At 38.8% G+C, this 144,179-nt stretch overlaps 2 protein-coding genes across 2 annotated transcripts; both read right to left on the bottom strand.

Annotated features, from left to right (window-relative positions):
• Positions 1–4,881: 4,881 nt before the first annotated feature.
• Positions 4,882–103,213, bottom strand: LOC140236807 (solute carrier family 4 member 11-like). The gene is made up of 15 exons (XM_072316740.1): positions 103,012–103,213; positions 61,801–61,885; positions 50,788–51,005; positions 48,994–49,115; positions 36,606–36,816; positions 33,133–33,246; positions 21,694–21,826; positions 20,614–20,687; positions 19,273–19,594; positions 17,267–17,373; positions 15,855–16,020; positions 14,866–15,039; positions 13,692–13,887; positions 12,687–12,856; positions 4,882–5,352 (listed from the first exon to the last, which is right to left on the bottom strand). The coding sequence occupies exons 1-15, from the start codon at positions 103,208–103,210 to the stop codon at positions 5,289–5,291; spliced, it is 2,355 nt and encodes a 784-aa protein (XP_072172841.1). The 5' UTR covers positions 103,211–103,213; the 3' UTR covers positions 4,882–5,288.
• A 32,415-nt stretch (positions 103,214–135,628) lies between these two features.
• Positions 135,629–136,770, bottom strand: LOC140236900 (uncharacterized). The gene is made up of 2 exons (XM_072316835.1): positions 136,476–136,770; positions 135,629–135,957 (listed from the first exon to the last, which is right to left on the bottom strand). Exons 1-2 carry the CDS (start codon positions 136,598–136,600, stop codon positions 135,735–135,737), a joined length of 348 nt encoding a protein of 115 aa, XP_072172936.1. The 5' UTR covers positions 136,601–136,770; the 3' UTR covers positions 135,629–135,734.
• Positions 136,771–144,179: the final 7,409 nt, after the last annotated feature.

The following is a 144,179-nucleotide window of genomic DNA, read 5'->3' on the forward strand; positions in this document are numbered from 1 at the left end:
GGAGTATGCTGGTAAGATAGGGACACACATTGCAATGTGTGCAATGTCTACAAAAAGTACACTGTACTATTTAATCATTTTCATAAATGGAGTCCCAACTTACATACCAACTGCATTTTCTGAGAACTCCATTGATTACAATCACATTTTCCTTTTTACCTAGATTATGTGATTCAAGGTACAGTTAACAATTAAGATTAGTACTGGGGCAAAGTTTACATCTATGGCTTCAATATTGACCACACCAGCAGTACTTGTACTCGAATGTTACAAACATCAGATGGTATACATGTACTTGTTGTTGTTGGTGTTTTTTCTCTCTCTCTTTGCCCCACTGTTGCTTGTAATTTTATTTGTAAAGGTAATTGTTCAGGTCAACATGTTTGCAAATTTTAACATTCATTCATATATTTTGATCAAACAAACCTTACAATTTTCTCTGGGAGACTCATAACAGGCTGCAATCTGGATTGAAAGTTACTGTATACGCTGTTATTTTTGTGAGGATTTAATTTTCGTGAATTTCGCGAATTGCAGTTGGATCGCGAATTTAACAACACGCGAAATTGTACTAGAGACCTTTAAACAAATTTTGAGTCAGTTACTACAGTTACTTTCTATTGTTTTGTTTAATAATCGATCACTAACATAGAACAAAAAAGATGAATTAACAAAGCATTTGTTCAGTTTCTTTCAAGAAGCATGAGCAATATTAGATTTTTCATTTTGTATGGATTTAACACAGATTTTGGCACAAAAGTCAAACACCTGATTTAAAGACACAGTAGCGTGGGGGTATCATGGCGTGGGAAGGCTGGCCCAGCTCAGATATACATGTATTTGAGAATCCTCGTAACAAATTGTGTCCAGCTTCATTACTGATCTGTATGCAAGTACACACACAGCCAACGAATCTCGACTAGAGTCGATCGTCACTGATGAGCGTAATATGCTTCGACGCACATATTCCCTGATGGGCGGTATTTGTGGTTTTCAAATGTACTCCAGTGGGCAGCAAATGAAGATTGATTCCACTGGACCACACATGAAACCCATGCTGCCAGATCTTTAAAACCACAACACTTCAGTGGTTTTGTGATAGATCTGTTAAAATGACAGTCTGTGGAGGTTTTTGATCCATTTCATTTAAGATTACATGTTAAAACTAGAAATGATGTACCTGTCCTTAACAGTTATAAAGACATGTCTCATCAAAAGGACACCCCAAATAAAAAGTGACTTGGTACGAAAGTTGCTTATGATTTCTTTTAGAATAAATCGCATAAAAAATTAATGTTCTCTTTGTGCGGAATCATGCCTTAGGCACCATACACATTAAAACAATAATTACAGCAAATTCTTCATTCATGTGTTCAACCTCTGGAAACAGGAATAAAGAAAGCTTTTGATCACAATCTGAATAGCTACATATCTTGTAAAAGCCTTCACTTTAGATTTGTCGCATTGCACAGGATCAGAGACTCCAACTCTCCCACTTTCAACGGGAGATCTCTCGCCGAAAACCCATTTTCACAAAATTTCCCGTTCTCCTGCCTGAGATTTAATTTCTCCCACCCTGGCTCTCTGTCTCCCGCTTGTATGGTTTTGTCGATGCCAGTCAATTTCATATGATGCATGCATGTACAGCATCTGCACATGATATATGAAATGAAGTTTTATGAAGCCAGAATGTATGATTTAAATCCTCAAATTATTATTTAGATCTACTCAGTGCCATCGTATGTTGGAAAATAAGCCTGAGATAGCACGAGAGAGCATCTAGAACTCTAAACAATGACCCAAAGGACTTCGCACTTTGCGCACATCAAGTTGGAGTCTCCCGTTTGCTAGTGGTTCAGGCGGGAGAATCTCCTGATTAGAAGGTACTTGGGGTTGGAGTCTCTGCAGGATTACCATCAAAATAAACAGAGCAGTACAGTATAACAGAACAAAACAAAACAAAACGTAATCTTCATACATTGCCTCAATTTCCACTTTAAAGGACGAACTTCAGCTGTCCTTCGTACATTTCCCAAGACAACTTCAGTGACTCATCTACAAATGAAATACAGTGTAGTTGTTTGCTGCAATCACACACAAATTTAACATGAGTACTACATAGTATCTTTGGAACTGAAGGTTGGGGTACACACAAATTCAGCCATGAGTACTACACAATATCTTTGGAACTGAAGGTTGGGGTATAATGTACTGCAGCCTCCTTTTTTTCTCCTCTCCACTTTGCACATAAAAAAAGAGCTATTGCATCAATGAAAGAAGAGCCGGTAATTGCCATTGTTGTAAGATTGCTTCTCCTGCATACATTCATAGACAGAGAGGTGACGTTGACTGAGATAACTAGCAAACAGTCTCATGGAATAAACACTGCGGTTTCTTTGTGCAGTGGACAGAACGCATGCCTTCCTTCAGCCTTCGGGTTGTAGACGCTGGTTCAATTCTCCCTATCGCATAAAAATGTAAACGTTAAGTCGCCAGTGGTCGGGTCCGTACACTGGCCGTACGCTACATGCAAATAAATGAGCCGATCTTACGCACCCAAGCGCAACACGCAAAGCGCAAAGGTCAAGCGGAATCATACTTTCCATGTTCACTTGTGCACTTCTGATAATGTGGAGTTACTGGGCAGCAGGCACTGGTAGAGTGTATATGCAGTAATCACATCCTATTTTCCCTGTTTTATTACGACTAAAAAATTGTCACTTCACAATAGAAATGCATTTTCAGATGCTTACAGTTGATATCATTTTTCCCCTAAACGAAACAGTTTCTAAGAAAACCTGCATAACTATTGTAGTTTTAAGACAGAGATATAGTGCTCTGTATTTTTTTTTTTTTTTGTACGATCAAGTAGAGTTTGCGCTGTGTGCCAGTACAGCATTGTCGACTCACTGTTATGGAAATCAAATAGCGCGGCTGCCGCCACTTGAGTTTTTACAGTTATATGCGATAGCGAGAAATGGGCAAACACACATAAAACATGACATGGTTTGGACTTTTCTAGCGTGCTTATTTCTCATCTAGCCATTACAATAAAGCCTTGCACACACAAAAGAAAAAGTAATTCAGTGCAGTAGATTAAAGTTGCAATCTTGAGATAAGTCATAAGTAAACTAAGGATGCTATATCCATTCCAATATCTTTCACTCTCCCATGTGCAAAAAAGAATGAAGAAGAAGAACAGATATTTGCAAGAGGGGAAACAGCTTTTATAGTCGAGGTTGATGCTGTACCAAAATTTAAAAGCAATTGCAGTACTCACTACATCTACCATTTGGAGTACTATAAAACCACATCTCAAGATGAAATTTAGATTTAGAATGTACATTTTCATTCATCAATGAAATCACCCGTATTTCAAACAGCAAATGAAGAGCCTAGTACACATAATGGTTAAAACTCAACAAGTTTGTCATCACTAATAGTAAGGTACATTGTATGTACATGCTTGTGGGAATTTTTCAAATTCCTGCATAGGAGAATCAGATACATCTTGGCAAATTTTCTCTTTTTCTTTTCTTTTTTGAAAAGGAAATAAAGGAATTTAGGAAATATATACAAAGTAGTCACTAGTACTACAAGAAACTTGGTACTTTTGAAGTACAGTATAGATAGCTCTTTTATGCTTCTCTTTCTCTCTTGACCTCTCTCTCGACCTCTCTCATACTCTTTATAGTACGTTGTTTCTCTACAATATCTTTTCTTTTTATAGTAATTTTACACATCACAACGCTTAAACGTGCATGAAAATGCTACATACTTGATAAGAAAAGAGCTGCAAAAATGAAGTTTGCCTCAATTCACAAACTTGGTATGACGTATCCCACAGTGCATGAATGATTACAGGTCATAGTGAAGACAGTTTAATGATGTCAGTACGTACCAAAGTCATCCTTTTCCATGTCTAGTCTTATTACACAGCCTCAATACATTTTGCTGAGTTGTTATAGCGCCATCACGAGCCGACTGGGGGACATTGATAGCGCGCAGTTGAGGATTCTCACACCGTAATATAGGGGTGGAAAGGTTGGTTTACCGGTACGCCAATCACAGTCACTATGTATTGCGAGGATACGATCAAACAGGGCCCCAAACGGATTCATTTTTCAAATGCAGGGGCAGCCCTGCTGCATGAATATGCAAACACTGAACCTTCAACGACCAATAATTTAATGCAGTAATGTCTTGCACTGGGGGAAAAGATGACGATGGTACAACTGCTGAAGGACGCACAGTTTACAAGGATTCATTTCTTAAATCTTCCATCTATACTTTTAAATCTCACCCCCTCCCCACAGATATACAACTGCATCTGAATGACTGCTGGTGTGAAGAGAGGGTGCATTAGAGTGTCTTTCTTCTTCAGTCTGTGGTGAGGGAACCTGTTTGATGAACTTGAACTTGTTTGATGTAGGGTATACTCTAAAAGTATAAGTCTCATAATGAGGATTTGAACAACTCGGCAAGCAATAGCCTTAATATGAATCTGTCTCAGTGTTGTTACGGATGCAGTCATGGTGCCTGCTTGCCAGTAGAATTATTCAAGTAAAGACTGTCAGTCATTTATTTGTGGTTTTCTTTTGCTTCAAGCAGGGGAATCAACTTTTTTTCTTGTAATAGCACGAGCCTCCCAAAACACCAGATCCCATAAAAACCCAGTGCATTTATTCAATCCAATATCAGCACAATCAGGGACACTGACGGGATTTAAGAAGTCTGAGGTTCACAGTTGGCTGGGGTCTGGATCTTCCTAGCACACCATATATTGGTCTTGAAGCCTGTGTAGTCAGGTTTTGAGATACTTGGGGCTGACTTCATGGCAGCCTTTGTTTGGGTATCTTCATCAGAATAACTAACATGTAGAGAAGAACCGGATATAAATGGGTGGAAAGAATCTTGAGTCTCTCGGATACCAACATGAATTCTGTAAATTAAAAAGTGGGAAATAACATATGATCAGGAGAAAATGCACACTCACACGCATACACACATACACAAAGCAATGATCAAATGATAGGTGTTGTCATCAACAACAACTAAAAACCACAGTGAGATGTAACTCACGACTCAATGAGGGGGGTGGGGTATGGTATACACTACACCAATCTGGAGAAATATCTAGCTACTCTTGTAGGTGTTGCACAGTTGACTTCTTGCGAGAGAGAGAGAGAGAGAGAGAGACAGCGTTGTGACACAGTCTCCGGGGTGGTGAGAGTTTTAGAGAGCTGCAGCGGGGTGTGCCCCCAGGGTGGGCACCTCCACCAGTTCGCTCAGTGACTGCGGTCCAGGGCGTCCAGGAACTTCAGATCGATCAGGAACGGGACCAGCTTGTGTCTGCAGGGGGGGACCAAAAGGAGGATACATGACAATTTTCAAAATGTAGGTAAGATTCAACTGAAAGGTTTGCAAGAACTCACATCATTCCTTGACATTTAAATATGTCACTACCTTTAGCAAGCTATGTAGTTCATGTGTCTTCAGATCTATTTTACATGGCCACTGAAGAAGCATTTCAAAGCTTATGAGCAAGTTACTATTATATCTATCTTTGGACTGACACTAAAGCTTTAAGAACTACTCAATAGCCGTGATCACACTCGCAAAAGATCAAGATGTTTAAGATTGCAAAGTTTTGCCAGTGTGACCGCATACTTCCCTCGAAACTCCGCACAAAACTTCCCACTAAAACTGGGGATATTTCCCCACCCCCACCAAACTTCTTGATCTCTTGCTAGTGTGACCACAGCTAAGGAAGATAAAGTGTCTTGCTTATGGCACATCGCCACTGCCAGCAAATTTGAGCCAGGGATCTTGCAGTTGAAAGTCTGTAGCGTTATCCAGTGAATCCCAATAGCTCCTCCATACTGCATTACATGTCAATGAGTTAATTTTTATGGGAGTAGGAGCGCAAGAGTACGTCAAGCAGGTTCTGCTGTAAATCAAACATCATACAATTAGGGATGGTCAATCTCTTTTCCTTCGGTCACTACTCTGACATCTATCAAACAATGACCGCTGGCTAACCCTACTGCCCTAGTAAAATGACAAGGTGACAGCTTCAAGTTCTGATTGACCAGTTGCCTATCTAAATACCACCTCCCCCACCCCCCACCCCCCCCCCCCCCCGAAAGAAAAAAAACACAACAACAACAACTGCAAAAGATCCAGCACCCAAGTCTAATCTGGTAGTGATGAGAGCAAAGAAAAACTCATCTGATATAACGTCATGTCAAAAAAAAATGAAGGAAACTAAATATCTCAACTACAAAATAATCTGTATGAGCTTTTCTTATTCCAATGTAAATTCTTCTCATTCATCCAGTCGCAGTACAACATCAATAATTAGTTGAATTTTAAAAAAATGGAAACAAAAAAAAAAGACTGGGATTTTGCAACAGTGAGTTTGTTTCCAATTTTTTATTCAACTACTTATTGACCTGTTCTTATTCCAGCTATTAAGACTGAGAACATTAAAATAAAACACACACACAAAAAAATCTTTATTCGCTACGTGCTTAAGGAGCTCAGAGACCACTTTAATATCTGTGGCAGAAGTCAATTAGGTAACAAATTATCAACTGAAAAGTAACAATTTCAGTGACCCTGCAGTTTCAGTAGGCTACTGAAACTGCGTATAGGAGGTTATCTGGCCATAATAAATGCTAGTAGATGAATTCATAACAAAGCATAACACTCGAGTAGTTGAATTCATAACAAAACATAACACTGACAAATGAAAATCATTAGGTGAAACCGTGCCATACGTACCAGCTGCGTATGACAATGAATTACAAAATGTACGAAATTCCATTTCCATTTTTTCCATAACAAGACTCATACCTGAACACTGTTACATTGCTATTGTGAAACAAATAGAGCAAACTTATAGTTTCCCCACAGCCATATACTGTAAAAGTGGAAATTTTCGCGGTGTTGAAATTTTCGCGCATTTCGCGCAAACAGAAGCTAGCGCGAAAATAAAAGCACGCAAATATTTTTGCTTGCCATACATTCCAGTAGTTGACGTCTTGATTCCGCGAAATTAAAACACGCGAAACTCTTCTAACCTGGCCAAACGCGAAAAATTAGTCGCGCGAAAATATCCACTTTTACAGTAGTGTAAATGAAGGAGTCAAAAAGTATGACAAAGTATGACAAAGTGTTAACAGAGGATAAAGTTATACTAATCCAGTGATCCCCCTTTAGTGATACCACTGCAGTAGAAAGCTGTGTTAGTCAAACAAAGAGATAAAGATGACAGCACTGTACTATGTTGGATAGAATGGGATTAAAAGACTCTTCTGGACATAATTATGACTTGGAAATAAAAGACATTGAGACAGAGAAGCACCAGTCTCCCACACTACAGTGGAGTTTGTGGCCAATGGAAGTAAAAGTTAGTGATATTACACAGCCTTGTGGCACCAATAAGCTAATATGACTTGAGCGAAGGCAGTTACACCTTTGGATGAGCACTACAGAGAGAAAGAAAGAGAGAGAGATGTAATTATGATTGGGGTTAGTTACGACTTGATAAGACACCATCACCAGGGATTGATGGCTGATGACTTACAAAGTCACACAGGAACAGAATCAAGACTGGAAACAAATCAGTTGAAATCTACTAGGCCCTCTTGTAGCCACCATCAACTAATCTTCAAACACTTCCAGAAAGTTGAATTGTAAAGATTGGAATATTATATCTTTCCGTTATCAAATAAGGTAGATAGAAAGATAGGTAGATAGGTTGGTAGGTAGGTAGATAGATAGGTAGATAGATAGATAGATAGATAGATAGATAGATAGATAGATAGATAAGTAAATATATATTAACCCGTTGAGGACGGACTGATTTTGCTACAACACATATTTCCCATAGACACCTGCCCGAGTATACTCGGGACTCGTCCTCAACGGGTTAAAGTACATAGACAGAAAACAGGGACAGAGAGAGAGCAGGTTACACATAAGACAGAAAAGATTCACAGAGAAGAGATATCAAAATAACTATAGGTTAATAATCTAATCATGACTCTTATAACACATACACCTGCCTAATCACTATGCTGTTGCTCAATCTGTATAAAACATGGGAGTCGTTGTGAAGGTCTCTCCTTACATTTCTTGATTTTTATTTTAATACTGAAGCAAAGGTATGTATAGAGGGCTATAAGAAATGAAAGCTCTGTTCTAGAATGTGAATTCGCATTGCTCAGATGTATTCACCCCATTATAGCTATTCATCTGTTCTCTACCAGATTCTCAAATCTCCAAAGAGGCTGTGCATAAACCACTGGGTTCCCGATAGGCATTTGGGCAAACCTTTTTAAATCACACTTTCAGAGACCTGCATTTGATATTTTCTCCCCACAGCATAAAAAAAGAAAAAAAAATGACTCTCCCAACTAAAACTATACAAAGGTATCAACAAGTAAACAGTGTTAATACAAATTATGTTATTGCATATTTTGAAAGTGGTTGAAAATGGAATCCTTTTTGTGGGATACGATGATTCTTGTGTTAGAACTATTTGTGACCCCTTACAACAAAATGATCCTAAAGTCGGGCGAGGTTGATTATTTGAAAATTGCACGATATAATCCCCTAGTCTTTCTGCTTTAGATTGATATATAACACATTTTATAAAAATAATCGGCTGCGGAGATATCGATGTTTAAAAGAGAGCATGTCGAGACGTCTGGAAAATCACTGTTTCGAGAAAAGCGCCCTAAAAGTCTTCCTTTCGACGCAATCGCGATCAACGGACACGCAAGTCAGTTTCACCTCTGGACAATAGAAGGTAAGCCCTAGCAACCCCCGAAGAGTTCATTCAAGCACATCAGCGTCGGCGGTCTCCTCACCAACCAATCAGTGACCAGGATGTGAGAAGCGACTGAGCATAGCGCACCCCGCCCGCACGCACCAGTCGACTGGGCAGTGTGCGAGCTTCACGCTTCGGTTAGCAGCAAGCAGCAAACTGACCAATGAGATCACTCTGGTCGTTGTTAGGGGCGGAACCTATCTGTGGCGCTCAATCCAAATTTTCGAACCAGTTTCTGCTTCGTTGAAACGCCAAAAAACATGGCTCAGAAAAACATTATTTTTTGGTCTTTCCTTTGATCATTTTGCTTCAAAATTTCGACAAATGATAGAAGACATGTTAGACTCCAATAATATATCAAAATCAGAAAATCGTAAGTTTTGACCAATTTTAATGCTCTGACTTCAAACTCGATTTTCACGGCTTCGACCGTGCGCGACTTTAGGACCTTTTTGTTGTAGCGGGTCACATTTGCCGAGAGATTATGGTAATACTGGAGAGAAGATGTGTCATAAAATCGTTGAACTACTATGAGCCACCGAATGACATCGTGACTTTGTGAGATGTTGTACACCGAGATGAATGGTATACAGTTGATGACTGGAAGGTGATGAGAAACAGTAAGAGGAGCACCAACCATGTGAGAGAATGCAACGATAGAGGGCTCTCTTCTGGCTACAGGTACCACCCTGCCATTGAGGATACGAAGGGGGTGAGGAGAGAAAAAGGAACGAGATACCGGTAGATAGAGACAAACGGCCCCTGGAACCTACGGACAGGTACCACTCACCAGTACAAATGGGCCACGATGGTGTTGGATGGGGATGTATTTTTCTGTAATACTCTGCAACTCTTACCGTAGACTTTACTACTGTAACAACATTTTGTTGTTTTTTTCTTTGCAGGTTTTAAAACATATTCTGAACACTCAAAGGCACTTCACTAGTCTATGAAGGCTGTATGTCTATGTGGAATTATTCTCTAGTAATTTTATAGAAATATACTCCATCCACCCTTTTCGTTTTTTGTTTTTGTTTTTGTTTTGCTTTGTTTTTTGTTTTGGCAAAGCATATTGTGCCTGTGTGATACTATTCATTGACTAGGACAAAGCAATAAGGGATCAACAACAATTTGCTGTCATCTTATTCTCTGGAGGGTGTGTGAAATATAAAATATGTCATCTGTTTGAAAGTTGGTCTTTTATGTACACGTGACTGCTGATCCACACACTGTAGCCCTCAAATTTAGGTGTGCCTGACCTTACGACAGCCGGTTTATCAATATGTCTCCATCTCTCATCAGACCTCATTGATTTTTTGACAAAAAAAAAATTCTACAAGTTTTCTTTGATATAATTTAGAAAATATGCACCTTCATATCTATCTGCATCAGTTGAAAATATTCATTCTTTCTTTCTTTCTTTCTTTCTTTCTTTCTTTCTTTCTTTCTTTCTTTCTTTCTTTCTTTCTTTTTATTCTCTCTCTTTCATGAAGGGAGGGGAAATTAAAAGGACAACCATCCCAGGGTATGATACCAGTTGAGTGAAGTGACCAAAGCCAGCTCCTTGCACTACTAGGTTTCTAAACACTTGCTACTATTTGATGATACCATAATCAGATTATTCTAATGATCAGAAATAGAACGTGGTTAGACTATCTATGTAATTCAAATGTGACCCGCTACAACAAAACGATCTGAAAGTCGGAATGGACGATTTTCTGAAAACAACACGACATTATTCCCTTACTCTTTCGCTTTAATTTTGTAGATAACAAAAGTACACGGTTGCGGAGATATTGGTGATTTTATGAGACCATGTCAAGTGGTCTAGGAATTCAGCGTTTCGAGAAAACTACCTTCAAAGTTTTCTCTCCAACGCAATCTTGATCGAGGGAAGGTAAGACACTTTTCACCACTTGACAATAGAAGGTCTGCTCCTAACAACCTCCATGATGTTCATTCAAGCTTAGTGCCAGCGGTCTATGCACGACCAATCAGTAACCAAGGTGCCATGAACTGACCAATAAGATCCCTTTCTTGCTGCTAGGGGCGTAATCTATCTGCGGCGCTAAATTTAATCTTCGGACACGTTTCTGTTCCTTTGAAAGTCAAAAAATCACGGCCCAGAAAACACTAATTTCTTGCCTTTTGTTTCATCATGTAGCTTCGAAATTTTGCCAGATGATAGATGATACAGTAGACTACAAAATTATGCCAAAAACAGAAATCTGATCGTTTTGACCGATTTTGATGATCTGACTTCAAACTCAATTTTCTTGGCTCAGCTGTCAGTGACTTTACATATTGTAGGATCCTTTTGTTGTGGCGGGTCACAAATGATATTGCGTGCTATGGGAAAATGAGAATGAAACGCAACTTCAGGAATGTAACGTGAAATAAGTTCAAAGGCATTAGCTTGAGAATTTCCCAAACTGCAGGATGCAAATACCTCTGTGGTTTGCCATGACACAAGAAAATTTTGTATTTAATACAGAAAATTATTACAAAAACACGAACTTTGAAGAAATATCAGAATCAGAAGAAAAGAAAAATGCGAAAAGAGTGATGAACCAAGCCACTGAAGTCCAAGTTAATGCAGAAACCTTGTGTCTAGACCAAAGAGAAAATTTATTAATTTAGAAAGAACATGGAATTGAGAGCTAAAAACCCACAGCAGTTCAAGAGGGAGAAAAGGGAGAGAGAAAGTGACAGTAAGAGGAAAATATATGGCAAAAGACAGAGAGAGAGAGAAACCTTTTTCTCCTCGAAATTATTCTCCGGACGATCCAGGGCATTCAAATACTTTCTGGTAAACAGTATGGGAAGAAGTTTGTGCCTGTAATTGAAAAACAATACATGTATAGCAAATACAGTGAATATAGGGGAAATAATACACTCAATGCACAAATACAAGGTATGAAATTCAACTGGGAAGATTTGGAACTCCCGCAACAATATTGCACCAGTGAAGGTGAAATTCATGCAGCATCACACAGTATACCCCCCCCCCCCTTAGATAAAAATAATAATATAAGGGACAAGACGCTCATCAAATCTAAATCTTTCTATACTAGCAGCGAGCACAAAGTAAAAGTTAGTGTATGAGGGCATTTTGTTCACATGGTAAACACAGTATACATCTTATACCACATGCAGTAAATCTCTTGCACTGTTTAACAAGTTCACGACATTTAATGAATTAACAGCTTATGTAAAATATTGCCTCCTGTAACACCAATCCACTGTATATTGTAATCCATGATGGGAAATTGCTAACTTTTCTTCTGAAAAGGTATAAAAAGTGTCTCATTCTGTCACAGTAGTTCTTCATCAGGAATTCAACCAATTGAATAGTTGTGTTTGAAGTCTCAATTCGCAAAATAGTATACTGAAAAAATATATGGCATACACAACATTTCATGGGAAAAATAATTCATGAATTGGGACTTTCAGACAATTTTGCTAGAGGTTAACTTAGTGACAGAGGATAACAAAGATGAAATGAGAATGAAGAATAACCATTCTTGAATAACAAAGCAAAGATGATGACCTTCCATTCTGAAGGGAGATACATCAAATTTGTGTTATGGGAAGCATTACTTTGGGGTGTTATCAATTTTCACAAACATCAATCAGCATTAATTCCCTTCTGGATCTAAAACAATGGCATACATTCGACCTGAACAATAGCGTATGTTTCTATTAAAACCTTTTTAGCTCTGAGATGAAATGATGAATGTTTGGTTTAAATGAATGCCCCTTGGCTCTGAAACAATGGGGCTAAATTGCATCAACACCCTTGCGACCCTCATCAAGGGACGGTGCAGATTTTTTCATTGGGACGTACCTGATTGGTAGAAATAGGAGTATGAGGAGAGGGAAGACCATTTTGAGGTAGGGCCAGGGGGCGAACCCAAAGCCACACAGCAATCCTAGCTGGATCAGCTGGACTGCGGTGAAGAGGTGCATCTTGCGTTGGGGGACCCTCCTCACGTAGTGATTGGGAGGGTAGGCGGCCTGGGGAGAAATGAGACACAGTGATTTGAACGTTTGATACATGACCACGGACCTTCAAGCTTGAGAAATTATATTTTGTAAATAGGCTTGGTGAGTGAATGGATTTTCCTGCAATGCTGGCAACATGTTGTGAAAAACTATGATTAGATTCAAATTATGAGATTACTACCTCATACATCAAGGCAACTAACTAACACATCAATCTGTTGTTGTTGTTGTTGTTGTTGTGCAATTATTCCTCTCCTTTGAGAGAGTCTCCTCCCCCCCCCCCCCCCACAACAATACAAAAAGATTATGACAAAAGTCAAAATAACCATTCTAAAGACACAATATAAGGGACCTGGAGGCTTGCGATGACATAGAAATAAGCACTGTTGCATTTTGGGACATTTATATTTACATTTTCTCTCTGGAATACTGTTGCACTGGGGGTACAATCAGCAGAATCCATAGAAACATTAAACAAAAATAGTCTGAAGTCATGTATGTTAGCATCTTCTTTTGGCTAAATGTTTGTTTTGTTTGCATGTATTTCTACATTTCCCTTTTCCTTTTCACTTTAAGATACATAAAATTACATAATTTGCTCTATTATGCCCCTCTGCACCTAAGAATAGCTCACTAGATTGATGATTGATTATGAATGCTGTATCTATCATTATTGTCATTATCATTGACAGAGGTAGACAGGATGGAAGAAAGAAAAAGAACTTTCAAAAAAAAAATGTTCGCAAACTACAAATTTCTATTAGAAGAAAAACCTGCAACCCTTGATATACACCTATGTGTGTTTGAGCTGGACGCAAATCACACCGGGGCGGCGGGGGCAGCCTACCTGCTCTGTAATGAGAAGCACGATGCGCTCAAAGAGCTGGTTGCCATCCAGGGCCGTGTAGGCGATGTAGAGGAAGAGGCCATAGAGCACGGCGGTGGGGATGTACTGGAGGGGGAGGGGCAGCATGAGCACCGACAGACCAATCAGGATGTGAGACAGCAGCAGGGTGAGGCGTGTCTCTCGCACCCTCACGATACTAATGGGAAAAAGACAATGGCAGAGATTATCCAAAAAAAAAAACTGCATTAGAAGGTTTGCATCAAATTGGGACAAGGGATAGACTGTATTCTGCAAACCATATACAATCAAACATTCTTTTATGTTACCGTTCTCAACTGAGGATACTTGATCGCAAAACAAGTTAAGCAACGTTTCTTTACATTCTAAAGTAAGTCCATCATCAGATAGAGCAAAATAAACCTTCTCAGTGATACCTCACTTCTAACAAAACAAGGAATGTTCTTGAAGTTATGATTTTAAAAATCACATATTTTTAATACCTTTTTTGTTTTCTTGCAGCTTTAATTGTAAACATCTCAAAATCAAAAAGAAAGGAGTTAACTCGTTTCACGATCAAATTTCAAATATAGGAAGCGCGATTCCTGAAAGTTGACAAATCTTGAGCAAAGCAACAGATGAACGGTCCTGAGAGCATGAAAGACTGAAATAAAATTTGCATAGATGAGTGACTGTGAAAAGAGCACAAAGACTAGAAGGCAATTATTCAGTTACAACAATAAAGAGAGAGGCAATTGGAGCAATCTACACAAATATTGAACAGTAAATGCATTTACCAACTGATCATGCCACAAATAGCAGACAAAAAGAAGTACAGATGGGCAATAAATATCTCCACAAATATATAACTTAACTTTGTATTTTATACACAGCAGCACAAAACTGGATTGCATAAACTCGATGTGAGTAAACAGACAATGTTTAATCAACATCTTACAAAAAAATGAAAACAAAAAAGGGGAAAAAAATAAAAATAAAAAAATGGGGAAAAAATTGAATATCCTAGGCACAAAAGTAGCTTAATGAGTGGAATGCAGGCATAAAGGTCATTGAACTCATATGTGGTAGTTGTATGTCCTTGATCGACATAATATCTTAGGCATAAAAAAGTGACTCAAAGATGGTGGAATTCAGGTGTAAAGGTCATTGAACTCACATGTGGTAGACATGTCCTTGATCGACTCTCTCCTCCACATCGGCTAGGGCTCGGACGTGGAGGGGTGAGTGGGGAAGAGCTGCATGCACCCAGGGTAGACCCAGGATCGACACCACACAGTTGACCAGCGCCACCACAAACAGGTCCAGGTGGTAGGCTGTGCCCTTCTTCAACCTGCAGGCCAAGTGATAGAGGCAGAGCAGCAACATCATTAGTGGCTGCCACCTTGCCGCAATCTTAGACTTAAAATGTCTTAATATGACATTGAATATATAACACAGACTTCAATAATAACCATATGAGAAATTTGCACAGGTTTTGACAAATCTTTATCGACTCAAGCAATCATGTAAAATATTTTCAGGAAGCTATAATTACTTTCATCTCCTGACAGGTTTTTTGCCAGGTCAAAACACACAGATGAGCTTATCCTGCATACAGTGGCACTGTGGTATGCATCCCATGTCAACAATACTGATAGCACATATGAGAGATACACAAAATACTTTGTGTGGGACTGGTAGAAAAAATATGGCACAAGTGCGATGAAAACTTGCAACATGGTACGGACTTTATTGCAATTAATTGACAAATTGCTTTCCATTTATGTACATGTAAATAAGCACTGAATATTCAATGTTTAGAGTAATAGCCATAATTAAAATCATGGGCATACATACTAGGTGGGATTCAAATTAACAACATCCTGATTGCTAGACAGGCATCATATCCACCAGACTACCAAGCTTTCACTCGATGGCAAGTGATGGTTCTTATCCCTTATAACAGCTTGTACTCTGATGTATACATATCAATGATATTTGCATACAGTTGTTTTTACCACACCTGACTGACAAACATTTCGTCATGGCTATTGTACTCTAAACACAGAATAAGCAAGCTTATTTGCATCTATGAAGGGCAATTTGTCAATCTGTTGCAATAGAATACAACTCGGTGCAAAAATCATTCATTGGAAAGGAACTGACTTGTTTGCTGGGTTGTTGACGAGGGCGCTAGTGATGTTCTGGTCCATGAAGAAGAGGAGAGAGAGGCAGAACCCCAGCCCCATGGAGCCGGCTACCATCCCTATGCTGACTCCCTTGAACTCGGTCAGCTTCATCACCTGTTCGTCATGGTATGGAAACAAGTCCGCTGCAAAGGAAAGGGACAGTCACTCTCATCATCAGACTGTAGAAGGGAAAATTTTCGCACCAGTAATTGCTCTTGTTTGCACTCGGAAGGGTGGGATGAAATTAGTGTAGTTTTAATTCTGCTGAATTGAAGCACAAAATAGTTTTACATATAGTATAATAAGCCAATTTTCTATTTTGTGCTAGTTTCTTGGTGCACAAAATCAATGCATGAGAATTTGCACTTTCACAGTATCACCCAGGACAGAACAGGGACAACATTCTCATAATGAAAGCTTTCTCGATGATTGACTCTTGTAGTCATACAACAGCACGGAGTAAATGATACACTGCTTCAAGAATAAACACTGTACACTACCAATTGTACATTAATGTATCCTCGGACATGAATATATCGATGGATAAATCTCTCTCTCTCTAAAAAAAAAAGGCAAGGATTTGATGGCTGGTGGGTGTGATATCCTATGTTTCCAAAGTGCAGCAACAGCATCTCTGAAAGGTACACCAAGAGGGCGCTGTTGCATGGACCATGTGCACCTGCCATGTTTTGTACATCTGAATAACACTGACTCATATGGTGAGTATGTTAAAAATTGGTCAAAATAATGTCAATCTCAGCTTGTCTCTTGATTTGGCTGTTGCTCCTGGCTGGTTCCCAATACTACAATACATACAGAGCCTTCAAAGACAAAGTTTGCTTGCTGGCTAGCAGCTGAACTTGCTTTAATATCAAACAAATGTGATCTTAGTTTGATTGACTATCAACCAGTTTAACATTGTCGATCTTAATCATGAAGATGGCAGCAATCAGCATACAATGTACCATTTTCAACAGCTTCCCCTTGAATCCTGGGTCTATGTACATGTATCTTTAAGATTTCTGAATTTCTAATCAAATACTGTATTTTATATGTCACACACATCATGTTTGTATGGGAGTGCTTTAAAAGTAAGGATGATCCAAAGAGCAATCAGGGACGCACTTGTGTTTTCCAAGCAATGGGAAAAATAATTCTCAGGACTTCATAAAACTTTCTCTTGCCAGGACATGACAAGATATTACAGCTTCCAGGCGGCCTCCTACAGAATCCATGAAAAGACTTGGCAACCATGTCATTATAGCATTATTATCAATATGACTACTGTTGTCATTGTTATTGTTTAAAAAAAGACAAGAGGGGGATCTGTTAGAGATGTGAGTTGTTTTCTAACAGCCTTAAGCTTCCCTTTAAGAGCAGAAGACTCACATTCGGTGTTCCTGAAGAGGTAGGATCCAACGAAGGACATGATGAGGACGGCTACCGGAAGAGCATAGTCAGCTAGCGCCTCTCGCTTGCTGGCGTCTAGGAAGGGACTGTAAGGAAGGAATCACACGAGGGCAGCACACAGGATTACATCTTGTGTGCAGTGTACATCTTATATGGGACAGTCAGAGTGAATAGAAGCTGGTATTGGGGGAAGTGATGAAAAGGTTGGAGGCCGTTCGTGAGTGGACCGGAACGAACCAGACAGAATCCCAGGGAGAGGTGGAGGACAGGGATAGATGGAGGAGAGTGGTGGCCGTATCTTCACTGGTGCCTGGGTGACATCGCCAAAGTCATGGCGTTGGCACGGTGAAGTGTGGCAATATTTCTGATAATGACCCAAACTGAAGAATACCCTTAGGGTAGTCTAATTGTTTCACTGCCCCATGATCTGACCCATTCATACAAAATCCAATAGAGCTAACCGGTGTCTCAAAAGATAATTCATAACCATCACACACTTTGATTCTATCTGTGTATGTATTTCATTGTGAGGTCATCGGCTGCATCGAGGGTGATGTTCATCAAAGAAGGAGCCAATTGAGGTTATACCAATCTAGCCACTGATCATTCTACATTCTCATCTCTGCCAAGGCTTTCTAAGTTGAAACACTTCCACCATGTTTCTTCTTCCCCAACCACAATGTTTGGGATGTCCTTAAAGTTCCTACTAGTAAGGGTTGTTGTTGTTTAAAAGAGAAATGAAAAGAAGACAGAGAAAAATGGGACCCTATTAAAAATAATTTGCCACAAAATATATCCCCAGTGTGGGATATCCAAACTGAAACCCTGCATGATGAACTGACTTGATTGCAGGGGAATTTTTTACCAATCATGTTGTAAACCTCTGAAATCTTAAATCTCAGTTGGGATTTCTACATGTATCTACGATTGTATTTCAACCCCTACCCCCCCCCCAAAAAAAAAAAATCAATCCATTTTGGAGTTTTGTTTAAAGAAAAACTATAACCAAACTATGAGTTGCACATCTAGAACATATGTAGGTATGTTTCTAATAATAAAACTAAACCAAAATCTTAGCAAGGCAAAGGTATTGTAGGACAGCTAAAAATCACTTAGCCCTTGACCATCACAAACACACACACACACACACACACACACATACATACACACATCTCCTGTTTGAAAAATGAAGCATGCACCTTTTGAGGTTACAAGTACTTTTGAGCCTTGATGATCTAAACAAAGCTCTCTCACACACATATATATCGATATGGCTATTTCAGACATTTTCTACACCGGGCTCATCTTCTGAAACAATCTATCCAGTAATATGAAAAACTCCAATGCGTCGATGCAATTTTGAAACAATTTCAGATGCAATTTCTTGAAAGAGCAAACTGCTTTCTCCATACTTGTTTTCAATATAAACCCCTAGCCGTGTCTCTGTCCCTTTCTATGTACAATGTACTTTGTTTTACATATCATTCACATTTTTCTTTCCTTTGCTTCCTTTTAAGGTTGAGTCCCATGTATCATATAATGTTGTAAATAACTCTGGGCTGCTGTTTTTCTAACAAGCCTATTGAGCCTTTATTGGTCTGCCACAGTAATCACCATATCCCTATTTCAAGGTCTAGAATGTGATGGTGTTATTTGTTTTGAAGAACAAGTAACATAAAGAAGAATGGCATTATTTGTGTCATGACATCAGAAATGTCTTCAGCTGCTTCCCTCACATCATCTTTTTGCTTGTGTTTGGATTTATTTCAACTTGTTCACAAAAAGAAGTATTAAAGTGCTTTAATAGGAGAAAGCTCCCAAGAGACAAAGATGTCGTGTTAAGTCCCCTCTGAACAACTAGATGAGGACAAAGCGACTCGCCCAGGGGCACAGCCACTGCTTCCAGCGGTCTCTGACCAGGGACCTCAAGGTACAGCTACGGTGGTGTTATGATCCACCAGTTAAGAGAGGCACATTGTACCCACCTCTTTGTGAAGTTGTAGAGAGTGACCCCCAGCCAGAGGGTGCCCAGCATGAGGAGAAGGTAGAGGATGCTGGAGTCCCTGTGGCACTCGGCAACCAGGAGGACCTCTGCGGTCGTATTGCTGATGAGGGAGGCGGATGGGGAGGCTGAGGGGAAGATGGTGGTGGTGGGGATGGTGGTGGTAAAGTTGGTGGGGGTGGTGATATTGCTGTCGTTGTAGGCGGAGGAGGTGAGGACGGTGGTGGCGGCGGTGGAAGCCATCGCCGCAACTGCAGGGCTGACAGACCCTGTGCATTCTGCTGCGTGGTAGTGCTTGTTGAACTCTGTAGGATGTTAACACATATACAACGTAGCACCAATGAAGCTTAACTGTGGTAGTTGTAATTTCATGTACAATCGTATCTAATAGTCCACATATTTTGTTGTTGTTGTTGCTTCCAGAAATATATCATGATAACCTTTGAGTGACTCTTGTGCTAGCTCCATTTCTCAGTGGTTGAAGAAACCATGATCTTGTTACCACACTAATCTCTGTCTCTTCAAGCCTAGACCTGTAGAGGCATACAAATGAGGGGGGCTAATCTTTCACCTTAATATGACCTCAATATGAGCATGAGTAGAAGAATTAACCCATTGAGGAGGAGTCCCGAGTATAATAGGGCAGGCGTCTTTGAGAAATGCGTGTTGTAGCAAAATCAGTCTGTCCTCAAAGGGTTAATATAGTCTTTCTAAAGGTCCTATAAGATGTTAACACATATTCATTAGCCCCATCACTTTCATTATTTGAAATTAAAGGAAGTTGTGATAAATGCATCTACACTCATTTTTCTCACAGATATCTAAAATGCCTGGATGACATCTTCAAAGTATACAACAAAAATATACACAATCAAAGTTAAAAACTTAGCATGTGAATTGACATAGAAATCTCACAAGAAATCATACAAAATTTGGATATGATTTCCTCTGACTTCAAGAAGAATTCTAAATTTTGAGGTACTAAAGGGACCAAAAGCAGGTACCACCTCCAAAATTCAAGGAATTCTGAAAGCCACGGGAGAAATTAAATGGCATTTGATTTCTATCATTACATTATTGGCTTTTCTTTCACGGTTAGCAAACGGTCAAGGATTTTCACAGTTAATTGCAGAGTGAAGAATTTCTGAGATTTTTTTTGTTTTTGTTTTTATTTTGTTGTTTAATTCACTGACTCTTAAAAGCTTTCAGCGGCCCTGTTGGATGGGGCCCAGGATTGCAGTAACCCTGACAAGCTGCATATGGCTAATCAGTTTTAAAAAGAAAGGAAAAGAAAAAGAAGGGTGATTTCTCTTTGGAGTCTTACCAAACGCCAAGTCTTTGAAAGCATCTACACAGAATGCTATCGACACAAAGAGAGAAAAGATCTCCTCCGTGGACCTGCACAATAAAAGACAAAAATAAACAAAGTTTAACCCGTTGAGGACGAGTCCCGAGTATACTCGGGCAAGCGTCTATGGGAAATGCGTGTTGTAGCAAAACCAAACCGTCCTCAACGGGTTAAAATAAAATAAATTTCAAAGAGACAGTGTCAAAACAAACAGATAGAAGAGGGAGTAATAGTTAACGCATGATATTGCTAAAATTGAAAGAAGACTGAGGAAAGATGAAATACCACTCTTAATTCACATCTTTTTATAATAAGAAAAAATTTGGCAGCTAATATTATCACAAGGGATATGTTCCATTCTTCTTGGCTGAATAATTACAAGGCACATCTCTTCAGTACTGTAAGTTGTACATGTATGATCATCTTTGTAACTTTTTTGACATTACCTTAAAGGTATGTGAGAAATAGGCCTCTCTTCTGCAGAAACCACCTGTTTTGTTTTTGTTTGTTTTTACACTTGATATCAGCAGTTTATGGACCCAAGAAACAAAATCACATCAGAACAGAAAAAGTGGCTTTCACTTTAAAATACAAACAATACAAGAGTTACTGTTCTTCAGCGACAAACAAAAACATAATTTCATTCTCTTTGTTTTGCTTTTTTCTTAACTTGACATCATGAAGACATACAACTATGAACTACTAACAACACCCAGGGGGAAATTTAAAAAAAATCTATCTGATACAATAAACTGTGGCATGAGCGCATCACAGGGAAAACATACAAAAAACAAACACCTGTTCAAACAATATCAATTAGTCCTCTTAAAAATGTGCTATGTCTCCTGGCAAAGAAATAAAAAAACAGCTGCTTCTGCTTGAGGACACATGAGCACACTAAAAGACATGAGACAGTTGTACCAATACAGACAGAAAACAAAAGACACACAGACACATGCACACACACACACACACACACACCAAAAAAAGAAATAACACTTTTCTGCGAGGGATGGATGAACCGGTCGGATTCTGGGGATTGACAAGTCGGCGTACCTGGTGGACCACTTCATGAGCTTGCTTGCGTCAGAGAAGGAGTAGATGAGGAGGAAGAGAGAGTTCCAGATGCCGACCAGGGCGTACATGGAGAAGAAATCCAGATCGAGGTCCTCGCAGATGGTGTACAGGACTGGAGGAGGGAGAGAGGAAAGGGAAAGGAATGATGTGTTAGAGCTTTGATAGAGAAACAAAATAATGAATGCTGCGCTTGCAATCAGAAGGGTAACAATGTTTCATCAGAACATACTTTATTCATGAATGCTTTTAGCATGTGTAGACATATAGCACACACACACACACACACACACACACAAACACACACACACACACACACACACACACAGTGTGTGTACTCATACTGGCAAAGTAAAGAAGAGTCAGAGAAATGTACACCCACACAATCATTGAACAATGTCTTTGTGTTCATGTGGGCAACAATGTCCATAATCATGGACTTGACTTGCATACACAATGCATGTACACACATAATACATCCATCCCGTTCAGTAGAAGTCTTGGATTAACATCTAAATAGGAAAAATATAAATAACAGTTGAAATGAAATAGCTTTCATGACAAAAAACAAAACAAAACAAAAATCCTTCTTTTTCATAACCCATTGAGGACGAATCCCAAGTATACTCGGGGCAGATGTCTATGGGAAATGCATGTTGTAGCAAAATCAGTTCGTCCTCAACGGGTTTCTTATAAGGCACCTGGAAGATGCTCCAGTAATTCTCATGTTTCGTACAAGTAATACTACAAAGAGAAGGCTGCTTTCAACAAGTCTGTTTGGCACATAAAAAGTCACCATCTACAGCTGACGAACAACTGCCAATCCAAGGGAGGGCCACTAAAAGGGGTCTAGTGCAATTACCCCCTGGGCAATTACCACGGACCCTTCCCCTGGCCCTAATCCTAATCCTAATCCTAATCTTGAACCTAACCCTAAACCTAACCCTAACCCTAAACCTAACCCTAACCTTAATCTTTACTCTAACCTTACCACTAACCAGTATTTAGCCGGAGGATACTTGCCCTCGGGGGTAATTGCCCTGATACGCACTAAAAGATACTAGTAGCTGCTTTACCTCTTATACAATTAGTTACAGCATGTGAGGAAGAAGAGAATTAAAACAGAAAACTTTATAATATCACACATTTGAGATCAGAAGATGCAGTAAGTGTGAGGGAAGGGGCTAGCTTTGAAGGGAATGTAAAACAGGAAGGAAACAAAAAGAACCATTGGTATTAAATTCAGAGAGGTGAAAGTTACAGTATGTAAAGAAAGAAGAGGAGGGGCTTTCAGAGAATCGGGACATGGATTTGAGGGGAAACAAGATCCACACTTTTAAGATCCCAGCATGAAGGAGGCGGGCTTTACACCCTGCACAGTTGTATGTTCAATGATCCCTTCCCTGACGGCTGTTCTTCTACGCTTGATGTCCTGGGGGCATGTGGGGTGTATTCAAACATCATGGACCCTCAGCTACTGAGTGCAGGTGTACAGAGCAGTCAGCACACTGAACATTTCTTGCTGTGGCAGAGGATCGATTACCAGGTACCGTTTTGAGATGCACACAGAACTCACACAAAGTAGCTAGTGTGTAGTAGCAGCAAATGATCTCATACAATCCAATAAACATACAGTGTAGCATATAGGAATGGCTGATACAAAGTCGTGGTTTACTTCAATGACATTAGGGGATATGATTAGTATTCTCTTTTACAGCCCTCAAATCATGATGACATGCCATGAAGGAGTCCCTACCAAGGGTATTAAAAAACAGTTGTGAAAATGATCAGCATATAAACCATGATATCTCATCATACCTCAACATTGTTTTTTAAAAAATGGCTTTGACTGTTCTATGTCCAGCATGAATTTTTGATAGAATGTAATAAAGCACATATATTCATGTCGAAGATAGCACCATAGAAAGGCAAGAAAGGATGTATACGAAAAGAGACATACGTACTGAAGTTCAACAAAATCTGATCTTTTCATTTCTGTCCCAATTGAATGCAGAGAGAATTTTCAGTGCAGGGAGTGCAAACAGACAGTGTGTGTGTGGGGGGGGGGGGGAGCAAGAGAGGGAGAGAGAACAGGAGAGGGGGAGAGAGGGAGAGAGAAACAGTGAGACGGAGAGAGAGAGCGAGAGTGGGAAGCAGTGAGGCAGAGCGGGCTTCGTACGATGACTGCATAAAAAGCTAGTTGAGCATGGTCCATTAGGCATGACAGAGCGGCAAATTGTAGCCAGGCCTGCCCCGGCAAGCCCCCGCTTTCCCAGGGTCCGGGGGTGTGCTATTTTTGGGGGAGGCTGCTTTTATATCGGGAATTATGCAGACGGCCGGATCGCGGCGCACAGGTGAATCAGCAATGCTCCACGGCTCCTTGAGACACATTTTCACATCACAACATAGCGAATGAGCAGCCGCTGTACACATAGGCGATGCGTGGAAAACACTTTCTGAGCCTCGGCTCTTAAATCTGTCTTTGATTTCTTTGTTGCTGGAATAGCACGATTCCATATCATCACTCCTGCATCCAATTCTTCATGCTCAACTACCTTAAAGCCCCATTATAGTTTTGCTGCTAGCTGAGACGCATTTCATTTCTGCAACAAAACTGGTTTAGTCCTACTCCCCATGGCTGACTACACAAAGTCTCTAGCTTTTGTGATCACATTGGTTCGGCAGAGATCAAATGATCTCTGAAAGTACTGGAGATTAGGCTCAAGAATGCCATATTGAATATAAGTGTACCGGACTACCATGATTTTGAGTTTCATTGTCAGATACAAATTGTTAGCACCTTTTTGTTCTAAATTTCCTGCAGCAAATAAAACATGACTAAGGATGTAACAACAGGTCTTCAGGTCTGTTTATGGGGCATAGTACATGTGTGGTGTAGTGAGTGGTGAAAAAGATTTGGCCCTTGTATACATGTGGAGTTCTATCTAAATAACATGGTTAAAAAGGGATTAAAGACAATACCTCTGTTCAAACATGGCTAATCAAAGACAAGAAATACCTTTTAGCAGCTTTGCAGTTTGTGTAAGACAAATACTGGCCCACAGAATTACTTATAACTGAGCAATTTACTATTATTGCAATACACAGCTAGAAATATTCCTCTCCATGGTGCATGGCTATACAGTGTACATTCTAGGAATTTTTTCTTTTTATACTCATGCCCAAAGGAACAATAAAAAATGGGGTAAATAACTCAACCTAGTTTATGTGTCTCAGAAGAAATGGCAAGAGGGCTCATTTCTTTTCTGAGATAATTGATCATTGTCTCATTACTTGATGCTCCTTGAGACTTTGTGACAGGCTAAACTAGTCTTGCCCCTAAGCACACACTACCCCTAACATACAATGTATATTCTTGCACTGCATGCACATGATTCGTGCAAACCAATCTGGCTCCTTACACGATTTAATCAGGGGTGGAAATGTCGGGTTTCTTGGGAGGCAATTACGTTCATTAGTCTTGCCTCCTTCTGAGCCCCTTTGCTTCCCATGCCCACAACGAGCATACAAACTACAGCACAGACTCTAAAACATGTTGGTATGGAAGGGGATACCACATATACTGCTCTCTCAGGAGAGGATTAAGCACACGAGCAAGATGTCAGTGGCCTGGCTTAATCGCTTCCATGAATTCAGCTAAAAAGAATGAAAGGTTGATGTCCTTAGGATCTTCTCAATACACATTGTACACACACAATCTACAATTTTGACATCATTATCTCATTCTATGTCTGTCGCAGACTTCAGCAATTATGGTCCTTCTGTCTCAGCAATTTTCAGAAGAAATCACCTGAATTCTGAAAGTAAGTCAAATTTTCTTCATGAGAAAGGACTCCTGGGCCCTGTTGCACAAAAATTTGCATTCACATGTAATTCAGAAAATCAAACATAACCCACGTATCAGCCAATCAATATCGAGTTTTCAGAGACTTGCGATTGATTTTCTGACTTACTGTATGTTTGATCTCAGCAGTAATGCAACAGGGCCCTGACCACATTAAAAGTTTTGTTAGACGACCAAAAAACAATTTGAGGAGAACCACTCAATGTGAATGTTTACAGATGACTTTTGCTCTATAGAAGCAGAGCTTTTTCTTCCTTGGGGCAGCGACATCATCAAATGCTGGTTTTGCACCCAAGAATCTAAAACAGTGCCCAAAGACATGGCATGGTGAGAATCCAGAACGTGGTGGCCAGCAGATCTTTCATAAAGACACTGCAGTAAGAACAGTATGATAATGGTTTACAGATGAGATGCTAAACCCTCACATACATGTACCTCTATCCCTGGGTGATTAAAGGGTGTGTACAGTTCTGGTCGAGGTGAGGATTTACAGTAGCTTTTAACGTTTTGCGAGATATTCAGAAACCACTCTTTGAGATGTCAAAGAGCATGCAATTCTAAAGGGTATCAAAAGTTTATTTGATGGAAATCAGTTTTGAAATGGCTGAGATATCCAAAAAGAAACTCCAAGGTGAAACAAAGAGATCCTAATAAAGTTGTGGCCTGTCACCTTTTATCATTATCACTTTTTTGGATATCTCAGCCATTTGAAAACCAATTTTCATCAAATAAACGTTGAATCCTTCTTAAAATCACACGCTCTTTCATATTTCATAAGAGGTTTCTCATTATCTCACTTAGAAATGTTCAAAACATAAATCCCTTTCCTCAACCAGTACAGTACAGTCCCTTTAACCCATACTATGCAAAAGAAGAAGAAAGGACAAGCCGCTCAATAAAGTATTTTTACTCATGCTACGGTCTTCTGCCTAATGGAGGCAAATGGACATCAGATGGAAGCTTTGAATGCTGGAATGCTGGTATCAAGTGTCATGAAACAACATAGGGTGAAAAGTTTGAAATGTGGTCAGCACACTGACAGACACTGGGCCGAAAATGATGTGGTATATGTGGTATACAACACCAAACACCTCAAGATCAACACTGGGTAATCAACCTTCTGAACTATGTGGTATACAACATCAAACACCTCAAGATCAACCCTGGATAATCGACCTTCTGAACTATGTGGTATACGACATCAAACACCTCAAGATCAACCCTGGGTAATCGACCTTCTGAACTATGTGGTATACAACACCAAACACCTCAAGATCAACCCTGGGTAATCGACCTTCTGAACTATGTGGTATACAACATCAAACACCTCAAGATCAACCCTGGGTAATCAACCTTTTGAACTATGTGGTATACAACATCAAACACCTCAAGATCAACCCTGGGTAATCAACCTTCTGAACTATATGGTATACAACATCAAACACCTCAAGATCAACCCTAGGTAATCAACCTTCTGAACTATGTGGTATACAACATCAAACACCTCAAGATCAACCCTGGGTAATCAACCTTCTGAACTATGTGGTATACAACACCAAACACCTCAAGATCAACCCTGGGTAATCGACCTTCTGAACTATGTGGTATACAACACCAAACACCTCAAGATCAACCCTGGGTAATCAACCTTCTGAACTATGTGGTATACAACATCAAACACCTCAAGATCAACCCTGGGTAATCAACCTTCTGAACTATGTGGTATACAACATCAAACACCTCAAGATCAACCCTGGGTAATCAACCTTCTGAACTATGTGGTATACAACATCAAACACCTCAAGATCAACCCTGGTTCATCAACCTGCTGTGATGTGTGAAGAGGAAGGGCACCAGCCCCTCACAAGTTAGAGAGTATAGAGAGAGAGAAGGAGAGAGAGAGAGAGAGTTCGGCAAGCCAAAGTCCCATCCCTATGCGGTCAGCACATTACCCCATTATTGCATTCATTCCACTCCACTGCTCTACCTTCCAAGAATTGTCACTCACTAGCTAATTGCGTTTCTCGTGCATGACATATTCGTCATTGATACAGAGCAAACGTGGCAGGGAAAAAACAAAACAAAACAGGGCAGAGAACTTGGTCTTGCATAGGCGTAACATGCATGATTCATAATTAGTAATGACATTTCTAATCACTTAATGTAGTTGGTGGTGTTTTCTTTTTTCTTTTCTTTTCTTTTTTTTTTTTTGGGGGGGGGGAATACACTGAACTGCTTTCTCAATAGCCATCAACATGTAGGTCTAACTAAACCATCATTCATATGAATAATCACATCAAAAATTAACTTTTCTGCTAATATCTGTTTACAAGAAAGAGGTGTAATTTGACTTGCATGACATTTTTGTTTGCTTCTTTTTTTTTGTCCTTCTAGATCCTTGAGTAACTCTGGTTGTGGCTGATAAAAGTGGGATAACTCCTCACGCAAGTAGAAATTGGATGACACACATGCACAGCAACATCAGCAAAGAATAAAGTGAAAGGTCAAAGGTATCTGCACTGTCACATCGTAATCAGACTCCGTATAAGGACTCGAGAAAATGAAGGAAATTTGTGCTCATGGAAATAACAAACTGTGCTTAATTGGCCCACATCACGGATCAAGAACGGTTGCCCACCGCGACAGCTGGCGAAGGCTACACTTTTCACGATCTTATTTACCGAGTAGTTACATCATTACCGCACCTAAGTACGTGACTAGTGAATTTTGGAACAGAGTGTGGCAAGTTCCATGTATCTCTTTGAATCTAGACTCATGATTTGACGATGGCTTTATCCTTGAAGACTTGGTGGCTAATGTCTTCAATAATGATACACTGGGTATGTTCTGCATGTGGTTCTCTTTGTTTTGTTTTGTTTTTTTTACTTTAGTTGTTGTTTTTTTCTTTTCCATTCTATATTTCACTATTAAAATCTGTTTGGTTTTCCTGTTTGAAACTTGGTTTACTAACTAGGTAAAATGATGAAAATGAATTGTAATTCCAATCCAACAATGTTTGATTCTGTTCAGTATTTCTTTTCTATTTCCCAAAGAAAGAGTATTTCCCTCTTATTTCCCACAGAAAGAGTATATTTCCACAGAGAAAGAGAAAGAAAAGCGGTGACCTTATGCCTGGAACTATGACCATTATTTGATCAAATGAAATTGGTTAGCAGTCATATCTGACCTTATGCAGGGATGAGGGTTGGGGGAGGAGGAGACTCAACAATATTTAGTCATCCTTTCTCTCAGCTTTGAAATACTTTGAAGTGGATATATACACTGCCGTCAGTGTGCCGTCTGTCCAAACACTGCCATATGTCAACTTGCACATTTGTGTACAAAATGTCACCATATCAAAAAGAAAGTTTTACACCTGCCATACCTCAAAGTATAAAGCTTGCCTTCAATCTTATATTATAACACTGCTAGTATCAAAGCTCTATATATGTACAATAATGGGCATATCTTGAATCTTTATATGTAGTATGTGTGCAGTATATATTCATATGATTATACTGATCCACTCTCAAGACCTCACACCATCAAATACACACACAGAAGTTTTCAAGCACAATCACAAATGCAGTAGTGTAGTAAGGGACAGATATCAATTCCAAACAAGCAAGATGTTTTGTTCTGCTACTATTCAGAGTGACAACTTTTTACAAGACTTCATGGCTATACATGACAAATATGTCACTAACTTTGGATTACACGTTTGGATCTCATCCTGGATATTTCACAGCAGAAGGAGAAAATATAGGTTGCCTGTGTCTGGATGAACTACCTCAGAAGTTTAAGAATTATCATTTAGAAGATCACTACAGTGGTAAGTTTCCATCATGCACGAGGCACATTGCCCAAAGATGTGTCCACTGAAAATCACTCTTGATGAGCTGTCAGAATCATTATCTTTATTTGTCAAGACATACAAAAAAGAGAGCCATGTGTGAAATACATTCAATTGTCTGATATCTGCAGAATATTAAATGCCAAATAGCATAACAGGTATCTCTTGATTATTTCCATCTCTGGAAAATTATTTATCAAAATGCCAAATGCCCTTTTTTTTCTAATTCCCAGATGATAAAAAGGGAGGGGGTGGGGGGGGGGGGGAGGAGAGGGAGAGAGAGATAAATAATCTCAGATTCTCTTTCGATATCTTCTAGTCCCTTTAATGCTCAAATACTGGCAAGGGCGTCACAGACAGAGACGTATAACTGAGCAGAGGCTCATGGGAACACGTAATCTTCCAGCCAGTGTCCATCAAGTGTCAATTTCTCGGACAAAACTCAATCGCGAGGCCAAAATTTACCCCAACCTGTAATCTTGTCTCCAGGAAGATGGATCCTAGTGACTTCTGTGAGATGCAGGGAATCTTCCTATTCACACACACACACACATACAAGTGGCCATGTCCACCAAGGTATTTGAACCGAGATTAAAACTTTAAAGTTTGTTGCATTTAGCTCCTTACAAGCCAAAAGCAAAGGCAAATGGTTGCCAAAAGAGCAGCCATGTAACATTTTGATGGTGTCTCTTACAGTAACACTGCCATATTTGTGTCCATCTCACACTGATTACTTCACAGACAAGCAATGCAAGGAGCAGCAGCGCAGATGAATTCATGCACAGACGATTAACTGGTGTGTACTGCATAGCCAGAAAGTTTTCAGAAAGTACGCCACAATGGGTAATATATCAACAAACATATAAAACATACACTTCAAAATAAAACTTTTGATTTTGTTAGTATAAAGTATGGAAGCATGTTGTATACCAGGTATACCTCATTATGCAATTCAAACAACACATAAACTGGGACACCGATGTTTCGCTGCTTGTGGTTTCACTGCTTGTCATTTCGCATCCCACGGTTGACATCGCTATGACGACCCTTCATAGCACGCATTCCCGGCCTGCCAGACCTCGATTGAGCCAAGATGGTGGTGACAAGTGCCGCAGTGACGGTCGGCAAAGCAAGCCCGTCAAGACCGGGCATCAGCTCACGCATGGAACTCGCCCCTTGACGGCAACGATACACGACAGCCAACCACAACGACTCCGATGGAACCGAAATAGCAGTGATGGGAGCGGAGATAGGAGTGATGAAAATGGCGATGACAGCAAACATGAACACTGTCAAAACTCGCAATCAAACCATCAGCCCGTCTAGCCCCCTCCCCCGACATAAAAAAAAATGGTAGTCTTGTTTCGCTGTGAGCAGAGCGCACACGGCAGCAGGAAGTCTTGTGCCCGACTGATGCCGATGAAAAACTCTTGCCAAACGTTCCCTTCTATTCCTCTCCTGGCCTGCATCACGCGAGAGCATGCCACTCTCTTAGACACGCCCAGACAGTGATGATGTAATGATCTCCTTGGCGACAGGTGACAAAGACTCAGCTCATCTTCCCATCTAGTCTCAAAATATTGCATCACAGCACACAACAAAATACCTCAAGTTTCCATTTACTATCTTAAATGAAGTAGTGTAGTAAGGGACATATATCTACTACAAACAAGCCAGATGTGTTGTTCCTCTAGCGAGACAACTTTTTGCAAAACTTAACCCATTGAGGACGGGCTGATTCTGCTCCAACACACATTTCCCACAGACATTTGCCCGAGTATACTCAGGACTCGTCAGCATGAGTGACAAAAAAGTCAGTTAACTTTTGATTAAAACATGTTTGGACATTTCATGGTTGAAGGTGAAACTGTAGGTTAATATTTCTCTAAATATCAAGCAAGCAAGCTTTCATAGCCAAACAATTAGTTTCTAAGGGACATGACAAAGTCGTTTCCCACATATCATGCAAGATAGTCTTTTATCTTTTCTGGCCACAAACTTTAGAGTCCCCGAAATATGGCGTAGCTGCACTGGTTCTCCAGTCTTCAACAGCTTTAATAAAACAGGTCTATGTCAAGAGGTTGATAGTGAAATGGTGACAGACTTTCTTACTCTATGGGAACATCTTAGGAGGAAGGCATCATGTTGTGAACAGAATAAGAATTCACAAAGGTCAAAACTTTTTCGCCATGAATCACTGTTATTGAAAGCCCACTCCTCCATGAATGAATGAATGAATGAATGAATGAATGAATGAATGAATGAATGCACAAACAATCAAACAAATCAGTCAATAAGTAAACAAACACATGGAAGAATGAATGCATACATAAACAAATCAATAATGGATAGATAAATAAATAATTCACCAATTACATGATACACAAATACACACAAAATAGAAGAGATATATGTAATGAGGGAACACATGACTCAATGAAAAACACCATTATTGCTGCACTACAATATACTCGTACATGTATTAACAAGTTCTATGAAAGATTGAGAAAAACATTCTCTAATGACCCTAATGTAACAACTACCCTATCAAACAGCAACTTGCAAATTGAAGACATTTGGATGGTGATATAGAGCACTTGCTTTTATCCTAATGGGGAAGCATCTGATGAGGAATAGTAGAAGATACTGCACAAATGTTTTGAATATACAGTAAAGCAATAGCCATCAAAGAGAGTGTATAATGATATAAGCACTTAGCTCCAATCACCAGAAAACCATTTCTTTTATCAGGTCATTCCATTAATCTTTACCAACTCTTGGGAACACACATTTCACAAGGTTTTTTCAGACAGTTCATTATGAACTTTACAGTATGTAAAAGTACCTTGCCATGTCATAGCTCTAAAAACAAGAGCAGCAGAAGCAATACAGCAAATGACAATCTCATTCATCGTGATGACATGTTGCATGGACTGATAAGAAAAATATAGCATGCACCGGGTATAGAGACAGTAGCTGGAAAAGAAAGAGGGGGAGAAGATGAGGAAGATTGAGAGAGTGGCAGACGGACAGATAGATAGATAGGTAGGTAGATAGAAAAAGATAGATAGATAGATAGATAGACAGATAGATAGATAGATAGATAGATAGATAGATAGATAGATAGATAGATAGATAGATAGATACATACATACATACATAGGTAGGTAGGTAGATAGAAAAAGATAGATAGATAGATAGATAGATAGATAGATAGATAGATAGATAGATAGATAGAGAGATAGAGAGATAGATACATACATAGGTAGGTAGGTAGATAGAAAAAGATAGATAGATAGATAGATAGATAGGCAGATAGATAAAAAGATAGATAGAGAGATAGATAGATAGATAGATAGATAGATAGATAGATAGATAGATAGATAGATAGATGAATACACATATATATATATATATATATATATATATATAGAGAGAGAGAGAGAGAGAGAGAGAGAGAGAGAGAGAGAGGAATATATAGATAGATGAATAGAAATATAGATGGACAGGGGATGGATGGATAGAGGGATAGAGGGATGAGAGAGAGAGGGAAAGGTGGCAGACAGGCAGACAAATAGATGGAGACAGACACAAATATAAAAATAGAGAGATATGTTCCGTGACAGCACGGAACAAAAAAAAAGAGAGAGAGAGAGAGAGTGCGGGTAGGACTCAAAATCCTCACTGAACGTCATCAACTTACTCTTGATGTAGAGCGCCAGAGGAGCCGTAGTCAGCATCACTATAAGAGGCTGGCCTCCAAAGAGGGAGAAGAAGATCCCGCACATCGTCTGAGAAATGATCACTTTCTTCACATCTACGTACAGACGAAAGGAGGAGAAAAAAATGGAACAAGCAAACGAAATAAAGAAAATGTCTACCAGACATACAAAGAGAAGACATTGGTTGCGATGTCAACAGTCTTGATGATCAAATTAATGTTGCGTGCAATTTATTGGTGTGTGACTGCATGACTCATTCTCAAGGCAACTTGAGCATGGTTGAGAGTGAAGCTGGACACGGCTTTTCAAGGCGGTGGATAGGAAGAGTCAAGCCCAGCCATCATAACTGAGTCTCCCCTTTAATAATGAGCAAACATACAAGTATATGAAATGCATGAATGTATTGCCACCAGTATGAAAGCACTGTGACTGTGTGCCTGATTACTGATTTCATTTTTATTTTTATTTTTTTTTTTTTGGGGGGGGGGAAGTAACCTTTGTATCTGGGGTGAACAAATGTGTTTTCAAATGAACAACGTATGTTTTCATTTGCCTGTTTTCCATTCAAGCGAATGCCTTGGATCTATGCGATAAGTAAGTACTGACTGATTTCAGAGAAAGATTACTCAAAAAATAAATATAACATTTGTTTTGAATTATCATAATGAATAACACTAGAATGGGAACAACAGATCACAAATAATAAATTATTCACACCTGTCTGTAATGCCCTATTTATATGGAAAGTATTTCTTTAAGAAAAGAAAAAAGAGATGAAAACTGATGATAACACAGTCCGACCTCTGTTATCCGGCCATGTCTGGACCGGCAACAATTCGGACAAGCTATTTGGCTTAATAAGTGATATGGCCAGATATGGAAGAAACAATGTTTATGTGCATATTTATGTACATAAGTAGCTGCCGACCTAGTGGTAACGAGGTAGGTAGCGTACACTGTAACAGTGGTGTTATCCTTGTTAGCTTCAGAATATAGCCTGATGTTTTCATGGAAATTGAAATGTTTTAATGTGAATTTCATAACAGGTTTCTGTAGAGAATATTATCTAGTAAATTACATGAGTTTTATAGGAGTGTAAATTGGGTATGAAATTACTTTTTCTTTTCTTTTAATCATCACTGTGTGAACACATCCAGATGATGGAGAAGTCTTGATAAGTAATGGCTGGACAATCGAGGTCGGACTGTAATTTATATATAAAAGTTATTCGCAATGAATATACTCCTTCCTAACATCAGCTTGGAAACAAACAAATGAACAATATACAGTCAAACAATAATTGCTGTGATGCATTAGGTTCAGTATTTGTTGCAATAATTAATTGCAAGTCTCTCATCATGATGGTTCTTCATAGCGGCATAGATGTGACTGCAGATTTAAAGGTCCTGTTTACCTTTGGGAGTGGTGATTTTTAAAATGCTCAAGATATCATTTTTGATGCATATGTGTAGGTCAGTTGTATCACAAAACATCCTACAATATAAATTTTTTGCAAAAAGGGCTAAAATCTGAGGAGATATTTACTATTTTCTCATTAAACCAAAACTGTAGACAGTTTAGTCTGGAAACACTTTTAAGTCTCTAAATATGTGACATGAAAAAGACTACAAGAATAGTAACGCGTAATCCTCAGTCAGGGATCAGAAGAGCAAGGCGACAGAAACAACAAACAAAAGTAACCACAGTTATTTACCACTTGATTAATTGAATGGTGTCTTTATGGTGCCAGGATGCCCTTTTTAGTTGCCAATGCCCCCTACCCCCAACTCCCCCCCCCCCTAAAAAAAAAAAAAAAAAAAAAAAAAAGAGAGAGAAATACATACATACATTTCCCATTCATCTGCCTTTTAATCTGTTTTCCTGTTTCTGATTTCTTTTTTTTTTTATGTTACAGCACTCGTGACATGCGTTTCATCATTGCTGCCTTGAGTGTCAGAGTGTCATTTTGACTCCCGAACAATATATGGATCAACTTCACACTTGTAGCCATCATTCCAGATGTGCCAATTCTTGTCATTGATCAACCACACAGTGTGAGAGTGTTACTGTGTTATATCAGCCCCCAGCCAATGAATAGACCTAGTTCCCATTATCCCACCTATCCAGGTGTATCCTTGTAAAACAGGTAACAGATAAATACACCATGCTGTACTGTGGAGGTCACTTGATAGTATCAAATCATCACAGAGAATCCAAACTGATGAGGTGCACTTAATCCGTTCCATACGGGAACCTGGTGGCCTGTGTATCAAGTCTATGGGGATTTCAGAATTCAGTATGGAACGGATTAAAATTTTCATCTTACATGCTACTTCATCTTACATCTTACATGTATTGCTGCAGCTGACAGATAGCTGTTTTGCTTGTATTATCAGCATCATATATATCAATGACCTAATGTACAATGGCACATTGATGAATTTAACATAGACATATCTCATTGGTATATATGGTTGTTGCTGTTGTTTTCATTTCAGTGTTCCACATCCTACAAGCTTGGTTTTTTAGTGGTACACTCTTTTCCATCGTTATAATTACTTCTTCATTTTTGTTACCATTACAGAGTGTGCATTGTTCCTTTTTTTTTTGTAATAATACCATATATATATGGTATTATTTCTTTTACATTGTGTTCAATGAACTGTCCTTTCCAGCTGGATGAAGTCAAACTGATACATGTACCACTTTCTATTCATGCATTTTTTTTAATGGAAATAAATCAATTATTGAATTGATTACATGCATTGATGTTACTTCCATGTACAAGCCATTGTTGCTCATAGTGTCCTGTTGCTTACATATTTCCTCTCTTAAAGGGATGGTATAGTTTTGGTTGAGATGAGGGATTCAGTTTTTAACTTTTGTGAGATAATTAGAAACCACCTATGAAATATGAAAGAGCAAACAATTCTACGTAAGAGGAATGAAAAGTTTATTTGATAATAATCAGTTTTGAAATGGCCAAGCATCCACAATTATTAAAAGTAAAACAAAGTGGTCCTTATAAAAGGTCGGTTCTACCTTTTATTGGGACTTTTTTTCTTTTTGATTTCTCAGTGATTTCAAAACCAATTTTTTTTTTCAAATAAACTTTGAATTCCTCTTAGAATTATATGCTCTTTCATATTTCATGTGAGGTTTCTCATCTCACAAAAGAAAAAAAAGTTGAAAACCTGAAGCCCCATCTCAACCAAAACTATACCATCCCTTTAACCCGTCGAGGACGAGTCCCGAGTATACTCGGACAAGCGTCTATGGGAAATGTGTGTTGTAGCGAAATCAAACCATTCTCAACGGGTTAAAGCCAATGCCTATCGGAACCAGGCTGGTTCTGTACAGAGTCTACTGGAAATTTAGAACTTCAAAGAGAAGTAGTTATTTCTCGGTTGCTGTCTGGTGGGGAGAGAGTAAGAGCATGGGGTTTCCCACTCACCTATCTTGCCGGCTGTATTCTTGTCGTTTAGTACGCCAAATGCGATGGATGGAAGAATGCAGGCAAAGTACAAGAAGAATGTGGTGGAGACGAGTTTCTGGAGGGTCTTGTGACCCACGACCCCGTCCCGGAAGTCGCTCCAGTAGTGGGGCAGCCTCCTCCTTAGGTCGTCACGGAGACCGCGTCCTATACAGCATCCCTGACTGCTGCTCTGTATGGCAAAAAAAGAAAAAAAAAATAGATGGCGGAGATTGGATCAAATATCAAAAGAAAAGAGTAACAGGCATGTAAATGCAATGAAAGCATCTTCAAACTTTGAAAATGAACTTCACACTAATTAAATGCTTCATACATATTCATGATGATGCATTGAAACACTTTAAATTGTTTTGATATCTTCATTGTCTCAAGCATTGACAATGTGAAAATGGGGGCTTATAAGTTATAAATGCTAGAACGAAATCGGTGAATTGATTTCATGTACAAATGGGAAAGAATGTAGGAAGGAGGTGCACATTAGGCTTTGCATTTTGCAAGCGTATCTAAAATTTGCAAACTGCCAACACACATTACAACACTATTACATTCAACCTGTATGAAAAATATGCACCTAAAATCGACTGTTACACTAAATTGGTCCCTCCTCATCTTTCCCCCCCCCCAAAAAAAAAAAAAAATAAATAAATAAATAAATAAATAAATCAAACTGATTAGTGTACATCATACATGTTTTAAGACCCAAAAACTGATATGAAATCTAGTCACTGTCCTAGACAAAACACAAGTGCTTTTCTGATGAAATGAATGTTTTTCGCACTTGAAGTAACAAAACAGCTATCATCCTTCTTCTCCCAAAGTATATATATATAATCAAAATCTTGAGATGGAATGCTTGATATAGCTCTCATTTCCTCTACATCTATAAGCCAGAGAAGTGTATGTGGCTCAATGCTGACAATAAAGGAAAGATTTCTTTCTTTCCTTTCATTCTTTTGTCTGTTCCTGGTCACACTGACCCAGCGATCGGGTTCAGAGCAGTTCGACTCTGTTTGGGAAACAAACACTCTCCTGTTATCTCTGCGTTATTCACGTCACACCACTTCTTCTGAGGCTTGTCTTACATTATCGAGACACAATTGAGCAGCCCTAGCGGAAATGAATCAATTACAGATCCCGACAATCGATTGGACGTCATCACTCTCATTCCAAGGGAAGCGCTATTCACGCTTAGGGCCTGCAAAAATTCAAACTTCACTTGATTAAATTGCACTGATTACATTTCTTTGTTCAAATACTCTCATTTTTTTTTCTTTCCTTTACTTTCTACGTACAAGATATTTTTTGATGCGCTACAAAACCATCCCCCAAATGTATGTCACTCCAAAACAAATTGCAAATACAATTATAACACTGCCCCAAGAAGAAGAAGAGCCTATGTACCTGCATGCAAATAAGTCAATCTTGAAAATCAAGTTTTTTTTCTCAGGCATGTCTGCCATAAACGTCATAACCTCATTGTTTCACCAAATATAGAATAATGATGACAATTACCCAAGGGATGAAAGAGAAAATGAAAGTGGTATATGTATGTATGTATGTATGTATGTATACATAAGCAAACAAACAGGAAATTGATGGTAGGAGCATGAGGACATTTACTGACGCACTTCATTAACTTTTATTATCTATTTAGCACAGCATGCAAACAATTTGTAATAAGACATTCATCATTGACTCTGTAGGAATGGCACTACTGTGGAGAGTGGCAATACATATTACATCAATTGCTGAACACAAAAACAGTGATTGCCCTATTCATCTGCAACTAGAAGTTGATGTCATTCTTGTTCTTGTTATATTCTTATAAAGCATGCTTTCCCCATCTTGAAATATTTTACCTAGTATGATGGCTTAACCACCAGATGCAAATGCCATTATATGTTCACCCACAGTGTTCTAATGTAACAGGCACAACATGTAGCTACTTGATGGTTTGGAGATGAAATATTGTTACATTGAAGACCCAGTGACACTGTAGCAAAATTATTACACTTTCTCTCTTTTTTTTCCCCCTTCAGGTTCCAGCATTGATTTTCAATGCAAGTGAGAACTACTGCAGTTTAAATGAGCCCCACATCTGTGTCCCATTAACACCGCAAAAATTGCAGCTTATGACAAAATTGATATCAGCTATAACTAGATGAATAACCATGTATCAAAAAAGACAAAATAAACCAAAAAATAGAATATTCATCATGTGCAAACAATCAGAATAGAGTGGGGTACCCCCTGGTACCAGTCTATGTAATGGCACTCTATTCATGGTCCAACTTCAGTATCAATGACAAATATATTGTTGTATGCCCTGAAAAAAGACGATATATACAGAGATGTGCAGATATAATGATTTTATTAATTTCTCGCTGATAAATCATACAGAAGTCCCCAGATGTATCGATATGACATGCATCTCCTTTTGACATGGAATAAAAAGATTTCCCAGAAACGTATTCTTGGCAGACAGCATCATTCAAAGTTCCAGTAGGTAACACTATCTGACATAATATATTATGCAAACTGGTGTGGCACTCAACTAATGTTTCTACATTTGGCGACTTCAAATGATGCTTTGAATTCATTTCAAGTACATTGCATACGTGGACACAATGAACTCTCTAACTTAGCAGACTGGCATAGAATTTCAAAAATCTGAAATTTTGCATAGATCATACTCATGCCAAATGTCACATATGTACATGTCCAATTGTATGTATTACATGTATGTGTGTATGTGGTTGTTTTTTTTTTTTGTGTGTGTATTACATTGGCATGTACATGTACAACTGTAATGCATGTACTATCTATCAATACATGCATGCATGTATGAATATATACATAAGTATATTTGGAAAAGCTCCACGGAATTTGCAGGATTATTTTCAAAATCAGTCTGGCATTTATTTTTGGAGCACTATGAATTATGTGAATATTTGCTAGAATTTTTCTATTGGTTTGGTGTTGAAGGCTGTGTGTAGAAATGCACATAGTAATGCACACGGTGTGTACACTTGTATTCAATGTAAGCTTGCTCAATGACTCGGAATGCCACACATGAACATCTTGTTAGACGAATGCCCTCCATGGCCAACATTTCAGGAGTGATCAGAGCCGAGAGGTGCGAAACGGGGTGCCCCATTTGGAGGGAGGTGTAAGATCTGCGGCTTCCCTCATGGTGCCAATTTACGGCATTCGCGGCAGAAGGTGGGGGCTTATTTATCCAGCGAAACTCTTGGGGTGCCGAATCCAATTCATTGGCGGAGCGTCAAATAACTTTTTAATTTTTGCACACCCCCCGCTCTCCACACAAAGTCTATGCGACCAGAGAGTCAAGAGCTGCAAAAGTCTCTCACTGCAAATACAGGCGAGAGGACGACCAGAAGATGACGCATAATGTGGACTATTAATAAGCCTTCACAAACACACTCCAGACTCCATGACACTCCCCATTCCTTCTAGTAATTTGTCCTTTCATACACCGTCCTCACCCTCCACTCTGTAGTGTCAAAAATCCAACCAGTCAGTTGCCCTAGACCCTTACACCTCTATATCATTATCAGTGTTTCATGGGCTCATCCTAGAAGCTACTGCAGAGAGCGGAAGATTTAAAAATTTGACAAAGACTTATGAACCTGGCATACATCTTTCCTCCTTTGTTTGCCACTAATCTTATCATTGGAACGAGTATGTAATAAACTGTTTTTTGTACCATGTGAAAAAAAAGAATGGTTAAAACTGAGCATTTTCGAGACACAATGCATGTTGTCATTAAAATAGATGTATAAATAGCACAAAAAGCAGAATGCTAGCATAGAAGACTGCCATATAATGGGCTGTTTCATGCAATGTGGCATCCTAGGTATGGCAGTAGGCATATTTTGTTTCAGTTTCAGATGTAAATATTGTGCTATAGACCTAAGATACTGCATGTCATGTACACAATAGACTAGGTAGGAATATGTGGGCTCATCAAAAAGAAGTTTAACATCTTTTCAGCCATCTGCCATTCTGCCAGTAGATGTCCCTTTCAGTATTTGAAGATTTATATAATAATATTATAATGAATACCTCATTTTGTAAAAGATATATTAAAGTTGATAAACTGAAGTGATGACCAGTCCTTCACTCCCTGTGTCTTGCACTGCCATCCATCCCATTCATTCTCTCCCTATCTACACATAAAACAAATACACAACGATGTAAAACAATAACAGCACTGGACTTACCTATCATATCAAAGCACTTGACCCAACCCTAGAACTCTCAACTACCCCCCTCCCCCTACAACAACAACAACAACAAAAGATGGCCAAGGTTATATATAAAAGAGAGATAAAGATAGAGATAACAGGAGTGATATAGATGAACAGAGATAGGTAGAGACAATAAGAGAGAGACTGGGCACAACTTGATGGTATTATTTCATGCCGAGAGCTTCCGAATTGTTTTCCATCAATTATCTGGTAAGCGATAGGCTCCCTCCACTGGGAGGAGAGTGGTCTGCACAGTGACCGGTGTCTGGCATGAATAAGTCATGCAGGAGGTGCCGATCAGAGGAGGGTCCACTGTTCAAAGTTAATCAATGCAAGAGGCTCCTCGTCCCATAAGTGAAGCACAGGATCGTGATTGCTACGATGTATGTTGTACATAAATAGCGCATTTATACAGATATACATACATATACATACAACGTACAGTGTATGTCTACTTTCATAAAATGTATATACAAATATATACATTTTTTTTTCAAATATTTATTCACTTCTAATCAAATAATACCAAAAATATCAATTCACTTTGGTATTACTGTACAACGTAAGAGAATAATTCTTTTAACCCGTTGAGGACGAGTCCCGAGTATACTCGGGCAGGTGTCTATGGGGAATGCGTGTTGTAGCAAAATCAAACCGTCCTCAACGGGTTAAAGATAGCTGAAATCATTTAACATCATCATGTTTCAGTATTGCAATATACATTTATACATACACACCTTACACACACACACACACACACACACACACTGCTGTATCCTTTTTTAAGCCATGGACCAAAGCTACATCTATAAATGTCTATGTTTGTAGGTTTATAACTGCTTGTTTGCTCGTTTTGTTCGGCATTGTTTTGCATCGCTTTGGTTGTTTTGTTTTTCAGCTGAGTCATGCATGTTTGCGTCATTTCAAGAAACAAGCAGAAAATATTATATTGCATCACAACCTAAATGTGAATATGAAATAGCACACTGAGTGAGTGACTCATGAAACTGTCACATAATATGAGCTGAATCATTAGGGACAAGGATGCATTCAAATGCACAGAAGGAAGCAACAACAAAAAACAGAAACAACACCATCAAAAACAACACCCCAAAAAAAATTGCTGTTCTAGAAATGAATGAAGACCATTAAATTTCATTTTAGGTTTGTATAAGAATCTTGACGATGTCATCCCGAGTGGAATGTTTTCTAAACCTTTCAAAAACTGTGATTCATTCTCTACTTGTAAATTAGTTGGAATCCAATTGGCACAGCTGCCTTAGAAACCATGGCCCGAATTTACGAAGGTGGTACAATTGAAACCATGGTTCAACCCATGGACAATTTGTATGGAGCGCCAAGTGTTGCATGGCCTATTTTGTTACGAAATCAGTCATTTCGTCGACGAAATGTTGATTTCATTAACGAAATGATCATTTCATTGACGAAATATTGTCATTTCGTTACAAAATGCTCATTTCATCAGCAAAAGACTGATTTCATGACGAAATAGGCCGTGCGACACTTGGGGCTCCATACAAATTGTCCATGGTTTAAACCATGGTTTCAATTGCATCACCTTCGTGAATTCGGACCCATTAGTCTTCCTGTTTGAATGAGGCATTGTTGCGCTGAAATGGGCTGCCTATCTAACTATAAGGGTCATGGGATAGGGAGTTTACCAATTGTGAATAAAAAACTGTCGTAGGCTATAGCTCAATGATGCCTGGGCATTTAAAGAATTGCAAGGGATTATTGCTTGTGTCAGGTATCTATTTTGCTGTTAAACCCCTCAAGTCCTGGCAAAATTCTCCTGCAGAAATAATCTCATAATCTAAGTGTGACAATGTCATTTTACTATACATCAAATACCTAGGAGAGATTAGATAGAAGTAGATAAAGTCACTACATCTGCACAAAGCCAGAAAGAAATCTACAAACAATTGCTGGTTTTTTCAGAGAAAAATGAATCTTACTCTACTAAAATTTTGTCAATTCAAAGAATCATTTATAAATTAAGAGCCTCTTGAAATGCAAATGCAGCAAACAAATACGAATACCGATGGCCGAAGCAAAAGGTATTTTCTTTGTACATCTTCCTCTATGAAACAAACAACAATGAATAACGAGACATGAAAACTCGTCACATTGAGGACGAGTTAGGTGATACGCTTGTGGTCATCAGATGACAGTCATCTGTGATCGACAAAGAAAAGAATGTGATATAGGCACCTTAAAGTTATATTGAGCGTGCTTGCGAAACCGTTTTTGTAACCACTCGGCCACGGGTCATCCACGGAAATGGTAAGACAAAAAAAAAAAAAAAAACCAATGTATAGATATAACAGGGGGAAAGTCAATGCCCACTCAACTAACGTGGCCGTGTGAACATCTATTGCATTGCTAGACGGAAAAGCGGCCTTGTAACGACTGAGGTCGCTATGCCATTTCTGGCAACTTGGAAAAAATACGTCCCGCAGACATAAAACCTATAATCGGCTGGTTTTGATACCTTGCCTTTAATCATAATTTTCAGTGTAATGACGTCATCAAATTAATAAACAATGACATCGTCTTGAAAGACAATTGTTCAAAGTACAACACCTCAGTCGTCGTCATTACATACTATGATCGGTTTGACAAAGTCAACCTGCAAAAGTTTGCTGCAGTCGAAGCAATGTGGTCTCCAACACACAAAGAAGAGGGATATGGCGTGTGTGTGTGTCTGTGTGTGTGTATAGGTGCGTTTATATACGAACGTGATTTCTACATGGACGAATATGCAATACAAAATTGAGGAAAAAAACAGTAAATAGCTAAGTATTTTGTTTCGTGATCTTGTGGGGTTCGAACCCGCAGCCTCACGTCTCTGAGACGTCACCTTTAACCACTCGGCCATACGTCTCGACAAGAAAATATGGGGAACATTATGGACTTGAAAGACAGTTGGTCAGTATATAACACATTCAACTTACGTTGTCAGTTTGCTATTGACATGACAATCTATCACACGAATATGAGGCAGGTATTATAACCTGTATGAAATTATTATAGGCATGGTTATCAAATTCCCCTAAAATTTCCTTATAATTGCCTTATTTTTACACACAGTTATGCTATCCCTTTAAACTCGTCACAGTTTAATTAGAATCATTAACATCATACATTAGTACCATATTCAGTTCCATAGCTGATCACGTTTGCTAATTAATTAGGATTAATTGTCTAGAATGTGTCATATGGCCAACCTGTATACACACGTATACACACACACACACAATGCTAAATGTATGTATCAAACATCTGTAACACAACTTTGAACTTACTGTAGGAATTATCGCTGCACTTATCATTCATACTTTTTATCACCATCTGAAACTCCACAAAAACCACTAATTGACAAATAATCATCAATACAGAAGACTGTTTAAAGGAACAATGCAAATACCTTTTTTACAATGTATAGCTTGTTACATGTGTAAATCAGCACAAAGTAACCACGACTACATTGTGTTACTGAATTGATATGAACAAATTTCATTTTGTTGCAATATACTATATCAGTTTAAAAAGCCCAGCCTGCAAAATTTTGCAGCAGTCGAAGTAATGCAGTCTCCAACGCAAAACAAAGGTATACTGTGTGAGTGTGTGCATATAGGTGTGTTTACATGCAAACGTGTTTTCTACATGGACGAAGGTGTAGTACTCCATTGAAGAAAAAAAAAAAGTTAAAAAAAATAATTATTTTCTTTCGTGCTCTTGTGAGGATCGAACCCGTACGTGTGCAACCTCATGGTTTCTGAGACGACGCCTCTAACCGCTCGGCCATTCGTCTCGACGAGAAAATTAGAGGAACGTAAACTTATGTACGTTAAAGATGAATCAGGAATCGTTTCGTCCGCATTCCATTCTCATTTTCAGTTTTAAATTGCAAAATTGTCAACCTCATGAGGAGATTTCAAAGAATAAAATGCATGATTACTACAGATTATTGTCACAGCTACAACATACTTAAGTTTCAGAGGAAATGAAGCAAAATCAGCTGAGATAAAGGTGCTTAAACGTTGTCAAGTCAATGCATGGTTTCTAAAAAAATCACCTCCCATAGACATAACACGTAAACTTGTCCGATTTTGCGTCTTTACCTTTAAAGACAATTTAAAGCATGATGACGTCATCAAATTTCAAAATTATGACATGAACTTGAAAGGCAAATGTTCAATGTACAACATATCTGAATTTGGGATAATATTGAGCATAAACAACAGAGATACGAGCAAATGAATGTCACAAACAGTACCTTAAAAAATTTAATTCCACTTTTTTTATTTCAGATGATGATATGATGACGTCATAATGTATTCATGGAGATATTGATGCTTGAAACGTTATTTCCAATTCATATGTTTTTGTAATATGCAATAAAAACATAGGGTAACCAGACGTTTTAAAGAGCTATGGCGAAATAAACAAAGACATGTTTTTCGCTATATTTGCACATAGACGCGCACACGAAATTTCAACTTTGACGCCAACGCATTCCTTTGTTATAGGTCAAAATTGATCGGAAATCAAGGGATATTGTTGCTTAATGTATCAGGAATCCAAATCTGTCAAAAAATGTGCATTTTGATTTTGCTTACGCGCACTACGCGCGAAAATGTGCGGACGGACGCGAACGCGCGAAACGCTTAAAATTGTCTGAAACTTCGAGATTTCCCATTGGTAAGTTGTTTTGAGCCTTTTAAAAGTTTGACGCGCGCGTACGCGCGCGTAATAATGTCCTAGGTAATTAGCATTAAAATGTAAGATAGAGCGTGACCTGAACGTAATGTCCACCGAAAATGATACAGAAATGACCTTTAGTTATGAAGTTATGATCGATCATGTAACATGGTCCGAAAATCACAAAATGGCGCCTAGATGACGTCATAGACATGTTACTGTCATGAAAACCTTATTGTGGCTAGATATTGTCATGAGACATGTTCCCTGAAAATGTCATGTTATTCTGTAATGTCATTCTTGAGATATTGATGACACAAAATTGTCCAGAAAGAAAGAAGAATAAAAAGAAATAAAGAGAGATTTTGACAATCACAATAGGTGATACGCTGATAGCGTATCACCTAATAAAAGTTATAAGACAAAATACAGCACCAAAACACAGAAAGATGGTTTTTGAGGTTTGTTGGGACAACGAGACAAATACATATACATGTAAGTGATGGCTAGAATTGATTATTCTTTTTCTTGTTTTCCTAGACACAATCGCCCACCATCTAAATGATCTTTGCTGTTGTTGTTTTCTTTAACAAATGATATCAGCACAAATACGAGCTCTCTGCCTCTACTGGTGACCGCGAAATAAATGAAAGTCGTTTATCTTCTTTGCCCATCCCAAGTGAGGCTGAACATGAGGTGAGATTTTTGCTCTCTTGTGGTCGAAGCACTCCTTCTTATTAAAGTAAATACTACTACATTGGTCATTTGGGATGAGACGGCATGTAATCAATCTCCTACCCATGCCTACAGGGGACAATTACAGTTACAGACCACGGGGCACGCGATTCGATTTTTAAAAGACCTTCAGCGGGACTCCATTAAACCGCCACTGCGCCTTCTACTGTTGGGTGCCTTCACCGTTTCAAAAATCTCTTCTTGTGTGAACACAAACAACAGAGAGAGAGTAAAACAAACATATCGTGTGTTCTAACATTTGTAATAGTTTCATTTGTCAAGTTTGAAAGAAAAGAGTAGACAGAAGCTGATAGCCTGGACTTTATCTTTTTCTGACGACAAAAAAAAATGAGTGTGAAATGCTATTCAATAATGACCTGTTTGAAGAAATTGAACTCATTCCTAGCAGAGGATACCTATTGACTGAATGTAAACTGTGTCAAACAGAAGAAGAAAAAAAAAGTTCCCTCAATTTTGGATTTTCCCCATATCAGTCCCAACCAAACAAAACTGCGCTGGCAAATTTGTTCTCAAATTCTGCAGCTCCATTCTCCTTCTACCTTGCTTCTAGCGCCTTCCCTTCTGCCTACGCCTTTCTTTGTCTTTTTTTTTCTTCTTTCCTTTCCGTTCAATCCCAAAGGGGGGGGGGGGAGATCTACTGAAATTCCTTTCAGCCTGGTAATAGTCTTTGACACTTCTCCCGTTCAACCATTCATGGAATGGACGCCTTCAATCAGCATGGCAAACTGTCTACATGTACTGCCTGATTTCTGCTGCATTCAATCTTTGACAGTCTTTCTTTTTCTCTTTAGTATAACCCGTTGAGGACGGACTGATTTTGCTACAACACACATTTCCCATAGACACCTGCCCGAGTATACTCAGGACTCATCCTCAATGGATTGGGGGGGGGGGGGGTGGGATGGTGGTGGTAGTGAGGGTGGATGGGGGGAGGATGGAGGTTGTTGTTCCAAAGCTAGGATTAATCCAAGATGACAAAATTTGGGATTGAGTTTGGAAAAAGGGCTTCCCTCAAGGTCATTCTGATTCTGACAGACCTACACACTCTGCAATATACATGTAAATATATCCACACAGTCTGCTGCAAAGTCGTCTGATCATACGTAAAGTTTAATTTCCCATAAAATCACACAGCTTGGACTGCAATCTCTTGATTCTGGATCACTGTAAACATGGAAATTTTCGCAGTGTTGAAATTTTCATGCATTTCGCGCAACTATAAACTAGCGCAAAAATAAAAGCACAGAAATATTTTTACTTGTCATATGTTCCTGTATTTGATGTCTTGATTTCGCGTAATTAAAAACAAGCGAAGCTCTTTTTACGCCCCTGAACATGAAAAATTAGTTGCGCAATAATATCCACTTTTAAAGTAAACAGGCAAGTTGATTGTGGAGGTGTAAGTGTTTGTGTGTGTTAAAAAAGTGTGTGTTTTTGAGGAAAAAAAAATGTGGGTGTGATAACTTTCAAATGAGAAAGGCTGAATGAAGCTTTGAGGGAAGAAGCAATATTCAATGAAAGCAGGGTACCATGTAAGGTGTAGAGTGATGGTAAAGTGGATGAAATGACTTAGGTCTCATGCATATCAGTTTAACCACTGGTCAAGAACACACCCAAAATCAACAAATAAGTTGCACACAAAATGACAAAGAATTAAATATTACAGGAATACACCTTTCCTTTCACATAAGTTATATTTGAAAGAATAATCTTGCAGGGCTTTAAAAGACCTCATCTGCACTTTACTAACTAGGTGGTAAACAACTAGTACCCCAAACATCATGAATTTCAAACTTGTGATGAATCTATTTTTTTTTTCTTGAATCTTGCATGCCTGGCACATAAATTCCTGATGTGCCATACCAGTCATCAGAGGATATCCCTCTTGGTGACACAACATTTGCTCTTGCAACAATTGCTCCGGTCATATTTTCTCCAAGGACTTAGGGTTAGGGTTGTAATAGGGTTTTAGGGTTAGTTTGATGTAGGGATTAGGGTTAGGGTTATGTTTGTCGGTATAATTTATGTTTGGCTTAGTGTGCAGATATTTCACGGGAGCAACTGTCGCAGGAGCAAATGTCATGGAACCATACCGCACTGACGCAGAAGAATCGAAACATGCTCATGAAATTTGTCGTGCAATGTGGTTATCTTGTTCATACTGTGCACTGCAAGCTCCTATGGTAAAGGACGGTCCTAGTGCAGTCCACTTATGACTCACTGCCCTCTACTGTTGGCTTTCAGCCACTCTACATACCCTCACGCTCTTGAGACTCTGGTGCTAATTTTGAATAGCACACTGTCCAACAAAATGAATGGAGAGGAAATTGACAAGAGCAAACAAGGAGCTATCAGAACAATGATTAACTCACTGCTTACAGAAACCTACTAGGTTCTTGTACAAAGCCTATAGGGGTTTGAGCCTCTGACAGGGAAGGGGTTAAGGTGACGCACGTGGCACTTTTGAGTCACATTTCACCAGCACAGATTGACTGACGTAAAGAGGTAAATTGGTCACAGCTACAAATAGCCTCATCTTGCCCACTTGGACTGTCGATGATTGGCTTGTCTGCAGAGAGCGACGGACCGCGTCTTACCTCGTTGAAGTTGTCAAACGGTCCCACGCTGGGTCTGGAGGTGCGCGTGTGTCTGGGCGGATAGCTTTGCTGGATTGCCAGGTCCTTGGCGTGCTGGGTCAGCATCTGTTTGAACTCCTCCTCTGCCGTGACAATAATACAACAATCATCATGATGACCATCTTTCCACTAAGATTTCTTTCTTTGGACCGTCATTATGTTGCTGGTATGATTAGTATGATCACATTAAGCATGATTTGAGATACTTTGCTATTAACTCTCTTTCCTGCATTAACAAGCATGAGAATAACAAAAAAGATGATGATGATGATGATGATAATTATAACTATTTATATAAAACAATAATGATAACGATGACAATAATAACAATAATAATACCAACAACAACAATAATAATAATAATCATCATCATCATCATTCTCATAATAATAATAATAATAATAACAATAATAATAATAATAATAATAATAATAACAATAATAATAATAATAATAATAATAATAATAATAATAATAATAACAATAACAATAATAATAATAATAATAATAATAATAATAATAATAACAATAATAATAATAATAATAATAATAATGATTATTATTATTATTATTTTTATTATTATTATTATCATCATCATCATCATCATCATCATCATCATCATCATCATTATTATAATCATTATCATTATATTACAATAACAATGATAATTGTAATTATGGCAACTTTTAATGGCACTAATGATATCAATCCATTCTTGCCAGCAGTATATCATTATATCGTCATCATGGTATTTAATCATTTAACAGTACAATGATCTCCTACTACACCTCAACCCCTACTTTAATTAATATTTCCCATGAGTTTGATATAGTGACTGATATTCTGTTATCATTATGATTGTCAGGAGGTAACACCAGACAGCCATCCATGAAATGTTTCATATCTAATGTAGATAGCATAGCATTTTTTACATTGCTTTTGTTATTTCATGATATGGGCATCAATTTTTGGCCTTCTTCCAGGCATTTTAATCATTTGGTGAAAGTACTGATAAACTGGATGTCTCTCACTCTCACTCTCACTCTGTATTTTACTTTTATTACTTTTATTTTAGGGGTGAAGGTGGGACCTATTCTTGACTCTTACTTTGAGAGTAAACTACTGACTTATGAAATTCATGAGCTTCATTTATAGTTATTTCGACGTGTTTGCTATTTACAACCATGTACACTGTACATCCACCACAAACTGCATCGACTTTACCTCCCAATTCAATCTTCAAACAATATCTTATCTGAAATCTACCAACAGGAAGTTAACCAAATAACGAAAATGAAACATTGTATGTAATACAGCAGGACTACATATGAAAGAGGTGGATTAAACCTTGAGCAAAGGGTGGCCACATGTAATACTTATCTGGTCCTCTTGTAGCCCTACCAAAAAGAATATATGATCATTGTAATAATAATTCACAAGATCTATATTTGTACATACACTACATTCACTATCTCTCTCCTTCTTTCTCTCAAGGTACATATAATAGGACATACAGTACGCATGCATATGTTTGCAAGTTTGCAAATGTTTTTATGTATCATGTTTGTATGTATGTATGTATGTATGTATGTATGTATGTATGTATGTATGTATGTATCTATCTATCTATCTATCTATCTATCTATCTATCTATCTATCTATCTAATATTATATTGGCGATATGTACATGACAGATCTCAGGCACAGCTCCCTGAATAGGACTGTCCTGCAGTTTTAACCGCTCTCCATGTTTACCTGTCTTGACTTCCAGGAGAATCTGCCTGCACTCGATGTCGGCCAGCAGCGTGGCGAAGGTACGGGCCGTCTCCAGGGCATTCTTGGTCCCCTTCTCCCGCATCGGGGCCAGGACTAGGATGAAGAAGCGGATCTCCTGGCTGGTCCGCCCCAAGTTGGCGGGGTGCTTGAGGCGGGCGATGGCCACCTTGCGCCTCTGGAGGGACGGTAATGAGCATCTGGTAGCGACAAAACAAAAAAAGGAGCGAAGCAGAAACAGAGTTACTGTTTTGAATCATTTACCTACACAATACCTTACAAAGAATCATTTGACACAGTGGGACAGAACAGATAGTCAAAGGGAAATGTGTAATCATTACACATTTATAGACCAACAATGGAGAGGTGGGGGAAGGGAGGTAGAGAGATAGAGTAAAAGAAGAGCTCATTGTATCAGATTATTCAGTATCTTTCAATGCAGAACTGACTTGAGTGCAATGTATCTTGGACCCATATGGTTGTGTCACTGCAAAATTTGGTTTAACATGAATCATATGCGCACAAGCTCTTGGTGTAGACAGAATAACATTATTGGAGATGCCAAACCACAAATCAGATAAGATTCTACCATATTAACTGCTTTACATGACATTTCCTCAGTGAAAAAGATTTTCTAACTTTTTGCCCGCCCCAACTGAATCTATCAAGTCAATGGAAGATTACTAAAACAAGCATAGACAGAAAGAAAGCTCTCCTTTTCTGAATCTGGACACTGTAAAACATGCTACCAAAGGTATAAATATGTGTATTTACATGTATCAGCCTAAAAATGTTGAAAAGTGTATTTTGTGTGTGTTTTTGCATTTAAGTGTGTGCATGAAACTTGTCCACATATCATTCATAGTTGATTAAACCGTTTTATTCACCATGAGATATCATCTGCAGAAATCGTACTGGTCTCATTAAAATCTGCCACACACATTGTGTATGCTCGATACATTCATCATTAAAACAAATTGCCCCCTTGTTTTTCATTGATATTTGTGACTACCATCTGAGCTGAGGACAGTGGAGGAGGCATGAGATCTCTATGTTAAACCAGGTATATGTAATCCGAGTGTGTGCCTTTCTAGCTCTGACATTATGCACTGACATCCATCCCTGAGCCACAAATGTGAAGCATGCCTCTTTTCTTGCCACGGCCCAAAAGTCCCCAAAGTCAGCGACACAATGGTGTACATTTGACAGAACTAAATTAAGTGTACTGTGTCACTGACACGTTTCCAGTCTTACTGTCTCCCTCTTCTATTTTTTTTCTTCCACCTTGCCCGAACACGACCTGCGGGGAAAATGATTCCGCGGCAGCCATGCGGTGGCTCATCTCCCTGACAGGTTATGCCGTTGGGCATACCACCGTGGCACCGTTACAACCACCTTAACCCTTCCTGTGCTTTACACACGGATTGGCACATCTACTGGAGCGCTTAGCTTTATCGATTGTTACAGATGTCAGAAAACTTACTGCAAATAAATGGAGATTACACAAGCTTCTTTAAAGGAAACCAAAACCCAAAGAGCAATGTGATTTTAGTGATTTAGGAATATTAGTAGAGGACATGTTAAAGTGAAAATTTGAGGAAAATCGGATAATCGATGCAAAAGTTACAAATTTAAAAAGTTTTGGTGTTGGAACCACTGGATAAGGAGACTACTTGAGTTTATGACATCATGCATGGACAAAAATATAAAGAAAATTAACATGCTTTCACTTTTCTAGCAAAAGGAAAGAGCACTTGACTAACCGCTTTTAGAAAGCAGGGGGAATAATTACTACCCTGAACATATGTCAGTATCAAGTTGATGGAATGTGTAACTTTCATGAAAGATGAATTTTTGTGGAATTCTCTTTATATTTTCTTTATATTGTTGCCCTCACTTGACGTCATGAACTCTAGTAGTCTCCTTATCCAGTCATTACAACACCAAAACTTTAAAAATTAATAACTTTTGCATCGATTGTCCGATTTTCCTCAAACTTTCACTGATGTGTTCTACTAATGTTGCTGCTTTCACTCAATCCACATTGCTCTTTGGGTTTTGGTTTCCTTTAATCCCCACAGCCTTCCTGTTGCACTGAGGCACACTGTTGTGCCCATGAGGGTTGGCAAGCTTGCAACTTATTCAAGTTTGGCTTAACGCAATAACCGAGTGCTGATGAACAAGCATGGCAAGTTCCAGCCACGTACCAAGACACATAAAAGGGTTAAACTCACTGCAAGCTACAGGACCTTGGTCTGCCGGTGCTTGCTGCTACCTCCTCTCAATAATGCACAACAGCAGTAGACAAAAATTCAGCCACGTGTGTACCTCCAAATAGAATAAACTAGATATTCGCACATGTTCCAGGCACATGCACATTAATGTCTTTGTCTGCGAATCTTTTTTTCATAATCCTTTTCTCAGGCACAGGGCTACCCTGTAATTAACTCTGTAACACGTTCCTAAAGAGTTCATACACCTGGTACCTGTCATGTGTTATTGGGTGGTAATTACATCTTAAGCTCCTTTCCTCTACCCCAATTCCCCCCCCCCCCCCCAACCATCTTGCCTCTAGCTTCTTTATTGACCTTCATCAACATTCCTGAACTTGTATAGCACCCACATAATGTCACCAGGGTGATAAGACCTTGTATCTCAAATTTTGGTAAAAATCACTTATTTTTAACTGTCAGATAATTGATTAGGTCATGTCTTGCCAATATCCTACCTGTGTTACCCCCCAAAATGCAGCCATGAAGGGACATGACAATGGAAAGGCTATTTCATTTGTCATAATGCTTTGGCTGCCATGTTTCTTTTTGAGCTCTCCTGAACATTTGAGATACAAGGTTTGTCATCCCAAAAACAATGCATGATATCACTGGTCCTAAATTTACAAAGGCAATACACTTTGGTGTGAGCATTGAAAATAAATGTTTACTTCCCAGAAATAAACCAGCCGCATTTGGTTCAAGGTAAAAGGAGATGCACATATTAAACATTTTATCTATGCATGAGCTTTACTTGCTTGTAGTATCTATACAAATTGTATGTGGAGCAAGGCTAATTGGTAATAGAATGGCATGATTTAAATATGGAGTTTATTGGAAAAAAAAAAAGCTTAAAGCCAAAACACAGTTCTCAGAAGGGCTCAAAATTCATCTTCCACCATTTGGAATATACTTGCAATACATCAAAAGGGTCTACTTGTTTGGCTGACGCAGTTGTTTTTTAGTATTTTGAGATCACAGCTATTGAATAATTTTTATCATATGCATCATTATGACTTTTATTTCTGAGGTGTCCTCCACATACAGTTGTAGTTTGGTAGGACATTATGTGATGATTTTTTCATGTCCCAGTAAATTTCAACATGTTACATGCTATTCACGGTGGATACTGCTGTGGCCCAATTTGTCAATTATCGATTATGAAAACTTATATAGCACCCAAGACAATGTAAACTCTGAGATTGCAATACTTGCAGCATACCTATTTGGCTAATATTTTGCATTTACGTCATTATGCATCTGAAATTGTGTTATTTCAACATTATTTCACCCTTTTCTTTTAATATGCATCAAAAATCAGCATTTCTGCAGGCATATTGAGAACTATGTTTTCACTTTAAGTAGATAATCATTGCTAAACCTATATACACAAACTATTCGGCTGAAAAATTTTGCAATCATGTAATCATGATGCATAATTTTTTGACACATGACCACATGAAATAAGCACTAGATACTTTATGTAATGCTATTTTACAAATGCTAACACAGAACAGATGACATTTCTCAATACAATATCCATCATCTGATGTAATGAAAATAGCTGTTAGATTCCCATGACATTTGAAATTCAACAAGCACGATACTGACATTCTCATTCTGATATAAAATGTCACAGGTAAACTTGTGTGATGAAGTGGACACTTTATCATGACAGTCAGTCACTCTCCTTTGATTTCTATTAGGTCAATAACCTGTATTAAACAGACTCCACTACATCATTCAACCGATTAATTATCCACACATTAAACTCTTGACTTTGTTGTTGTTTTTCTTGGGACAGGTTCCTTTAACAGTCATGCGCAAACAAACTGTTCATTTTTTTTTTTTAAAGGAGAAGAAACACTGCAGGAAAGTATCACATCGGAGCTAATTGTGCCGTAGCCCTATGTCTGTCTACATGTTCATCAGTCTTTATCAGGGTAACCGTGCCGGGCGGGTAAATGAAATTCCCCAACGGAGGCGTGATCTCCGAGGGAAGGACATCCATCAAGTTTGCCGGGAGGTAATATCACGTCAGAGAGCGGCAGATTGACGAAATGGCCCACTCGACGGGAATTGACCGCTTAAAAGTGAACGCACATACTGGCCGGCTTATCCCTGCCACATTACCTGGGAGGTGCCAGATGCATTTGCAACAAGGATGCGGAGAGGAAAAGGAGTAAAAGTTTTCCACACATCCGAGGGGTCAACGTCCCGAAAAATATGGATAGGAGCCCATCACGCGCTGTGGGGTTCATAAAAGATAGAGGTGATAAAACATCTCTATACCAGGAGGCGGGCAGCGCTGCAAACTGTCACTCACACCTCCTGGGGTGATTCACCTTGTTGCGATCATGTGACCCACGGTCACACACACTTACACACACACGAAGAAAAAACCACTACACGGCTCCTCGACAACAACGACTACAACATTGCGGCAAGCTCCAGCTACTTGTATAATGGTTTTCCTCAATATTGTTTGCTGGTTCCAGCCAAGTGTGCAAAGTGGCACTCTGCATGAGGTAATGGCACTGAGCACATTGTGGCTTACAATGAAAACAAGTAAAAAAAATAAATAAAAAAATAAAAATATAGAACAAGGCCCTTGTTCTGTGGCATATTTATGATTAAGATTGAAGCAGTTACTATGTTTCTAAGTAAAAGACTATTTCCTTGTTATGAGGATTGGGAAATGCTAGAAGAGTTTAAAAGAAATAAAGGACATTTAAGGGGTATTTTTGCTTGTCACTGCTACTGAAATGTACATAGTTGTAGCCCAAAAAAATGCTATACTTGTGCCATGCAGCACCTTCAGAAAAATGTCTTCCTATAGGACAATGCCACAAAATTATAATTTGCTCAACTCTTTTTTTGACAACTAACTGAGTGAGGTATGGCAGGGGTTAAAGCACTTTATAAAAAGAATGATCAAGAAATGAATCAAGGCATTCTAACACAATAAAACCACAGCATAGTATCGTGAAATGCAAGGGTACAAGCTATCAAATATCATGTAAATCACTAAAAAGATAAATCAGATAATTTGATTTTTTTTTTTGAAGAGCCCAAAGAGCAGTTAGCCAGGCAGGTGCACTGGTAATGGTCCGCATTCAACCTATGGGGGTGTGTCAACATTACTCACGTCTAGCCATCTGCAGAAAATACCTCTCACCACAGGCAATTTGCAGCGGAGGTACTCTCTCTCACTCCTCAGGGTGGGAGCAAGTGCAGATATTGATGGGGATTGTTGTTTCTCCCCCCCCCCCCTTTCTCCATCTCTCTCTCTCCCAAATTCTACTTCTCTCTGTTTTCACTTATATAATATAAATCATTTCCTTATATCTTTTGTCCCATCTCTCCCTCTCTCTCTCTCTCCCTCATCCTTGTTCTCTCTCCCTATAGCCTAAAAGACATGGTAGCGTGGGGTTTCTTGGGTGGCCCGATTTATTCGCTGGCCACTGGAATACATTTGAAAACCATTATATAGCACTGGTCAGCGAATGCGCTGAAACGTATGCTCATCAGTAACAGTTGCCTCCAGTCAACATTCTTCGACTGTGTGTTCACTTAAACACAGATCAGTGATAAAGCTGTAAAACAATTCTGCCATCCCATGACAAAAGGAAGCAACTCTGTGGAATGAGTTTCTTAGTAAATGAAGAAAAATGTCATTGTTTTATGAGGAAATCCATAGAGTTGCTTCCTTTTGATATGTCTATATTTCAGAAAATTAGGGGTCATGTGACCTCAAGTTCTTTACCATCATGCAGAGCATACAAAAAATACCCTAAATCAAGAAAAAAAAATTGATTTGGATAAAATTCAGAATTGCTTCCTTTTGTCATGGGATGGCAGAATTTATCATTGGGATTCTCGAATATCCGAGCCCAGGCCAACCTTCTGACTCCCTGGTATCCCAGCACCATCGGATCTTAAACCTTAATTCTCACATTGTCTTCCCCCCCCCCTCTCCCTATCACATTCTCTTAATCTCTACTCCTCCTCTATCTGTCTGTCTGTCTACTGTAAAACATGATATATTCGTGGCATGAATTTTTCGCGAATTGGAGCCGACGGCCTTTTTTTCAGCATGAAATTTTCGCTAACTGCCACTGGCATTCAATGCATATAGTGTAGACAAGAACTTTCTCGTGCATTTTAATTTCGCGAATCTTGGCGCTTGCAAAATTCGCGAAATTGAAATGCACACGAAAATTCCTCGTTTTACAGTATTTGGATTTTTTTTTCTCTGTCTTTGTCATATTTCTAGAATTCCCACCTTTCCTCCCTCTCTCCCTTGTTCTACTACCCCTACTACCTCCACTGCACTTCTCACATCTTCCTCCTTGCTCTCCCCTCTCTCTCTGCTACTTCTTCCCTGTCTCCCCCCCCCCCCCCATCTTTCTGATTTCCACTCTATTGACCAGCCCACATACACCTTACTAGACATACAGCAAGGTTGTCCAAATCTCATGTGTAGCAGACACCTGTTTGCATGGAATGTATTGGCCCTTTAACCGCATGCCTCTGACAAAAGGTAATATCTCATAGACTTGAAATTATGACAAAAATTATTTACTTGTATGCAATGGGTTCAATGGCCTATCCTGTCAAGATTCAGTGGTTAAAAGTTGCATGTGTCAAGATTGTCATGGTCCTCAGAAAAAAAAAAAGGGTAACAATACAAAAGCCAATCACCGGCCGAGAAAGATTATATAGTACATGCATTTTACAAGTAAAAAGTAATAAACAAATGAGTGATTTCTGCAATATCAAATCCTCTGGAATTGTAATTCTTTCAGCGTAAAATAACTTCAGAACTTCTTAGAATCAGAGGGATGTATTTTTCCCACTAAAGAGTTTTCTCTACAATTACAAACAAAGATAGTCTGGCATGCAGCCTTTGAAAAATCATGTCACAAAGCATGATCAGCATCTGGAAGATCAGACTGCAGAATTTCTGAAGGTTGGGTCTGCCCTAATGATACAAGATGGTATACGTCTATGATACTAAAGTAAAATACGATATTTTTGCGAATTGGAGCCAACAGCCTTTTTCATGGCATGAAATTTTCGCGAGTTGCCTCTAACATTCCATGCATATAGAGTACACAAGAACTTTCACATTCATTTTAATTTTGTGAATCTTGGCTCTCACGAAATTCGTGAAATTAAAATGCACACGAACATTCCTCGTTTTACAGTATGCAGCAAGTCATTGGCTTCAAACTTTATGCCATCGAAAGAGTCAGCTCTCAAAATAATAAATCACGAATGAAGTGCAGCATCCAGTATGCCTAACAAGCTAACAAGCGTTGATCATCGAACAAGTTTTCCTCCATGCAACAACTGAACAATGTCACCTGCTGCTGGTCTGCAATTTTCACACATCAGAATTATCACCACCAACTGGACCAGAGCATGGAGGACATACTGTATATTGACCCATCATACACACACAATGAGACAACATGTTGGGCAGAAACATGGCAGAAAGTCGTTGGAAACAAGGTACATCTCTTGCTCAGGGAAGGACGCATTGAGAGATGCAATATAAGGTGATCCTTTCACACCACTTAACTGGCATACACCTGTCCACCACTAAACCCACAAAACAATATACCGATACACCGCCCTACATTGGTCGATACAGTTTGCCTACTAGACTCTTCGCTGAATGTTTCCATGCATATTATGCACAGAATACGTTGCTCTTCAGTTCTGTGCAGTGGGTTGCAGCCCATGCATGCAGGCTAGGCATGGATTCACCACTGCTCTCGTGCCACGCAAAACTATCTAAGACAACGGTGTGACCTGCTATGTGATGCATTCATTTTATGATAATATCATTTGTTTTGTGTTTGTTTACTAAAATGTATTCATAACACATTTTATTTGGGTCAGTGGGCAGTGGCCAATCAGTGGCTCTCTGAAACAAACTGTTTGGGAGGCCATTGTTTTGTTTAGTTTTGCAACAAGGGTCTCACATGGAAGGGGGGGGGGGAGCAAGGGGGAAGGAGGCTTGGTTTAAATCCAGACAGTGCACCCCTTGGTACAGTATAGTATTGGTCAAGATGAGAATACACTTTTTAACTTTTTGTGAGATACTTTGACATGACTTTATGAAATATCAAAAAGTATACAGTTCTAAGAGGAATTCAAAGTTTATATGATGAAAATCGGTTTTGAAACAAAGTAAAAAAAAGCGATCCTAATAAAAGATGGGTTCCACCTTTAATCAAGATCCCCTGGTTGTGGATATCTCAGCCATTTCAAAACCAATTTTCATCATATCAACTTTGAATTCCTCTTAGCATGATAATATGCTCTTTCCTATTTCATATGATGTTTCTCATATCTCAAAAAACACTGCAAACCTGAAGCCCCATCTCAACCCAAACTGTACCATCCCTTTAATCATTATCACCAATGAGAGTTAAATTGTCTGACTTCCTACCACTACTGAGAGTTATACTGTCTCAATTTGAAATGTGAAGTGCAACCAAGAAGTTGAATTTGATCAGATTCAAATTTGTGAATTTAAACTCATGTACATGTGTCTTTTTGCAGGATTCAACACACATGCCATCTATACACAACAAAATTAAAAATTTGCCCCCCCAAAAAAATCAGTTTTCTGGGGTTTTTTTTTCCTTCATAAGGAAGCTAATACTAATTTGTCTGATGCAGCAATTTAAGAGCATTGTACTCTATTTCTATCTCCAATAAAAGAAACAAGAAAAGATAAAACAGATGGGAAAGAAGGATGATTTATGAATTAATTGCAACTTGCAACATAATGCCTCAGAGACAGACTAATTTCTTCCAGTATTGGAATACTAAAATGACTGCATTTGCTGCTACGCTGTAGAAGAGAATGCTGCATCCCATTCATCAATAATAGTAAACCCTCTTCCGCTTGACATTCTAGTGATCAAATTAAGATCATCAAATACCCAAAATAGGTCAAAATAATCCTCAGGAAATGCACTCAAGTGAGCAAAAAACAAAAAACAAAAACAAAATCAAGAATAAAAACAAATGAGAATGCCACTGAATATTGATCCAGAAAAAAAAAAGGAAGAGGATCACATAGTATTGACTAATATGGATAAATCCGTCATTTTTATGAAAGCCTGGGTGTGGTGAGCAGCGCATCAATGCTGCGACCCCATAACCTTTACCGAACATTATCTTCCTCGAAAGAGCCTTTTAAATACGGAAAAGCACTGAATCACTGTCTACTACCGATATATATTAAAGTCTTGAATGGGCTGCATATGGGTCCTCTAGACACATTTTGTGTGTGTGTGTGTGTGTGCATGTTTTTGCTTTGTTTTGTTTTTAATGGAGGACGCTGTGGTTCTTAAGTGATCTCCACATAAACATTTACATGGACGTCGGTACAGGTTTGCGTCATTCATTGGCTGTGCCGAACAACATGTGGCAATTAATTGCAATCAGCAAGGGCCTGGTGGCGATGCAGCGGCGTCAGCAAAGTGAGGTATGCCAAGAATGCAGAGAGGGGGAAATTGGCGGCACGATTTAATTCAATTTGGACAATGAATGCAAATGCTTACTGCAATCAAACACAGAGAAAACAGAATAGAGAGAGTAAACATGTGACACCCATTAATTAGTTTAAATGAGAATCATTTTCATTACACTCTAATTCATTACATTTGTTAATGAGTTCAATTAATCCATGAATGCATTTTTATTTCACCTTAATTGACAAATTAGCTTTTAAGAATTAAGCCTTGGACTACTATTAAAACTACAGAAAAAAGTATCCACTAAGGATAATAAAGTAAAACCTCCCCAAGAATATTAGCTATGGTAGAGTAATTAGTGTTATACTTGAAAACTACAAACCCATCTTTACGAAGCCCCACCCCTTTTCTGTAACATCTTGTCAGGAGACATTTAAGTATTAAAAAAAAAGAAGCTAGGGTTATACATATAAGCATGTAAGTTAGGGTTACATTTAGAGAACAATGTGTAATTACATTCTTTGAGGTTTTGGTGTTTTCTGAGCTCTCTTTAGGCTGCTTAATGCATCTTACAGTTGCCTTTACAGGGATGGTACAGTATTGGTGGAGATGAAAACTGGGCTTTAACTTTTTCGCGAGATACCACGAAACCACTTATGAAATAGTACAGAGCATACCATTTTAAGAGGAATTCAAAGTTTATTTGATGAAAATCGGGTTTGGAATAGCTGAAACATTAAAAAACAAAGTAAAACAAAATGATCGTAATAGAATGTGGGTCCCACACTTTATTAGGATCACTCTGTTTTGGATATCTCAGCCATTTCAAAATCAATTTTCATCAAATAAACATTGATATCCTCATGGAATTACATGTTCTTTCATATTTCGTAAGAGGTTTCTCACTATCTCATCAAAAAAACATAAAAACCTGAAGTTAAGTCTCAACCAAAATTATATGATACCTTTACTATAGTGTCGCAATCAATTTCATGTTAGCCCTCATCGAGACTTATTTACCCATTGGCACATCAGCTGCCCTTGCCTCCCTCACCTCCTCCCTCCCCCCCCCCAAAAAAAAAAACCAAACAAACAAACAAACAAACAAACAAACAAACAAACAAACAAACAAACAAACAAACCCAACATTTCAACAGAAATGTGTTATGATATTGACAACCCCTCTACTGCCCATGGAAGTAGGATGACACTGTGGGCATACTTACAGGGCACATATCCAGGACTGGTCGTAGTCAAACCCTCCACCCTCACTAGTGCTGGTGCCCTGCACGGTCTTGGAAAGCACGTGAACTGTGGAGAGAAAAGATATAATGATAATTGTGACAATGAAAATAATGATAGAAAGATTCTGATTAAAACATCCGTCATTGCTGTTGCCATATTTGTATGAGGACCAACAGCAAACTATACCAGTGATGAAAATTATACCACCATTATAATCACCATTAGAAAGTTATAAAATTATTGCATTTCTGAAAATCTTGTGAAACTAAACACACTAGTATCACTGTCACTGAGTGAGTTCAATGTTGAAATGATATTTGTGCAACGTTTTCTACCTCTGAAAATAATTTCTTACTGTACATAACACATTTCAAGGTAATCATTATGCTGTTTATAAAGACCATTTGATTTTCAAACCAATCACTGATACTTGTAAGAAGTCCCCTGCTCATCTCATCCAAATAAAGTGGCCTTTAGCACGCAAAGCTCAAAAAAAGGACAAAGTAATGATCTGGCAACACTTGACACCAACATCTCATGGCTGCACAGAGTGCAAAGGTATTTGGCAAGCTAAGAATGATGTCCCGTAATGTGATGTAATCAGCTTTAGACTTGGCCTTGAAAACACTACCATCGAACCAGGCATCCATTCACAGTTTTAGCTATACAGCAGACAGGGCAAGACAGGACCAAAAGGAGAGACATTAACATGATTTTAAACCCCCGTCTGTCCGATCGAGAGGCGGAGTACTTGCTCGAACATTACACCCCTGCACCTCAAGGGCACAGAAAGGAGGTTAACAGCCATTTTCCCAACCACATGGAGCACAAGCCAGCCGAGCATGGCAGCTTGGCCAGGATTCACTCCCATTATGTACTGAGTTTTAAAGACTGCATGGTGCATCTTCTCACACTGCCCTTCAAGGAAGTCATCAGAGTAAGTGTCATCAAGACGTCTAACCCGAGATCAAGTTTTCGGAGGATTCCCCGGTCATAAAGCGTTCCCCACAAAGAGAAAATACACGACAGCACTTTAATTGATAAACAACCTCTTTCAAGAAAGCCTCACGCTGACAGTGTAACGTGTCAGATTCCAGATGAGGAGGGAGAGAGAAAAAAAAGAGTTTTGTTTTTGTTTATATGAGTCTACCCAACAGAGAGAAATATTCATGTATGCGTGCTCACTGCACAGAAAACGTCACACAGCAGATTCTTCAGCTGGGATGGTCTTTAAAAAGCTACCGGGAGAGATATAGTGTGGGAATGCATCCCTCAGCTCTCTGGGAGCCTCCCTGGCAGTCCCTTACAGAGAGATGGCTCACTGGAACAGAATACTCTGCATTCTCTGTAGTGAAATAAACTGAACAATGGTATTAAAGCAGAGTCCTTTCTAAACCCTGCAAACCTTTGCAGGAACATCAAGATTAATTCTTGAGAGATACCCTTCATCATTTTTGGATTTCTGATAGTTTTTCACTGCTCGAAACAGAAATAATATGTGACATTCAAAAACATTCAGAAGCTTTGCAAAATTAATCAGTTCGTGGGTACTTTGTGCTACAACTGTCTGTCATGTCATGTTCATTATAGAACATTTTGAGTGTGGGTGACACTAGCTTGTGATTCAGAGTACCAGTTTCTCTATCATATCACTGTATATGCCATAAATTTCATGTTTGTTTTCTTTTTTTCTTTTTGTGAATTTCACGAGTCTGGTGCCACTTGCGAATTTTACAACATGCCCAAATATTAACTTTGATCACATCATGAATGTGACTTGCGTAAGTACATTTCTCCAGCCATTACTGTACTGCATGATCACAAATGTCAACCACTGGCAAAATTGTCATGAAGTCCCAATTTACACACACACACACACACACACAAATTATAATAATGATAGGAGGGGGGAGGGGGAGGGGGAGGGAGAGGGGGGAGGGGGACTAGAGTATATTATGAAGTTTTCCAACATTAATGGTCCAAAGGCTTTTTTTATAACGATTATACATTTACCCTATACAAAGTAAAACAAAGTATAGATGTAAGATTAGGTAACATGAGGGACCAAAAAACACACCAAATCTTCTGTTGTTCACATAAGAAACACCAAAGGAAAATATATTACACAAACTGCCATCTAAGGGAGTGCCAAACATAAACAGTAGATTGCCTAGTACATCAGGTGATGATCTAATGATTAATTCTGGATTGATATATGTGTTTTCCTGCAAAACATCATTAACTATTCTCTCACAGTATACACTGATTTCATTTCCTTGTTAAGTCTGATTTCTATAGACATTTTGTCTTCCTCAAATCTCATACTCTGCTTTAATATACATTGTATAGGATGCATATTATAGCCCAACACTGAGGGTACTTATTCACTTATCTGAAACGTAACGCTGCAAATTAGACGGCGCTTTCAAACACAAAATGCGACATCTTCCGTGTCAGCTTAATATGTGATCCTGCACACCCTGAAGGAGAGCGGTCTACACATTGCCCCGCGGTGAAACTCGCCAAGAATAGAAGAAAAGTCGGAGTGAAATATGGTTCCAAAGTTCTAATTGGAGCAGAAAATAGAGAGGGGCCATGGATCCTGCTCGGGCTCACCACAATCAATCATATCGGGAAAATTCTCCCTGACGTCATCTCGGAGTTCGGAGGGGGGAGCGCGGGAGGAGAGATTGATCGCATCTGCCGGGAGAGAGACCGGAGGATGAGGCTTGTCTCGATGCGGCATTTGGGCCTTTCGTCTCCTGGCAATTAAACAATCACCTAGGAAGTTATGTTTCAGAGAGGTATAGCGAGTGGCTCCACTGACAATGCATTGTCATAGGCCTTTTATCTATTTTTTTTTTTGAAGGTGCATTTAGGCATGTCACAGCATACGACAACATCTCAGCAAGGCACACGGATTTTGCCAACCATCAGGTCCTGTCCAAATTGTCAGAAATGCCACCATTCACTTGGAAGTACAGTAATTATCAAAAAGTAACAAACTCAGAGTAGAAATGATGTTGCACTCATCCCCTTTATATCTGCACACGACTACACTCCCACACACATTCATGAAGCGTGCCACCGTGTATACGCTGTATCTCCATGCAGAATGCAACTTGTACAGTGACTAAAATTCATCTCGAATACTTTGTATGAGCATCTCACATCTCTCTCTACATCCTATATTGTAATCTCATTTTGTCTCTTTCCATCACCCTCCTTATCTCTCTCTCTCTCTTTCTATTTCTTCCTTTCTTTCTAATTTTTCTTCTTCTCTATCACCTCCCCCCCCCTCCCCATTTTTCTTTTGTCCAGCTATATTTCCCCTTGTACAGTATAGGGCATGTATTACTTTAGTTGACACCCTCCCCAGCGACAAGCCAAGAAAACTGCTGTGCAGATCAGCTGGGAAAGGAGGCAGCCTGCTGGCATTTTGTGACCAGAGTTTCAAAAGGTCTTTGAATGTCACTCCAACCACTCTGGTGGCGGTACAGACATCAATGGGAATGTTATGGGAAACCGAACTTGTTCGTGCCAACAGTATCGCGCATCCGTGAAAGGTGGGGGCCCAATGCCTTATGAACCCGTTGAGGACGAATCCCGAGTATACTCGGGCAGTTGTCTATGGGAAATGCGTGTTGTAGCAAAATCAAACCCTTCTCAACGGGTTAACCCATTGAAGATGAGTCCCTAGTATACTAGGGCAAGTGTCTACAGGAAATGCGTGTTGTAGCAAAATCAGCCCATCCTCAATGGGTTAAACGTACAGAAGCTCTCCACTAGTGAATTTCATGGCTCCTACGAAGGTCACAGTATCTAAAGTACTGTATAGGCCAAACATATTTCACGAGTATGACATCTTGCAAATTTTGATGTTTGTAGGACAATCTCATGAATGAGTGAATTTGTGATTAAAAGCCATTATGAAGGAGAGAGGAAATAATCTTCAGCTCAATTCCAGAGAAAATTTAGCAATTTCCAAATCTGGAAACAATATACATCATTTGTATTACACAGGAGAGAATATGTTTGTGAGTTGGCACTGCCAGGAATATATAAGTAAATTTGCACAATTCAAAAATAGGAGTGCTGCAAAATATAAACCACATACAAGGGTCTGGATGAGTCTCCTAAACTTTTTCTATGGAATATCTACTCTTCTTTTCTACTCAAAACTTGGGGGTAAAGAGTCCTGTTCCCAGGGGGAATCCTAGCACCTCATCCCCTAGGAGTGTGATGAGAGACAGGGGGAGATAGAGAGAGGGAGAGAGGGGACTTCTCTCTCCTTCTCTCATCTATACCATACGTTACATGGTCCTACCGAAAACACTTTTTCTTCCACTGCACTACATGCATTTATAAAGCTTTAAAGTGATTTAAAGACATGCCATCCATGTACATGTACCCTTTAAAATATGCAAACTGTTTGTTTTGCATTTACAAAAAAAGAAGTTTTTGTTTGGTTTTTTTTTTTTTTTTTTTTTTTTTTTTTTTACAAAGACCACTGTGTGGGCAGTGCTCCATCTCCTTCTAAATGATGCATGTAAAATGAAAACATTACACAAATACAGACAATAAAATAAGTAGCCTCATGCAGCCTACTATAAGATAAAAAATAACAGTCAATTCATTCAGTAGATTTACATGGGCATTCATCCAAGATTTACATGCAAATGAGTGCATCAATAAAACAATTTCCATTAAGAAAAAAAAAATCTTCTCACGTTAAATTGAGTATTGATGGTGAATGTCACAAGGCACCCACGTGGGAAATGCATCATTAATTTGCCAATTGGCTCCATGGGACCAATTTGCTACAGACTCCCTGTAGTTTTTGCAGGGACACTTTCGCTTCCACATGATTTGTATTACAGTGGCAAAGTCTGTTCACTGGTCTCTCTTGGTTTTATGTTATACATTATCACTGTGCACCCACAAATCCCATTCTTCCGGTGCAAACCACAGTCCTGCCTCACTGTATTTGACCATGAGAATCTATGCATACAACTGTTGTTAGATGTGTCAAACAATTTGTACCATTAACTTTAAATTCTCATCTAAGTCAGACTGACAAATGAACACAAACCTCTCTTAAAGACAATCCCATGAGTTGCTGAATTCACACTGTAAAACAAGGAATATTCGCGTGCATTTTAATTTCACAAATTTTGCGAGAGCCAAGATTCATGAAATTTAAATGCATGTGACAGTTCTTGTCTACACTATACGCATTGAAAGTTAGAGGCAACTCACGAAAATTTCATGCCGCAAAACAGGCCATCGACTCCAATTCGCGAAAATTTCAAGCCGCGAAAAATATTGTGTTTTACAGTAATCACAAACCACAGAGAAAGAGTGAATAATATGTAAGGGTTACTCCTTTTTTTGAATTAACAATTTCCAACATTTGCTTTTTTAATATTTCATTGCATTTCTTGTCATTAAAGATGGGCAGCAATATTTTCTGAGTTGTCTTAACTTCACGAAGAGCAGCCAACTTCTAAAATTGGCACACAATAAAATCAAGCTGCAAAATATATGACATGTGATATAAACCATCTCCTGCAAGTTGAAGTTATAGGTCTCTGTCAGCTGTACTAACTATAACAGTATGCAAGAACAATACGGTGCCATCAGAAGCAGATCAAGCCAAGCCAAGCACTGACCATAAATATTTCTACACTTTTTTATGTTTGTTTGTTTGTTTGTTTTTTCAAATAACGTGAAAGAATATACTACATGGCAAGTAGGGTCTTATTCAAAGCAGAAAATAGCTCAAAGACCCAACTAGAAGTTGGTCACAGTAAACAACTGATAAATTATATCATACATGTTAAATGATGCTTCATCTCATATAGGCATATATACCCAGTGCCGTATACATATAGAGAATCTGGCCAACTGATGACAATAGCCGCCATGTCGTTACTGAACAACGACATGAACTGAAGGAAACAAAGTAGAGTGTAGTTAACAATGGGCAGTGCATGCACGCATGCTCTGTTTGGTAATGACATGGTGCCTGTACATCACGGGACCAGCTATTGACCAATCACAGGCTTCAAAGCTCATAAACTGAAAACAGAGTTGGCCAGATTCTCTTTATATATGGCATTGGCCATACCTACAAGTATGTTGGTAGTTTCTGGAACACAAGTTTTTGCCTATTTTTCAATTTTGTTTCAATTTGGTGTTCCACGTCATCAAGTTATAGAGTAAATCGAATCCCAAACTCTACCATTAAAGAAATATGCTTTGTTAGTTTCACTATTCCATTGTTTTCTTTTTAATAACACAAAACTACACTGAAGTTCATATCTTTAAAATCATCGTCTTTAACCAATGATTTTATCACGATCAAAGTTGTTACAAGATCATCATTTATTCTCATCATTGCTATCAGCACTGAATAGAATAATTCAGGTCCAGATGCATTATCACTTTAATTTTTTTTTTCTTTTTTCTGCAAGAGGGAATGGATGAGGAGAATCTCTCAGGACAGAAACAAAGATTGATGAGGTATTTGCATGTTTTCCTTTCAACCTGTCCCTTCTGGCTCCAGTAGAGAACATTAAGGATCTTGTGTCTATACATTCGCAACTAGTCTCCATCCAAGCACCTGTAATATATATATATTTAGGCCATGGTGGAATGAAACACCTCATGAATCTCTCAGCACCTGATATATCACCAACTTGCTACACTAGTACAAAGAGTCACAAGGATTATGTAAACATGGCTATCATAAAACAGCATCATATTCCTTTTTGTGTTTATGTCAAGATATCATATTGTCAGCAGTGCTCCACATGGCTATTAACACTGAGCAAAGTTTATGGCACAGCACATATCTGGTTCACAACCAACATCTCAACAGCAATTTCTCTGAAAGTTCCAATCTAAATTTTGCATCAGAGCAAAATGAGAGTACAGGTACTCATTCACTCTTGTTGGGAGAAAAAAAAAAGTGACAGAATGAGTCAAATTGAGGTGGAGATTTTGTCTTTCCTACAAACACTTGTTGACTTGACTTTACACATGGTTTAAAGATGCCACAAATTTGTGTCACATCTTCATTCACAGTTGGGAACTGCATAAGCAGATTTTTTTTTTTTTTTTTTTTTGGGGGGGGGGGGGGAAGGGCATTTCATAAAGCATTTTGTCAGACATTTTTTCTGACAAACTGTTGTAAGCTATCAAAACAGTTGCATGTTATTGGCTGAGAGCAAAGTTGTCCAATGCATTTGTCGGACAAAATGCTTCATGAAATGTCCCCAGATGTAAAAAGATTTTGTGCACATTTTATATTGATACTCCAAAAGAGAAGTCAAAAAAAATATCTAACAGCACTGTAGTATCCTGAAAGCTAAAATAAAATAACAAACAAACAAACAAAAAATTCTTCTTTCTAAGGAAAACAGTATTTTAACCTTTTACGCATTGGGCAATGCATTATGATACACATATTGAAAACACTATTTTCCATGAAACCTGCAATATTTTGATCCCCTCCCCTCCCCCCTCAAAAAAGTATAAAATTTTGCCCCCCCCCCCCATCAAATAGAATAAAATAAAGTAAAATGAAATGAAATGAAATGAAATGAAATGAAATGAAATGAAATGAAATGAAATGAAATGAAATGAAATGAAATGAAATGAAATGAAATGAAATGAAATGAAATGAAATGAAATGAAATGAAAGGAAATGAAATGAAATGAAATATAATAAAATAGAATAAAATAAAATAAAATAAAATGAATAAAGAAATAAGATAAAGTCAAATAAATAAATAAAAGTCACAGCTGGCATCTCTGGTTAACGATGAGGAGAAAAGGACCAGGAAAAATGGAAGAGGAAGAGGAGGAGGGGAGAGGATGAGAATATCAAACATATGGATGTAGCTGAGGCTTCCTCATCAACAGAAGACAGATGGGTGGAAGAAAGGAGAGAAGGGGAGGATTAAGGGGGATTTGAGCAGACCCTGGGCAGAGGGATGTTTAACCCCTTGTGTGCTTTGGCTACCCATCGGATGAAGAAAACCCCCATAGCATTGTACACACTGTCCAGTGTCTCTGGCAGAGAAGGGGTTAAGGAGAGGGGGAACCAGTGGTAATTGCTGCTGCACAGACTGGAATGCCTGCAGTATTGGGTTACTGGGAGAGACGCCTGCGTCTGCGAAACTGTTCAGACAGTTCGCATGAACGACGACATGTTGGAATTACGCATGGGGCTTGTTTATTGAAATGAAAAATGTGCTCACAGGGCATTTCTGAAATTAATGGCCCACTGCATTGCATCCATTCATATAAACGTTGCAATCAGAGTATGAGTTGTTGATACATGATTCCTCCTGTTGCATGATAAAGAATCTAAATCATGGATGTAAGAACACAATATTGCTGAGACTCTAATAAAATGTCATAATCTATGTATATTCAGTGTAGTTTTGAACCTAATGAAAAGTCTTTTTTTTTTTAACTTTAACAATTTTACAAATTTTGTCAATGTATTAAGTTTGAAAGAATGCAATTTATTATGTCAGTATATTCCTTTCAACATGTTGAACACAGCAATTTTTTCCATAAAACATCTAGGATTTAAAATGAAAAATCACACAATAAAAGAAAAAAAGGCCATTGACACTATCAACTTAATAATTGAAACAGAAGTCAGACTGATGCAATAAAGTATGATTGAATTGCATATACTGATACACATATGGTTGGTGGAAGATACATAAGTCAAATCTCGCAAATTTTGGTATTGCATTGCAGATCCTACTGTACAACAACAAATACCAACCAATAGTTTTTCACCGAACCTGTAATGATTCTCTCCTTTTCACAAATGGGATCGAATTTAAAGAGATTTTATTCTAGACTAACTAAGCACAAATCAAAAACAAATACCTGATCTGTCTTGGTGTAACTCACCCATGAGCACATATTGAAATACTTGTGTAGTATAAACAGTAAACATCTCTACGTGAAGCACGTCATTGTTGTACTTTGCAAAGTTTTCCAAAAATTTAGCTGATGTGTTAAGGCACAATATGGACGCAAGGATGACATCAGTAGACTGTCCTTCAATGAGAGCCCTAGGAGTATATAATTTTTGTCACTATTTTTATTAGCCATCCTAATCCTCTACTAGTTTATTCACTTTTCAACATGTAGATGCTGGTGTGGTAAAATTTAGTGTGACTGCCTCAGGGCACATTCTAACACAGACAAAACCTGCTGTGTACAGCTAGGTGAAAGCTTGAGTACAAAAGGAAAACTGACAAAACAATGATTAAAGCAAAGTAGGTTTGTGTTTACATTAAATGTGAAAAAAAAGAATCATAGAAAACATTTTTAACTAACAAAAACATATCACAGAACCCAGCTTTTGATGATGACATGTAGTTTTTTATTGTCCTCTTCTACCATTAAGCTGAGAAAGATCAACATGAAATATTTCCTTTAAAATTGCTTGTGGATCAATATCAATAGTTTTTTAAAGTTTGTAGTGTTAAGCGAGACTTTCAGAATTTGTCCCTCATTTTAATAAAGCTGGTTTACACAATCCTAAACAAATGAGAGCTGTAAAATCAACCAGCTGGAACTGTTTTCAGACTTTTTTTTCCCCTCAGTCATGAGATGTGATACTCTTCATACACAGAGGTTGTATCAATTTCAGATTGAGTGAATGGCAGCAAGATGGACAGTCTGCTGTCTAAACAGCTTACTTAATTCACGCCTCAACACCAGGTAGATTTACCGCAGAGTTTACGCTGCACGATTAATCGAGCGCATTGGCACGACAAGCCCAGCATTCCTGCCATGGAAGGATTTACGTTTGTGCAGTTGTACATTTGCCCCATGTTTACGCAATAAGTTGAGAAGCTCTAACTTCCAAGAAAAGGAAAAAAGGGGAACCTTCCTCAAATTTCCCCTCCAAACACCCTTCACATGATCCAAAGATCACTCTGGTCTTTATAAACCAATGGATGGGGGGGGGGGGAGGGGGCATGTATCTGCTCATCTCATACAATTGATAAAAGTTAACAAACACACCACTGTTAGTAATTCATAATGCCTGCAGACGAAAAAAAAAAAAAAAATCACACATTGTATACACATACACAATGCACACAAACTCATTCATACACACACATACACACTCAACATACATGTACATATCATGAAGTTTACGTTCTTTGATCAGGAGTACATTGTATACTTGTATATGGACAAGGGATATATATGTTTGTGTACAACAGAAGAAAGGCCACAAAGTCATTCAAAGATGGCTATAATAAGAAAACAGCAACAAAAATGTTCCAATTCATGCATGGTCACCATTCCACATTCCTTGCTGATGGCTATAGTGAGGCAAGCTTTTCATCTGATCTACAAGACTCCAGCATCTCTGGGAAGAGTCACTCCTCAGACCTTGGGCCAAATCCAGGATCAGCTGCCGTGGATGTAGAGAGCTTGGACCGGGATCCAGGGAGGATACTTTGTCAAATAAATAACCTCAGCTACCAGTTGAGAATGCTATCAAACTGGTACAGAGTGGAGATTGAAGGGCTAACACAGAAGGCAGGAAAGCACAGGGAGTACTTTACAGTACATCTATCACACTGTATGATAAGCTCAGGAGGGTATAATACAATCTCCGCCAATGCCCAAATCATTGGCATAAAGTCCTGCAAAGCAGACTTTCAGAGCCTTGATCTCCTCCAACAGGAAGGCCACGCACTGAATTGATTCCATGAGGGAGACACACATTTGTATTTCCTGAGAGTGGCTCATCAAATACAACACACAATTTTAGTATCACTATTTACTGTGGAAGAGACATGTGTATGTTAAAGCAAGAAAAGAAAATGCACTTGTCTACTTGCCTAAACATCCCAAAGTCTACTTCACAGGTGTGAGAAGGAGTAGATGTGAAGGTACAAAGACTGACAGAGTGCATATTGTCAGACTGGAAAGGAATATGTCACCAAGAAATACTGCATAGGTTTGGATAAGCTAATAGTTTCATATGTGCTCAGAATTCAAGGGGACTTCACACATTCTACCATCTGAGATTTCTACATAAAAATGAAGTTTTATGAGTCGCATAAAATGATTCAATTTAAAGAACCATTGAAAGTCAATGACTGAAAAGTATAAACTGCTCCAAGTGTATATTGAATGGTACACTTACTGATTTTGAATAGCATACAAAGCCATACAAAGGCTAAAATGGCAGTACATCTCCAGCAAATGGCACAGACGGTGGATGATGTTTTATATGATTTTTAACCTTGGTATAGAGACAATCTCCAGAAGTGCTAGCACTTTGGGAATCATGTGTGTGTGTGTGTGGACTGGAAGAAATTATGCAGGCTGTAAATGGAGAAAACTGGCTAAGTGTTTCATAACTGGAGGCGATAGAAGAGGAATGTGGTGTGCAGAAACACATGTTCGGCGATATGCTTGGACTGTCAGAGGTAATAATTGTGTTAATGTCCTCAGGCATAGAACCCAACACCATTTCCAGGGTGGATGGAGGCCCCATTGCAAAAGGAGTGGGGCGCAAAAGAAAAAAAGCAACATCAACATGAATGTGTAGGACTGAAAGAGCAGGTGACTCCATCCAGAGAGATAAGATCAAGATGGCACCGGAGATCCCCTGTTTTCCCCCAACGGTAAACATGCCATATTGTATATTGATCAGCGCAGCAAAGGGTTTACAAGATGACACACATTCACCACAGCTATAGTTCATTCTTGCAAGTATTTATCCACAGGTATTCTGCCTGTTGTTCAGAAGGTATCATGTATGGCATTTCAGACCAGAAGTATTTACCACATTGACCGCATGTCAAATAAATTCAAACATATATTTTCATAACAGAAATATCCTTTACATAAATCACCTATATGCTGCAAGAGAATAATGTGACTCACAAAAAAAAACCTGTGTACATACAGTTGAATGATATAAAGATAAGAACATGCATATCAAAAGTATGTCTATGCATGATTTGTCTCAATAGATAGCCCAAGTTCTCCAAATTGCTGGAAAAATACAAGAAAATAAAGACTATGCAGCAGTTTGTCTTTGAAGAACATCAAAGTATATCCACATCAAATTCCAAGCCAAGTGATGATGGATTTTTTTTATTTTTCAGTTTGAAAAGTAAAATTCTATTCCCCCTCAAACAATCTACTTGATTCAATGCTCTCTTAACCCGTTGAGGACGAGTCCCGAGTATACTCGGGCAGGTGTCTATGGGAAATGCGTGTTGTAGCAAAATCAAACCGTCCTCAACGGGTTATTAAAAAGCACTTGAAGTCTTTTCAGTTTATGAATACTATACCACATAGGCGGCACGACTGGCTCCCAGCAAAATAAGCTATATGGGGGGTGTTTGTGTTCAAACCTTGTTGGGATTGAAGTGGGCATATTTCAAAGCTGTCTTTAAAGTTCATAGTCATAGCTTGGCAGCGGATCCTCCCACACACTCTATGGCACTTGTACCTCCACGGCAAACCATAAATCAGGTAGATTCTGTGTGGTAGCAATGTTCTGCCGTAGCTGGCTGTAGCTTACAACAGAGCAACAAGAGTTTAATAGCAAGCATGTCACAGATTAGCCCATAAATGCACCATTTCCTCCTCTCTCTCAGAGTGTATCTTGATTTTGTGAGGAAAGAGCAATCAATTCTCCCTCTCAGATGCAAAGAGAATTGCACGATCATCCACATTTCATACACTGCACAGACATAATATCATTTTGCAGTGGAAGCTCATCAAGCACGAACTAATTCTTACTTGTGAACATGGCAGAATAAGAGCATTGTACATCCACACACCTGCGCCAGTGCAGTGTTGGTGGGAGTCACCTCAGCACAGTATATGATACAAATTCTGCCCAAAATTTTCTAAACAAAGAATATAAGACACGTATTGTATACAGGTACATGTAAAATGATCATCCAAACCAATACAAAAACCCAGCTACAAGATACGCACTGTGTATTCATATGAAGCATCAATCTACAAGTTCTTAAGCACAAATTTGGAGTGAAACACAGTATTTTATGTGTCATGTTTTGATATGGTAACTTTCTTGTTTGAAGGGATTGCAAGATATAATAACAAAACTAACCTTTGTAATCATTTCATTCTTTTTAAGCCATTCCATTCTTGTTTGATTTAGGTGTCCGATATCAGATGTTCTCAGTCTTGGACTGTATGATATTCACTACTCTTAACTGTACAATAGGCCGTTTCATACGTATGACATATTATGACAAAACTGCACTCGATGTCATATGCTTTTGCGCACTGCAACAAATTAATGTGTCTGTTGATTCATCACTTGGAATGCACCTGTACAGGATAGGCAGGGACAGGTCACATTTACAGCAAAGCAGTTATACTGGTTGCATTTCAAAACACAATGTGAAATTTAATCTGTTCAAGCAATGTTGTTTAGTCAGGATGTTTTATCTCTGCAGTGTGTCTGCTGTTTAAGTTTACATTTTGCTTAATTGATGCTTAATTAAAACTGTTGCATTTGTTTTTAGAATTTTGCAATATGACAGGTATCCCAAATGCATATCATACTAACCAAAGAAGGAAACTGGCTCACTGACTTACAAATATTAAAATATCACTTAAAAGTCACAATAGGTTCTGTTAATATGTATACTAAATTTGAAGGGCAGTAGATTTCTGAACACACTGAGGAATATGGACAGGAACCATATTTGGTGTCACTGATCACAGACCCGTAATATAATGGAATTACAGACAAGGTTCAGTAAAATCTGCAGTTTGGACCTTACAAAATGAAAACATGTCATTTGACGGATGCCCGCTGCAATCACATCAGAGACATCTTGTAACAACGCACATCATCTATGCTTATTGATTTCAATTTCGATTGGACACAGATTGCCTATGGGCTTGCAGCTCATTGATTTACATATATTTTGACAGACACTAACCGCACTTTGAATCGCATGCATAAAGACATTCTATTGAGAGTAACAAATGCAGCAGCCGAAGCTCATTGAATGCCCCCATTTTGTCTCGCTCTGTTTGATCTTCTATTTTCAAAAAATCACGCCTGGATATTGGCTTTCTTGCACGAAGTACACGTCCAGCGCTCTACAGACATCATGCCATCAATTTCACAGAGCCTGATCCCCTGTGAAGTTGATTGATGAGCTATATTTTCCAGGAAGGCACCCGCGCGAGGCTGGAGCACTCTAGCTGTCAGTGTGGACTCTCTGCACTCAACACATCATGCTGCATATTTAAAGGCAGAATCTCCTTATCCCTACCCCTTTTCTTCTTCACTACATTCTATCACACATGTAAACACAAATACAATTGTTTTATAAAGAATTGATTCCAAGTCGCAGCGAGACTTCTCCCCAACTGAGTTGCTTTGCAGAGTAACAGCAGTAGAGGATAGAAACACAAAGAGCACTGCTCAGCTTTTGTAAAAGTTATACTCATTTGTGAATGATCAGCATAGTATTAAACACAGCACCTTGTATGAGCCTTAAAAGAGCCCTTTTGGTCACACATCCACAACAAAACTTCAGTCATATCCAAGCTGTTTCAAAATCAAAAGACTTTCATCTATTCTATCAATTTTCCCTAGATTTCTTGTTTCAATGGATTTCTTGTTTTATTTATTTTGATTGAAGGAATTGCTTTACTACTTCATTTCCAAAAACATATCACCCCTTATCACCCCTGATATACCTTTAATTCCATTATGTGGACAATATCTATTTCAAAAGCACACAAGCAAGTGGTATTTCCTTTTAAAACAAAACAGAGTAAGGAATTCCTCCACAAGAACTACCACTCTTGACAAGTGCCCAATGCATGTAATACTAAAAGAAGCATTGAAATGGTCATAAATTCTGCACAGTTCATTTGTCTAAAAGTTCATTCTCAATTGCTGCTTTGCTGGCACTAAAAATGTTTTTGTTGAAAATACCTTTTCCCCTGAAGTTTAGGTCTCTTTCAAGTGGTGAACAACTCTCTCATTAATATATAAACCCTGAAGGCTGTGCTAAGACAGAAGCACGTTCTGTATGGTTATGACAACCAATGGAGTAAAATAAAAATAAAGCACTGTCATCAATTTACATCAAAAGCCTGACTTCAAGTTCGATGGCCGTGAAGAAGACCCGAAATGCAAGCCTGAATCTCATTTTCATTCAGACTGACTGAAATCAGACAATGTCTAAAAGAGCATATCTATCTCCCGGATTTCAGAATTTGACAGTGAAACAGACTGAAGCAGCAAGAGAAGGATCTTCCAAACTGGGGGAATAATGATTGGCATAAATTTTCATCCACAATTGTCAGACCGAATTCAGATTTCCATGCATGCAACGTGCCAAAAAAAAAAAAAAAAAAAAAGATGAAGGGGGAGAGGCATCTGTACATGACATATTGGCTCCTCTTCTCTGCATGTCTGCATGGCTCTCTATCTCTTTCTCTCCCTCCCTCCGAGAGAGATAGATTTACGATATCTTTACACGGGTGATAAATCTGGGCGGAAAACTCGCCAGTGATGTTAACTCTAGAGTAAACAATAAACATTCCGCAGAGCCAGCATGTTGGAAAAGATTGCAAGATGGAATGCTTTCTCAGCTACACACGGCTTTGTTACAGCCTGATTGTGTCTTAAAGCGCCTTGCTAACATTTGCTGATAAAAGAAAAATCTCAGCTTTAGTGCTTCAAAATAGTTCTAAAATGTGAGTTAGGCAAAAAAAAAAATAATAACCAACATGAAAATGCTACTTAGTTTAATCAATGTTAAACATTGTTAAATATAAAAAATGTGAACAAAGGTTTTATCAACCCGTTGAGGACGGTTTGATTTTGCTACAACACGCATTTCCCATCTATAGACGCCTGCCGGAGTATACTCACGACTCATCCTCAACAGGTTAAAAACCCATTTCTAGAATAAGCTGTCACCATGATGATTAATTGAGAAAATTAGTGGTGTCTCTCCATATTTTGGCGGCTATATTGCAACATTTTTGTACATTAGGGTGTTTGTAGGCACAACTGAACTATAGAGATACATCAAATGCGATAATTTGAACAATATTTTTATTTTTTTTAGTCACTGTTCGATGTTAAATAGTGGCTTTAAAGGTCCACTCTTCACTCACTATGGCTGAGAAATTGATGATTCCATTTTTCCTATTGCCAACACCACAGTGTCAAATAATGTATTAGAGGAAAACAATACATGCAACGATCAGTTTTTCTACTGAGAAGAAGCTCTAAAAAAGAAACATTCTTTCAAAGCTAAAGTACTGGTGGGATAGAAAGGGAACACTTTTGCAGCTATACAGCCATGTTGCAGCCCGACTGTGTCTTTACCCTTTATACCCGGGCACTTAGCTTTCACAGCTTGCCAGTTTTGTTTTGCTGTGTTTTGTTTTTGTTTTGTTGTGTTTTGTTTTGTTTTTTGTTTTGTTTTTAAATCAGCATCCAGTAATCAATCCAAACTTGGCCTAGTTGTAGGCTTATAGCAACTTGGGTATAGCAATGTACCTTACAAGTCCAGCAGAAAGGCCCCGGTGACACAATACAGATTGATTGGGGGGGGGGGGGAGGGTAATTGCTGCTCATGGACAGTATAGGTTTCCAGACATCTGTGAAAAATAGTGAACAAAGCACTCCAGTGTGCATGCAAGTTGGCCAACAAAGCATAGTAAGGGTTAAAGTATATGACAAAGTACATAAAAGCATCATAGCCTTAGCTTTGTCATACAATTTACATCAAAGCAAAGCTTGCAATCTTTTTTTTTTTTTTAACTTTGCTGTTCTGAATTACTTGCATGAATGCTCTATAAAAAGTTATGGCTTTGAAAAACACAATTCTTTTCTACAAGCTCACATGCATTGCAGTTTCAGGATAATGTGGCACACATGGGTTAACACCATGGCACACAAAGAGTTATAGAAAACCAAATAGGGTTTGACAGATTACAGACAATGACAAACAATGTTTGTTGATTTTTTTTTTTAAATTTGGGATCATCCCCAAAACTACCCTCATTTCCTACAATGTGCAGTTGGTCTGACCTACATCTCATATTTCCTCAAAATAAAACTAAATATTAACATTTGACAGAGTTCCCATAACTTGTCCAACATTCAAAAGCCTGCTTAATCTTTCTACCAGAGCAATCTTCACAACACTATTTCTTGAAATGATTACTAACAATAACAACAAATAATGATAACAAAAAAAAATACACAGCAATAATGGTGACGACAAAAACAGCGGTGAGATGTATGAAAATGCCCTTAAATTGTTTCACTATGGGTAGTATTCTTCTTTAATAAAGTAAACACATTTAAGTGAAGTTCCTGCAACATATATGTCCTGCAGGCGCTGCAAAACTTTCCAGTTTTGTTTGCGAGACCTCGCAAGGATCCTGTAGCACACAGTCATTGATGAAAATCAGCCAAGGCTGGTTTGGAATGAATACTATCGCACGTCAGAATACAGTATATATACTATAATGGTACATAATAGAAGCTTGGACAGACTTAAAAACATGTTTTTATGACAAGACGTCTGGCGATGATGTTTATCCGGAGTTGCCTTGGAAGACTTTCCCTGATATAGAGAAAGCCAATTCATCCACGGAAACATAGCTTTTGTCTGTTAAACTACACATCCACACAAAGCTTCTCCCGTCAACACTGGCGGGTTTCTCAGAGCACGGCACGCACGAAGGTGTCGTCACACAATGCTGGTAATTTGACTATCTATCATGGCTCCCAAAATAAACGCCAATATTTTCTGCAGCCGGGCATGTACGTATACCGACGTACTGCATGTGGCAGTTTTGGTCTGCCATGAGACAGTGAACGCTTTTACAGAATGTTTACGTGCCTTGTACTTAATACTGAACACCCTAAAATTCAACTGAATATGATGGAAGTATCATGCAAGTGTATACACCACTGCTGATTAACTTGCCTCACACCACAGACATTATTGAATATTTTATAAACTGTTATTATGACTACTCAAAATTGAGTTGATCACAGCATATGGCAAAATGGTATGGCTATTAAATCTGGGAAGTTTTACTGTTGCCCGGGGCATTGATAACAGATGCAGTAATAACTATTATGGAGCAACAGCAATGACTTTCTTCTTGACGAAAGAAGCATACAGAATTGATCTGAACAATCTTTTTTTCGAGTCATTAGTGCATATTTTATTTGATTTATCCTGTCCTGCTGTGTACATGCCTACAGAGCTCATTTACTTTAAGATATATGCAAACAAGCTGTCCTTTGCCATGCCACAAGAAAATGAAATGACCATGTTCTTCATCTCCACTGTGAGCATACAATGACATGAAATAATATGGTGGGGGTTCGATAAGTGCCATAAAAATACAATGCCACTTCAGTAAAACAGAGGGGGATTTTAGTGATGCAAAATTATACACTGATAACTAATATCCAATGCATATTTCTAATTTCATGATTTTTCCCTCCCTTTCAATCCATCTTGAAAGCATGATAAGACACAGACTAAATGTATGTTTTGTTTTACTTTTTCATGTTTGAATTGCCAAGAACATTACTTAGTGCTTGGAGTTCAGGGAAGGTCATGTGTTGATGATTTTAAATCCTCTATTCACATGTAGAAACTATCAAACTCACAGTAGGCTAGCTATCCCATGACAAACTGTTCTTCATCTGTACTACGAGGATGAGGAATTTCTCACCTGAATGTTGTTGATATTAATAAAAGAGAGGCACTGCTGAGAAATCACACCACTAGAAGTCCCCGTTTAGGTGACTTGTTTGTCTGTTTGTTGTTTGTGTATGTGTGTGTGTGTGTGTGTGTGTGTGTGTGTGTGTGTGCATTTTAAGTGATCTATGCCTTTTAACCAATGAGATGCTGGGGAAATTTCAGTAGAAATAATCATATTGCCGTTATCATCATTGACACCTTTAAATTCAAATGTATAATGTAGAAAGATTACAGGGAACTGATTATACTCATTTAAACTCTGTACAAAATCAGAAGGATGTTTACAAAAAAAAAAAAGCTAACTTAAAAGAGAAACAGAAACTCTCATCTTCTAAACTGTGTCACCAAATTAAGAATCAGTTGCCACTTGGTAATTACATGGCATTTTACAGTTCTGCAACTTGAACAAACAATATACATTCAACAGAGAACTGAAATAAAAAAGATTATTGCTTACTCTGCCATACCACACACTATCTATGAATAGTAAAAATAGCACTGATACAACACTGAACCATAAAAAATTGTGGTTTCTGGGGTTTGATGGGTTAAAGAGCAACCTTATCAGTCTAGGCGACAGCACAGAAGTTCCTCTGCACATCGCATTTCACTAACCAGTCAACAAATCAGGGCAAAAAGACAAGCCTTGGTGTACGGTTCCGGGATAGAGATCCGCACAAGATATGAAGCTGTTGAGAAGAAAAAAAAATCTCTTATGCAGTGTAAGTACACCAAGTTGACCGGTACGCAAATACACACAGAGGCATGAGGACAGGCACGGGTTGCAGGCTTAAAGGTAGGAATCAAGAAGATTTTTAGGGTGAGCGCACACTTAATAATGATTAAAAATAGAATCCCTCACATATAACACTTAAACCAATAAGTAAGTGAATACAGAAGAATAAGGGCAACTGAAAATTAAGGTTTTAATTAATTAAAGCTTTGTTTTGACATTTTACATCAAACGTGAAGTTGCATTAAGTACAGTTGAACCTCTCTTATCCGGCCTCCCTTTATCCGGATCTCTCTATTATACGGACGCAATCTCGCCGTGATTTTTTTTAAATAATTACGGGAGGGAAGGGGGATTCCCAACTCAATGTAACAATGGCGACCTACAGTCGACTTTGCAGAGTACGGTTTATTTTCAAGATCTACTTGATACATTTCTAATAATTATTTAGGTAAATCATTCCAAGAATATATAAAAGAAAATGATTTCATTCTTGCAAACACGAACCTCTATTTTGGGGTCTGTTACTGAGTGTAACAATGAAAAGGTTGCAGTATACACATTACTACATGTGGGACTACAATGGGCTACATCAGTACATGTGTACGTATATGTACATGTATAAAGCACTGAGTCTCCGTATCCGGCCAAATCCCTTATCCGGATGAGCCCCAATCCCGACTTGTCCGGATACGAGAGGTTCAACTGTAATAAAATCCATTTTGAAATCAGTCAGATTTGTATGCAGTTTGGACCCCAAGTAGGGACCTACAAAGAATTTGACTTCGTAAAGAATGTGTAATTTACCAGGGATATCTGCAGAAGATGTGAAACTAGTGAGGAAATCAGATGGCCAATGGTATGACTGATGGTGACCTCAATAACAATCTTACATGTGCATTCAAAGCATGAACATCTCCTCCTTTATTACACAAAGATTTGATAGCATGGTAAAATGGTGACTGCAGCAAAACATCACAACGCACTATAACATGTAATGCAACTCTGTCGCTATCTTCTGAAGACAGACATCACATGACTTGTGCTCTACTGCTGCACAAAGGAATATTAGAAAATGACATTCACGACTATCCAATTCCTATCAAATTCTAGTTGGAAGATACTATGGTTTGGTCGATGTACACATTTTAGTATACACTATTAAAGGGGCCCTGAAATCCAAATGCATGTTGATCTGTGTTGATTTATAATACCTTCAACATCACTTTTGCGGTGAAACGAATATCTAGAAACATTCCATATATTTTTAATGATTTTTTCTTCTGTTTTTCTTCAGATTACTTGGGAACGCCCACAAAAAATCCTTCCAAACCAATCAATATTCATATTCTTGAGATGACATCATCTGTCAATCATTGCTAAAGTGCTGAAATGTTCAACAAAAGACATTGGAATGCACCTTCCCCTCGACTCAGCATAACTTGCAAGTTCCCTCGCCATGTCTTTTGTTAGTCACATTGATATGACAGAAACATGCAAGTTATGCTGAGTCAAGGTGGAAGGTGCATTCCAATGTCTTTTGTTGAACATTTCAGCACTTTAGCAATGATTGACATATGATGTCATCTCAAGAATATGAATATTGATTGGTTTGGAAGGATTTTTTGTGGGCGTTCCCAAGTAATCTGAAGAAAAACAGAAGAAAAAATCATTAAAAATATATGGAATGTTTCTAGATATTCGTTTCACCGCAAAAGTGATGTTGAGGGTATTATAAATCAACACAGATCAACATGCATTTGGATTTCAGGGCCCCTTTAAAGTGTACGTTGTTTAATTTGTTTTGTTTTGAGAATGAATCTGTACAAGTTCTTTACCTTCAATAAAGACGACAGGAATTTCAATGAATCTTTCAATAAAGGTGTTTACAATTAGTCCAGGTCTATGGAGGAAAACAAATCTACATTAAAATCACAGAGGAAAGGCTATACATGTACATAGGCCATCAGCACCTCACAACATGAACATTTTTTTTCTCCAATTCAAACAAATTTGAGCAAAAAACAAAACAAAACAGTGATTATAACGTCAAGTTTCAGTTAAGGAGTAAGCAAAAAGGAACACAGAAATGTTACACAATTTAATGTTTCTATTTTAACCATTACCATTAAAGTGACACTTTTTTCTTCAGAATGGTTGTTGTTCATGTCTGCTTTTTATGTAGTCTGATTTGCTTGCCGTCTCCTTGAAACACTTAATGTCCCTCAAAAAATATTTAAATAAAAATAAAAATACACCTGCAATTCAGTTACACATGGAAAGGAGTTTGCTTTTAAGGAAAATGGAGAATGAAGTAAATTTGAAGGAAAAAATAATGATAACAATATAAGGAAATTTATATTGCAAAGCTACTATAATAATTTACTCTATTGCACATTCCAAAGTAATAATCACAACATACATAATTCAAACATAGAATGCATTATTCAAAAGATGACTTTTTAACCTGACCTTAAACTCATTAATTGTAAGAATGGACTTTCAGTTACAATCTAACGAGGCCATGGTTGAGGTGCCTCTCTCCCCAAGTAGAGAAGTACTACATGTGCACAACATAATTCTAACAGTGGTGATTTTGATGACATGATTGTCAAGGATAGGTCAAAGCCTGGGGAGGGTGGGCGGCGGCAATTCCTGCATCAGATGATGAAGTACTCTTTATTTCTACTTGCAGGAGAAATAAAAAAAAAAAATAAAAGAGCTTCCAGGTGCTGGAGAGGAAACTACACGTAAAATGTGACCCTGTTCCATCAAATGCCATTTGTGGAACATCCTTGCAGAGTGCATATGATTATAGTCACAATGGTAACACCTGTACCGCAATCTGTTTCACTCTTGCTCTACTGAGGTCACAGCATTTTTGAAGGCAAAAGCAGTCTCCATTATCAAGTGTGTTAAAGCAAGGATAAGGAGAAGAGGAAGGTGTATATTAACCCGATGAGGACGGACTGATTTTGCTACAACATGCATTTCCCATAGACAAATGCCCGAGTATACTCAGGACTATGGGTTAAAATACTTGAATTTCATAATCCATGCACCCTCATTCCATTCAATGCGACAGTCGATTTAGTGCACTGCTTTCTGAGAGATGGGTAAACAACCAATGCGTGTGCATGCCAATTTGTTACAGTTCAGGCTGTTTGCTACGTAGACATGTATTGTACACATATACAATACAGTGATACACTAGTGACGAAATAATATCACCGTATCAGGGCAATTACCCCCCACCCCAAGACTAATTACCCCCCACCCTGGCTAAATACTGGTTAGTGATAAGGTTAGAGTAAATATTAGGGTTAGGGTTAGGTTTAGGGTAAGAGTTAGGGTTAGGGTTAGGATTGGGTTCAGGATTAGGATTAGAGTTAGGGTCAGGGGAAGGGTCTAGAGTAATCGCCCAGGGGGTTATTGCCATAGACCCCAATGAAGGACCAACCACAAGAAAACCATTGATCTATGTCGCAAACAGGTGGAGGACTGGTCATGTGACAAAGTTCGCAAATTTTTCAGAAGCGTTTACACTGCTCAAAGATCAAGAAGATTGGCAGGGGTCTGAGAAATTTCCCTAGTTTGAGTGGGAAGTTTCACAAGAAGTTTTGCAAAAAAAGTTTTACAACAAGTTTGTGGTCACGATCACGATCTTAAACTTCACAAACGTTTGCCAGTGTGACCACAGTTTGTGATGATTTCTTGGAGTTGGTCTGAGACGGCGCAGGCTTGAATTACATACAGCAAGCATGAAACAGGTTTTTCACTGCCATGTATCAGGTGGGTGGGACAAGGAACCTTTCATCAAGTTTATCGGATAAGAACACTGTGGTGGCCTTAAAGACTGCTCTCCAAGAGTAACTTTCACGGTACGATGATAATTTATGTTTGAAAAAGAAACGTTCAACACAATTTTTCTTCTTCTTTTTTTGCATGGCCTGACGGCATATAAGTAACAAGCAACTTGCTTATTTCCTTTAAGCATAATTTAAGGCCACACAGAATCAACAACAGCTGTAGAAGACAATAACTTCCCGCGATTTTTTTTTCCAAAATGTCAGAGCAATAGAAGAAAGGACTCCTCATTTAACTCCATCAGAAAATATATAGCCTCCCCACTCGCCCACCATAAACAAAAGAAAAATACTTTGTTGGCACGAAAGGTCACATTGTTGACCGTGAAATATATCTCAATGGTCAAAAGGAAATGAACCCATGTGACTTTTTGTGGGTTTCATGATGCTGTATCAAATACAGTTTGCTGTATCAAATACAGGATGCGACATTCAAGTCGGAACACATGCAGATTTCCAAAATCTATACAAAATACTATAGCAAACGCAAAAAACCTCACCTCACTCAACCCAACACATCCCCCACCCCCTCCCCCTTCCCTCACCCCCAATCCTGTATGCACTAATAGAACAGGCTTTAATAGTCCAAATAGGATGCGACAGTTGGCTGTAATTGCCACTTTGGCTACGAGTCGCACGCACTTCGCCGGTAATTGGCGCGCCAGATTCCACTGGACATCGGGAGGGCGTAATGGACAATTGGTCACTGCGGCGTCTTAAGAGAAGTGATCATCTTCTTCTCCTCCTCTCTGATTGGATTAGGGGATAATCCAGTTTACTCCTCTCCTCTTTAAAGTGGCTGCACAATGGGCACACATGAGTACATATCATATATCACAAGTCGCATGATCCCATGTTTCACACGATTTGTGTGTACACTCGATAATTTTGTCAGCATCAATCCGAGCTCTCTTTTATCATCAGAATATAAACACTCATTTTTCATGATATGAGCAAACAATAATCCCAGGAGATGTACATCACCAGAGTGGTTTATATATATGATAGAAAATAAAATCAATATTTTAACAATAATGTGATTAAGATTTTTTTCAAAATAGAACAACAAAGTACTAATTTATCTAGATGTGTATTTAAGTATAAGTATGTTTGTGCTTTTAATAGTACTCACAAAGTCAACATCTGCATTGGTTCAAAAGTTACATTTATTACAAAATATCTGCTTGGCTATGATATCACTTCAAATCACTATTTTATTTTATTTTTTTGACAAGGTGAAATGACTTTTGGGCTTGGTAATTATTATATGCTTTTATTTTGCTAATGATGCCACTGCATGAGTTTGTCTAGAGTACATGTGATATGATCTAAAAATCATGTGTGTCTCTACCTACATAATTCATGTTTGTAGTGGGTGTCAGACCGGCTCACATTATGCTCTTGGTATAAAAAGAATAGCACATCAATGCCAGGTCTGAACATACAATAACAAAATAAAGAGTACAACAATAACAGGTGCACATTGTATTTTTCCTCCTATTTTTCCTTCAAAATCAACATAAACTTTGTTTACTACAGGTTTGTGTCTCTGTTATTATTTCAGATGACACTAAATTCTACACGCAACAAAGAAAGTAATCCTCTTTCACACATTAAGTATGAATGATTAACAGTTACTGAGAGATTTGTGGCCCAAATGTTCCATCAGCAACAACTGCATATTTTCATGTGTGTTCTTTTCAATGTCTATCGTTGTGCAACAGAGCAGTGGAGAAGGGGGGAAAATTACCTCTGCTTTGCCCTGTGTACTACGTCATTGCCACTGCTGACGTACTTGAGGTAGCTCCTCTGATGTGTTCATTGGCTCCTGCCAAAGTGCAAGCATTGAATTACATCATCACTTCACAACTGCCGAGTGCGGAAGATAACGCTATTCACGACACGCGAGCATGTGAGCGAAATTCGGCAGCAAGCTCCGTCACAGGCTGCAACAAACTTCACCTTACTTCTCATGTTATTTCTGCCATTACATCACATGGCCTATCACGTTCTATCTCCTCCCCCTCCCCCCCCCCCCCCCCACCATTCCGGTTACAACTTCAACAATGTCATCTCAGAACATTGCACAGTAGAGAAAAGGAAATTATTAGTGAACGTCAAAGGCATAGTACTAGTAGACAGATGAAGAATAAAACTTACGTGCATATTGTTTATATTTCCTATGACTTTTCAATTATCTATCGATTCCAGAGTCAATGACGAGTCAATTACCTAAGTTCTATATGTCAAAACATATACACTGTATGGTAAAGTAGGACTCTAGTGATATGTTTTAGTTCTAAAAAGAAAATCAGAATAATTCTCATTTTTGGTGACACATGTGCTAGATTGTATAATTCTCTTTTTTTTTCACATGTTGCTTTTACTATGCAACTAACAGGTGGTTTCTTAAAATTTTATTCTAAGTGTTCAAGACCTCTTTCACTGGTAACTTTACACTAACAGAATCAAAATTCCATTGCACTGTCAAAGCAAAGTAAGGATACATTCAGACACCCAAACAACATCAATGCCATTCTGTAAAACTGCAGTACACAGTGTTACTGGAAATTTCCTCATTTCCATGTCAAACAGATTCAACTTTCAGATGAAGTCTAATCCTAATTGATGCTCTGAGCTGAAATGAGACAACAAGCAAGCAAACAAAAATGATTACAACCTATTTCAGAGGAAAATAATTAGAGTCGGAAACAGCTATCAAATTTTGTTCACGCACCATGTACCGTGACGTGCATTCTTGATGCGCATTCATTTTGGGTGGCATGGAACTGAAGGTCAGAACCTCCCACTGTAGAGAGAGCTGCTGGCTCCAATACATTAACATTCACACAAGGAAGAAGAGTATGTACCAACACAACCGCTGCAGGGTAACATGGCCGTTTCATCAGGTTCCCGCACACACAGAAGGCATGTCACAGTTTTCAATATCGACACAATGATTTGTCCTGCACCGTGTTCATGTTTATATGTCTGCAAGGTATGAATGCACATATATAATACAATGACCGCAGAGCCCCCTGTCCTTTTCTCTTCATTTCGATCAGTATCTGTCTCTCCTTTATACTTTCTTTTTTTATTTATTTCTCCTTTTCACAGCCCCCCCCCCCCCTTCTCATGTTCTGTCTCCTTCTTTACAAATGTACATCTCTACTTCTTTTGGTCTTTTTGGTTTGTTATGTATGTCGGTCCCTTCTCTCCTTTTTTTGTTTCTCAATCTCCTGCGTGTGTGGGAGAAGACAAAGTGGTTTCTCCTCGTGAGGGGCTAGACAGGGCCCCCGACTTGGGTCTGCGCCTCACACTGTATTCAATTACGGGCAGCCTCTGGAGAGGTAGTCGGTACAGCCGTCGCTCGCAAGGCATTCTGGGGCGTCTCATGCAAGCCTGTTTAGGCTCATTACGGGGTGGCTGGTGACTCATGTTGTAAATCAAAACATCAGATTCGTGATCGTGATGTCACATTTATGTCCAAGAGTAAAGCCATAATAGTGATAATAATGATATATGGTCTTTATCTGTTTATTACTTTATCCCCAAGGGAACCTCCACCGGCAGGCACTGTTTTTTCCAAAGAGGCCTGCTGTTCTATTTCCCAAAATGGCCAAGTGTTCATTTGCATACTTTGGTCAGAGGGGACATGGTGGGGAAAACATCTCACCCAAAGGATATTACCAAACCAATAAAGTGCTTTTGTCATGGACATTTAATGAGTGTAACTCATATTTACATTTACAGAAAGATAGAAACTAATAATTTGTCTTTTAGCGTAGGGGTTAGGGGAATGGCTCATTTTGCATAACTAATTATCATGTTTGTCAGAAAAGTGGAAGAAAGTGTCCTAAACTTTGCTCTTACTGGTTAAATTCAACAAAACAGTGTAGCACCTGCTGTAGACTGTTTGAAGTGCCAAAAGTAATTACAGAATCTAGAACAATGAGCATTATATGTTTCACACATTTTAACCCTTTTTGTGCCCAAGCACTAATGAGCTTAACTTACAAAGCATTTTCATCAATCAGCATTAAGTAAGTACTGTAAAGCTGTTATTTCCGCGTACACATATTTTTGTGAATGAGGAGGTCCCGGACACTTTCGGGAGATGTTGTTTTCGCGATTTGGAACCGAGGCTACCATGAATGCATTACTAGCCTCGCGGATGGCGACATTTTCGCACCTTATTAACTTTGTGGTCCACCAGTAATTTGCCAAATTCACGAAAATTCAACCCTAGTGAAAATAACAGCTTATACAGTAATCCATCCGATCTCTACCTAGTTTAGAAAGTTAGCAAGCCCACTCAGGTGTAGCCAATGTGCTCCAGTCCAATAGGAGTGTCATGGTAACACCACACCAGGGATTGGGGGAATCTCTATTCAACGACAATTAATTTCCAGCAATTGTGCTCATCGGTATAGAAAGCATTCCAGCACGAGTGCCAATTTCGCAAACAAAGCACAGGAAGGGTTGAAACAAAATATTCTTTGCAACTAAAGATAAAGATACATATTTTTGATTTATGGGAATTCTCACCTTACCCTCACTTGAATGCACATTTCATAATATCTTTGTTCAAAAGCTTTAGTAAGGGAAAAAAATATCTTTTTTAACCTGTACTCCGGTGTCATATCTTTGCCACACCATGAAAAAAAGACTGCAGCATTCAATATCCACCAGTTCTCTGGGGGCAAATTGCATTTCACCTACAACAAATTTGAATCATTATGTCATCTCCGTCTCTGGCAACAGGAGAAGCTGATTAGAGTCCAGGGCGGGGTATTAAAGAGCAATGTCTCCTAATAGACTTTACAAGGCTGCAGTCAATACACTCTAAGCTTTCATATTGTACTAACATTGTGCAGTCATCAGAAACAGTCATGGACCATTAAAATATCAAGTTCCCCCCCCCCCCTTTCCATCATAAATGACATACCTGGGTCACATCAAATTCAGGGCTAATTCCCATGTGACCTTTTAGGGGCTATATGAAAATGATAAAGCATCGCAATATTATTTTGTCATAGTCCTTCCTCAAGATTAAGGAGGGCTGCACAGTACTGGAAAAGGCAAAGGTAGTCCTGGGCATTTTTTTTTTACATCACACAATAATTTATCAACTGCAAAACTGGATCTCACAATTGCCTCTTTTATTTTTTCCTCACTGACTCACAATCACTAATACTTCATATCTGTAATAATCTGCAACATCTGTCACCATGAATGAAAAGCTGGCACAATACAGATGTAATATCGTTTCAGTGGTAAAATTTGGTCTCATGAACATTGAGGGGTGCACAGGGTGAGTTGACCTTTCTCAATGTTCGTTTATCTAAATATATCCACAATGCAGGTAGCATACACATTGCCAACATAATCTTCTTGCTGTTTATATAATGTGCTGCCATAACCCACTATAATCAAAATATTGCATCACTGCAAACTAAACTGATTTTTTTATAACGTCATCAATATATTCTTGTTATTTGCAATTCTTCACTGTGCTCCTTCCCATTTGATTATGCTTATAAGTTTCATTCCAATATCTAACATGCTTGAGAGGTATAAAAGAAAATTTGATTAGCAATACAAACTTAGTACTTTTCATGTCATAAAAGAAGCAATAGATAGTTTATCTTTTGACAGTAATCCATTTCATTTCTTTTTTTTGGTGCTATAAATAAGGATAAAAGAGGAAAAGCTCATGTCTGTCAAATCACATGGGGTCCGAAGAGAAAATCAACTGAACATTTGAGACTATTGGACTGGCAAAGGGTAAGTGATAGTTAAAAATAAATCCAATAAGGAGTACAAATGGAGGTGTATGCATAAAAAGATACAATTATGTACTACTCCCACATCAATATCAACGATATAACAGTGAACAAGAAGGAAAACATGACAGTCAGCTGCTGCTGAATTATCCTCCCAATAGTTTCAACCTGCCTCGACAGCCATCCATCACTGATCACAGAAAAACGTGAAGACAGCTCAGAAATCTGATTAGTGGGCTAAATGTAAACTGATTTATCCATTCGAGCTGAATTAAAAGTTTATTTATAGACCAAGCTCTGTTCAGAGCTTGCTTTTCTTTCCTATCACGTTTTATTTTTGCACTGACACAAAGGGATTAGGTACACATTGGGATATTTATCACTTGCCACTCTCGAAATACAAGCTCAATTTCATCAAATTTCAATAAAACGACAGCAAATAGCGACAAACCTTTCAATAATGGAGACACACTAAACTGCATTTACATCTCAAGGAAATGCATCTCTCATTGAGATGATGCTAATGAAGGCACACACCCACTGTCAAACTCAAAGCACGGACGTCACACTTCGGAAAGGGATCTCTTCAGATTGAAGGACTCCCTCAAGTCAATGGGATTCCAAGCACACACTGACATAAACATGTACGGATAAATCCTCAGCAACAACCCCACCCACCCAAAAAAAAAAAAGAGAGAAAAATACTAGACTAATGAGCATTCCACCTAGGACAACACTGCAGCCAATGTGTCAATTCTCTTCTTCTTTTTTTTAAATCAGTATTTATCATACTCTAAGGCCTGCACTTCACATTCCCTTCACCCACATTATTCAAAAAGATATTGAATTTAAGCTTGCTCAACCATGTGATATCATAGATACAATCTGTATAATTACACCACGAATACAAAATATTCAATCACCGGTGGTAAACATTGTCACCAAAGAAATATACTGATGCATTAGAAAACAGAACATTTTGGTTCTAAAAGAAGGAAAAATGAAAATCATCTAGATGTTAAAACATTGTAAACCAATTTAGAGAATTATTTCACCATACTGTAAAAGTGGAATTTTTCTTGATGTTGAAATCTTTGAGCATTTCGCATGATGAGAAACTAGCACAAAAATAAAAGCACACAAATATCTCTGAGCACTTCATACGCAACACTTCTTTAAGTTTTGATTTTGCAGAGTTATAAACATGGGAAATGGGAAATTCATCTTTTTTTATACCGGGCCAAGCACGAAAAATTACTCGCTTAAAAATATCCGCTTCTACAGTAATTGTATTGGAAAAAATACAACAACAAAAATCATACTTTATAGTATGTATGATTACAAAAAAAAAAAAAAAAAAATCTGGTTGGCAGCTCTGATTTATGAATATTTTATTAAAATACAACAAGAAAATAGATAATCATATTCTGCCATTTCCTTCAAGCCCTGAATGAGTTGGGTATAAAGAAAAGATATATGCACCTGTCTTTTGGGAAGAAAAAAAAAATCCTGGATACAAACAGAATGAATTGACCATCTCTGATGGAAAAGGCTATGATTGGCTTTTAGTGGACAAAAGCATCATCGAAGGCAAACTTGATCTTTCATTCCGGCATTTTAGTGCTCGCCTGAATATACGGCACATCTCTAATCCGCAGAAATTTTTTGCCACTTTTGGGCTTTTAGGCTTCTAGGCCTATTCTTTCAACTTCAGATTTTCCAGTAATGCCAGAGATTGTTAAGTGGACGTGAAGAGTTCGAATATTTATATGCACAATTGTGGGCATTAGGGTAGTGACAATGCATCACCTTCATGGGAAAGGACATATTTTCACTTTTTCTCTCTCTGAGACAGGTAGCCCTGGAAATGCTGATTTATGATGCAGGACTGTTCAAACAGAAAAGCAGAATTCTTCTTTAATATCTTCTTCTTCTTCACTTTTTCAACCTCATTATATAAATAGAATCACTTATGACATCAACCTTAAATTATCTATCAGGTATGTTGATTGTAAATATACCAGTTGTTCTTTATTTAAAAACAACAGGGCCCCACCACAATCTGTCTAATGTAGTTTTATACAACATGAATACTTTAAAAGCTGTTATCTTCGCATCCAGATATTTTCGCAAATGAAGAGGTCCCTGACATTTTTGCATTAATTATTTTCGTGCACTGTTACATTCACAGCCCAAGAGCACAATTCACAGACATTAAACCAGCACGAAAATGACAGCTTTTACAGTTATTTTGGCTTGCATTCTTTACCCCTATTAGACATTGGCTCTCTGCATTTTTTTTTTCAATTTCAATACATCCCTTTCAAAGTTTTCACCCATTCCTCTGGTGCATTCCATTTTCCTGAATCGTATTTTCCGAGTGGTTGGCAAATGATCACAACTTTGCAAAAAGTCATGATGAAACTTCTATGACATGTTGATGGAAATGCATTTTGAGTTTGTGGGGGGTTTTTTTTCCCTGTTTCTATTAAGGAGATGTGATGCTAAAATGAAAGACAATGATTGTTGCCTCACATACCATTGAAGCTAAACATGAGGAATTTTGGTCTTTTTCCCCCAAATGACATACTATGTGGGATGTAGTTTCTCTTCTTTGATTTTCCCCACACGAGAACAGCTACCAGAATGGAAGCCGACACATACAAAAGTCAATGCCACAAGTTCGGGAAAGCGGCGGCCTGGCGAGCACCTGTACCACGGAGCAGGCTACTGACGTCATCAGCCGTCTCCGCGAACATACCCGAATATCTTTGAAGAAAGGCAATCATTGACCTTGAGGGCCCCAAACACATGCAAGAGCCTTTATGCAAATAGTCCAGATGTACGTGTAACATCAAGGACCCCGATGCAAGTTTGCTCAGAGAAACGGGAATCCTTTCCTCGCTTGCCTCCCGGTTGAACACCCCCCAGTTATGCAGGATCGATGAAACAACCTCCGAAGGGAAGACAGGTCACTGTAAAAACTCAGTGGATGATTTATGGCTGCTTCCCACAAGAGTCACGTGATATGGAAACAAATTGTTTACCCGTTTGTCTATTGTTGTCATTTTTGCGCTATTTTTTGTGGTGTGTGGGTGTGGGTGTGTGTGTGTGTGTGTGGGTGTGGGTGTGTGTGTGTGGGTGTGTGTGTTTTTATGTCAGTGTATGTATGTAGATGAGTGGGTGTGTCTGCTTCCATGGATATCACAAGGGAAAATATTTTCACATTTAATTTTATTCCCCAGGCTAATTTTCCCGTTTGTCAATCGTATATTGATAAAGAAGTATCATGGATCATTTTGTAAACAATTCTCAAACCTACACACTATCATCCTTCAATAAAAAAAATATATATATTTTGCTCTTTCACATCTATCGCAAGTAAAAAGTCAGGAATATTGGTCAAATACTGAATAATGAATGGTCACTCCAAGTGCAAACATTTGCCGGAAAACTCTCTAGACGGAGACTGATGCGTCTAAACATCAACAAACAACTGCAAGGCAAGGTCAAAGAACTTCAAAAAACATTTTAGGATTCAATGCAATATTTATGATAACATTCAACAAGAAAAGCGTTTCAATATGGGTTTGATTTTTGTTTCTCTCTTTGAATATTTCATCACAAGGGGATATGGAAGCTTTCTCCGTGACGTAAGTTGCGACAAAACATACGCAGGCAGGCACTGCAGCAAATTGATAATTCATTCCTGTTCGAACTACATTTTGCTTGACGCTGGAGCCGCAGACGATGAATCTGTATAAATGTAATTTCCACCACTGAGATGTGGAGTCATTTTAGCACTTAGTGGTTCATTGATGGGCTGAATTTTGGTTTAAAAGGTAAGGAGTTCCCAATGCGCCACTATTTTCAACTGAAATCACTAAAATTAAAAACTCAGAGTCAGTTACTTTACGCTCACCACTCTCTTTTATGCTCTTGTAATTATCCCCCAGATACTAAATTATGTCATGCTTTTAACATCAATATTCTTGCGCAATTAATTTTTCACACTAAGCAGCTCAAAATCATATTTGTTGGTTCCTGAATTTGTGCTGCGCAATCGCTTTATGTTTTCATTCAATTCACTCACACAGAGGAAAAAAAAAAAAAGAATTTGATTTGACATTTTCCTGCATGAAACTTGATGTGCTGCCTGAATGTATGGCCTGAATGTATGGCCTGAACAGAAACTTCTAGCATATATACATGTGCTCCAATTTCCAAGAAACTATTAGGGGGAATCACAGTTAGTACGCTGTACTAAAAATAGTAAGCAAATAATCAACTTTGGTGAAGGTGATGGGACAAACTATCACTTCTGAGGCGATCTCGATGTAGCTATCTTTCCGAAGCGCAGCTGAGGAAAGATAGCATACACATTCAGATCGCCGAGGAAGTGATAGTTTGTCTCATTGCCTGAAACTAAAAAATGATTATTTGCTTTATATTCCACATCTAGTGTCCTAGATATTCCCATTTTATTCCACATCTCAAACCATTTTAGCTGTCTTTAGGGTCTCCTTTGGGCTTAGGCTACGTAGTTTACTTTAGACGTAAATGACAAAACAATGAATTTGGTCTGCGCACCGCACGGCACCAACAAATAAAAGTGCATTGCACTGTGTACTATCTTGTGACCCAGGTCAAGTGATAGTCCACAGTGCAACGCACTTTTATTTCGCGCATACTCATCTCGCGTATTTAGGATTGTATGGACTGAAGAGATCAGCGAAACAAAAGGGACTATCAGCATACAGTGTAACAAACTTTTCTTCTCAGGTAATGTGATGGGCAAAACTACGCTTTATCACATGATCAGCTCTTGACCAATCCTATAGCAAGATTCTTAATATGTGGAATATAATACAAAATAATACATGCAGGGCACATGAACACACACATACCAGGAAGGCATTACTGACAAGGCGCATGGATTCAACCTGTTCAAAATGTGCAGAGAAATTAGTGAAAATATTTTTGCGGGTTGTAAAATTCAGCTCTAAAAGGGTACAGAACATAGTGTACAAGCTATTTGAGTTGTACAATTGATTAACAGCTAGTGTGCGAATTAGGTAGAGGTGCATTATGGTAATCATGTTTCTGCATGATTCTGTTTACGTTTCACACAGCCAGCTAAGCGCTATGTTTGCTATAGCATAATGTGTGTATAGTCCTGCTGCTAAATGTGCAGGTACATACAAAATGACCGGAAATGAAAGTGAAGAAAAACAGAAGATCTACAGCCATACCTTGTACTTCAGCCAAAGAACCCAGCCTTTCTGTCAAATGAGTCTCATGGAACCAAATTGCAGTATCCAACCACTTTGTAATTTGAAAGGCTACAATGACAATATCTTGATACAAACATAATTTTTTATCATTTCCCTGGTAAGAAGATTATGATTGTTTACGAACTGGAGGCTTTCCAAAATTTGATGAAGCTAAAGATATTAAATGCATAAGCTGTACAGTGTACAGGGCTTTATTTTTATGAAAGGTGTCAGGATAGCAACTCTTGCTGGAATGGCAACTTCCCATAGCAATAGCCAATCAGGAAGGTAGATTCTTGTCATAACCATGACAACTGCCATTCAGCGAGAATTGCTTGCTTTTATATCAACTTTAAATGAAATGGGGCCCAGTTAATTTTTTTTTGGGGGACACATAATCTGTATTCATTAAAGATCAGTTTTCAGACTGTCTGTGCCAACCATGCAAAGAAATCACTCCAGTGTATTTAAGGAACAGAGCATAATATTAAAGGGTTAAATAAGAAGGCAACAGTAGACTAATACAGAGCAAAAGCCTCGCTTCTCTCTGAGCAAGTCTGACTACCCCCATTCAGATTACTTGGGTATGAAAATTTGACACCACACACAACCCAGCCCACTGCAGCCATGCCTGGCATGTCTCAACAGCCCCAGTCAGGTTGCACCACCTTGATAGGTAGGAGTTCGTGACGTCACACCTTTGTCAATGGGCAACTCCTACGGATTACATTGATCAAAGCAAAGGTGGGTTTTCTCTCTGTCCCGATGTCATCCAATGACCAAAAGTATCAAGAAGAAAAAGTCAAAACACACTATCATTAGTGACATTCTACCATCACTTCAAGCCCTGCCATTTCCCGATGAGAGTAACAGATGAAAAGTTCAAAGTAAAGGACTTGTTTTTTCCCATCAACTGAATGTCCAATGCAGCTGGTATCAAGTCAGGCAAAGCCAAATTGATTTGAAATTGAATAGTTACATGACTGATCAAGGAGCGTGATTGCATTTTGATTGGCGGGATCTCCTCTCCACTCGCCGGGCTTTCGGCGTTGCACATTCTGCAGCATTGCTGGACCCGAAAAATCAATCTACGTGTCTTGACCGCAAGTGGGCGGGTCACCGTGTCCAGATGGATTGGCTGGCAAACACTGGTTGGCATCTGGATTCAGTGGTCCTTGAGTAGCATACCAGGGCTTTCCAACATGTCCGCTTTGTAATCACTTTCTCTCCACAAAGAGGTTTACATCGCCCATGCACACAAGCATGCATGGAGTTTGACAAAGCATCTCAGTTTATGTTGTAACCTATAAGAGTGTTTAAGCATATAATGTGGGGATTATCTCAAAGGTTTTCTATACAGATTTTCTGATACAGGTTTTCTCTAATCAACAGATTTCTACAGTAATATTTCCCAACAGTTGTGCTGTTAGCAACATTGTTTTCAAAAACCTTTCTCATATTTTTCAGAACCAAAGTGCTTTGGATCACTCAATGGCCTTTTGATACTGTTTTGTTCACAATATTCCCAGAATCATGAGTTAACTCCTGGAAGTTTTCATCTGGAGTGTTGCACAATCCCAAAGAATTCTGACACAGTGCAAGAAAATGGATAGTGAAATGGGGATAAATGAGTAATGGAGATTTGTTTGACAGTTACTTCAAGACTTCAGTTCATTAGCAGTCTAAGAGCTGACCTAACGTTAATATCAACTTGCGTCAAGGGAAAAAGAGGCGTTTGAATGTGGATTAAATAAACAGCAGAACATAATAAATGACTCAGTACTCATGCAGTAGAGAAAAGAATTGTTTTATCACCATGAATCTATAAACATCAAATGCATTTGCACAAACAAGAGATGACTGCATCGACTACTATCTTTCCTGATGTCAAAATAATCCATCAGATGGAAAGCAACTAGAAACAGGATAAATATTTCATCTGCATGAAACAACAGCTTGGAACCTTTCACCAGCATGGAGCAGAGATATTTGTGTGTCAGGCCATGGCATATTTACGACCCTCTCCGGACCTTTTGTGGCCGCTGTCTCCCCCCCCCCCCCCCACCCTTCATTTCCAACACCAGAGAGAGAGAGAGAGAGAGAGAGAGAGAGAGAGAGAGAGACACACACACACACACACACAGACTAAATTGTAAATTAACAATTGATTTGATTTATCCGGTATACAGATGATGAATTGCCTTATTGGGTGGAGCGGTCAAGGGATAGAACAATGTCAGGATACACAGGTCTATAGCTGCCTAATCCAGCCTTGGGGAACACCCATGATATAGAGACCGGCCTTTACAGCCAACTTCCATTTGGTATTCACCGCCACCCTTCCGCACTTCTTGACGTACACTCCAACTGATACGAATCGTCGAGGCTAACGTTCAGACGAGAACTTTGTGCACGTCACACCACGGGCCATGGCAACGCTCGGAAGATGAAGTTAGGGAGCGCAGATACATGTGTGCGGATGGGGCCCTATTCTAACAATAGAGAGAAGACGATTGTAACTGAACCACTTGCTATTTTTGATCTTTCACGGCCGGATAATGAATAGGGTTTAGCATCATATTCTTGTAAAGTGAAGCACCATTTTCTTCTCCCCACTGCTGGTTTTATTACCCCTTGAGACTTCCAATGGTGCTATCACCTGATTGATGTGATCTATAAAGAGCACAGCGGTGGTATTGTAGCTCCGACTTGATATTCCAAACACAAGGCAATTTAACGACTGCGGGCGACAACATGCAGGAATGAACAGCCAACTATTTGTCTGCACTACATGCCTTGTAAAATGTCTAGCATTGTGTGACAGCACGAAATGGCCCTATGGGGGTGGGGGATACATACTTCCATACTTTCCCTCTACCCCTCCCCTCCCCCCCCCCCACCTCTAAATCAGTGGCATAGCCCAGAAAGTGAGCTCTACAGTGTTGATCATTTGCTATAAATGGGGCAGTCATTATGGCAGATGAACTGGTCTGTTATGGGACCCATAACAGCTAACATGCACCTCATAGACCTACTACGAAGATGGAAATGCCACACACACACACACACACACACAAACACACACACACTCACACTCTTTTTTGTTCTATAATATTCTTTATTTGAGTTTCATTCAATATCAAATCCATATTAACAATGAAATTAATCTTACCAACAACAACAAAAAAGCAGCTGTATTCTTCTTTCTTGTGCTGATGAATCATTTTTCAAGCATACAGTACAATATATTGGGGTTTTTCCATATCATGCCATGTTTTCATAAGAAAAATGACATGAAATTCTGTATAACTCTCAGAAAAAAGCTATTATGATCAGTCTAATCAAGCCAGTCCAAATGTGCCTTATTACACACACACCCAAAAAAGAAATTGTGCTACTAAATCACTTTTTTTAACATAACTTCCTTTTTTTTTTTTTGCAGAGCACACGCTATATACATAAATATATCAGATTAAGTATAACTCTTAAAAGAGAAAAAAAAATGTCTTGATCAACTTGATCAGATTACTCAATATCCGCTTCATTACGTTAAATTCTCTCACACTCTCTTGAGAATGCATTATTTCCCAAAACGTGTCATAAAAAAAGCATGCTTAAATTAACCGAACAAAACTCATTTTTATTCAACCTATCAGCCTAAACCCCCCCCCCCCCTTACAAAACAAAATAACCATATGTGTATATTAATCAAAACAAACCATATTCCTGCCTAACCCCTTAACCATTACTCTATTATTACCTAACTACATCTACCTAAGATAACCCCGACCATCCCACTTATTTCCCCACTAACATACCCCCCCCCCCTTCCTGGTAGCTTTCCCTCAACACACACACCCATATATACACTAAACATCAACACAAAAAAAAAACAACAAACATACCCACAAGTGCGCACTCACAAACACCAACATTTGCACACCAAATCACACTACACACACACAAACACACACACACACACACACACATATACTGCACTTTGACTTTAGCACTGAAAAATATGAGTTTGAAACTGAATAGAAAGCTACTCTGAACAGCTTCCTGCAACAATAATAAACCCGTAAATGTTTCCATGCTGCATGCATGTACCCAATTCTTTGCTCAGGGGCAAGGCATGTAGCAGCTGCTGTTATTGTTAGATGTACCGGATGTACTGTCTGTTATTCATAATGCTCCCCCAAGCACCATTGCATCACAAAGTGTAAGGGTAAACAATTCTAATTCAGGACAAGAGTTTCAGGCCATTCTCAAAATTGAATACATCTTTTTTTCTTCTTTTTTTTCTTACATACCCCCCCCCCCTCACTTTTCCCAGTTGCTTTGCCAGTTGTAAGTATAAAAAATAAAAACTTACAGGGCTGTAGCCATCAAGATACAAAGATTTTGAATGCACAGCAGATAAATAACATTTTCAATGTACTTTAAAGTAAGGTCATCATCAAATACATAAAAGTTACATCTTTTCACTGATAGTGCACTCATTATATAACAAGAAAAATTGTGAAGATATCATTAAAATTATCATGTATATTTTAGATATTTTCTTTGTTTTTCAGCAGCTTCAATCTCAGATATATCAAGTTGATAAAAAAATAAGAGGATATTTCTTATTTTAATTCAAACTCTTCATACAGCTACATACACACAGATGTCTCGCTGCAGCTACTGCTTCAGTAACAATTAATGTTGATTTTGGTTACTCCTCTCTAGTGTCATAGGGTCCTGGTAACTATATCTCACTTAGAGTGGTTTCTAAGCTCATGCAATGATGTACACCACCTCCGCAAGTTCCATACAACACCTCCTGATAATCGAAAGTTTGACCTGGAGTTGTTCGGGGGCTGCCATAGCAACTTTTGTATGATTTTTGTCAGTCATTTGTCAAACGCATCCCTATTTGTAGAGAAGAAGAAAAAGTACACACAATGACAATGTGCACTACCTCTAGACAGTGGTCTGTCTTACCACAGAGACATAATGTAGGTGGTAACAGGAAGGCCAATTGACATTATACAATATTGCAGCCTCTCTCCACTGTGAAAGAAATATTTGTGAAACTGTGCACATCAATTCCAAAAAGCAGCTCCCACAGCAAATACTTTCCACATGCCAAAAGATAACCAAACAAACAAGGAAAAGTAGAAATTACGCGGTGCGTAATATATGTCCCCGCCGGAAGTAGCATTTTGTAGCAAAATGTGCAATATAGGTAAAAAATCAAGGTCAAAGGTCAAAGAAGTCAAAGGTCAAAATTCTGTGTAAAAGTTTTGAAGCCCTCACCTAGTGCCATCACATAAAGCAAACGGAATCAAAATCGGGTTAGAAATGGCGAAGGAGTAGCATTTTATAGCCAATGTACAATACAGGTCAAAAATCAAGGTCAAAGGTCAAAGAAGGCAAAGGTCAAAATTCTGTGTAAAGTTTTGAAGCCCTCACCTAGTGCCATCACATAAAGCAAACGGAATCAAAATCGGGTTAGAAACGGCGAAGGAGTAGCATTTTGTAGCCAATGTACAATACAGGTCAAAAATCAAGGTCAAAGGTCAAAGAAGGCAAAGGTCAAAATTCTGTGTAGAAGTTTTGAAGCCCTCACCTAGTGCCATCACATAAAGAAACGGAATCGAAATCGGGTTAGAAATGGCGAAGGAGTAGCATTTTGTAGCAAATTGTACAATATAGGTCAAAAATCAAGGTCAAAGGTCAAAGAAGGCAAAGGTCAAAATTCTGTGTAGGAGTTTTGAAGCCCTCACCTAGTGCCATCACATAAAGCAAACGGAATCGAAATCGGGTTAGAAATGGCGAAGGAGTAGCATGTTGTAGCAAAATGTACAATATAGGTCAAAAATCAAGGTCAAAGGTCAAAGAAGGCAAAGGTCAAAATTCTGTGTAGAAGTTTTGAAGCCCTCACCTAGTGCCATCACATAAAGCAAACTGAATCGAAATCGGGTTAGAAATGGCGAAGGAGTAGCATTTTGTAGCAAAATGTACAATATAGGTCAAAAATCAAGGTCAAAGGTCAAAGAAGTCAAAGGTCAAAATTCTGTGTAGAAGTTTTGAAGCCCTCACCTAGTGCCATCATATAAAGCAAACGGAATCAAAATCGGGTTAGAAATGGCGAAGGAGTAGCATTTTGTAGCAAAATGTACAATATAGGTCAAAGGTCAAGGTCAAAGGTCACGACTGAAATTCTGTGTAGAAGTTTTAAAGCTCCCATGTAGTGCTATCATATAAAGCAAACAGAATCAAAATTGGCTCATAAATGACAGAGAAGTAGCAAATTGAAGATTTTGATCACACACGGACGCACACACGGACGCACGGACGGACACACGGACGGACGCACGGACGGACGGACGGACACACGGACACACACACGTACGGAGCCCGTTTCATAGTCCCCTGCTCGAACTCGTTCGGCGGGGACAACAAACAATCCAGAAATATGACAACATCAACTACACAAGCAGTCAGTTTTCAGCAAGATGTAACTAGAGATGTAATCATATTGAAGGCCATTCTAAAGGAATTCTCAGTATCTACACCATCCCTTCAAGTGGTTTCAACCAAACACACACAAAAACATGAATATGTGCTGAATGTATTGGATCTTCCATGGTGTTGCAAAGGGTCTTTATCATCAATTAAGTAGCTTAATAAGAGTATGTGAGGGGGAGGGGGGTCAAACTGACCTGAGTCGTGGGTCATGAGGGCTGCCCGCCCCTCCTTGGTGATGGTCTCTGACCGCTCGTCCCCAGCCAGCATCTTGGCCAGCAGGAGGGTGACGATGGACTCCAGGCTGGTCTGGTTGATGTCCAGCAGCAGGGTGGCTCGATTCACAAAGTTGCCCACGTCCAGGGTGGCTCTCACCTCAGCGCTGAAGTCCTTCATTGGAATCCTCTGGGGAGGTCAAGAAATGGGAAAAAAAAATGCTGGTTTCTTCACTCTGTCAAACTTCACAAAACTTCACCAACAGTAGACTGATCTGACCTGGCAGAAAATTTACCATTACTACGGTGTCCCAAGCACACATGCTTAAAATCATCCCCAGCGACAAGACCTCATATCTGAAATTTTGGTGAAAATGACTTTTTTGGATGAATGGTCACATAATTAGTTAAGTGATGTCCTGTCCAAATCCTAGCTGTCTTACCCCAAAAATGAAGGCACCATGGCATGCCAAAGGAAAGGCTCTCCCATTTGATACAGTGCTTTGGCTGCCATGTTTTTGTTTTTTGTTTTTTTGCTCTCCTGAACATTTGACATTTTGTAGATACGAGGTCTTGTCGCCCCAGCGACGTTATGCTGAATACATGATATAGCAGGCGCGTGCCCGTCACCATAATTATATATCACACATTTACATGTGAGTGTGTGTGTGCTTGGGACACTGCAGTAATGGAAGATTTCACTGCCATGTTGGATCGGTCTATAAACTAGCTAGCAGTGACCTCCAGCATGAATGTGCATTCATATATCCTTAAAGTTTGGAAGTGGAAAGACCACTGACTGCACAAAACATTCATGGAGAATATTCATTGTGGGTTGGGGGTCGGCTTCAAAGATCTTATTGAAGTGCAACCAATATAACAACCCAAATGATGAAATGAAAGACCAGATGCTTACCACAGCCCTTGCATTTAGAGGAATCCTTCTGATTGTATCTAACAATAATAGAAACTGCTAGTAAGGCATCCACTATTCAAACATCTTGCCGATCACAAACATGGATCCTGCACCATTTACAAAAATAAATTTCATGACTCTTCCCTGTAAAATTTTAGAAATCCACGACCCTTTTCTGGATGTAATTTCATGAAAATCAAAGTAATTAATGTTAGATACCATAAATGAACATTACTATTAGATATTTTAAAGAAGTGTCCATGCAAAGCGTGAGTGTGTATACCATCCCAACACTGTCAGTAGCAAACAAGTTGGTCCAATTGGTTCGATGAAATATTTTCCTTAAAAACAAAATTATATTGCAAAAAAGTAATGTAACTTATAGGCAAAAAATTACATTTCTGTAAATTTCCAGGATTTCACTCAATAATTCTGACTTTTACATGACTTTTCTGGGCCTGAAAAAAAAAAAAATGAATTTAATGACTTTTCCAGGTTTTCTATGACTGTGGGAAGCCTGAGAGGTTCACTTTATTCTTGATTTGTAAGTTGCTCTTATTGCAGTGTATCATATGAGCAATTATTAAAGCTTATACAGGGGTATGATACCTGAATCAATCTGTATGTATTTTACAACTGCATACAAATATTAAAGGAAAACAATGTTACAGTGTATCCTTTCTATATTAAGACAGGAATCTGGGATGAGCAACATCCTGTTCTGTTATAATGTCATGATTCCCCCCCCCCCCCCAAAAAAAAACTCTGTTATGTCTGTATGTCTCCGTGTATTCTATGTTGACAATAACATTCTTAGGGCAGAACTCTGTGCTTCACTTTATACAAGGATGATTTCACACGGTGGAAATATTTTCCAGATGCTGTTCACAGTAAAAGTGTTGTGCTGTTTGTCACAAACATATAAATGCCACGCAAGGAAACTTGCAACAAATTTCATTCCCCCGACGCATTACAATGCAAATGTCTTGGGGGGGGGGGGAGCTACACGCATACGTTACATGTTTTCCCGGACGGAAGAAAGCTATTTTGAATGAGACCCATGTTGACATTATATTATGCGACATCTTCGGAAGAAATTTTAGCAAAATCAGAACACATGTTGAGAAAGTTACGACACAGAAATTTTCAGCAAACTCAAGACATGTTGAGAATACTGAAAAAAAAAAAAATGAAATATGAGTAAATCACATTATGTGATGTCCTACGGGCATCTTGACAAAACAAGGCTGTCACATGACAGGGCTGTTACATTGCTTGCTGAAAACTTCTCGTCTGACTGCAGCTGAAAATTCCCTTTATTTCTCACTCCCGTCATGATTACTGAGAAAAGTAGAAATTTTTATGGTGAAGAAATGTTCCTGCATTCTGTGCTGCACATAAAGAAACTAGTGCAGACATATAGGCACAGAACTTTTTTGTTTGCTACAATGTATATCTAACATTATTTTATGCTTTGATACCGTGGAATGAATAAAACACAAAATTCATCTAACCTGGCTGAGTGTGAAACATAACTCCTGCAAAGATTGTCCACTTTTACAGTATATCTATTAGCTTAATCTGAGATGTCATGAATTATAAAAGTATGATCCAGGACAAGACTAAAAACACCTTTAGAAATTCACAAACAACAGAGTTACACAAGTATCCAAATCATAAGCGGTGCTTTGAAAGTCACATCACAACCATGTGACTATTAAAGGTGACTATCTTTGACAGGAAAGCTGGCCTGATGATGACATAATGCTCATAACTGCTCACAAACTCATCAATACGATCTGTCCATAATACCATTACCACTTTGAGGTAGTGGAAAGGTGTTTTATGGTCATAGCTTCCCCACGCATAGACAGTCTAATTTTGCATCACTTTCCATTGGTCTGGTATTGCAAAATTACTGCTTTAAACCAATGTTTCCCTGAAAATCTTCATTCTATTTTCACTTTTTTGTTGATGACTTGTTTAAACTGAATCATAAGACATTTAAATTATTAGATACCATATCGCTTAGATGCCATTGTCTCAGTGAAGCAAATTGCTAATAGATAATGGCCTCCTCTACCTTTGTACCTCAAGATACAATGAAATGTATAATATGTTAATCATAAACATAATTATATCTATTTCTTCTGAGTACCATTGTTAATATTTTGATGTGAAAATTGATGCTTTTGTCTCAATGATTACATTCATACAAGTGGAGATATAAAGCAAACTGGAACTGAAAAAAAGAAGTGTTAGCATACAGCTCACAACACTGTTCTCCAATGACAGCATCTATCTTCTGAAGATATGAAATTCTCAGATCCCCATGTACTTTGTACAGAAACCACCAAGCACCGACAGGCTAGGGGTTCATGCATACTAAAGGCCACATTCCAGAGCCTTGCACAGCATGTAAGCTGCAATAATGTGTCTTTAAGATAAAAATCTTGCATTTTCCAAAACAAAAAAGTTTCATCAGTGATGTCTCAAGAAGAAAGCAGTCAAGTCTTTGTTATCGTTTTATTCACACATATAAAGGAGTCATATTCTTTATAAAGACGGTATTCTTACAGATTAATAGATGGGAATAGCCTGAAACATTTCTTTTAACTTCCTGTTTAATTTCTTATCTAACAATCGCTGAACTGTGTGCAGTCTTTTCCTTTTTGTATCATTAACACAAGAAATAGATATATCACTATAGCATCTGGTAATTAAGCCTCTGCTATTTCACAATATTCTCCCAATACGTCTACAGAACATCTTGCCAATTTGAAACAATGGGTTCACACGACTGGAAAATAATAATCACTATCTGTGAACAGCCATCTTCATGATAACACTTTGGGCCACTTTCAAAAAATTGACAAAAATAGTGAAATTTTAGGATTTTCTGACTCCTTGGCAAAAATCTTTTCCTACATAATCCTTGTTCAGTATATGCAAGCTTAAGTAAGCATACATTTCCTATGTACATCTCTGTATCCATGGGAAAAATAGTGTAATTTCAACATTAGCAAATTTTTTGCATTTTGAACTGACCGTTGACCCTTGACCTTGGACCTCATGAGTATGACCAAAAATCTCCAAAGAGAACCATTGTCCGGCACTATATGTAATATTATGTACTGAGTTTCAAGAAGATAACTGAGAAATTTCCAAGATATGGAGAAGGAAAAAAAAGAAACATTTTAGCACTTTCACTGGACCCTTGACCTTTGACTCCATGACCTAAAAATCTATCTAGAGAATTCATCTGGTACTTCATATATACACTAAGTTTAATGAAAATACCTTCAGGCATTGTAGAGATATGGAAATGTGATGAAATGTTAGCATTTGATCTTTAGCCTGGGTGCCCAAAATTTGATAAGCACAGCTTCATCCTCTCATACATGCACACGCCAAGTTTCACTTGGATACCTCAAAGGATGCTTAACCCGTTCCATACGGGAACCTGGTGGCCTGTGTATTAAATCTATGGGGATTTCAGAATTTCGTATGGAAGGGGTTAAGTTACGCCATCCACAAAATCAATTACAGACAGACAGAAGGATGGACGGACAAAGCAAAACATACATGTACTACCTCTGGCAACACATCATGACAGAGGCATAGGAAATATGCTCAAACCCTTTTACAGGGCAGTAAAACACAAAGAGCAGTACTAACATTGATTGAATGCGACAAGCTTGGGAATTTTAATGAGATATATTTAAATGGTAATTTGATTATCACTAGATTACTTACGAGGCAGTTTTCCCACCTGTAGCTTAATAACTGCCTCAGTGTGGTATTAAGACTTTTTTGAAATCATTAGGAAAAGCCTCTTTTTTTATCACCTATTTTTTTTTTCTCCTCAACAGCTAAACATAAACTTTACACATGGGCTCTAAATCAAAATGAGATTACCTTCCTCATTCTTAAAGTTTGCCTGTCCCTTCTGCAACCCTGAAAATTGAATTCTTGAGCTGGTATATTTATATATTTAGCTTCTATATGATAGAGAAAAAAATAAATATATTAGATTTCTAGTGAATTTATTTAGGAACCCCCCCCCCCCAGAAAAAAATTCTAACCATTTTTCTTGGTATGTAAGAGAAGCATAATCTTAAACGACATGGGATAAGTTTTTCATCTATTTCTTTTTAACATTTTAAGGTGTATCACCATAAGATTTTACACACATGATGTTAGAGTCATAATTCTTCACCCATGTAAAATTTGTGACATTTACAAAAGTGATATATGACTTTTAGTAGATCAGATTGATGAACACTGTATTTTCTGTAACTTAGCTATCATGCACATCTCCATAGTAACACAAACTATTACAACTGAACCAGTTTAATCTGGTTTAGTTTGCATTGATAAATGTAATCTTGTTCTCCTCCCTATTCTTATGGTTGCCTCCCGAATAGGATTTCGTTCCTCCGAGAGTCTAACGGCTCCTGAGTTGGTTTCGGTCCTCATAATTCTTTTCCAGCAACGCATCAGACATCAGCGGCCTGTTAAATCAACCATTCATCATGCTTCCTAACTGGCATCCATGCGCGAAGCTCGATCCTACCGCAAACTTCCTGTGCGGTCTATATGATTTCCCTCCTTAATTCATGCAATACTGTTATCAGTTCCCAAATTTAACCCACCACCACCCACACTCATCTACACGTACCTCCGCTACAGGCAGCAAAGGTAAAACTTAACTTTGTTCGTATGAGGTTGTACTGTTTTCAAAACAAATGATATGCATCATCGCAATACCAGAGTGTTCACAACAACCCAGACTGCGTGGAATTTTACGTGAAAAAAAACCACTTAAACACACCATGAGAATTTCTCCATGCAGACTGTAGAAGAGAGATATACTTTTCCAATGACATATTTGCTGTACACACACACACACACACACACACACACACACATGCACAAATGCACACATCGTAAATAAGGTTTTCAAGGGTGGGTTTTCAGGTTTTCAAGGGTGAGTTTTCAAGGGTGGGTTTTTAAGCCAAAAGCAACACAAAAAATACCAACAGCGTCCATCATAATCCCACAAAAGCTTATCCATTTCATTCACATTAAAAGCAAGATTTCCCATAATATCATTCATTGTTCATGGACTCAAACAGATGAAAATGAAATAGAAACAGAGGATACATTATTCAGCAAACTTTGCTGTTAGTAAGACTACAGTTTGAGTAATATCAGCTGTTAACAGCATCCTATCTCTGAATCCATGTGGGAAAAAAAAATCAGGGAAACTTATTTTTTTTTCTTTTTCTTTTTAATCCAATAACTAATGCCATTAGCACCATCCCAGGCAAAGTTGTGTGTCTGTGTGACTAATGGACATTTAATGTCCACTAATTCACAAATATGGCAGGTCCATTGAGGCATTCGCTGAAGCTTGCTGCCTCCACAATAAAGCGGACACTGTTGTACATTCCAAAATTTACACCAATTTGATGATAAAAGTTGTAATGTTCATATAATCAACCTCAGAAGTCCCAGAAACGATATTTGTGTGGTTTAGTGCCAGATCTCTTTATAATTATTTTTTCCAACAAAACATAACACATAATACGTGATCAGGAATTACATGCATATCATAGGCATATATACATTAAACTGTGCAAAAGATAAATGATAGTTAACAAATAGAGATTATATACATGCATACATTTCACTATCAGTGTTTTTGAATAAGGAAGAATAGAATCACTTCTTGTCCACTTCAAACCAACTTTGGTCATGAATCACTGTCTTTTTCAGTTGCAGAACATACTTTTTCCAAACCATCCAATTTGCTGACTTTTAACTGATCCTTTAATTGGTGACATGTTTAGAAGGATGAAGTTATCTGTCTCAAATTGGCAAATGTTTGTCAATTTCTGTTTGATCTTTTTGCAGATTATAATGAAGTCAACCAGTTTCATCTAATCCTATTCAAGTGTAAGATATCTAGTGAAATTGAAAGCTGCTAATTTGATGATGACAAGAGGATGATTTCTGTGGTTGAATTTGCCAAAAATTTGATCTGATTTGATTTCATATATATTCATTTTCATAATAAAAAAACTCAAGTGTGCAAAAAAATCATGCAAAAGAAGTGGTAAATAAATTCTATATAATTCATTGAAATATATAAACACACAATAAATTGTGAAGCCTAGATGCATAATATTCACTAAATAATGTTAAAAATGTTAAAAATGGTGGGGAAGCTAAAAAGCAAAGCTTGTAATAGGCATTCTCCTAAAAACTAGAATCAGTAGTGCATAGAAAAATGTTACTGTCTACAGGCAGAGAAATGTATATTTAAAAGGTGACAACAACACATCGGACATTGATGAAAAACTAAAAACCCTACAAAGCCCTTTACAAGTTTGCCTTCTTGCAGTCCAATGAAAGGGGGAAGGGGTGAGAAGAAGTCATGTGTTGAGTTTGAAACGGATCATTTCAGACTGGGAAAGGCAATTGCAGATGAAAGCAACAAATCTTTGCTTCAAAACTCCAAATTTTGCAGGGAGAAGAATATATGCAAACTGGATGGCATCAGAATTGAGTTGGACGAATTGTATAAATCAAACTAATGAAGTAAAAAGGTTTGGCTGACTGAAAATTTTAAGGCTGATAATGTTTCTCTGAGACCAAGTATAGGATACGATTCTAGTCTAGATTTAAATGATGTAAATTTGACAGGTCAAGGAGAAAGAAAAATGAGTGTTCTTTTCTTCTTCTTTTTTCAACCTACCTCGTGCTGGGCATACATGAGTGTGACTTCCTCCTCCTCATCTGAAAAAGACAAAGGAACAAAAACACAAGGAAATATTATTGTCACTGTGAAATGCGAGTACCATCCAAACAACACGTGCGTAACAACCATATCAATCTTGATTGTTTTGTACAGGATCCAATATCTAAGGACACCTGCTCCTAGCTCTTTTACAGATATCTTGGGAATCCTCCTCTCAGATTTATCTCGATACATCGGCTCCTTTGTGAAAATTCCAAAATCTCAACAGCTCACAATATCGACAACAAAAAAAGAGACGGAAAAAAAATGCAATGATTACACAGAGAAATACTGTGGATAGGAGGCATACAACATACAATAACTTATGTCACATGATGACCCAAAAATATACATACACAGATATGAAAACAAACACACACACACACACACACACACACACACACACACACATACACACAACATATACTGCATAAGCCGTTATTTTAGCGCACAGATATTTTCGCAAATGGGGAAGTCACGGACATTTTCACGAGATGTTGTTTTCTCGATTTGACACCGAGGCTTAACAGAAGTGCACTAGAAGACTAGCATATGGCGACATTTTTGCATGTTAAATTCGCGGTCCAGCAGTGACTCGCAAAATTTGCGAAAATTATTCAAACCCTCACAGAAATGCCAGCTTATACGTTACACAGAATGTGAGAGAGAGAGAGAGAGAGAGAGAGAAAACAGTCTTAGCAGCAATACAGCAAATACATTTTAGAACTACGTACAAAGTACAGGAGGAAGGAAGGTCTAAATGTCATCTTGAAAGCTATTGAGAGCAGTGGGTTTCTCTTATCGAGATAAATAACTTTATTCATATAATCCATACACACATCAAAGCACCCACCTCTTCGAAACTAATTACTCAGTCATTGCAAAGACCAAGGAGGTGTGATACCTCCTTGCACTGAGTCTTCTGATGATACCATCACTTGAGAACCACGTTGGATCTGTAAGTCCATGAATATTCTATACAGTGTTCACTTTTACCTGAGATGAACATGATTCTCACACAATCTATTATGAAAACATTCTGGTGGTGTTTTCTCATGTCACTAATAAGCTTAGCAACGTGTCTAATGTCTTGAAGAATGGATGCATGTCGTATTTGGACAGAACATTCTTCTCGCATTTGAAGTGTTTAAAGACTTGTTTAACATTATCTCTCTGGCTTGCAGATGTTGACCACACACAACGCTGTTGCTCGTCTAACTTTCGGGCTCCTCCGCATATGTCCCCACAAATGTCACGCGGGGGGACCAGCGGTGCAAATGATAGCCAAATGTGGAGTCTCTCATTGTTAGCTTTGGCCATGGGGGCAAACAGGCTTGGTGGCCTTAAAGAATGCTTAAAATGTCAATGTATTCGAGAAACATAAGCAGGGAAGACGGGGGCAGGAATCCCCTCACAAGGAACGCGCATATATGAGCTACCCACACATCAGAGCACACTTGCTACATGCCAACAATAGCGTCACAGAAACCAAACGTACTGTAATGCAGATTCCATTAGGCCTAGTTGGAGGTGAGCATGTCTCCCTGTACTTCGGGGCAATCTATCCTCAGATGTACTGAGTGATGCTAATCCTCCAAGCACCAAACTCCCACTCAGAAGAAGCCGCCTCCCACACTTTCAGAGATGATGCAAGTTTCTTTCGCTGAGAAAAAATTCATTTCACTGCAAACTTCAACACTTTTGCTGCCCATAAATCTTCATGCAGAAGTCGGGTGAGATGGGGGGGGGGGGGAATAGGATTTATCCACATACATCAAGCAAACTATCTAGAGTTGCTTGCTAATAACCCCATAACTAAGCCACATTCCATTAAGTTCCAGTAAATCATGCAAACAGCATACAATATTAACCACATCATTCATCTAAAGCTACACTTCACTTCGTGTAAGCACATGGAGGATAGAAAACACCAAGTAAATGCGCCATGGTTACGCGTCAGTTTGCTCTCCTCTGCTCTGGCTGGATGAATCATACACGAGACTGGGCTGAGGCCAGCTGCCTCTAATCTCGTACAGTCCCTGTCTTCTTTTTATACAGATAAAGAGGCAGGTTTTTCTCTTCTCTCTTTTTTTTTTCATGTGCTGGTAAACACATTCATGAATATAATGATCAATGACAAAGTCACAGAGAGAGACATTAAGAATGCATAGTTTGGCCTATCCAATGCATTCAACGAGTGGAAATGCTTTCATCCAACCCCATGCACAGTCACCATGGTGGGGATTGGAAATTGGAGCATTCGAAAGATTAATGATTGGAGTGACGAGTCAATTTCCACCAGTAAGTAGATTTTATGAGGCTGCCAGAACACATTTACTTGCCCTTGACTGAGCAGCATATCTGTCCTGAGCATATTCCTACACCTGCTCCATTTTCTTTGGTTGATGCTATGAAATCAAACTCCCGATTGATCAGTGAGAATGGACACTCAAGATTGATTTTGTAGCTCCTTGGAACTCCATTCCCTGATTATCAGTACATTTGTTGTTGCTGCTGTCTTTTTACCTGCAGTGATATCATTGTGATCATTGCAACTGCACATGTACATTAGTATCAAATCATTCACACTCTTCTAAGTGCAGAGCAGAAATAAAACATGAATATCTTGGCAGGTAAGATTAAAATGTCCACAAAAATACTCTAATCCTGAAATACATGGATGTCTCTAAACCAGTGAAATTGGGCGAGAGCAAAAATCATAATTGCCCCAAGTTGTCCACTTTTCCAGTGAAGGTGGGCAATTTTAAATTCTGCCTCTGCATTCCAGAATTTCCTCACACATGACCCATGCAGTTCAACAGGCTGTGAAAGAGTATCAGTTTGTCTTGGTACTGTATTTCTCACGATCTGCTTTGCCCTCATCTGATCTACATTCATGGTCCACTGAAGCAAATCACAGCTCAAAGTCAGCCAGTCTTAATCAAGTCCATGTGTTTCTGTGGCCTCAGTTCTCAGTGATGGTGATCTTCCTTGCCATTGCTAGTTTGATCAAATCATGGTGGCATGGTTTGTGGGGAAAATGTAAACAAATTCGCTTGTGCAGGTGAATCTTGTATCAACAACAAATCAGGGTATATATTTTGAGGCGTTTCCTTTTTGCTTTTGCAGATGGCTAAATACACACATAATGTGCAACTACACAGTAGCAACAGGGAACATGATTGTGTTATATCACTGTTATCAAAAATATTCGATTTCTACACAAGATAGGCTATGCGGCTCCTTGAAGAATTGAGTACATGATTTGAAATATGTGGTGTGGTGTGGTGTGGTGTGGTGTGGTGTGGTGTGGTGTGGTGTGGTGTGGTGTGGTGTGGTGTGGTGTGGTGTGGTGTGATGTGATGTGATGTGATGTGATGTGATGTGATGTGATGTGATGTGAATACGATACAATATATGATATACATGATATATGACATAAGAAGATATATTATATCATGTGATATATGGTGTGATATAATATTATATGATATACAGAAGTTTGATATGATATACATAAATATTTATTGTCTTCCATACTATTAAAAATAAATTGATTCATCAATTCTTCCTCACTTACTCCTTCCCACCAAACTTTCCCACACATGTGGGAATTCAATGCACGGATATGATTAAAAGGCACCTGCTGTTTGGTTGATGATGAACTGCAGTAACGGGTCAGAAATAGTAATCTCATCTACCATGTAATGAAAAATGAGTGTATGTCATGTTTCCAAAGTGCATGGCACCCTTCTGCTAGCCACATTTATCCATCTTTTTTCTCTCTCACCATGGAATGGCAGTCTACAATGTGTCTTACTATGTTAATAGTTGGCTGTCTGGATTTTTTTCCCCTCCATGACAGGGAAGGACATCCCATTTCTAATTTCTGGGAATATTTAGGCTAATTACACCATTTTCCCCTCCAATGGCCAATTGAGGATGGGATGGCATAATGTATGATGTTAATGTTTAATCAACAATGACAGAGAGCTGAATACTAAATGGCTTTGTGAGTTCAAACATTGTTCCACTTATAATTCCTGTATATTATTTATGCATTCGTGGTGTATCTTGCAATTTTCAGAGTTTCCGTGCTCAATTTCAGTCCAATCAAATTGAATACCTTGTCTGATCTTACTATCACTATCATTCTGCCTTTACTAGATATGACAGAATTTTGTATCAGGTCTCCCCTGAACAAACCAATGCTATATTACAACTTTTATACTTTAAATATGAATACTCTGATTCTAGTAATTATCAATCACCCTTCAACCCTATTCCATTCTAACACAATTAAATCCGGAAGCTTCACACAATTTAATATTAAAATGCTTTCACTGGCTAACATTCCTATTGCTCCAGTTTTTCCCATATTCATTATCACAACAACAACAACAAAATCATGAGTAAGCGTTGACTGATGTGTACCGAAACACGAGGCCACAGTTTTCCTAATATCAGACTGCATGGCTGCCTCTCAAATGAATTTCGTAAACCATTCAGGATATATTACCATGACAACACACCCACTTCTCGGTTGGTCTCTGAATAAAATCTAACAGGCACCTCTGTGAGAGCACTCCAACAGTCTTCACTTGCTACTGCAAACAGTTTAAATGAGTAAACTGCCCTGCTTGGCATTTGGCATATCAGTTGTAATCGCTGATTCAGAGACAACACTCTTTTTTTTTATTTTTTGCAAGCATAGGTACTTTTTTTTCATTATAATAATCATTATGATTTTCCTTCTGCTACTGCCACTGCTCTTGCTTCTTGCTCAATTTCTAATATGAAATGACTTCATCCTGTTTTGCCAAACCTTCAAATTAAATGAATTGTGCCTGCAGCAATGGATGGGTTAAGCAGGGTAAAGCATGCCATCAGTGAGTATAATTCCTTTTCACCCTTCCTCTGTGAGAAAGGGCTGCCCTGACCATATCAGTATCACCCTCTCCCTCTCTCTCTCTCCCTCTCCCTCTCTCTCTCTCACTCCATATCAGTGACCTATTTCTGGGAGGCGGAGATCACTTTGGCCAGCTCCTTTCCGCTGCTTCCCAGGCCTTCGATGGCATGGATGATGCCCCTTTAATAACACACGATACAATATCTCGCTTGCAGCTCTGTAATTTGGCAAAGGAGAAAATCATACATAAACTGGATATTGCACGGGCTTACATCACACTCGGTCATTATTGTTTAAAAAGTGAAGAAAAAATATACATTCATACATATGAAGAGTTTGTTTGCAAAAACCGATAAGTCCATTTTTGAAGATTTTGAAGTACGGTCTCTGTAATACAGTACAAAATAATACCTTTTAAATGATATATTGGTCACTACATATAAAGGTACATTTTTGAAGTTATGGTCAAAAGAAGCACAAATTTTCTTATTATTCTCTTTATTTTTCTTGACCTTTAATCGCAAATATCTCCATTTGGCAAATATGGACTTATCGGTTTTTGCAAACAAACTCTTCATATGTAGACACATAGCCCTGCTTTGATACAAAAGTGCTTTAACTGTCTCTTGACTTGTCCTACTTGGAAGAAAACAAATGGTACAGACAACCTGTCTTACATTCACTTCCAGAAAACTAACTGACTAATGCTGTATTTGATTTTTCTCACAATAGACTAGTAGTAGCAATATCATGGTCAAGGCATGATTGCTGTAAACAAAAAAGTTGTGTAAAAACAACTGCTAATCCTGACTTCAAAAAAATCCAAATCATATCTTGATTAAGTCTTTTATTCTTTCCTCACACATCTCACAAAGAAACAATGAGAGGTATATTAAGTACTTTAGCACATTTATCAAAGAAATATTTCATAAACTGACTTACTATTGGTATGTGAACACTTTGACAAACCCAGATCTGCCCAGTCTCCTTGATTCTGTAGGAGGCTCCCTGACAGATTATGTTTATCTTTACGTCCTCACAAACAATATGATTCCCTGATTTGGAAAGTAACATGTCACTTGTTTAGATGTAATTCTAACTCTTTAATGTGCCACGTTCGCACACCCGACTCAGTCGACACCATGCCAACTTCGCATATTCTGCTCAAATGCACAAACCCGCCCAAACCGATCAATAAATCGCAAAATGCCACAATACAGAGAAAGCGTTTCTCGCGATTCCGTTCCTCTCACAAATAGCTCACATTTTATGTGGTGATTGACTATTAAGTGGTGTTCCTTACATGATTTGGGATTAAATCTTATGTTTCTGTCACTGTTTTATGCGCAAAAGTCATTCTTCTACAATAATTTAGCTCCTGGTTTAGACAGACAAGCAATCATAGATCTGTCATACATATTCACATCAAAGCGAAGCTTTGCATTCTCTCTACAACTTTACTCACTATATGTCCAAGGTAACAGAAATCTATAGATTTGAAAAACAGAGTGATTTCCCAAAGCATGATTACGTTGGTGTCTCAGAATAATGTGGCACACAGGACATTTCCACCATGGCACATAAAGAGTTAAGTAATGTAAGTATCTCCATGGTTATCTTCAGAATCTTCCTGATTCTATTATGTGAGTGTTGGTAGCCCTGAAAACCAAAAGTCACAATGCATGTTCAATTCTATCCTGGTTAAACAAATATCAACTCTGTAATATATGCGTGAAACACTGAGTACACTATTCCACTACACATCCTTTAATGAATGCACACTGACATGCTCACTTGTAAGGTATATGTCTACTTTGTATTTCAACAATGGTTTTCATTTATAAAACTATCTCTATGAATTGGGATTATTGTGTCCCAATCAAACCAGCCCTACCCCTTCTCAAGAGACTGGGCTGGCTGGATGCTCTTGACAAAGCATCCATGTTTTTAGTAGGGTGGGGCATCTCTGACAGAAATAAGTTTGTTTTGCAGCTTCAAACAGCAGCTCACGCTGTGAGACTCAGCATGGTAACACACAGTAAAAGATGAACATTGTATAACAATTTCATATTAAATTTCCATCTTATTTTACGGCTGCCTGTAGACATTCATTTCAACAGCATCCAAAGAAACATAAGCAACCCTGTATCCTATTTTCATATCATCTCATGCTGTATACACATGCCATTTCCTCTTTCGTCCTCGCTCCTGCGCCATGCATGCATGAATTTACTAAGAGCACCACATATATATCTGAGTGAGGCCTGGAACCGCAGAAGAGATGTAATGCTGCAAAGGCCCCGCAGCCACAGACCATGGAAGGAGGGGGGCCCCCTTGGGCCCTCGTCTCATGAGGAGACAGTGTGGGGAGCCCTGGAAAATCACTCATGCCCCGGAACGAGAGGGATGCATGCACTTCTAGTCGCGGTACTGCATATCCCCCGCATCAGTATGCATTACCAGCAGTCTGGCATAGGGGAGCGGCCTGGGATCAATGTTTCCCCACACATTTCACGAGGACAACCAAACACCAAACAAAACAAAAAAAAATCAGAAACGTGTCATTGCTCTCATCTCACAGATGCATAAAAGGCCTGCAAGTATGCTTGTGATGATGATCATGACTATGACGATGATGACGGTGATGATGATGATGACGATGACAATGATAATGATGATGACAATGATGATGATGATATTGATGTTGGTGGAGTTGTTGTCCCAATGTTATAGATAAGGGTTGATTTCGAGATAGGTATAATGTACGACACTCATGTAGATCTCCAGTTTAGAAATGTTGTTGCTACATTGCACGGGACAATGGGTTTCCAGACCAGCAATGTACTTTGACTTAAGCTGGATCTGCATGTTTGTCACATTGTGTCATTTGCTAGCATTGTAAAAAAAAAAAAAAAAAAAAAAAAAAAAAAAAAAAATGGTGGATTTCCAGGTCGAAGTTGTCACGCACATTCAGGCAATCTCTGTCTTGAAGCTGGGGAAAAAGTATGCACGTGGCACTCAAGCTAAATTGCAGCCTCACTGACTAAGCGCTTCTCTGCCAAAAGGATGTCAAAAAAGCTTTCCACAGCATATTGAGATAAATATAGAAAGTTCTTGATCCTCTCTACTTTAGAAATCAAATTCCAATTTGGCATGGGGTGGGGGGGGGGGTCTCTGTGAGCAGGATATATAAACATAAAACACCATATACCTTTTTCAGTGTGGAATGCACAATAGAATACAGTGTACTACAGACATGACAATGAAAATTTTGGATACAGTACCTTATCAGAATAGATGGCAAAGTCAAAGACTGCAGACTATGACACAATCATTATCCAATTCTTGAATCCATATTAATTTGAAGGGAGGGAAATACAAAGGAATGAATCAGTCTCTTGTTTTTTCCTCACTTTTCCTTCCTCCCTTTATGAAAAAATCTAGATTCAATACTTGAGTGACAACATATCAGGATGAAGTTGACTTTTATGGAGAAAGCAGGTTAGGATAAATTGCAGTTCTTTTTTCATAATGCATGAGGAATATTCATTCAATCAAACTCAAATCAGGATGTCAGGATGTTAAAGGAAAAGTTCACCTTTTTGGAGATTGAATGAATGCAGCAATATCAGCAGAACACATCGGCCAAAGTTTAGGGAAAATTGGACAAGCCGTTCAAAAGATATGACTCTTTAAAGTTTCTGTGCAGTCACTGCTGGATGAGAAGACATAGAACAATATAAGGAAAATATGATAGAATTCCACAAAATTTTATTTTTGGGGATAAAAATACATATTCCCTTGACTCGTTACTGATGTCTGTTAACAGCAATATCATTCCCCCTGCCTTCTGAAAGACGCAAGTCAAGTGCTCTTTTATAATCCAAGAAAGGTGAGAATTTTCTTTATATCTTCTATCTACGCATGTGACATCACAAGCCGTAATAGTCGTCTCATCCAGAGATGGCATCATTGAAACTTCAAAAATTCATAATGTTTGAAGGAGCGCCTGGGTTTCCTCAATCTTTTACTGATGTGTTCCACTGTTGCTGCATTCTCTCAATATTTCTGTATTGTATGTGAAGGTAAACTTGTCCTTTAAAAAGAGAGAATCTTTCCAGTGCCTCTTGCTGAATCAGGGAGACTTTTGGTAGGTCGAGTTAGGCCTGGTCAGACAGGTCAAAAGCACCAATTTTGAAAGGGCTGAAATTATATACAAGCACTAAAATTTGTCGGCACAGGTTTCTGACTGAACACACAATATGTCCCCTATTTCTAGTTGTCACACGAGGAGGGTGAACAGTGAAATAACGGGGTCTGGACAGTGAAATGTCAAAGGAGTCCGCATGCTTGAATACATTGTCCCAGCTGCCGACCAGACAGAGGAACTGCCCGCAATTTTGTCCCTTTAAGATGTGAAACGACTGCAGCACATGCAGCTGAAAGCAACAATTTCCTGAGCAAGTCAGCAAACAAATTCCACCATCATTCAGTGTGCATGGTACCGGTAGATCAGGGTTGATGTACTATCAACCTATAGCCTGCCCCGTCCCCCTCTACATCAAATGGAATTATTTATGGTGCTGGCAACTCGATGGAATACAAATTAAGGTAGATTTTCAAGTGCATGTGTAGGAGCTTTTCTGCACTCACACACGGACACATGCACACACACACACACACACACACGAATGTACACAGACAGAAGTCATTGAATAACTTTTCTCAGAAATATATATGCAAGGTTAATGAGTCAACCTGGTCAAATTTTCTTCCTCTGGTCACAGGGAGCTTGGTTGGTCCAGGAATAGATAGGAAACATTATTGAAAGATTGCTACGATTGCCCGCGAGTCCATTTCAGCATCATCCACCGCGAGGCATTCGCTGTGCAACATTTCATTAAAAGTCTTATTCCTGGGCAAACAAAAACAAGAGCGAGAAGGGAGAGAGAAAGAGGAAGAAGACAGAGAACACAGAATGGATTCTATATCAAAAAAAAATCAATCATCCAAGGAGAAGGCCCTAGTCTCAATTTAGACAGGAGAGTGCTTACTCCGCATGGAAGCGTCTTGTTTGTCAGAATGTACATGTATGTAGTCATGGCACTGACCCTGGTGTATCAATTGTAGAAAACAAACATCTTACTCCTCGCCATTCAAGGACAAGTTCACCTTCGTTTACTTATAAGGATTGAGTGAATGCAGCAATACTAGTAGAACGCATCAGGGAAAGTTTGAGGAAAATCGGACAAAACAAAAAACAAAACAATCAAACATACGTTATGCAAATCTAGAATGGAATCATTCATAAAACCCAACCAGCCCTCCCTTTCCCAACCAAAACAAATCTTCATCTACCCTAGATATTTAGGCACACTGCACTCATACACACACACACATTCAACATCCACTGAGAACCCTGATTCCCAACACCCCCCCCCCCCCCTCCTAAAAACTTGCAATTTCTCATCAAAAAAGATATCACAATCACTGTGACAAGTCTTGTCATACATTCCCCCACTCTCTCAAATACCATTGATTTAGCAAAACAACATCCCACATTTCTTCTAAAATACCTCTGCTTCATATCTACCTGTGACTCTGGAAGGAGTTCACCATAAAAATGTCAATTCATAACACTATATTTCTTATAGTATAACACCTGCATATTAAAAAAAAAAAAAAAATGTGTAACTTTTACAGTACATTTTACGTGAACTACATATTCTTCGTTGTGGCACCTTTTATCAGTAAGTTTCAGATGTTTGGGAGGTCTACTCATTCATCCAAGGTCCAAGTCATACCATAGGTAAGAAAGTTGTGGTTCATGTGAAAATGAACAGAAGAAATAACTCCAGATAGACAATAGTGAAAACAGTTGATCTGGGCCCTGTTTTATCAAAAGATAAAATCGATTTTAAGTTTCCTTAACACACAGGCTGCCATAGACTTATGATAGAAATCAACTTTATGATTAACTCTTCATAAACTGTTTTATGAAGAGTTGAAATTGATTACATAGTTGATTTCAACTGTAAGTCTATGGCAGCCTGTGTGGTAAGGAAATTTTAAATGGATTTTATCTTTTGATAAAACAGGGCCGAGGTTCAGTATTCCTGGAGAGTACACAGAGGCTGCTGGTTAATTGTGAGTATTCTTTCACCATACAGTTCCTTTGAACATGGCAGCATAAAAACAAAACAAAAACAAAAAAAAAAACAAATATTCATCGTTTTCTGAACAATCCTTTCCCAGTTCAAAAAAAAAAAAAAATATAAACAGTATTTGTCATGGTAAACTCAATATTATGAATGAATCACAACGGTACTTGACAGCAGAGCCATTCTAACTAAACTATAATATACCGTCTGTAATTGTTCTGAGACATGAAATGCTTCAAGATGGTAACTTCAAGAGTTTGCAAAATTAAAAAAAAAAAAAAAGGAGTTGTTATTACTCTCTGGCATCAAATGGCTGCATTGGGGAATTGATTTAACAGAGGAAATAGCTCTCATGCATTATTCTACTAAAAGATTATCACATTACATCTTTTCATTGAGTTTGGGTGAGATATTAAAGTTGGAAAAAAAAGGGAAAATGAGTTGTTAATTACTCTCTGGCATCAAATGGCTGCATTGGGGAATTGATTGAACACAGGAAATAGCTCTTATGCATTATTCCACTAACAGATTATCAAATAACATCTTTTCATTGAGTTTGGGTGAGATAGTAATGTTGGAAATCTCCCCACAAAAGTCTTGGCACATTCATTTCAGATGATAAATGATCATTGAGCACTGGGAATATTGTACGTGCATTACACTTCAAAATGAACAGTGCATCAAATCTTCTGATTCTATTCAACTGGGAGGTGGGCCTTGAAGAGATGTATCAAAAGAGCATCAATTTCATTTGTGCATCGTGTCATTCACTTTGGAAACATCCCAATTCAGATGGCAGTTTACTGTACACAGAACTCGTTCCGCTGCCTGATTGGATTATGTTTAACAATACCTGGGTCATGCCGGGGGGGTGGTACATTGCAAATCTCGCTCAATTTCCCCCGGGGTGTCGTGAATAGGTATCCCGTTGCTCAACACTCAAAATGACAAACCCCATTCTCAAGAGTGACCGGTTTTTCGACATTTATGAGCCATCTCCGCCGTGATTGCAATCAGGGGCTCAACGCAATCTCGGCGTGGCGAGAAAAAAATCAACCTATCTCGGGGTACCGTCCTCTCCTTGCCATTATCGCGTGTGATGCAGCGCACGGCCGGGGTCTGATAGCTATTCAGAGGAAATGTTTGACATCTGGATGGATGCACCGGACCAATCACAACCTGTCACTCCTCAACGGCACAGGGGTGGCTTGAGCACTGATTGCTCACGCACACTGCCAACATTGCCCTTATATTATGAAATAGATGACTAGTGAGGATTACCCTGTGGATATAATTCAGACGGAGGATTTACTTATGACATGTTTGGGTTTTCTTTTTTTTGGGGGGGGGAGGGGGGGTAGAGAGATGAAAAGGAACAGAGCTTGATGAATTACACACAGATGAGAGCTGTTCAAACTTTAACTTTTGCCAAGAATCAGGAGTGAAGGTTTACTCACCAAATGCACATTTCCAGAGCTACAATTTAGAAAAGATACAAGCAAGAGAAAGAGTTTGGGGGGGGGGGGGATGGGAGAATGAAAGCATATTTGAAATGAACCCAGGCAGCATCACTTATACATGTACTCTTCCATCTACATGCTCAAGGTTCACGTCTCATAACAATTCCAAGCTGCATCTACATAGTTCAGTTCTGGGAATATTAGAAAGTGCGTTCTGTGTAAGGATGAATGAGCATGCATATCTTTGTGTAGAGAGAGATTTTGCTTTGTGCTTCAAAATTCTTGGATTTATACATACACACACTGATGACGATACCAGCACGCAATGTGTTTGCCATTACAGATTACCGTAGGTATGACTTTGTCCATGTTTCCATATTTGGCGTGCATTGACCTGCAAGTCACTTCTGTCTGGCATGACTGCCAAAATTTGTATGATTGGAAATTCAAGAGTGGTTTGCAACACCTTCATTGCAATATCACAAGGGACGAATTCCCCCTGTGATATCTGCCTTTACCATCGTGCAACACGGATGATGAATGAGGAAGCCACTAAATGGTTCATATATTGCCATGAAATACAGTGAGTTCTCTCTCCCACTCCATGCCCCCTCCCCTTTGCTTGCGTGTAGCAGACTATTCAATGATGTATGCGGTTATAATAGTGGGAGTTGCAATGTTAAGTACTGTGCAATAGCATGTTTACATATTCAAGAAATCTGTTAATCATGAGGCAATAAACTTCCCCCCCCCCCCCAAAAAAAAAAAAAAAAAAAATGTGAATGTCTGTAACTCCCTCTACTTGAATGTATGGGCATTTACACAGTAAAAGGATACCTTTCAGGGATATTGGGTAACTTTATGTTTCCAATGTGCATCAGCCCCCAATACAATGTATCTTTTAGAACCCTCCAATGAGAGATACCTTTACCAAAAAATTGCTTCAAACAAGCAATTGATTAGATTTTTTGCCAAAATGATTTTTTTTTTTCAAACATCATGTTGTGCTAGACAACCATCTCTGTACCAATACATGAAGGTCAAATAATAATGTTCATGGAAAATTAGATGTTTTTTAATAGAATGGCCTGATATTGTAAAGAAAAGTTAATAATAACCCTCTACGTTTTGTAAATATTAATGACTTTTTGTTGGTGAGGTGACAACATCTTGTATGTCAAATTTTGGTGAAAATCACTTTTTGGATTATCTTCACATAACCAGTTAGTGCTGCCTGGTCCAATTCCTAGCCGTCTCACCCCCAAAATGAAGCCACCACTGAATGTCAAAGAAAAAAGCAATCAGAACTGTCATAATGCATCATAGGCTGTCATAGCTTGTTAGTTTGTTATGTTTTGTTTTGTTTTGTTTTGTTTTTGTTCTCCTTAACATTTGACATCTTCGAGATACAGATTTTGTTGATCCAACAGCGATATATTTGCACTATGTTTTCAGTCACTGTAAACAACAAAGCAATTTAAATTGGTTCTTTTCCTTCTCCTTGCCAGTACATTTCTGTCCATGAGTGTCTGCAAACAACTAAAAGGAAACACATATGTCCCTTTATCCCACTGTAATCATTATCTGTGCAGTAGAGTGCAATTTACTGTGTGCCTTCTTTCCCACAGATTAGGCACATCGGCAAGCTTGCTTTCTCCCACCACTTATTGGCGGAAATGTCCAAACATTGTCAGTCAATAACTAGGATTATGAAATTATCTGTTGCGGACCATGTCATTACAAAATGCCCGTTCAAGGGGGAGGGTTGTTGCAGAAGTACACCTGAGGGGATCGTCTGATCTGATGTTATAGTCACTATTTACTTGGTTCTTTTGTAGGTGTTTGCTTGGTTGGTCTTCTCTTTATTGTTTTGGTTTATCAGGGAAAGGGATATATCATCCAGTTGACCAACATTTGAGCATAACATATAGTTCATGTATGGACTATTCCCCCTGAAATATGCGTGTGTCGCATTCACATACTAGTCCCTACAAAAGATTTATGCAAAAACTTGTTATATAAGAATCCTTCAGTAAAAAAGTTGCTTTTGAAGAATCTGTCATTTTACAAAATGTATCTAATCCAATCTACCTCCAACTCCTAATATCCACTATTCACAGAGCAATGGCTACAGAAGGTATTCATTGTTTAGAAATGCACCATGTCATACATTAGAAATATTTCACATCAATTTTTCTTTTTGCAACTTACTGATAACTTTGCTGGACATTGGAGAAGCATCCAGTGTTTAAAATATAAGAGTAAAGAAATGTAAGCCTCTATACGGGTTTTTCCCTTAACACTGGGTTCTGTAGGCCCCAAGGCAAGCAATACATTTTCCTTTCTACAATGTAAGTATCCTGGCATTCACTTGGTCTCAAAGTGGGATCTGGTTGTATGACTCAACTTATCAAAAACAAAAATCAAGCATGCCTTCTCATCAACAAAAACCTCCTTCTTGCCCTATATATCTATTTCATTTTTCATTCACTCTACCATGAATTCACCTTTTTATTTTTTGTTTGATTACTATATTATTTTTATCAAACTTCTTCTCATCTTTACAAGATGATAGCATGCCCCCAGCTGAATCATCCAACAAATGAAACGGTTCAGCCTCAGAAGATGATATGTGTGGCGCTCTGTCGGAATGAGTCATAAGTCGGAAAAATTTTTTTTCTGTTTTTCTCATGAATCTATTCCGCAGATGATAAGCTTTGAAATGATGTATAACACGACGTGTTTCACCAACGAGAAATGGGTTAAAAACGCATTTAAAGTACATAAAGTGTGACCCGTCAACAATCTTAAATAAGGAGAAAATCGCTCCGAAAGTTCGGGGTCTGTTCAAGATTTCAACCGAATCCGTCAAGGGTGTGTACGGTCAGCGGACCGCCTTAGCAACGGAAAGCTACGCTTCAACGAACGCGCTACCAAATATGGGGCGGCCGGAGGCAGCCGAGCCAATGGTCCAATCACACAGTAGATGTTTTCAGAATATTCTGACCAATAAGAAAGCCCGAAAAGTCTATTGTCGGGCGCTAACTCGGCCACGCCACGGGTTTCCGCTAAATGGTTTCTTTATTTTCAATGACACTGACCGTAGAAAGGTACAAAAGCCTCCTTAGTACAGGCGGGAAAGATGAAAGAATTCGAAGTTCATTTAACTTTGATACTAAGGCACCTCCTTTATAACAGAGTGCACAAACCGTACGTAGTGTCCAAGTAGGCTCCATTAAAAAATCTGTCAATTCGAAGATTAAAAATGATTACTGTTTCTGATCCTGCGGTAGATATCGACAAACTAAAAAGCCTGCCCTAAGTTGTCAGTGAAGATTCACCTGCGTAGTACATATATAAGCGACAGCCCGATCTCAGCAGCGATAATTATATAGAAGCAAAATTGATGAAGCTTAAAGAAAATGTAATAGTAGTTGAAGAGTAAAATGGAGTAAATGGCGGTGTAACATTATAGCATCACTATCAACACTACGTGAATGTGTAAACTTGAGTTGTTGAGGAATTCGTCTGAATTTGTTTCTGTCCTGAATTATCTCTACTTCTCCGAAACAACGTTATGCGGTCAATGACATCGTGTCGTTATTTCAGAATAATGTTTACCTCACATTTTATCATTTATTTTCGTATTTCAAGGAACATGTGCAGGAAAACAAAACTGAAATAAAAAAGAAAAAACGCTTGACGTTATTTCAAGGAGCCGCATGGTCAATGAATGTGACAATCAACTAAAAAATGTTACTGAAATGTCCGACATTTTTTTTCCTTTTATGATAAATTATTGAACATATCATCTAACTATAGTGCAAATATTATTATAGTTAAAAGAAAGTAAAGGAGGAAAGAGAAGAGGAAGAAGAAAATGGGGCAATTGCCGGTACGGAGCGGCATCGTGATTCATCACTGCGCCGTTTCTTTTGTTTCTCTGAGAAATCGAACTGAAAGTGTCGACACCTATCTTTCCTTCTATGTTATGATAGCGTATCTGTATCGTATGTTTTACTTTTTCTTTTGCTTTATGCTTTAAATTTATTATTTTCTTCTGTTTCTTTTTTAAGAGCTATCAATCAAGAATAGAAGAGTAAAAATTAGTGCAGCTTACACCAATGCTTCCACGGCGGCATCGTCCTATCATTAGAATCCTCCGCTGATGAGAATGAGAATTAGTGTCTGAAATCATCTTTTCGTCATTCTTGCTACTTGCATACTCAAAGTTAGTGCCAACATCGCAAGTTATGCGGTTCTTTTTACCTCCAGAAATGTTCCCGGCAATGGCTATTAAAAAAATAAACAACTAAGTCAATAGAATACAATAGAAACGAACTCACAAACTACGACGAGCCTCAGAAGCATTTTGAAATTTAGTCAAAATTGGAAAGATTTATTGCAGGCACAAATTATTCACTTGGGCAAATCACAATCCTGATACAACACACTTCCTCGTTCCCCTGCAGCCTCACACATCAATAAATGTGTTCCTTCATGTTCGCTTATTCAAATGTATCCAATTGACTATCGGTATGACAAACTAATGAGGGGCATAGGCCTATAGAGCAAGCATAAGCGAACTTGATTTTTTTTTTGTTAAGCCAATACATCCATTGCTAAGTCTCAATGATTACAGGTGACGTAATTGACCCTCTTTGATAATAATAAAAGATAATAATAACAATGGCTACTTGTATAGCGCACAGGTCCACCTTTCAGTGCTCATGGCGCTTCAAAAATGAGAAGATAGACATATGCATGCATAATATACATGTTCAAACATATTAAACAACAAAGAAGAATATGACACACAACAAACAAACATAATACCAAATGAAGAATAGAATTGTTCCAAACATTAATGACATCTTTACGTCCATTGGATTCAGAATTCCAAATTCATTTTATCCCTCCCGTACCCTGTAATGGAATGTTGACGTCTGCCATGCTACAGCTCTTAATTTAGGCGGAGGATGCTGCCATTGTCTTTGCTGTTACGCGAAACGTCCGATACGGCGAAACTATTGCCTGTGCTGAGCGATACGTCTGATGCAGCGAGACTACGAGATGTAGATGCGTGCGAATAAATACCGATGCAGCCGTCTCTCTTTCACTGTTCGTAGTCTCGCCGTATCAGACGTATCCCTTACCAAAAAACAAAATCTCACCGCAACAAACGATTCGCGTTACAGCAAAGACAATAGCTGCATCGTCATCTAGATTATTACGCACACGTGCCAAACATAGTGTTACCAGGAAAGTGAATGCGTGTGACGGGTGAATGTACCGACCCGACGGAGTAGACTTGTACCGTTATGGAAACAAAACTCAGTTCTGTTGCTGTTGACCACATTGTCGACTGAATTAGCATTCGCACTACAACTGGTAATTCGGCCTAAAGAGATCAGTTAGTGTAGACATGTCATAGCTTATGACATCAGGCCAACTTGAACATTTTCTTCCTTACGTAGGTCTATATGATAGGCCTAAGTTTTGGATAGCATAGGAATTAAGATTTCAACCTCTTGCCAGATGAAATTATACGACGTATCAAAGAGCATACCATCCTTGGAGGAATTAATTGTTAATTAATTTGATGAAAATTGGTTTAGAAATGGCTGACTAATGATTGGGCGGAGAGGGGAGGGGGCGTGGGCGCATTTTTTGTTTTTGTTTTCGTTTTGTTTTTGTTTTGTTTTGATTCGTTTAGCTTGTTTTGTTTCGTTTCGTTTTTTGTTTGTTTTTTGCTTTTGATTTTCAGCCAATTAAGCTAAAAATTGGCAGGATAAAAGCGATGTTACCCCCCCCCCCTCCACCCGCCAGCTTATTAAACCAGGATTGAGGTGGCAACAGAAAATTGCGGAAATATAAACTGCTCCCCCTCCCCCTTTACATAATTCCTGGATCCGCCCCGACAAGAAACAGCTATAAAGGGCAGTTAAGTTACGCTGTCTTCGTGTTATGTGACATTTACTGTGCCTATAGTTCCTCCTAAGCGGGTAACAGTGTCGTTCTTATGAAAAATAGGTTAGGCAGAACTCTCAGTGTTCCATTGTAGAACGATGTCAGAGCAAATACAACGTACATGCAGTCCCATGCATGTCACATATCAATACGCGTTAGCAATACCTTATTCTGGTTCACAGCTTTAAAATAGTCAGCTTATAACTCTCTGCCCAATTTTCATAATAATCGCTTGCACCCTGGCTGTGCGATTTTAAAGTTTGAAATGCACGCACACACAGACATCTCCATGGCCTAAACGCGAGGACATGCATTTCATTTGCTTCAGAAACAAATTAAGTTAACTACTTAATATCATTAAATGTATTCTTTAAAAATGAATCAAAATACATGAGTGCATACAGAGAGAGACAGAAAGACAGAAAGGGAGACAGACAGACAGACAGACAGACAAACAGAGGAAATCGCGGGTGAAAAAAAAAAGAGAAAGGCTGGCTAAAAGTGACCATTATTGTTTTCTGTCGCATATACTGCTCACTTTTCCTGCAATCTTTCATGCTATTAATCGTAGTTATGGAATTAAGATGCGAGATGATGTCAAATGGGAGACAGCATTCCCCTTATGCAAAGCTCATTCAACCAACATGCAAGCATAGGTGTAAATCCGTTTCAAAAAGTTAGCATAACTTCAATCAAGACTATGAGATGTTGGCTTTGGTCTCATGGTCTTGATTGAAGTTATGCTAAATTTTTGAAACTGATTTACACCTATGCTTGCATGTTGGTTGAATGTGCTTTGCATAAGGGGAATGCTGTCTCCCATTTGACATAAATATTGTCATCGCGCATCTTAATTCCATAACTACGATTAATAGCATGAAAGATTGCAGGAAAGGTGAGCAGTATATGCGACAGAAAATTAACAATAGACTGTTGAAGCATCCGGCATCTTTTTATCAACATCTAAGTGAGTGTAGACTTCCAATCAAGAGTTAAAGACGTCAGTTAGGCCGACTTTCAATGCCCTTTACAGCCTTGCTTTCATGAGCTACCTTAACTTTCAAACCTCAATCCTTTAAAGAATTAAGACGCGGTTGGCTTTTATACGGGTTAAATAGAGCCGCCCTAGCCTTTGTTTCTATAGCAACCCGCATCAGTACGTGCTAACTGTTGTTTCGAGGCCGGTTACTGCTAGGGGTGTTAGCGATTGTTTTCTACTGGGTGAAAGCTTCTTGTGCTTTGTCTGTCTCGTCAAAGTCGAAAGCGTGTAAATCAAAATGTGTGAGTGCGTACAGAGAAAGACACACAGACAGAAAGGGGAGGGAAACAGACAGACAGACAGCCAGAAGAAAATTACGAGTGAAAAGAAGAGAATCACTGGCTCAATGCGACGATTATACAGTTGCGTTGTAGTTTTCCGTACTGCTCACCTTTCCTGCACTCTTTCACGCAGTTAATCGCAGTTATGGAATTTATAGATGTATGACAACATTACTAGGCCTATGTCGAATTGGAGAGAACACTCCCTTTATGTAAATCTCTTTCTGCGTACATGCAAAACTTAAAGGCGTAAAACACTTTAAAAATTTAGCATAACTACATTGAAAACCATAATGAGATGTTGCCTTTGGATAGACTGTTGGAGCATCCGGCATCTTTTTATTAAACATCAAAGAGAGTGCAAAGTTTCAATCAAGAGTTGATGTCAAAGACGCACAGTTGGGCAGACGTTCAATATCCTTACATAAAGCGTCGCTTCCATTAAGCTACCTTTTAATAGCTTTCAAACATCAACCCCTTGAAGAATTAAGACGCAGTTGGCCTTTATACGGGTTAGATGATAGAGCCACCCTAGCCTTTTGTTTCTATAACAACCGCATCAGGACACGCTAACTATTGTTTCGAGGCCGGTTACTGCTAGGGGTGTTAGCGATTGTTTTCTACTGGATGAAAGCTTCTTGTGCTTTGTCTGTCTCGTCAAAGTCGAAAGCGTGTAAATCAAAATATGTGAGTGCGTACAGAGAGAGACAAACAGACAGAAAGGGGAGGGAAACAGACAGACAGACAGCCAGAAGAAAATTACGAGTGAAAAGAAGAGAAACACTGGCTCATTGCGACGATTACAGTTGTAGTTTTCTGTACTGCGCATTATTCCTGCACTCTTTCACGCAATTAATCGCAGTTATGGAATTTAGATGTTATATGAGAACATTTAGGCCTATGTCGACTGGGAGACAACAGTAACCTTTATATGCAAAGCTCTTTCAACGTATGCAAGAAGAGGCGTCAAACATTTTTAAAATTTAGCACAACTAATTTCTTTTTTTTTGTATTTGTGTTTTGCTTTGGTTTGATTTGCTGGTTTGTTTTTCTATTTCTTTTCAGCCAATTAACCTCAAAAGTGTCAGGAGAAAAGTCATGTGAAGCCCAACCCCCCCCCCCCCTGTCAGCTGTTTATACCAGGATCGAGGTGGTAACAGAAAATTGCAGGATTATAAACTGCCCCCCCCCCCCACCCCGCCCCCTTTACGGAATTCCTGGATTCGCTCCTGCAAGTCATCCAAAGGTAGTAGGCACTATAAAAGTTATGCTTGTCTTTGTTGTTATGTGGCAAGCACTGTGCCTAGTTCCTCCGAGAAATCAAGTGTTTAAGCGAGTAACAATATCATCCTTATGTCAATCAGGTTGAGCAGAACTCTCAGTGAGATTAATATTTCCATTGTAGAGCGATGTCATAGCAAATACGATGTACGTACGTGTAGTCCCATGTATGTATATATGCGTTAGCTATACCTTATCCTGGTTCACAGGTTTGAAGTAGTCAGATTAAAACTCTCTGCCTAATCCTCACAATATAGCCTGCACCCTGGCTGTGCGATTGAAAGTTTCAAATTAACACACACACACACACAAACAAACAAACAAACAAACAAACAAACAAACAAACAAACAAATACATCTCCATAGCTTATAATGCACCAGAAAATACATAATTTTCTGTTCAACTAAGATAATTATGTTAGAGATTGAATAGAAACATTTTCCCTCCTGGGCCATTAACCCCATGTTCCATGCTCGGTTTCAGTCTTTATATTGCTTCAGAAACAAATGAAGTTAACAAGCCTAAAGAGACTGTACAGTACTGGTTGAGATGGGGATTCATGCTTTGAACATTCCTAAGTGAGATAACGAAAAATCTCTTAGAAATATGAAAGAGCATGTAATTTCATGAAAGATTCCGCGTTTATTTGATTACAATTGGTTTTCAAATGGCTGAGATAGGCCTATCCAAACAAGTTATGATAACAAAAGGCGACAGGCCACGAATTTTATTAGGATATCTTTGTATCACCTTGTTTTTGCATAGCTCAGCCATTTCAAAACCGATTTTCATCAAATAAACTTTTGATACTCCTTAGAATTGCATGCTCTTTGACATCTTATAGAGTGGTTTCTGAATATATCGCAAAACTTTAAAAGCTAAATTAAAAGCTAAACCTCAACCAGTACTGTACATACTCTTTAATCTCATCAAATGTCTTCTTTAAAACAGGATCAAAATGCGTGAGTTCATACAGAGAGAGACAGAAAGACAGAAAGGGAGATTGACAGACAGACAGACAAAAGTAAATCGCGAGTAAAAAAAAAAAAGAGAAACGCAGGCTAAAAAAAGAAGATTATTGTTTTCTGTACTGCTCACTTTTTCCTATCGTCTTTCATGCTATTAATCGTAGTTATGGAGTTAAGATGCTCGATGACAGCATCTATGTCAAACTGGAGACGGCATTCCCCTTATGCAAAGCTCATTCAACTAACGTGCAAGAATAGGTGTAAATCAGTTTCAAAAATAAAATATTTAGCATAACTTCAATCAAGACCATGAGATGTTGGCTTTGGATCGACTGTTGAAGCATCCGGCATCTTTTTATCAACATCTAAGTTAGTGTAGACTTTCAATCAAGAGTTAAAGACGTCAGTTCGGCCGACTTTCAATACCCTTTACAGCCTGGCTTTCATTAAGCTACCTTATCTTTCAAACCTCAACCCTTCAAAGAATTAAGACGCGGTTGCTTTTGTATGGGTTAAATAGACCCGCCCCAGCCTTTGTTTCTATAGCAACCCGCATCAGTATACGCGAAGTATTGTTTCGAGGCTGGTTACTGTTACGGGTGTTAGCAATTGTTTTCTATACTGGGTGCAAGCTTCGGGTGCAATGTCAAGTGCTTGCATTCTGATGCAGAAAGATTACGTGAATGGCCCGATGTATCTCGGCATAGTCGGAACTCAAAGCGATATAGATCTATTACACAAGAACGATACGAGTGTTTTTCAAGATAGAAAATGTTTGGTTCAACCACTTAGGCTTTAGTTGTAAGATCGTCATGCTCCACTGTAACCAGTTTTATTTGAAGAACAAGAAGAGATGTTTCGGCCATTGTTAGTAAAATCACACAAGCGAATAAGATTGATATGAGAATAAAAAATTTCGTATGTCTGTCTGGTTGTCCGCGTCACTCTCTCTCTCTCTCTCTCTCTCTCTCATTATACGATAACATGAGTATAAACACTCTCATAGTTCTATTTCTTGTATGTGTTTGTTGTTGTTGCGAGGAAACTTTTCACGACATGGAATGCAAATAATGACACTATATTCAACATGGACAGACCAGGAATGTCTCTGAAAATTAATTACCGGGAAAGGGAAGGCAAATCACTGTTCGAATGCCATGTTTTCTTCTGTGCCCATTTCATTTCTTAAGTAGTCTTAATAACTTTGCCAAATTATAGGGTTTGTGGCCATGCATTTATGATTATTTCATTTTCATATTGATTGTCCTTATATCAGTTTTTTAGATCTTAGTACATTGACAGCTTTTACTTTGAAAAACACACACAAAAAAAGGAGAAAAGTCACCCCGTCACACTCTCTCTCTCTCTTGTCCAGTCACGCATTTCCGCAATAAGACAATGTTATTGTTGAACATTTTCAAACATTCTCATTTCACGAATATGTATGTGTCTGCATGATTTGCGTGCAATAGTAGGTCTATGGGGTGAACTTTATTTCCACTTTTGTCTTTTTCCTATATGACGTATATTGTTCAACAACATAACTAGAGTTGACTTTGCACATTAGTAGTCTACGTCAATTAGTCATCCATATCATCACAGAATTGGTTGTAAACTTTATGCGGAAATGCATAGATGGCATATAATATAGGCGCTCTCATTCTCTCCCCCTCTCATCATTCTCTTCATCTTTATTGTATATTCTTTCAAATATATGCTTTTATAATGATTCTACCTCACACGCAATCAAGGAATGTGCAGGAATATCATACATCGGGAACAATATTCTTTGGAGAAAACGTCAAAGTTTTATTCCATACATTGCACGTGACGTCCCGTCATTGTTTATTCTAATTCATTTCACGAATACAGAATAATGAGTTTGATAGACGCTATCACTCAAATCTCCTCAAGGATTGATCATACACCAAAGTTGCGACAATGTTATCTTTCAAACTAACTTGCAACACAGAACCTGAAACATCGTATACAATCGACATGACCTTTCTTTCAGTTTGTTATGCCTTATTCACATGCTTTGGGATAATAGGCATTGTGGAGTTATCATGAGGAAAAAGGAAACCGTCACGGGATTATTTACGATCGGCATGTACCATTCATGGACCTCGTAATGCAAATTACTCGAATGATCATCTTACAGCGTAAGCTATTACAATTAGGATCTTGATCACAGAAGAATAGACAATATTCAAGTAAATGCTACAATATGGTAATCCAGGTAAGGTAACCTCAGGGGGAAAAAAGCATGAGTAAACTTCATTCATGATCGAGTAAACAAAATCAAAGTCGTATATATTTCTTACAGACTTTTCAATAATTATTTGCAACGTTCAAACTAACTTGTGACACAGAAACCTGAAACATCGTATACAATAGACTTGACCTTTCATTTGGTTTGTTCTGCCTTATTCACATGCTTTGGGTTTCGCAGGCATTGTTGAGTTATCATTTGAAAAAAAAAAAGAAACCGTCTCGGGATTATTCACGATCGGCATGTACCATTCATGATCATCTTATACAGTACGCTATATGAAACCCATTATAAACAGGTTTATGGATACAGAAGATAAACGTTATCCAGGTGAAAGCTGCATTACTGCCATCCAAGCAAAGCAATTAATGTCGTGTCAAGTGGTAAGTTACCAGATTACACAGAAACATCGTATCGAGAAATTAACACAGTTTCAAACGGAACTCGTGTCTTCAATGCAATAAACATGATTTTCCTGGTTCAAAATTGTCACGAAGCACCGTTGATAACCGATGTATCAGTTCACTTTAGTACCTTCCAATGGCAGACCGGATCCGCTTGAGATGATCTGGATACGATAGTCATGAACCGATCACTGATGGCTGTTACGACTTGTCAGGAGGCAGTACGGGGCCGACGTCATCAGCGAGGCCTGGGACACGTGATATTTCGTGCATCAGGCCGGCAGAACTCTCTGATCTTGTCGAAGAGATACGCTTGACGCTCTCTGCTGAGTCCCGGAGGCGGTTCGATGTCGGGCAGACCAGATGGCAGGATGGTTGGATCCTTGAGAAGGCAGAACCTCTCTTCAGGGCTGTCAGCTAGCATCTTGGCGTACACGACTCCTGGCTCGTCTGCTGTAAGCCTACATCAAAAGAACACGGAAGAACGAAAGTACAGATAAACGTCATGTGTATCCGTCATACATTCTACCAGAGATGTAAATTGATAGGCCCTCATCATAAGGAAGTGAAAGTAACCTTACCACTCCGCCTTAATCGGTCCATGACAAAACAAACATGAACTACGACATTATACATCAAACTGTTAGAAATTTGAGGGACAACTGTCTCCAATTTTTTCTAGTTTTCTTAATACTGGGTTCTTAGAAGTATAAGCAACGAGCACGTCACATAAAGCTCAGGTTGACATGATGTGAATGATAAAGTTTTCAATGAACTCATAATTTATATGGCACAAGTTTAAGCATTTCAGAAACTTCAAGAAACTAAAAAAAAATCATACAAAATATTTATTTTCAATATTTAAAAGAATCCTCATGACACAACAAAGATTACCGACAATCCATAAATATCACTAATATGAAATTCATTAGAAGATTGACTTGTCTGGCTCAAGGCATAAATGTTAGCCATAGCTTACCGAAAGTGGTGGTACTTCTTGATGTTAGGAAGAGGTCGGAAGAACGGGGCGAGGAATTCCTGCCACTTGTAGGTAGGGACGAACTGCGTACCGCCTTCATCTCCGACGAGTTGAGCGATGTTCATGTTGTTCGCGGCGCTTCTCTCGACGGCCGCGGCGATGTCGGCGAGTGTGCAGATGGACGATTTCTTGATGGATCTCTTCAGCAAGCCGAAACAGAAGTCCGGGGAAAACTTGGTATGTCCGGCGAGAAGAAAGTTGAGGCTGATCGTCTGATGGAGTCCCTCAATGACCCTCCACGCCAGGTACCACAGCAGATACCTATTCTTATTCTGTCCGCTGCAGTTGTCACAGTGGAGCTGCGCGTCCTTCTCCCCCAAACCATACGAGCCAAAGAAATAGTGCAAGAAGGAGATGACGGAGACGGAGCCTTTCGAGACGCACATTCCTTCGTCGACAAGGAAGTTGACCTGCAAAAAGAATGTTGAAAAGTCACGTTAACCATTAGATTTTTATTTCTATTTTTGCTGTATACATAAGAAATTTATTTAAGTCATTTAACAGAAAAACACACCAAATGCCATATTTACAAATAAATTAAATCAACTGTTCATACCCTGAATTTATAACTTAAGGCCCTTAAACTCCTTCAAAAAAAAAAGGGTAAAAAAGAAAGTCACAAGGATTCGTTCATGATAAGCGGTACACAAAATCGGAGAGCTTAATAATCTACAGTGTACCGATATCTCGCAAATCGTGTTTGTTGACTGCTTAAAATAAGAGTAATGATAATGATAATGATAATGATAATAAAACTCAATTCACTGGTGGTAGCTCCTGAAAGTTTATGTATTTCAATGAACCAGATCATGTATCTCAATTTGTCACTCGTGCTTCGTGCGTTTGACTTCTGCTCCATTATAAGTGCCGCTAAGGATGTGTGCGAGTTCTGTTGCTACTGGATTATATCGGTACGTCTTTACAAATAATATCGCAATTCTATGTCGATCGGTTAGCCACGTATCGATCTAAGAACATGCACGCACTGCGTAACATTATCGTTCAAGACGCATTTGGAAAGAAAAAAATACATATCGATAGCTCGATCGTTCTGTTAATAGGGATCGGGTGATCGACTAGTTTATGTCAAGTCGTTTTGTTTTTATATCTCTGTAAAATTTACATTTAACCCCATAAATGAAAATCGATATTGAAACAAAATATATTGGGTCTATACTATTTATTTCAGAGGGCATGAATGTCTTGAATACTAGTATCTTCTGCCAATACAGCAAACATAATAATCAGAGAATTAGTACACTTTTAGGAGACTATATTTCGTGCTTATTCTGATTACATGCATTAGATAATCTGCCATATAGGTTTAAGACTGAAAGAGAATTTACTCTTGCTCGATTTGAAAAACACGAAATACAAAATTTGTCTGTGGCAATGCTCAAAAACAAAACAAAACAAAACAAAACATGCAAGACAAATACACGTGAAAATTACCTGCTGCGATGCTCCTTCGCAGTTGATGCCAAAGATGCCACACTTCCGGGGGGTCAGGAAGTAGATTGGACCAGGCTGCTGGGGACATGCAGGGAAGTGGATCTGTTGGGCGTAGTCGAAGCTGTAGTGAGCTGTGATGTCCCTGGAGCAAGCTGCGTTACTCCCCAACTTCTCGTCGCGCAATGTTCTCTTGCTACTGGACACCATTTCTTGGAGGACTTCTCTCTGTCTTTTCGCGTTCCTCAGATGGACGAGCTGCTCCCCGACGCGTCTCTCCTTTTCAGCCTCCGGCAGATTGGCGCTCCTGTACAAGAGGCTGTTGTTGCGTTGACACTGCCAGCACAGGTCGCTCATCGGCTTGCAGACGAGTATATTGGGCTGGTACTTCCGCCACACCTTCAGGAACGTGCTCTGCCCCATAGCGCGTTGTCCTGAAGCAAAACAAAGCAAAACAAAACAAAACAAGATGAAATAAAACGATGTCTACCTTTATGTTAATATTAGAAAGGAATACCCCGAAAACACACTGATAGTAATGTATTTTTTCTTTTTTTATGTGCCGTCTTTTTTCTTCTGAAGTGAATCACGATTCAGTTTCATTCAAAACAACGCACTTGTCCGCAAATTTGATATAAATTGAATTCGAGAGAAAACTTTTCAGAGGCTCTAGTTAAAGAAAGAGCAAAGATGTACATGTACGTGTATTAAAAAGAAACTTGACCAATATGAAATTTCTCGCGTCTACCGCTTTGAAAATGTCCATGCACTGTGCCCCATTATCGGATGCAATCGAGAAAATCAGGACCAACACTGCCACATCGTGCTATTCATATAAATAGGAGTACTGTAGTCTTCGCAGATTTTTGTTCCCGGTTGAAGGCACAGGAAAAACAAAACAAAAGAAACATTAACTTCTTATGGTAAATACAACTCGCGTACCTTTAGAAATGTTTTGAGGGAATGCCATTTTCAAACCTGCGATATTTATACAAGCTCTTCAAAACACACATTTTTATAAGTTAACCTTTCAATTTCTCAAATGAGCAAAAGTGACTAGTTACCTGCGTCATCCATTGCAGACTTGTACTGCCGCCACACGTCAACTTTGGGATGCGACGACGGGAGGAGCCTAACATCGCTGCGAGTGTAACCTGGGACACGTCCTGGAAGAAACACAGCGTTGTCCTCGGCGTAGTTGCAGATGAAGTTGACGGCGGCTTTCAACTCATCTGGAGAGAGCGAGCTTAGGTTGAAACGCCTTCCACCAGACTTGCTCACGACCGGGCAGACTCCAAACTCCTCCACCCATTTCTTCAGAGACGTCAGCTTGTTGGTGCTGATGCTGTCAAATAGAAACAATATGGATAGTTCTATAACCGGAATGATGTTTTTATCACGAAAACAAATCGCTATAAATGTGTACCTAACCTATGCTTCAAATAAGCAAAACATAATAATATCGCCTAAGCAAGATCCATATCGGCAAAGATGCGCATAATTTTGTTCTTTATAACCTGACAAGTTTAACAGGGAAAGCACATTGTTGAGATTCTGAAAGTCCAAAGTTGGCATGAAGAAATTATCTGAAGGAACATGTAATGTGAGATAAATGTATACTCTTTTACAATGAAGCACGGTTATCCTCTGTCATCCTCACATAACAAGTCTGTTTAACGATATGTTGGCAAAATGGCTTCATTTCATAACGTGTTGATGTGGTGGTGACCGTGCGTAGTATCAAATTTACATTGCATTATCAATGATGTTGAAAACTAATGAATATACGGACTTTACGATCCATTTTACATGAATTATATGTATTACAAATAACTCTTAAGGAATCGGAAGGAAATACTTACATGTGACACATCTTGAAGAACGCTCGGCAAACTTGATGGCCCCGAAACGAGTAGGTACATCTGCCTCTCTCCCTCTCCTTTTGACTTTTACGCTTCGAACAAGACGTAATTTCATCGGAGTTGTTGAACGCGTGAAGTTGGGCCATAACGACTAAGTCTTTTTCGTTGCGACCAAGCTCCAACATGGTGAACCGGTAATGGAGAAGCTGTTCGGTTGGGAAGTTTTCCTTACACCGACAAGCGCACTCGAATCTCAGAATAGCGTCCTTGTCCGTGCAAGTCTTCGCTGGTTCCGGTTCTACACGACCACATGCTAAAGGGGCATCACGCAATTCGTCAGCATCCTCCTCGCTCTCGATCTCATAACTTTCGTCCAAGATGCTCATTTCGTCAGAGTCAGAGTCAGAGTCATCGTTTCTGATGCAGAAGTAGTCTTCGACGACTTCGCGCCACGTTGCGTCACTTACGCCATTTCCGCGTAAATTCGATTCCCGCAACTCCGCAAGAGCAGCGACCACTTCGCTCTCGCGAGAGCGAGATCCAGGGCCTCGAAGGCCTGGCATCGTCTACCAGCTATTGATAGCGATTGACAAGTCAATCAATATACAATAACACGAAAGGATGATAGAAGTGAAGAACGAAGAAGATCAAAATAACGACACGGAAAATGGAAATGAAGATTCAACGAGATGTGAGATAATTATCAGCGAGTAAGAATTTGTTGATACGCTTCTAAAAGCAATCGAAAGCAGATGATGCGCGACACTGATCGAGAATGATTATGAAAGTGATTCTCTCAGCTGAGCTATCAAGGTGCAACGCATCATGAAGCACTATGCAATTTGCTACTCATCCTGAGTTGAAAAGAAAGAACTTCACTAATCACCACCCAGATAATCAGATTAATGTAACTTCAAAGCTTTCCGGTGCCGCTCGCGTGACCTTTTGTCTTCGCGTGCCCGACTGGGGCATTGAAGCGAGGTCAAGCGCTCCCGCTCATTAGCATACGCCTTAGCAACGAGCTAGCAGGAGCGTGCATGAGAACAATAGATCCGAACTGAGTGGGGAAAGCGAGAGTTGTGATTTTTTTTTGACCGAAAAAAATGGTCGCGGAAAAACCGTAATTTTTAGCGTTTCCCATCATCAATTCCTGCCGATTCTTCTGTTACTGGTAGAGAAAACATCAGAGATTCAGAAACCACAATAAAAAAAAATTGACCCACGGAATGGTTTTTCACCTTTATCAGCCCATAACAGGGAAAGTCGATTTGCGACTTATGACTCATTTCGTCAGAGCGCCACACATATACAGCATGGTAGCATGCATGCAGCTGGACATCTCTCACTGAGATAAAAACAAGTTCGGAATGCTGATGACTTCCGCGCCTCATCATCTACGGCAAGATGGAATGATTGTGATAACAAACACAGCAAGACTTCCTTGTGTCAGATCACACTATTATATTTTCTTAATATTCTCTTTCTCTTAGCTGGGCCTACTCTTTGAAAAAAAGAATAACAGTTCTCTCTTTCGTACGCTGCCCCACGAAGATGACAGAAATCCCTCCACGATGTCTGTACAAGCAACATTTTCTGAATGTCTCCCACATTCCTTTTGCCTGTTGGATATGATCTCGCACCTCCGAGACTATTTATTTATCACATCATGACGATTCGAAGTATCTTTGCACATCGGCAGTAAATGCCGTCGATGGTCACATCTATCCTATATCACACAAGATGATGCGGGTTGCAATCAGCTTTGTCGGCTTCACAAATCACTGCTCAACAACTGTGAGGGTACAAGAGCAAATAAAGAGATTCTCTGCAGTATGTTTGCAAGGGCAGACATGCGCGTGACCTTCTTGCACTTTTACAGTGATTTTATAATAAGCCAGAAAAGCATCCTGTTCAAACAGAATACAAAGAAAGTTGGTCCTTGCATTGTTCAAGGAACTCTATGATCATTCAACAATGGAGAAACTGGCTACCAGTGGGGTCACTAGGGTAGCTGACTCCTTTCACCATCCTGATCAATGTCCTCAAACTTTCTACCTCACCGGAACTGCCAAACCTCTGTGGACCAAAAACAATTCTGACACATATTGGAAGAAAAAAAATCAGAAAGGGGGAAAAAACTTTTTTTTTTCTTTAAAAATTTGGAAATGGTCCACACTAAGCATGAGTTAAATTTTAAACAAATGAAAATTTTAATTTGGAAGAACACTTTGTTATTTAGGTTACAAAAAGAAGCACGCTAAATGTGATAAAAGTACAATGTATGTGAGCTGGTAGGTCTGCATGAGGCACCCAAAGCTGCCAACATACCACATGTCAAAGTTAAGAATGTTCCAAAGAGCACTCAGAGAGATGCTTGTGTATTAAATGCATCTGAATGGGCAAAAACAATTCCCAAATCACAGAGATGTTTACTGTATTATATACCATACATAATAGCAAGTCTAACTTTTTGTGAATCCAGACTTCCCAACAATTTCGCAAGGGGATAAATTTGTGAATGTGGAGTACAGGACTAAACGAAGAATGTATGCCTGCACATCACATTCATGTCAGGATCAAAGTTAATACTTTCATGTGTTTTTACATTCATGAATAGTGTCAGACTTGCCAACTTCGCAAAACTGAAAAGCTCACAATATATGCAGCGTGTACAGTAGGCCCCTTATATTCTCTTGTTCAGAAGGACATGAAAAGTTATCAAAGTTTGCAGTGAGCCTCCTGCAGAATATGGGAGACTAAGCAGCTCGGGCAGCGACTACCATGATAAACAATCGTCCACCTTTAATACTGTCCATACTTCTGAAGGGGAGGATATCATCAGCTTTATCGTCACCTAGTACTGTGTCTGTAACAGACATCGGCAGTCACGGGAGAGAATGAATGAGAATAGTATCCACTGCGGCATTGCTCTCATACTACGTGCATACATTCCAGCAGCAATCCAACAGACATTTTTTTTTTTCAAATGACCATGTGACACGTACGACCATGCACATGGTGTTGGGACATGCCTCATGCAATGAGTCATCCATATCAGCTGAAGATGAGTTTCCAGTCTTTCAAGACATTCTGAACAGATTTCTGTCCCACCCCTCCCTTCCTCGCCCCCCCCCCCCCCCCCACCCCATCCTCTCCCTGTCCCCATCTCAATAATGAGGTCTACTATGCTACTGCTGCTGGTAGAGCAAACTAAAGCGATATGGAGTGGTACACCTGGGGTAAAAGCCTCCCAGATAAACAGGCGCATATCCGTTTGAGGGAGGGAAATCTTCAGCATAACTCCAGCACTGATCTCTAGGATCTAGAACTAAAGTCCAGTCTGACTAGCAAGAACAGGTGAGGCAAATTTTAATGTCACAACAGCACAACAGGGAAGGGCGCCACCAGTTGTACAGTGCTATCTAAAGGCCAGGGAGGGGTGGGATGGGGGGGGGGAGGGCACACAAGCTGAATGCTGATGGCAAAGGAACAACAAATGTCAGAATCAATAATCATGCTGCCAGCAATAACCCTTTCCTCTGCTAGCTTTCTTTCTTGGAAATCAGGATGGATGTCCTGAAGCTTAGTGTTGCTGAATGGGGGATGATGTCATCCTCATATCCAGTTTGGTAACACAGTTACCTTCAATAGTAGGCTGTAACACTGTCACACTCTTGTAGGTTGTCCAACGTGGCATCATAGATGTTTTGTTTTGTTTTGTTTTTTATGGAATACTCTCGGTGTCAATGAAATACTTTACATTGCAGTGTATGAGTATTGACACACAAACAGTTTGGCAATTGATAAGACTACTTTCTTTCACACATGGATGAGAGAATGAATATTGCTAAAGGGAAAAAAAAAGTGTGTTCAACTCAATACACCCTAAAATGTGAGCTGTCGTTTAGGGACAGACTTGCAGAAATTTCAAAGTGTGTGTCATGACTCTGCAACGCATTTAGTACCTCACGTAGCTCAGAGGTCCATACACACGTCAATGTCCACTCAATGTTACGTGACCAAACACATGACCACTCCCTGAGCTCTGGGCTCATGTGTACCACTCCCAAAAACTTGGCCTTGCACACGGATCAGACAAAAACCAAACCCACTCAGGTGGAGCGATGCCACAGCACAGAGCCTCAGGAAGGTGATGGCAAGACAAAGGGATTCGGAGTAATTGCATAATCCCTTCCCATGGTCATTTAGCCTGAACACCTCTGTGCTACTTATCGACTGTATAGGCATTCTTGTGGATGGGCTGGATCACTTTTACCAAAGCATGATGATACTTGCAAACTTGTTCAAAGCATTTTTTTTTTCTTTGCATACA

This window comes from Diadema setosum, chromosome 13, assembly GCF_964275005.1.
Source record: "Diadema setosum chromosome 13, eeDiaSeto1, whole genome shotgun sequence".
Lineage (NCBI taxonomy): Eukaryota > Metazoa > Echinodermata > Echinoidea > Diadematoida > Diadematidae > Diadema > Diadema setosum.

What these genes read in the sequence shown, in the direction of transcription:
- LOC140236807 (XM_072316740.1), bottom strand. Translation starts at nt 103,210, where the DNA reads ATGAAGGACTTCAGCGCTGAGGTGAGAGCCACCCTGGACGTGGGCAAC. An exon ending in CCTCATGACCCACGACTCAG is followed by an intron (nt 61,886 to 103,011) that starts GTCAGTTTGACC and finishes TTCTCTCCACAG; the next exon opens with TTCACGTGCTTTCCAAGACC. An exon ending in GAATACAGCCGGCAAGATAG is followed by an intron (nt 33,247 to 36,605) that starts GTGAGTGGGAAA and finishes GTCTGTACGTAG; the next exon opens with ATGTGAAGAAAGTGATCATT.
- LOC140236900 (XM_072316835.1), bottom strand. Translation starts at nt 136,600, where the DNA reads ATGAACATCGCTCAACTCGTCGGAGATGAAGGCGGTACGCAGTTCGTC. An exon ending in AAGAAGTACCACCACTTTCG is followed by an intron (nt 135,958 to 136,475) that starts GTAAGCTATGGC and finishes CTTTTGATGTAG; the next exon opens with GCTTACAGCAGACGAGCCAG.